The 114,435-nt window shown below is 40.3% G+C and overlaps 7 protein-coding genes and 1 long non-coding RNA gene across 9 annotated transcripts in view; 1 reads left to right on the top strand and 7 right to left on the bottom strand.

Annotated features, from left to right (window-relative positions):
• Positions 1-33,422: 33,422 nt before the first annotated feature.
• LOC115797116 (fibrinogen beta chain-like) lies at positions 33,423-41,196 on the top strand. Its single transcript, XM_030753599.1, has 13 exons — positions 33,423-33,581; positions 34,899-34,922; positions 35,051-35,157; positions 35,448-35,550; positions 35,855-35,923; positions 36,147-36,261; positions 37,465-37,571; positions 37,748-37,862; positions 38,386-38,505; positions 38,598-38,720; positions 38,827-38,921; positions 39,499-39,689; positions 40,590-41,196. The coding sequence occupies exons 1-13, from the start codon at positions 33,438-33,440 to the stop codon at positions 40,819-40,821; spliced, it is 1,545 nt and encodes a 514-aa protein (XP_030609459.1). The 5' UTR covers positions 33,423-33,437; the 3' UTR covers positions 40,822-41,196.
• A 598-nt stretch (positions 41,197-41,794) lies between these two features.
• Positions 41,795-47,715, bottom strand: LOC115797117 (fibrinogen alpha chain-like). Its single transcript, XM_030753600.1, has 4 exons — positions 47,062-47,715; positions 43,944-44,127; positions 43,698-43,843; positions 41,795-42,975 (listed from the first exon to the last, which is right to left on the bottom strand). Exons 1-4 carry the CDS (start codon positions 47,122-47,124, stop codon positions 42,637-42,639), a joined length of 732 nt encoding a protein of 243 aa, XP_030609460.1. The 5' UTR covers positions 47,125-47,715; the 3' UTR covers positions 41,795-42,636.
• A 1,087-nt stretch (positions 47,716-48,802) lies between these two features.
• Positions 48,803-58,109, bottom strand: LOC115797112 (fibrinogen alpha chain-like). The gene is made up of 8 exons (XM_030753588.1): positions 57,994-58,109; positions 56,917-57,018; positions 56,519-56,702; positions 53,929-54,074; positions 53,333-53,431; positions 51,806-51,970; positions 50,265-50,892; positions 48,803-49,527 (listed from the first exon to the last, which is right to left on the bottom strand). Exons 1-8 carry the CDS (start codon positions 58,042-58,044, stop codon positions 48,827-48,829), a joined length of 2,076 nt encoding a protein of 691 aa, XP_030609448.1. The 5' UTR covers positions 58,045-58,109; the 3' UTR covers positions 48,803-48,826.
• A 7,808-nt stretch (positions 58,110-65,917) lies between these two features.
• Positions 65,918-70,492, bottom strand: LOC115797118 (uncharacterized). The gene is made up of 5 exons (XR_004021385.1): positions 70,152-70,492; positions 69,626-69,643; positions 69,403-69,506; positions 68,772-69,210; positions 65,918-66,736 (listed from the first exon to the last, which is right to left on the bottom strand). It is a non-coding gene; the product is annotated as an uncharacterized LOC115797118 (long non-coding RNA).
• A 1,858-nt stretch (positions 70,493-72,350) lies between these two features.
• Positions 72,351-81,640, bottom strand: LOC115797114 (zinc finger protein 883-like). 2 transcript variants are annotated; one of them, XM_030753596.1, is made up of 5 exons: positions 81,365-81,640; positions 80,560-80,680; positions 80,417-80,446; positions 77,151-77,684; positions 72,351-73,533 (listed from the first exon to the last, which is right to left on the bottom strand). In XM_030753596.1, the coding sequence occupies exons 2-5, from the start codon at positions 80,660-80,662 to the stop codon at positions 72,377-72,379; spliced, it is 1,824 nt and encodes a 607-aa protein (XP_030609456.1). In that variant the 5' UTR covers positions 80,663-80,680; positions 81,365-81,640; the 3' UTR covers positions 72,351-72,376. The 2 variants fall into 2 exon arrangements, with proteins under 2 accessions (XP_030609456.1, XP_030609457.1); XM_030753597.1 differs by lacking the exon at positions 80,417-80,446.
• Positions 81,641-87,179: 5,539 nt separating this feature from the next.
• On the bottom strand, positions 87,180-101,833 carry LOC115797115 (gastrula zinc finger protein XlCGF57.1-like). The gene is made up of 4 exons (XM_030753598.1): positions 101,585-101,833; positions 100,045-100,165; positions 96,813-97,331; positions 87,180-88,730 (listed from the first exon to the last, which is right to left on the bottom strand). The coding sequence occupies exons 2-4, from the start codon at positions 100,145-100,147 to the stop codon at positions 87,580-87,582; spliced, it is 1,773 nt and encodes a 590-aa protein (XP_030609458.1). The 5' UTR covers positions 100,148-100,165; positions 101,585-101,833; the 3' UTR covers positions 87,180-87,579.
• A 7,351-nt stretch (positions 101,834-109,184) lies between these two features.
• LOC115796625 (zinc finger protein 716-like) lies at positions 109,185-110,102 on the bottom strand. Its single transcript, XM_030752989.1, has 2 exons — positions 109,499-110,102; positions 109,185-109,321 (listed from the first exon to the last, which is right to left on the bottom strand). The coding sequence occupies exons 1-2, from the start codon at positions 110,100-110,102 to the stop codon at positions 109,185-109,187; spliced, it is 741 nt and encodes a 246-aa protein (XP_030608849.1).
• A 37-nt stretch (positions 110,103-110,139) lies between these two features.
• Positions 110,140-114,435, bottom strand: part of LOC115796624 (zinc finger and SCAN domain-containing protein 26-like) — a 5,113-nt gene continuing 817 nt past the window's right edge. The window contains exons 2-3 of the mRNA XM_030752988.1: positions 111,333-111,881; positions 110,140-110,405 (exon numbers count right to left, since the gene is read on the bottom strand). Of these exons, the coding sequence (XP_030608848.1) occupies positions 110,140-110,405; positions 111,333-111,881 (815 nt within the window). The remainder of the gene's footprint in view (positions 110,406-111,332; positions 111,882-114,435) is intronic.

Raw genomic sequence — 114,435 nt, 5'->3', positions numbered from 1 at the left:
CTTAAGTAAAAAATTAATTTTCAAACAAATATTTCAAACTTAAATACAACAAAAATGCCAGCTATATGATATATTTATGCATATTAAAACTGTCTGTAAATATGCATGTATCCATTTATTTGTGTCTGTCCATAGCCTGATGTTTGGATGTGGATTGATGGCTCCAAGTTTAACTATGAAAACTGGTACAGCAGCAACGATCATGATGATGACAGTCATGACCACGACAGTTCCAGCCACCATGACAGCCATGACGAAAGCGAGGATCATGACCAGACAGTTCCAGCCATCATGATAGCGAGAATCATGACCATGACACATCCAGCCATCATGATAGCGAGGATCACGACCATGACAATTCCAGCCATCATGACAGCCATGATGATACTGATGATCATGACGACCACCACGATTACCACAGCCACAAGAGAACTAGCTGTCTGAGGATGAATTGCCATTGTAATACAAACATAAACACACCACACACACACAAAGATACAAAGAATAAATTTAGCCTGCTGTGCGATATCGTCTACGATAATATCGTAATTGCCGTGTTAACGATGTGTGAGCTGACATTATTGAGTATGCTAATTAGGAAATAGCTCAAACACTAACCTGTTTATCATCAGCGAGTATGAGGACTATGAAAAGTTTCAGGAATCCGCCGTTCAAGACAAACCACGACTAGCGGGATAAAGAGGAAAATAATGAAAGGATGGATGTTAATATCCTTTAGTTAAAGTAGGTATGTTACAATCACTGGGCATAGCCAAGCAACGTTCTGAGCTCACCTGTTTGGAGCCTCGGATAATACGCTGAAGCGGGGTCTTGCGAAAAAAAGCGGGTTTCTTATCGGACGAGATGAAGGTGTGTAGTTTCTGTGATTTTATTTTGCTGTAATGTAGGGGGAATCCCCCTGGACAGCCTCTTATTTTATTTTATTTTTTCATTATTCTGTCAAGCAATTGCTTTTGAAAAACTCGAAATTTTTCTATTTACATTTGTCATGCCCAGGACACTTGAAAAGAGATTTTAATCTCACTGCGTTTTTCCTGGTTAAATAAAATAAAAAAACAAGTTAATGTCTCAGAAACACATTTAAGTCTTATATTTACCAGCTTGCACTTCTTGTATGAATACATTTTTAAATAATGTAAAATATCATTTATTATCATTATCGAGAAAATTACAGAAAATATCAAGATATTATTTTTTGTCAGTATCGCACACCCCTACCTGCTGTTATCGCTGCGTATTTTGTAAATACGGATAACAATATGGAGGTAAATTTAACATGACTGTAAAGTACAAAATTGTTACACCCTTATGCTTTTTCTGTCTTTAGTTACTATTAGCAATTTTATTGTCCTAAATCTCTGGTAAACACTAGTCAGTTTGCACAGTTGCATTAAGTAGACACTGGTCAGTTACCACACATTTGGCAGATCTGCAACGTGGTCAGTTAGAACAGTTGGATTGGAGGAATAATGAACAGTTAGCTGACCTTTACTGTAGGAACATAGGTCAGTTGCTACTGCTACGCTAAGGAAATTATAGCTAGTTGGCAAACATGCATTGTGGGGACATTAGTCAGTTAGCACACCTAGATTATGAGAACACTGGTCAGTAAGCACACCAGCATATGGGGACACAGGTTAGTTAACACGCCTGCAACTTTTCAGTTAGGATATCCACATTTTAGATACACTGTCCAGTTATAGGGTGTACCCTGCTTCTCGCCCTATGGCAGCTGGGATACACTCCAGCCCCCCTGCAACCCTGAACAGGATTAGTGGCAGAGGATGGATGGATGGATGGCTGTGCAGTTAGAACAGGTGCGGTGTATGGATTGGGCTAAACATTACTGTATAGTATTTACAGAGCCATTCACATCCTCTGACCAAGTCTAAGCTTGCATGAATACTTTGCATTAGCTGATTGCTAATGTTTATAGTGTGAATTATTATATCTTTATTTATATTTATAATAACTGCGGCTGCTGTTACACCCAAATTTCCCCTCTGTGGGACAATAAAGGCTGTTTCTTCTTCTTCTTCTTCTTCTTCTTTGCTAGGTCATTAACAGTGAGCTACAATTTAAGCCTTCTCTATCACCACCACCCACACCCCCACCACCCCCAAAAAATACCCCATCCAAAGCACAGGTTTTACAAACATTTAGAAAAAATCTACAGTAAGATTAACTGTTACCAAAGTAGTGACATAAGAGCAGCCAAATATGTCAGTCACTAAAAATCTAAGGACCCTGACGGGTAATGGGACCAGCTCAAATCAACAATTTCTAATTCCAGCTTGACATTCCTAACTTCAATTCTTTATTCTTTGCAGATAAGATGAAGTGGTGCACTGCAGCCTGCGATGATGCCTTCCCATTTGTTTGTTCCAGAATCATCTGAACTCTGACCATCTGACCTGACAATCAAAAAAAAATAAGTCAAAAGTATCAAAAGTAATCAAAAGTAATAAGTAATCAATAGGTATTAAATATGCATCTTTAGAGGGTTGTTTTTGTTGCGCAAATACCATTCACCCTGAATTTGGTTCAGTTCTAGCCATAAATCCAAATGATTTATCCATGTGAACTTGCATTTTAATCTGCTAATAATCAGAATGCGAGCATGCTTTAATAACTTTGATTATAATGGAAATAAAAAATAAATTGCAACACAACTACACTGTGTTTATTGTGTCTCAAATTAGGAACATTATTCATGTCTGCATAAATTTGAAAAGTAATCGGTTCCAACTGAAACAATGTTTATGATAACGTACCTACCTGTGACCCAGGTGTAGACCCTTAGGACCACTGTTCTCTGCTTTATCAGGACCTGCACTGAAAACACAACCAGCAGCATGCATCAGAATTTTCCCTAATAGGAAAACTTGAATGACAAAGAGGTTCAGGTGCTACTGAAAGAGCAAAACAGAAACAAAAGAAAAACATGGAGAACAAGAGTCCAAACAGTTCAGGAAACCAGAAAAAGAGGCAAAGCAGCTCAGTAGGCCGGCCACATGGCCAGTGGTGGAGACAGAACCGTAACAGCAACAGTTTCATAGAGAATTTCACAATGAACTTAAGCTGTTGTCTTGGGTGGAATGTGTGCAAGTATTGTTATGATATGACTGAATTCTCTTGGTACATAATATGATAGCATACCAACTTGCCAATAATTCAATGTCAGGACAACACAGCTTTCCATTGACAGTGATATGTGCAGGGTCACAGCACTGAAGTTCACAAACAAAGCCAGACTCCCCACCTTTTTTTTCTCGCCATTAGCTTTTGTATCTCTGGTATACCTTCTGAGTCTCGCCAATATCTCTAGCTCATCAACTTTTGATGGGGAAAGAGTTCACATTTCCCATGAGGGCTGTTGGCAAGAATGGACTTACATCTTTATGACACACTTCAATTAGTTAAACAGTAGGAATGTCTTAAGACATGAAGGCCTGGATAACCTCTAATTTCTGCTACTAAATTCAGATAAAACTGAAGTTCTGACGTTGCCTGGTGGGTGATGCAGTGATCCGCTGTCAGCTGACCTGTGCAGGTCTCCCTCTGCATCACCCATCCAACACAATCCGCTCTTTTCCCCACACATTACAGGCGGGGCAAAGAGACACGAATTTACCTGCGATTTGCCTTGCACACTGTAAACATAGCAGCCTCATTTAGTCAAATCCACTTACTACATTTCTTTAACACAACGAGCTCTGACAATTTTTAGATTTTGAACTTTACATTATGAGTTTTATAAAGTAAAACTTACAGCTAATCCATTGTGTTGACTATTGAGAAATTTGTCAGATTTCTATGCGTTGGTTGAACATGAGTCTGTAAATCAGAAGTTGAAAAAAAAAGGAGAGGATAAAAGGCGGGAAAGTAAAACTTCCTACTAGATGGAGCAATGCAGCACTTGTCTGTACCTGCCAAAGTAGTGATGAGAATTCCGGCTCTTTTCAGAGAGCCGGCTCTTTAGGCTCGGCTCCCAAAGAAGAGCCGGCTCTTCGGCTCCCCAAATGGCTCCTTAGATTTTAATTTCCAAAAAAAGTGTAAAAATGAATTACTAATGAAAAACATACATTAGGCCTATATCAAATATTTGTTTATATACTCAACATATAATAGAGTGCTCCAAATACAAATTATAAAACAAAAGATTGGAAATCAGAAAGAACAAGGGCCTTTGAGGAGTTGATCCTGTTTCTCCTGCCTGATGACCTGCCCTGTTTTGTTCTTCTAACTGCACTGAGGGATGAACAATTCATATATGCCTGTACAGGTTGTTTGTGCACCCTGCTCGATATTAAATTTTAAATTTGCCGTCTACACTCTATCACATTAATCTTTTAAACTCCAGGCGATTGCTGCTGAATCGTGGGTTTCCTGACTTTACTAGCCGCGAACAGCGGATTAAGACCGTCTCACCACAGAGTCAGCTGGTCCAAAGGAAACTTGATCAGCTGTTTTTTTTTACCGTAACTCGCGACCATTCGTGCTATCGAAAAAATTCAACGGTTCCTGAAGCTCAGAAATTGCACTTCACAGTCATGTAGTGGTATTACAGTATTTGTTGCCGGAAGTCACAACCGCGGCACTTCTGAAGTACGCTGTCTCCTTCGACATGTTTGAAGGCATAAGGTTAAAATTGTGTCAGTCTTTAATATGTTTTCCATCACTCATTTTCCTCACCGTTCCCATGTGTAGCCTCTATGTAATGTGCAACTTCCTTTAGCTCTTTCCTGTCTCAAGCAGTGTTGCCAGATTTCGCGATAGAAACAAGCAACCAGCTCTGAAAACAAGCCCAAAATAAGCCCAACTGGCAAACCCACAACATTGTGTAAAACTGAGGCCACTTCTAAACAGTATACCTTTAATTGCAGTTTAGCTCATTTCTTTGTTTTGTCTCATTGTGTTTTAGAGCAGTGAAACCCATGTTTCTTAGCCTCATAGAAGAGAAGGATGCACAGTTTTTTGTCTGTGTGCTTCTCGGTATTAGCATGTTGAATTAAATCAGCATGATGAGCACATATTTCACACTAGCAAAATCTGCAGAATGCCTTTGATACGTCTCCCATCAGGACCCGCAGCTACTTTCAGAGGTGTATGCGGAACCAAATTTTAGTCCCCCCCTCAAACACACAAACACACACACACACACACACACACACTCAAGGTTTACTGTGTTCATGCATGCAGATCTCACTTATTCATGGACTTATAAAATACAAGATATTTATTACAGGCTTTTATTTTCCATCAATCACAAACAAAAAAAAATGTTTGTGTGTGTCTAAGGGGGGCGACAGGAGGAGGCGAGGTGAAGGAGCACAGGGGTGTCTAATTAGCGTTGTTCCGCTGTTATTGATCATATCATATCAGGGCTGGACTGGGACAAAAAATCAGCCCTGGCATTTTTGGCTTAGACCGGCCCGCAACGATGTCTTAGAAGCATTGACACTGTTTTACTCTTATTCAGTGTGGGCATACCTTTTGCTAATAATACTTTTATACTTTTTTTTTTTTTTAACTTACTTTAGTAATGCTTAAATTGCAAAGCTTTGACGTATCATTTAGTTTTTTAAATGTGTTATTTCACCTGCTTGAGTGCTTTTTAAAACATGTTTAACCAGCACAGACGCTACAAATTCAAACTACTGTGCAGTCTTTCAACACACCTTTAACCTAAATATCTAAAATGCTATGATGCAGCCTAAAATGGACACTTGCTACTCATCCAACACTTCTCGGCCTTGACCGTTTGCTATTTTATCAGATTAAGGTGCCATGGCTGCCAGATGTGGGGAAGTATGCAAATGTAAATAAATATTGATATTATCAATCACCATTGCTCATCACACTGCTGCTGTCTTCACCTACAGAAGAGTCTGCCCAAGCCTTGAAGGGGACCTAAGCAATATTTGATTTGGGGCCACCTTCATACCACTTTATTGTCCCCTGAACTTAATTGTTATTAATGCTGGAGGGTTAAAGTTGATTTTTTTTTAAGGTATATATTACAGTTTCAGCCTTCCTTCAATTCAATTTTTCAATTACATTACATTTTATTTATCAGTGCCAACTCACAACAAACAGACATCTCAAGGCACTTTATAGTGTAAGGTAAAGACCCCACAATAATTACAGAGGAAACCCATCGTTCATCCTAATCTTAAAAATAGAGAGGGTGTCTGTCTCCTGAATCCAAACTGGGAGCTGGTTCCACAGAAGAGGGGCCTGAAAGCTGAAGGCTCTGCCTCCCATTCTACTCTTAGGAACCACAAGTAAGCCAGCAGTCTGAGAGCAAAGGCTCTATTGGGGTGATACGGTATTATGAGCCTATGAAAAGAAGCCAATATGGGAGAAATCTGCTCTCTCTTTCTAGTCCCTGTCAGTACTCTAGCTGCAGCATTTTGGATCAGCTGAAGGCTTTTCAGGGAGCTTTTAAGACAGCCTGATAATAATAAATTACAATAGTCCATCCTAGAAGTAACAGATGCATGAATTAGCTTTTTAGCATCAGTCTGAGACAGAAATAGAGTGTGCCTACTCATTATACTAGTGTTGTTACAAGTGTACAAATCTGGACAGTTAGAATAGTCTCTTCTTTCTTTTAGGAAAGTGGCATTTGTAAAAAATTTAAAACAAACCAAAAAAGTTTCATGACAAATGTGGGCGAGCTTGGGGGGGGCCCCGGTGGTCAGGGGGCCCTATGCAGCCGCATATGTCGCCTATGCCTCGGGCCGGCTCTGCCTACAGCTGCTGTTGCTGCAGCATTACTGTTACAGAGGATGTGGAGGCTACAGCAGCGAACATGTCTGTGATCTTTACACATTTTGTAGCATCTACAGTGGCACTCTTTAATTTCTTCGCACGTAACTTCTCCGCACCCCCTTTCTGCCGCTTCGGTTTCTCCATATTGCCTCTCCTTTAACACACGCGCTCAACACTGAAACTACAAGCAGGAGTGGTTTCAGTGTTCTGCACCACGCAGAGAAAGGGTGGGGCCGCTTTCATCCTATATCCTGATTGGTTCTGTCCACTGTCTATATTGAAGATGGGCCAATGGGCCGCCCCCTCTAAATTGTGGGCCGGTCTCTTAGAAAAAAAAATGGGAAGAAAAAAAAAATCCAACGGCATCGGCCCTTGAGGACTGTCAGCCCACTGGGCAAATGCCCCTCCCGTTCAGTGTAGACCAGGCGTGTCAAAACTTGCAGCCCACGGGCCGCTTCCGGCCCCACCCACTTCCGGTCTGCGAATTGATGTCAAAAATAACATACAATTTGGCCCTTTAAGTTCCTTTTTTGACATTTTGCCTTCCCCTCCAATTAAGAGGGTTAAGCGAAATGTAAAAAAGTAACTTAAAGGGCCAACTTGTAACTTAAAACTAGCTGCCCCCTCCCCCTTTGCTTTGTTGGACAGATTTAATCTTATTTGGTCACGCTCTTTAAAAAAAAAAAAAAATAAATAACATGTAGACAACTGGCTAATGTTTCAACCTGACCCACAATATATGTTGTTTTCATGTGCCCGCTAAGTTTCTTCCACTTTCTTACCACAGAAAACAGACAGTAAGAGTTGGCAAAAACTCCTCACAGACCACATCATGAACAATGGAGTCCCCTAGGGATGTGTGCTGAGTCCCTCTGCTGTTCACACTGATGACTCATGACTGCTGTGCCAGACACAACTCAAATCACATCATCAGGTTTGCAGATGACACAGCATGTAGTGGGTCTCATCAGCAACGATGACGACTCAGCCTACAGCGAGGAGGTACACAAACTCATCAACTGGTGTGGTATTAACAATCTACACCTCAATGTCAACAAAACAAAGGAAATAATTGTAGACTTCAGGAAAAATCACAAGCCCTCACTATCAATGGCAGTACTGTAGAATCAGTGAAAAGCACCAAGTTTCCTGGGGGTGCAACTCACTGATGACCTGACATGGCCAACCAACCCCATCTCCCTTGGTAAGAAAGCACAGCAACGCCTCCACTTCTTACGCAGGATGAGGAGAGCCAATCTCCCCCCTTCAGCACTCACCACCTTCTACAGGGGTGCCATTGAGAGCATCCTCACCAGCAGTCTCTCACTCTGGTATGGCAGTGCTCTGTTGCTGACCAGAAGGCCCTACAGAGGGTGGGGAGAACAGCAGATAAGATCACCAGATCAGCCCGGCCTTCCATCCAGGACCTCTACTCGTCCCGCTGCCAGAAAAGAGCCATCAATGTCATCAAAGACCACACGAACTGTTTAACCTCCTACCATCTGGCAAGCACTACAGCAGTATGAGCTGCAGGACTACCAGACTCAGTAATAGCTTTTTCCCACAGGCCATCAGGCTGCTCAACTCACTCATGACTTCCGATGGCGCTGCTCTGCTGGCGACTTGGACTCGTGCACTACTGCTGCTGCTGCTGTTATTTTATGGTCTTATCTCTTTTTTTTAATTGGTTATTTATCTATTTTGCTCTACGGCACTTTGTCTTTTGGACTGCATATGTGTATGTTGGAATAGTATGGCATCACTCGCAAAAAGACTGCTTTTGGCACTCATCATCTTAAAGCTCCTGCACACGTGCCAAACTTTTTCACATGTGGAGGGTGAGTTTCCACTCATTTATTCCAGAGAGGCACTACTTTCCCTTTGTCCTGCTTCAGCTACACCGTATGCAGACCTGCCTGAATTGGTGAAAGTGCAACCATCAGGACGGCTTCGAAGGAATAGAGGTAGGAGGGGAGGAGTACAGCAACAGCTCCGCTGATGAGGTAGTCGGCCACCCCTGCCCAGCATCTTGCTCTGCAACCACACGGTCCTCTACGGCGTAAATGGACGAGCTCCGTATCAACGCCAAGGTATGTTTTGAATACCGAAAGTCTAGCATGCTGGTGATCACAGAGACTTGGCTTAATTCTGACATTCCTGATTCTGCTATCGAGCTGGAAGGGTTCTCTGCTGTTCAGGCAGACCGCGATATGAACTCAGGAAAAAAACAAGGAGGAGGCATCTGCCTGTACATCAGTGAATCCTGGTGTAACAACTACTCAGTGAGGGAAACTGTATGTAACTCAGATGTCGAACTACTGTGTCTCTCCTTGAGACCACATTATCTTCTGAGAGCGTTCAGCAGTATTTTAATCTGCGCTGCTTACGTCCCTCCGAGCGGCAACGCTGCACGGGCAGCAGCTCAAATTGCAGACTGTGTCCAGCATCAACTGATTCGCTCACTTGGAGCCCCCCGTTTTCATAATGGGGGGATTTCTACAATTGCAAACTAGAGCTATTCCTCCCTGGATATGAACAATATGTAAACTGTGCCACCCGCGATAGCATGATTTTGGACAAATGCTATGGAAATATAAAGAACGCATACAGCGCTAAACCAAAACCACCCCCTTTCTAATTCTGACCACAACACAGTACACCTAATCCCTGCATACAAAACTGTGCTTAAAAGGAACAAACCACAGTTTAAGACAGTATCTGTGTGGTCTGAAGACATTATTGAGACTTTAAAAGGCTCCTTCTTATGCACAAACTGGGACATTTTCCATAAATTGAAAATTAATCTTGCTGTTGACACAATAAACAGACTATATAAAGTTCTGTATTGACTGCGTGGTTCCTCAAAAGGTGGTCAAGGCATATCCAAACAACAAACCTTACATAAGTAAAGAAATCAAAATTGTATTAAGCGTAAAAAAATAGCTTTTAAGAAACGAGATGGTACAGGGCTGAAGACGGTGCAAAAAGAACTAAACCAAAAGCTGAGGGAAGCCAGGAATAAACACAGAGATATCATAGAAAAGAACTTTTTATCGGGAAACCCGAAAAGTTATGGGACTCCATGAAAACAGCAGTCAACATGACCACAAAGAGAAGGTGTTTTATCACAGACGATGCTCTTGGAAAAGCTAATGAGCTCAACAACTTTTTTTGAGATTTGAAACACAGGATGTTTCCCTAGAATGTGATAGAGTACTACAGTCTATGGATTTTGCTGATTCCTGCCCCAAGCTGAGAGTTGATCCAATCAAAATCCAGGCACTCTTCAGCGGGGTTAGTAAAAATAAATCTACTGGCCCAGATGGTATTTCTGCTTTTACTTTAAAAACTTTTGCCGAAGAGCTCACTCCAGTCTGGTGCCCTATTTTTCAGCAGTCACTTGACCAACAGACTGTCCCTTCTCTTTGGAAAAGGTCAATTATTATCCCGATTCCCAAGAAACCAAACCCATCTGATTATAATGACTACAGACCAGTGGCTCTTACATCAATAGTAATGAAGTGTTTAGAGAAACATGTGGTGTCCCTCTTGAAATCTGAGATAAATCCTGGTCTTGATCCTCTCCAATTCGCCTACAGACAAGGACGGGGTACAGATGATGCCATTAATGGCATCACACACCTAACACTTAAACACCTTGAAAACCCGAAGGCATATGCCCGTCTTTTGTTTATAGATTTTAGCTCTGCTTTTAATACCCTACAGCCTCATTTGCTTATTAAGAAACTACAGCAGATGAGCCTGAATCATTTTCTTATTAAATGGTTTTATTCTTTTTTAACAAATAGGACACAGCTTGTCAGAATTAACACCACTCTATCAGAGCCAAACTCTATCAGCACTGGGGTTCCCCAAGGTTTGTGTCAGCTCCCCTGTTCTCTTCACCATTTACACAAACGACTGTACCAGCAGCTGCCCGGGGAATTATATTTTTAAATTCTCCGATGATACTGCTATCCTTGGCTTGCTGTATGCAGATATGGACCCCTTACTGTATTTTAATGTGGTTAAGTCCCTTGTTCAATGGTGTGATGACCACCACCTCATTATCAATGCCAGGAAAACAGAAGAGATGCTGATTGACCCCAAGTCCTTAAGTAATAACCTCCCGCTACTTATTCATGACCAAAGAATAAACCAGGTCTGTTCTTATAGATACCTAGGTGTTTACCTAGATAACCTATTCAAGTGGGAAATTCATGTTAACAAGTTGTGCTGTCGTCTGCAACAGAGATTATATTTCTTACACAGACTAAGAGTCTTTGGGGTGAATCAGAAACTGATGTTTTTATTCTATCAGGCCGTATTGGAAAGCATTATCAGGTTTGGAATGTCAGCGTGGTACGGCAATCTCTCCGTGCAATTAAAAACCAAACTCAATCGTATGGTTCAAACTGCAATGAAAGTGATAGGTAAGAATGATAACTCCTCCTTGCAGTCCATGTATGAAGAGTCTGTGCTCAGACTTGCTCGGAGGGTATTGTCCGACCCTGCTCACATCCTCAACCCACAATACGAACTTTTACCATCTGGCAAAGGGTTCAGAACCCTAGACTTAACAGATTTAAAAACTCATTTGTTCCTACATCAATTAGATTATTAAATAAAGTAGGCATATCAGAATCAGAAGGTTTTTATTGCCATATGGGTGAACAGGTTCACAGCATTAGGAAATTGCTGCGGTACTTCGTGCTTACAGAAAAAAACAAATAAGTATAAAACTATAAGACAATAAACAAGTATACAAATTGCAAATATACAGAGATATTAGAGCTATAACTATAACACAATATTACAAAATTACAAAATATACAGTGCAGAGACTAATTAAAAGATAAAAGAATGTGAACTATATTCCACTAATATGTACATCAGTGCAATCAGACAGGTGCATAGACATAGGGTCATCAGCGTTTGTGGAGGGTGGTGGTAACAGTCTTAGGGTTATTGTTCATGAGTCCAACAGCAGAGGGGAAGAAAACTGTTCTTATGGCGGGAGGTTCTGGTCCGTATGGACCGTAGCCTCCTGCCTGAGGGGAGAGGGTCAAAAAGTCTGTGCCCAGGGTGAGAGTGGTCGGCTGTGATCCGACCTGCACGCCCCAGTGTCCTGGAGGTGTACAGGTCCTGGAGAGATGGGAGGTTACAGCCAATCACCTTCTCAGCAGAGTGCACAACGCGCTGTAGTCTCTGTTTGTCCCTAGTGGTGGCTCCAGCGTACCACACAGTGATGGAGGAGGTAAGGATGGACTCAATGATGGCAGTATAGAACTGCACCATGGTCCTTGCTGGCAAGTTAAATTTCTTCAACTGCCGCAGGAAGTACATCCTCTGCTGGGCCTTTTTGACGACAGAGGTGATGGTGGGCTCCCACTTGAGGTCCTGGGTGATGGTAGTTCCCAGGAAGCGAAAAGAGTCCACTGTGGTGATGGGGGTGTCAGTCAGGATGATGGAGGGTAGAGGGGCTGTGTGCTTCCTAAAGTCCACTATAATCTCCACTGTCTTCTGGGCGTTCAGTACCAGGTTATTGTGGCTGCACCAGGACACCAGACGTTTGACCTCCATCCTGTAGGCCGACTCGTCCCCGTCTGAGATGAGTCCGATGAGAGTCATGTCGTCTGCAAACTTAATAAGCTTGACAGACTGGTGGTCAGAGGTGCAGCAGTTGGTATACAGGGAGAAGAGCAGAGGAGAGAGGACACAGCCCTGAGGAGTGCCAGTGCTGATGGTCCGGGAGTCCGAGACATTCTTCCCCAGCCTCACGTGCTGCTTCCTGTTCATCAGGAAGTCAATGATCCACCTGCAGATGGGATCTGGCACGTTCATCTGGGACAGCTTGTCTTGGAGGAGATCAGGGATGATGGTGTTGAAGGCAGAGCTGAAGTCCACAAACAGGATCCTGGCGTAGGTTCCCTGGGAGTCCAGATGCTGTAGGATGAAGTGCAGAGTCAGGTTGATGGCGTCGTCTACAGACCTGTTGGCTCTGTAGGCAAACTGCAGGGGGTCCAGAAGGGGGGCTGTGAGGGACTTGAGGTGGGACAGCACCAGACGCTCAAATGACTTCATGACCACAGAAGTCAGTGCCACAGGTCTGTAGTCATTTAGTCCAGTGATCCTTGGCTTCTTGGGGACAGGAACAATGGTAGCGGTTTTTAAAGCAGACAGGCACATGGCAAGCCTCCAGTGAGGAGTTGAAGATGTTCGTGAACAATGGGGCAAGCTCGTTAGCACAGTGTCTCAGTGTGGCAGGTGAGACACCATCTGGACCTGGAGCTTTGCGAGCTTTGACACTCCTGAACTGCTTTAGCACCTGGTCCTCCTGAATACAAAAGACTGTGGGGGTGGGGGAGGAGTGGGACTCTGGGGTGGGAGTCCTTGATGATGTGGGCTTCTCTGAGGTGTGGGGAGTGGGGGAGGTTGGGGGGTGAATATTTGTGTTGGCTGTATTGTAGTTGGGACTGGTGGAGGTGGGAAGGCTGCTGAACTGACCATCAAAACGACAATAGAACTCGTTCAGTCTATTTGCAGTTTGTAGGTCGTCTGTGGAGTGGGGGGTTTTAGGCTTGTAGTTGGTAATCTGCCTAAAACTTTTCCATACAGAGGCCGCGTCGTTCTCTGAGATCTGCTGCTGTATATTCTCAGAGTGATGTGATCTAGCAGTGGCCACTTCCTTGCTAAACCTGTACTTGGCCTCTTTGTAGCAGTCTTTGTCCCCACTTTTAAAAGCCTCCCTCTTCTCTATCCACAGCTGCTTCAGTTTGGGAGTAAACCAGGGTTTGTCACTGTTATAACTCACCCTGGTGCGTGATGGCACAATGCTGTCCTCGCAGAAGTGGATATACGAGGTTACAGTGTCCGTGTAGTCATCCAGACTGTCACAGGCAGCCCTCATATAGGTTCTGTGATGCTCTGATGCTCTAGCTGACTGATTTATTGGCTCGTTCATTGCAGGAATCTATGTGGGAATGCAACATGTTCAATATATGTTCTATTGTTTTAATGTTTCTGACTGAATGTTTGTTTTTATTGATTTTTTTTTTTGGGGGGGGGGGGGGGGTGTTTATGCACTTTTAAAATGACTTTTATTGTTATACAAATTTCCCTGTGGGGACAATAAAGTATATTTGATTGATTTGATTGATTGATGAAAACACGCATAAAATGACCAGTAAACTGTGTAAATGGCAGACACAACACCTGCAAAATACTCTTTTTATGCACATACACATAAGTTACTGAAACTCATCTATCTCCATGCTGCTATTCTGCACTTTGCACTTGTATTGTTGTATACCTGTACTATTACCACTGCACTCGAGTAATGTACCTCAACCGGACTAAATTTTGGTACACTGTGTTAGCCTAGAAACTGTATCCCCACTGCCTGTTTTATGTTGTGTGATTTGTTGATATTTATTTATTTACATTTTATGCTTAGTAGTGTTTTATATTTAGTCTATGCTTCCGTTTATATGCTTAGTTGAATGTCATTTTTGTTTTTAATACTGCACATTTTGGGGGTTTGGAGAAACGGAATTTCAGTCTTCTGTGTAATGTATTATTACATGGTTTGATTGACAATAAAGTTCACTTTGACTTTGACTCATTTCCTTCACCAAAGCATGAGTTAGCTAATCAGCTAACAGTCAAGGGCATACAAGGCATTAGCTAACTGTGAATGTTCAAAAAACTTTATTAATCTGAAATAGGGCACGACGCTCATGCTTTGCTAACTTTTGTATTGACCACTAAAGTAGGAAAATTTGGTAACATTGTTTGATAACTGATTTAATGCTGGTTACAATTTGTGTTAGTACAGCTCATGCAGTAGAGTTAAAAACTCAATTTTTCTTCCCTTGCAGTTTCTCCTTTTCCCCCTCGTGTGTGCATGCATGTGTGTGGGTGCATGTTTGCTGGACTTTTACGTGAAAGCAGGGTACTTGCAGCAGATAGCAGAGCAGATGCTGACTTTGTCATGTTAAAATAATATGTTTAATGTGCGACAGGAGTAAAATGTAACCAAATTCTTCAAGAGACTGTACAAAGTATTTTTCAAACACACATTAAACAAACAGAGACGTCTGCTCTCGGTGCCCCTTCGGTATGTTTTGCACAGACAGGAGCTTGTAAAATAAGGAATTAAGTTAAAATGAAAGTCATTTTACATAGAATTATAGTTTTGTGGCTAACATGGTTTAGTGGACATCTGACATTGATCTAACACTGTCTGGGTGGCATGTCAGCACTGTCATGTCAGTTTCAGCACTATGCTCCACTAAGTTTATTGTTAGTTCATATCCTGACAACAATTTGTTGAGCTTCAGTCCTAAGTACTTTTTATTTTAACACTGGATGAAAATGTAGTCAAGTGCAATATATAAGAACAAAACCAAAAGTCAATATTTAAACATAAAGTTTGTAATTCTTGCAGGGTTGTTGCAATGTACTGCATACGTTTTAGCTAACCTTAACATAATAAAATAAGTGTTTTTAGAAATTAGATGTTGAATGTCTGACTGTAGTTATTTTTTGTTGCTAATAGTAAACTGTCAGCCACTTCATTGTTAAATAAATTGTGAGTGCAGTTTGTAATTAATTAGTCTCGTTGATGTAGTTCTAGTATTGTTAAGTACAAAGTGTTAGGAGGTCTACTGCAAAGAAAAAGTACGTTGGACAATCATGCTACTGCTATCAGAAGAGAAACTAATGTTTCTTTTGTAGCTTGTTAAACAAAATGAAAAAATAGTCAGAATGTAGAAGCTAAAGAGCGGTAATATTTGGCATATTTTTTGCAAAATCACAAAGTGCAACAATTTTCACATTTTTAAGGATTAAACAATTTAAGAATTTAGGAACTATATATTTAAAAAATTGGTTTCATTTTTTTTATCATTCAAGTCATTTTTGTTTACAGAAGTGAACGAGGATGTCCAGTTCATGATTTTAGAACTATTCGCAGTGACCTTCCTGGAGCATCTAAGGTGTTACCAGCTCACCAGAAGAGACCCTGCAGCAGCTGTGGCTGTTGACCCTGACAATCTCAATAACTGCACCCCCCTTACTGTTACCCTGCTGAAGGAAAGCTGCTCATCACTCCAAGGACATTCGTGTTACATTAAGGTAATATTTAATTGGGCAGGTTGGCTAAAATGTAAAGGCACACTCAATCTTTGGAGCTTGGAAATTTGGGGGGTGGGGTAGATCAAACTTGGTGAGGCAACAATGAGCAGGAGTGGTCAAAGGCCCCAGAGGAATGGGGGGTGGGGTGGTTGGGGTGTCGTAATTCAGGATAGTGATATGTTGTGATGTGTTGGTAGTAGTGGAATGGTGTGTGTGTGTGTGCGAGAGAGAGAGAGAGAGATAGAAGTCATTTTATCTAGCCTGTACTGTTTTGACTCTTTTTTTACAACTACTTTTAGATTGAGTTTTTACTGTTATATGAAGTGTTTCCTTGTTTTTTCTCTGTGTTTCATTTACTGCTTCCTCATCAATGCTGCTTCTCTGAGTCATTGTCTCACCTCAGGAAATAAGACGTGTCACCCTACAAGATTTTCCCCCGTCCGTCGATGAGCTATGTACAGTACTGCACAACACTCTGGGACTCCAAGGGAACTTTCTTCTACGATTTGAAGCTCCAGACTTTGGGAATGAGCTCTGAAATTTGACTGATATGAAGGATCTACCAACCGAACAAGCCACACTGAAGGTTCTGTTCATGTTATCTGAACCACTTTCATTGTTTAGTGAGCGACAGGTAATCCTTTGCCAACTGAATACAGGATAAAAATGTATATTTTGTGACTTTAGTGCACATTTAGTCAGAAAACATTTACTCTTTGTTGCAATAACTTATTTCTTTGAGTTTCTGTCCTCACAGTTCTATGCTGCTTATATTTTCCCTCACTCATGCCCTTTTCTGTGCTATTTTGTTACCCATCTGCTTCAGGTAATTGCCGAGTTCCAGAGAATTGTCACCAAAGACCTGCTGGAATCCTTTTTGGGTGGACTTGATGCCTTCATGCCCAGTCTTCTACAACTTTACAAAGCAGCTGCTGCATCAGGCAGGATGTTGGCTCTGAGCAGCGTTCTGGATTGCCATCAAAATGAGGTATGTACTGTATACAAAACATTTTCTATCAATGTGTACTAAAGTTATTATTCCAGCTTTTGTATTGCATTCATGTACCATTTCCTTTTTTTGGTAGGACACAAACCAAAACCAAAGAACAGCTGCCCTTCTTGGTCTCCTGTGCTACTTTTCAGAAGATTCCTCCGACATAATCAGGATGTGTAATGGAAGACCCTATATTTACATATTCTGTACTGCACTCTTCCATACGTACATGGTTAAAACTCAGGGACATGCAAATTGACTTAACTAACTTATAGCTATTATGTAATATGCAATCAATAGAAAAAATGTAACCCACTAGTCAGTCATGCTATGATACTCTTTTCTAATGTCCTAATGAAATCTTAATCTATTTAATAGCTAATGTGATTAAAAGTTAGCATCAGCAAACATTTACATCAAGGAGAGTCTAAAGATCCTTGCTGAGGAATCTTGTCTGACTTTGAATTCTGGATCATTATGGTGGTCCCCCAAGGAGTTTGGCCATCACCCCAACACAGTATTAGTTTCATGTCCCTGAGTTTTTTCAATCAAGTTTAATACACATTTTATTATACTTGCAGGAATCATTTTATTTATTATTGGTTGATACACAGCCAATGTTCCCCCTAAGCTGCGTGACTGCACAGTCGCGCACTGCTCGCACATTCTCAGCGCACAAGAAAATCTAAGCAGCACAAAAAATTGAATCCAACATAAACCATAAACTAATTAGACCGATAAAAATTCTTTCCGTACCATTTTGTAGTTTAAGTCAGTGAGTGTCAGGTGCTCAGCCAATGATATGATACGGTTCACTTACTGTACAATACGCAGCCAATCATCACATACTATTGTGTGTACGTGCCTTGACCATATGCACAGTGCAGGTTAGCTAGGTAAGAACAGTGTGGTAAAGTTAAGAGACGCGAATGCTAACCCATTAGCATGGCTCCTCCCATATGGTTTGCTATTTGGTTGTGAAAGCATGGTGTTAAAATTTATAAAGATGTTTTTATTAATACATTTTGTAATTTTGGATAAATGCAAGCATTCAGTGTGTTCTGTCATTTATCATGAAGTTGAAACAAATTTGAAATTTAAATTATTTTAACTTGAAATGGAGAGTTGTATTTCATACAGTATAGTAAGTTATTTGAACTCAAAACTAACTCAAAACTTTAGTTAAAAAACTAACTGAAATTATAGATAAAATTACCTTTCTTTTCTTGTCTGTCATTTTATTTAAGAGCCTTGTGGACTGATCATTTTTCCACTCTCCGAGTTTAAGCTGGGAGCACCGTCGGGCAGCTGTGTGCGTGCATGTGCTCTGAACTGACGTAACCTGACGTTCACCTCTGGAGAAACATGACTACTTGTCCGGTCAACGCAGCCCCGACATTGTGATTAACCTGTTCAGTCCTTGTGCATTTCCGGCTACTTTATCAGTCAGAGAATAACAATCAGGACTAATAATCAAAGCATCAATATAAGGACTCAGAAATGTCAGCAAATCCCTGGAGGGAGACTGCTGAAACTATCGGAATAGATTTGACGGAATGAAGAACGTGAAAAAACAGGGACAAATATGTTTGCAGTCAAAAAACTGAGCACAAAGAGTGAGGAGCAAAAAAAAAAAAACCTGCCACCCGGCACCGCATATAAAACAGCAGCACATGACCACAAGTTAATTAATACACACAATCCAGCTACACAAGCATAAATGCGGACATGAGATCGGACACTTCCCTAGGTTGTGTACAGAGGCTGCAAAGACCCTGCAAGTCTAATCAGCGAGCATCTAACCAAGCTAGCTCCAAAACAGAAGCAGCATCACGTGGTGAGAACGTCAGGATGCAGCTGGATTTGAGCTTTGACTCCTTCAAAGAGTTAGTTTTTGTCAAACACCACATGTAGGTGTTGTTAATCTACTGCACTGATGCTGAACTTTATTGTGGAGTTTATTGTAGAATTTACTGAGTTTTGGAGTTCATGTTTTTTTTTGTTTCTCCCTGTTGATGTTCATGTGTGTCCTTAATATTACACACATGTAGCACGTAGTGCTGCTGTCTTGTGAACAGTTGGTTGTTTAATAAATTTCTTTAATTGGTATCTTTTGTTGAGTTTTTATTACACAATAGTCATTTGAATCTTGCACCTGACAAAGTATGAAATACTAAAACTAATACTGAAACTAACGAAACTAACTAAAACTAAGCATTAAACCTAAAATAAAAATGAGTGAAACCGCTCTGAAAATTAATTAAAACTAACTGAATTAGAGAAAAATAGTAAAAACTAAACAATAATGTAAAATCCAAAACTATTATAACCCTGCCACAGACTCCAGAGGACATTCCAGCACAGAGCTAGACCTCTGCACGAGTTTGTCGATCCTCTTCATGTCCCTTTCAGTGCATCCACTCCCCCCCCCCCCCCCCCCCCCACCCCCCCACCCCCACCCCCCAGCAGACCACTGCATAGAAAAGGCCAGATGCTACCACTGATGCCCCATTTACACAACACCATTTCAAAATGAAAACAGCTCAGTTTTGATGCATTTCAGTCTCCCATTTACACAAGAACAGAGTGAAAACTATACTTTTTGGAAATGGACTCCAGAATGGAGTGTTTTTGAAAAGCTCCAGCCTCCGTTTCCATGTAAACGTACAAAAACACTGCTTTTTGGAAACGGGGGGCATTCGCACATGCACAGTATGGTTGCAGCTCCTATAGCCACACCACCAACTTGTGGCCTGGAAATGACAACTGCAAAACAATTCATTCATTCAATGCCATTCAAATTACTACACTCCTCAGTGACAACAATACTTATGAGGTCTTGAGACGTGATCCCACAAGCAACTACAAGAAAAAAGTTGTTTGCTGCCTGCAACAACTTGAAAAGGAAAAAGCCATTGACCGCCCCACTTACTACCGCCTGTACCCTGGAGAAGCCACTCCATGCATTTATGGACTCCCAAAGATCCACAAAGAAGGAGTCCCACTTCGACCCATTATCAGCAGTATAAACTCGGTCACCTACAACATTTCCAAACACCTCGCCACCATCTTATCACCGCTTGTTGGCATCACACCCCCCCACATTGAAAACTCTACAGATGTTACTAACAAGGTCCAGAATCTTGTACTGGATCCAGATGAAACCATGGTGTCCTTTGATGTGGTTTCACTTTTCACTTGCATACCTACAACTGAGGCAGTGGAGACCGTCAGAAGACGACTACAGGAAGACGATTCCTTACTGAACAGAACCAGCTTCACCCCAGATCAGATTTGTGCACTTTTAGATCTCTGCCTTACCACAACATATTTTAAATACAATGATGGATTCTACAGACAGAAGCATGGATGTGCCATGGGCTCCCCAGTGTCTCCCATTGTAGCCAACCTTTACATGGAGGAAGTGGAAAGTAAAGCTCTTGGTTCTTTCAAAGGGAAGGCACCTAGCCACTGGTACAGATATGTAGATGACACCTGGGTCAAAATCAAAACCCAAGAAGTAGAAGCCTTCACTCGTCACATTAACTCAGTGGACAAATACATACGTTTTACCAGGGAGGACACCAGAGATAACAAGTTACCATTCCTGGACTGTGCGGTGCTTATCGAGGAAGATGGAAGCCTCAACATTGAAGTTTACCGGAAGCCCACACACACAGACCAGTATCTCCTCTTTGACTCCTACCACCCTCTGGAACACAAACTTGGGGTGATCAGGACCCTACAACACCGTGCGGAAAGTGTTCCCTCTAAGGCAGAAGGGAAGCATAAGGAACACACACACATTAAGAAAGCCCTCAAAACATGCGGTTACCCCAACTGGGCCTTCATCAAATCAGCTAAGATGCACAGGAATGAAGGCCAAACACAAACTACAGAGAATGGGAAGGACAAGAGGAACAACATTGTCATCCCATATGTGTCAGGCTTGTCAGAGAAACTCAGAAGAATTTTCTCCAAGCATGACATCTCAGTATACTTCAAACCAAGTCACACCCTAAGGCAAAAACTGGTTCATCCCAAGGACAAACCCGCCAAACACAAGATCAGCGATGTAGTGTATGCTGTTCAGTGCAGTGAAGAGTGCTCTGACCTCTACATTGGTGAAACCAAACAGCCTCTTCACAAACGAATGGCACAACATAGAAGAGCCACCTCGACAGGACAAGATTCAGCAGTACATCTGCATCTGAAGGAAAAAGGGCACTCTTTTGAGGATGCCAATGTCCACATTTTGGACAGGGAAAACAGATGGTTTGAAAGAGGAGTGAAAGAAGCCATCTATGTCCACTGTGAACAACCATCATTGAACAGAGGAGGTGGATTACGTCACCAACTTTCCCCCGCTTACAGTGCTGTCTTGAGCTCCCTTCCCAGACGTCTCAACCCCCATTCACACCTTTGTTCCAGTGACCTCAATAGGCCACAGGAAACAATGGAGCGGAGTCCTAAATTGGTTTCAACTGAAACCACTGATTAAATATGACCCACGCCCCCTTCACACCTGGGCACATGTGTTCAAGCACATGATCAATAGAGGGTCATAACCACCTCCAGGGGACTACGCCCACAGGGGTTTAAATACCTGGGTCTCTCCACCATTTGGTTGAGAACTGAAGAAGCCTTTCGGATGAGAGGTGAAACGTCTTCAAGAAACAAAAAGAAGTCCAGTCGCCTTTTTCAAGCTCCAGAGACTACTATGACCTGGATGACTGAGAATCTACACAGACAATTCATTCATTCATTCATTCATTCATTCTCTTTCTTTCTTTCTTCTTTCTTTCTTTCTTTCTTTCTTTCTTTCTTTCTTTCTTTCTTTCTTCTTTCTTTCTTTCATCTATCTATCTATCTATCTATCTATCTATCTATCTATCTATCTATCTATCTATCTATCTATCTATCTATCTATCTATCTATCTATCTATCTATCTATCTATCTATCTATCTATCTATCTATCTAAGTCACTGATGACCCCTTGTTCCTGTCTGATACACATCTGATGATGGCTGTATCATCTGAGAACTTCTGAGATGTAGTCTGAAGTGTACAGACTGAACAGAAAGGGTAAGAGGACTGTGCCCTGCGGCGCCCCGTGCTGCAGACTATGTTCATGCACGTCAGTCAATGGTCCATGCAGTCAGCTGCCTGTCAACTCTGACTCCCTCCAGCTTCCCTTTCAGTAGTGCGGGCTGGATGGTGCTGAAAATACTGGAGAAGTCAAAGAACATGACCCTCACAGTGTTCCCCACCTGCTCTAGGTGAGAGAGGGATCTGTGCCACAGGTAGATGAAGGCATCATCCACCCCAATGCCAGGCTGGTAGGCGAACTGCAGGGGGTCTGGCACTGAGCTCACCAGTGGGTGAAGATGGCGCAGGATGAGCATCTCTATGGTCTTCATCAGATGAGAAGCCAGGGCCACAGGTCTTTAACACTGCATAAGAAATGACTCCCTGCTTGTTTCTTTTCTTTCCCCCTTTCATGAAGTTCTCCATCCCAGTTGTCAGTGAAGCAGTCAGGGTTTGTGATGAGACAGGAACTGAGGTGAACACAGACATTGTTGGAGTTAGACACTGGTGTGTTTTCTGTCAGATTTGACTGCTTAGTTGGGTTGTAAAGAACCAACTAATGCTATATCTTTATATACCTTTTCTTCTGTCCAGCCATCCATTCTCTTCCACTAGTCAGGGTCACAGGGGGAGCCAGATTAATTTTCTGTCAATCATAACTGTATGAACTATATAGCAGCAACTGTCAGTTAATCAATTTCAAATTAGTTATAGGCAAAAAAAAAAAAAAAAAACTCTTTCTTGCTGGAACTCTTTTATTTTCAAATATTTAATGTGTTTTCATGTTCATATGGCCTGTTTTTGTAGCAAAACGATTTTTCATTTAGTATATGCGCAAAATCCTGACTTGACTATATGTAGGCAAGACTTGTAAAGACTCCCACAGAAGCATACACTTAACACACATACAAACACAGATGCCTTTATTATTTGTTTGGTCAGTGAACACTTGCTTAATTTTTAAGAACCAGCTTGTTTTGTTCTGTGATTTTGTTTGCATGGCTTTGGAAGTAAAAGAATTTTATAGGGATTTTAAGCTTTCTTGTTTTTTGAACTTTTACGTCCTAGTAACTTGCCAGTACTGCATGTAAGACTTGGCCCACATTAAATCTGGATGTTTTAGATGTTAGACTGTCCAAAAGGGGTTTTGCTGGTATCGCTGACAGCATGTTTTTCCTGATACTGTAGAATATGATGTAACATAAAATGTGAATTTAAGAACTCATGCATTGCAGTAATGTTGTAAATGTTGTTGAATACCTGATGCATGTATATCTAAGGCTATCAAGTATTCAATATGCAAAATGATATCTGTTAGATATTTCATTTTAGTGGATTAATATACAGTTTCTTGATACTGAATTCAGTAGAGATAAAGTTAATATGCAAAGAGATCCTAGACAAGAGCTTCAGCAGATAAAAAATTAGCATATAACCCAGATATTTAATGGATGAGTATCCAAAGTTGGGATTTTTCAGGGTCCAGTCTTATCCGTTTATGGAGAAATCTCCAAAATGTATCCCTCAAAGATTTGGTGCACATTCGTCAGGATATTATCTGTATCTGTGACGAATGCAGAGGTATCACTACCTTGGATAGTACAGTATTTTGTGTGTGGGTGTGTGTGCTTTCATACTTATGATGATAAAGCTTCTTCTATTCTATTCTATTCAGAGCCAGTCCTGATACATAAAACCTTAATACTGAACAAAGGGTGCTCATTTCTTTAGGCTTTCTGTGTGCGGCTATTTTTTCCTCACACTGTTGTAATCATGATGAGTTTTAGGTTACATCATTTTGACGTCAGTTTTTGTAGGCGTGCTATTATGGCCTGTATCATATTATCCTACACAGACTGGCATATTTTTGTTCTTCATCCAACTATCACACTTAAAACTGAACAGGTAGCCACAGGTACAACAAACATATTGTATTGTTGTTGTATTATTATATATTAATTACAGCAATGTCATTACCAGTGAGCAACTGATAATGGGTACCAAGAAACATTTTTAGGTTACACTGGAACAAGAGTTGATAGATCAAAACTTTTTATTCTAAAGCTTCTGGTATTTAATGGCATTTATTGTGAAAATATATGCTGCAGACTTTGGGGATTACTTAAGACTTGTATTTGTCATGGTCCTGGGCCATGGGCCCAGCGTTATGTGTTCTTTTCCTCGAGGTTCTGTTTTTCTTGTGTCTCTAAGTTTGGTTATTGTTTGGATTCTTAGTTTGTTATAAGTCCTGTTATTAGTTATTGTTATTTATATTGAATTCCTCTTTCCCGTTTTACTTGTCTTCCTCACGTCTCTATGTTCTAGTGTCTGTTTTGTCCCTCTTTGTCATGTCCTGTGCTATGCGCTTTATATTTGAATAAGCTTCTTTAAAGTAACTTCTCAGTCACATCTGTCTCCTGAGCACTGCATTTTGGGTCCGCGTCTGTCTGCATTGACCAAATATTGTGACACTATTATATAAAGTCTTAGCATGTGTTACAAGTTAATCCCAATATTGCACATATTACTTTGAACCAAATACTGCAGAATATTTTCAGGTACAAAACAATTGCTCGTGAAACACTGAATTTGGAAACTGGACCATGTGGTACTGATAGACTAACATGTGCTGCCTGGTATTTATTTTAATGAAAAAAACACATTATTATCATTAAAGCTTTAAGTTAGGCATGACTGGGAGTGGGGCTGCTTTAAGTGACAGATAAGATACAACAGGCTGCTAAAGCCATTATCTGTCTACTAGACATAACCTCAGCTAAAAGGAGTTGCTGAACTGGATCATTTGTGGTGTTAAAGCCTTTTGAAGTCCATCCATCCATTTTCTTCTGCTTATCTGGGGCTGGGTTGCAGTGGCAGCAGCCTAAGAAGAGAAGCCCAGACCTCCCTCCCCCTAGCCACCTCCTCCAGCTTGTTTGGAGTGACCTCAAGGCGTTCCCAGGCCATCCAAGAGATATAATGTCTCCAGCGTGTCCTGGGTCTGCCCTGGAGCCTCCTCCTGGTAGGACATGCCTGGAACACCTCACCTGAGAGACATTCAGGAGGCATCCTAGTCAGATGCCCGAACCACCTTAACTGGCTCCTTTTGATGTGGAGGAGCAGTGGCTCTACTTTGAGCCCCTCCTGAATGGCTGCACTCCTCACCCTATCTCTAAGAGAGGCCAGCCACCCTTCAGAGAAAGCGCACTTCTGCCACTTGTACTTGTGACCTCATTCTTTTGGTCACTACCCAAAGCTCATGACCATAGGTGAGGGTAGGAACGTAGATTGACTGGTAAATTGACAGCTTCGCTTTCACCATGACAGACCAGTGTAGCGTCCGCATCACTGCAGATGCAGCCCCAATCTGTCTATCAATCACCGCTCCCTTCTCCCATGACTCATGAACAAGACCCTGTGATCCACCTTCAACTCCACCTCGGGCAGAAACTTGTCCCTGAGGCTGATGGGACTCCTTCAGCTTGATATTTCCCGTCCCCTGTGGTGACCACCATCTGGTTCGGGGATTACCACCATGACAGGTACCAACCACCTGGCAGACACAGCTCTAAGCAGCAGTTTATGGATATCCTTATGTTTGAACATGGTGTTCGTTAAGGACAAACTAGTTTGCACAGAAGTCCAATAACAAAACACCATTCAGGTTCAGATCAGGCAGGCTGTTCCTCCCAATCATGCCCCTCAAGGTCTCACTGTCATTAGCCACATGAGCATTGAAGTCTCCCACCAGGACAATGATGCACCCTTGAGCACCCCGCCCAGTGACTCCAAGAAGGGTGGGTACTCTGAACTTTAATTGGGTGCATAAGCGCAAACAACAGTCAGGACCGATTCCCCAGCCTGAAGGTGCAGGGAAACAACCCTCTTGTCTGTGGGTGAAAACTCCATCGTTCAGGCAGCATGCCGAGGGGATACATGAATATCCACCCCAGCTCCCTCCTCTCACAGAGTCCAGCCCCTCTACAGGCCATGCGTTAAGGTGAGCCCGACTATATCTAGCACTAGATCAGGCTCCTTCCCCACCATAGAGGTGGCATTCCATGTCCCAGTAGCAAGTCTTGATAGCCGGGAATCGGTCCACCAGGGCCTCTGCCCTTGGCCACTGCCCGACACACAATGCACCTATCCCCTACGATGTCTCCTGTGGGTGGTGGGCCTACAGGAGGGCCTCTCTGGGCTATGCAAGCTAATTCCTGGCCATTAGCTTTCAACATTAGCTCTGCTTTTCCTTGAGTTCCCTCTCCAAGCCTAGCTCCAGGGTGGGTCCCCGGTAACCCTATGCTGGGCAGGGTGAACAGTTCCCTTGATGATTCTTCCATAGGGGTCTTCTGAATCGCTCTTTGTCTGGCTCCTCACCCAGGACCAATTTGCCATGTGAGACCCTACCAGGGGGACAAGTCCCCAGACAACATAGCTCCCGGGATAACTGGGACACACAATCCCCTCCACCACGATAAAGTGGTGATTCTCAGTTAATGAAGTTACTTGACAAATGATATAGCCTGGTGTGTGGTTAATTGTGTTAACAGATGCTAAAAAAAAGTTTGTGCACCTGTTATAATGAATGAAATTTTTGTATATGTATATTACTGCAATATTTAGCAGTCATGTGTGCAAGTCCACAGCGATGTCACAGCAGCTACATCTGCCTTTTATATAAAGTCCATGATCATTTAGGGGGACTATATTTGGAGCTTTAAACCATCCTTATGGTGTTGGTGGGTTTTGGAATGTTTTTTAATTAAATTATATGACAAATAATATGGGCTGTGCAGTCAATGACAGTAAAAGTCTGTCTAAGAAACCTGTACTTCATTTCAGTGAATTAAATTGTAGTAATATTTTGTTAACACGTTAGCACTGTATTAAGAAGTGTCTGTGTCTAAACGATGCACCCAAAGAGTCCAAAAAAAGACCAATACAATGTGGGCCCAAAACATTTCCCTGCAACTTCACCAAATGCTTGATTATGTTTCATACAAAATAAATCATTTGAAGACAGAGTCTTTATAAGTAGAAAGGCAGAGTGATGGTGGTTCACAAGACTTTCACTCAGGAGAGGAGTTCAACTCCTTCTAGATTTTTTCCCCTTTAAGAATTATACAAAACCGAACCAGCAAATTGTCTTTTACTGTTATATGAAAAATAATAATATTGTGACTAAAATCTATTAAGAGGCAGTATGATAAGGAGACTAATTATTAGATTTAAGAGCGATAAAATGAGCCTTTGAAGTCATTCACAAGAGGTCATTTTTACTTGCAAAACTTGTCTGTAACCTAGATCAGCACAATACAAGGTTGTAATCTAAGTTCTGATTTCTTTAGAACCTTAAGTTACAGGTGACCTAAACAGTCTGTATGGGAACTCAAGTCTCAATGAGCTCCTCACTGAGGGGCATAAACATTATGTAACACAAAACTCAACATGACTTAGCATTCTGAGAAAGAATAAATGCGCTCACAATGGCTATTTATTTTAATGCGGAATGAATAAAAAAGATGACGATGAAGTGACGTTTGCTGAAAAAGGTCATTGTTAATGCCACACGTGAAATCAAAGATCCGGTGCTGCTGTGGGAGATTAATAATGACAAAGCAGAATCTGCAGAATAAAAGGAGCAGCAGAGCCTTTCAGCCCCGACTCAACACAGCGAGTGACACTGAAGAGAGTGAGTACACTTTGGATATTTTTAATGAAAATTGACATTAACACAATATGAATATTTACTGCATAAAACCTGATCACATTAGAGACAGTTGTGGACAAGTTGTCAGATTTTGGAAGTATCTGGAGAAATGTATAATACCGCAAAGAATAATTTCAGCAAAAATATTGTATTATATAAAAGCCTCTCACACTTTATTTATTCATTTATTTTATTTTATTTTTTAGCAAACTGCAAAAAAAAAAAACAAAAAACAAAAAAAAAACTGCATAAAAAAGGGTACTGACACTATGCTGGTATTATATGGCACTAATTTGTTTTTTGAACTAAAAAAAACAAAAACAAGGACTTACAGGGAATAAAGAATTTAATTTGTATTACTTATGACAGGGATGTCAAACAGGATTAACATTTGGTCTAAAACTGAAAATATTTTAATCAGCAACATCAATTTGAATGGCCAGAATATAGCAGCTTTTTCCTCAACACATTAAATAAAATGTAAAACTATATTTTTCTTGCAAAACATCATCAGAAAAAATGAGAACATTTCAAGCTGATGAAAATTTGCAAATGTTTCAGATAAAAACTGTGATGTGATATCAGAAGAAAAAAAAAAGTCCCGAAACAAGAAACAACGAGCTATTCATCTTCTCTTACTTACTTTCCATGAATTGACAAAATTCCTCAGGCAGCTCATCTCACCTCTGTGATGAGACACGTCACCACATATTATTCTTTCAGAAGGGACCAATGAGGCTAAAGTTAATGTCACCGTAAAAAGTGCTGACCGATTTTTTATCCGCTGACCACTAATGAATGTGTGACTGGTAACGTGGCAAAACAAGCTCGTGCACAGGTCTCGACCTGTGCTGCAGCTGTTGCGGTGCAAGTAGTGTCAGAAATTAATAATATTGTGACTTAATAATAGCCATATAATGTTATCTTGCAGGATGTATATATTTATATCTTTGAGTTTGGGTGTTGAGTTTGATACTTGTGACTTAAGCAATCTGCAACTGCCACAACCAGGGGGCACCCTTTCACCACTGGGTGTGTTGAGATCCTGTTTCTTAAACTTTTGATGCTTCTTTGTAGACCATCCTCCATTTCCCTAAAAGACTTTTACTGTTCCAAGACCACCATTGTAAATAAAAATGTGCTCTTACAATGTGTCTCCCCTCTTTAAGTTACCCTGTTCTGTTGGTATTTGTTGGACTAAATCTAGCCTTTCTCCTTTTCCTTTTGTATGTATTGCCTTATCTTTCCCTAAACCTAACCTCAGCCTCTCCTCTTGTTCCCCAGTTCTTATTTCATCAGTCCCCCTCCTCTAACTTAAAAGACAAAAGGTAAGGGGAAAAGTTTATTTTATTTTTTATTCTCTTCTTACCTAAATCCTATCAAACCTCTTCCTCTGTCCTTATTTTACATCCCACCACAAACTTTACAAACTTCTGCCTAGTTCAAGTTTTACAAATATAAATTAGTTTTCCTCCTGCAAGAGCATATTTTGGAATTTAGTTAATTACACAGATAGTGTCAGTGGTTTCTTAACATATCCCTAACCCTTGTTGTTCCAAGTCTTTGTAAACAGGTAAAACAGAAAGTAGCCATTCCTACTGACACACATCAACAATTATTTACATTTTTTCAAAAATGTGTTTCTAAACGAAACCCAACTCAGGAAGGTAACATTTTGACCTGATGTGTTTTAGAAGGTAAAGCTCCTTTGCCATCATCATCATCATGATGTTCATCATGAAGATACTCGCAGTGTCATCTATACTTTATACCATCCTGACCATAAGCCAGGCTGGTCCAATCAACATTACCACCTCCTTGGATGAGGGCCTTTGTGCCCACCAGAAGCCGCACTGCTCAAACCTCATTGGATCATTCTGCCCTAAGTGTGACACCAACGGGAACTTCCACCCCCAGCAGTGCTCGGGGTCCACTGGGTACTGCTGGTGCGTTGACGTCATAACTGGAAAAGAGATACCGAACACAAAAACACCACCGGGGGTCACGCCTGTTAACTGCAGTGAGTGTTTTTTTTTTTTCTTGTTGATTCAAATGTACAAACCTTTACATCAATATAAACAAAAACGTGTATGGTCTAATACACAAAATGTTCTAGTACACAATATGCTGACACATACGAGATAAATATAACTGGATTTTTTTTAGTGAAAAATGACTGCCCAGACGGCTGGTTCCAGTTTGGCCAGCAGTGTTTCAGCTTCATCAGTTCCGCAAAGACGTGGACTGAAGCTCAGGTGAGCTCTCACAGAGACGATAAAGATAACACACTGCTCACTCAGCTGTTTATGCATGTTGTGATAAATACAAAATGGCTTCCTCCAGATTTACTGTCAGTTTGATGGTGGCAACCTGGCATCCATCCACAGCAATGAAGAAAACCAGTTTGTCCAGACTTTGACCAGAGGGAACACCCACGACTTCCCTGAAACCTGGATTGGTGGCACTGATGCCATCCATGTATGGAAATACTTTAATTTCATTATATAACATTATGATTATAATTCATCCATGTATACTTAATGATGATTGATATTAATAGTTTCAAACAAATATTTACAAACTTAAACACTACAAAGATCCCAGCTATATGATGTATTTATGCACATTACCTGTCTGTAATTATGCATGTATCTATTTATTTGTATCTTTCCATAGCCTGATGTTTGGATGTGGATTGATGGCTCCAAGTTTTACTATGAAAACTGGCAGAACAGCAATGATCATGATGACGACAGTCATGACCACGACAGTTCCAGCCATCATGACAGCCATGACGAAAGCGAGGATCATGACCACGACAATTCCAGCCATCATGACAGCCATGACAATAGCGAGGATCATGACCACGACAATTCCAGCCATCATGACAGCCATGACAATAGCGAGGATCATGACCACGACAATTCCAGCCATCATGACAGCCATGACAATAGCGAGGATCATGACCACGACAATTCCAGCCATCATGACAGCCATGAGAATAGCGAGGAGCACGACCATGACAATTCCAGCCATCATGACAGCCATGACAATAGCGAGGATCATGACCATGACAATTCCAGCCATCATGACAGCCATGACAATAGCGAGGAGCACGACCAAGACAATTCCAGCCATCATGATAGCGAGGATCATGACCAAGACAATTCCAGCCATCATGACAGCCATGACAATAGCGAGGAGCATGACCATGACAATTCCAGCCATTATGACAGCCATAACGATGCTGACGATCATGACGATCACCACAGCCACAACAAGAGAACTAGCAGCTGTCTGAGGATGAATTGCAATTGTAATAAAAACATATACACACACACACACACACACACACAACGATACAAAGAAATAAATTTAGCCTGCTGTTATCTCTGCTTATTTTGTGAATAGGGATAGAAATATTGAGGTAGATTTAACATTACTGTAAGCACACTAGCATATAGGGACATAGGTTAGTTAACACACCTGCAACTGGTCAGTTAGCATATTCACATTTCAGATGCACTGTCCAGTTAGAACATGGCAGGAACAGTCTATGGGTTGGGCTAAACATTACTGTATAGTATTTACAGAGTTAAACTCTAATATCCTGATGGTAACCCCGAGCCATTCACATCCTCTGAACAGGTCTAAGGTTGCATGAATGCTCTGTATTAGCTGATTGCTAATGTTTGCCAGGTTGCTAACAGTGAGCTACAATTTTGAGCCTGCTCTATGAAAAACCTCCAAAAAAACCCCTTCAAAACCTATCCAAAGCACATGTTTTAGAAACAATTCTAGCTTGAAATTCCTAACTTCAAGTCTTTGTTTCTTTGCAGATAAGATGAAGTGGTGCACTGCAGCCTGCGATGATGCGTTCCCCTTTGTTTGTTCCAGAAAGATCTGAACTGAGATGTATCCATGTGAACTTGCATCTTAGTCTGCTAATAATCATTATAATCAAGCATGCTTCAGTAACTGTGATTAGAACTGAAATAAAAAATAATCAATAGCAATTGTAGCAACACGACTTGTCTTCATTGTGTCACAAATTAGGAAAATTATTAATTACTTCATAAATTTGAAAAGACATTAAAATAATGTCTATGAAAACCTACCTTGTGAGATACTGTTTGATTGACATACGTACTTTATAGATACACCCATCACACCTACATTGTGGGTATGCAGGTCTTTTCATACTGTGATACATTACCATAGTTGTGGATTTAGTTAACACACACATATTTAGTGGACACTGATCTAATGCCATCAAATACACTCACACTGCACATTCTTCATTTGGAAACACAAAATGACAAATATATCAACTTTACAGGGACACTAATCAGAGATCACAACTACATTATAGGGATGTCAATCTGTTAAAACAACCACTTTGTACAATCTCTATTTGGGGACCCCAGCTGGTTAACACACCTATAATGTGGGGACAGTAACACACTGAAGACACTAATATTGTGACACTGTACAGTCTCGATTGATGAGCATGCCTAGATTGTAGGGATTAGATTACATTAAAAGGACACTTGATAAGTAATCAGTTGGCACACCTACATCATAGGGACACTAATCTATTATTGCACTTGCATTGTGGGAACACTAACCTAATAAGTCACATTAATTTCTCTTTGAGGAAATCAATTGATTAATAAACCTATATGCTGAGGACATTAATTTGTTCACAGACAAACCCTGTACAGTCTCATTGTGGGGACATAATTTGATTAACATACCTACATTGTGTGGGCATTAACCTGTATAAACATTTCAGTTTCACAGTATTTGGTGAAACCATTTACTTAACACACAGACATCATGGAGACACAAATCAATTCCCAAACAATACACCGATCAGACACTAATCAGTCTCACCCAACACATACCGCAGAACCACCTTTTCACAAAGTAATAATGCACTAAAAAACTGGGTACAAATTTGGTCTGAAAAGTGACCCTTTGTCTTAAATTCTCAATTTCTTTTAAGGTTATAACAAGTTCTGGAGAGGCAGCTGGAGCTTACAGTTGAGGTTTGGTTAAAGAACAAAGGTATTTATTCCATTATATTTAATATAATGTCTGAATGAGTTTAGCAGTACACATTCATGCATGCATGACTGAGTTTTGAGGTTCGTGATTTCATAACACTGTACAATGTACCTATTGGACTCAAACTAGAATCGATTTCTCCATCATCCCAACTGCCAGGCAGTGCATGACTCACTACAGCTACTTCAGAAAAAAAATGTAAGAGTGCTCTGACCATTGCTCTACAAATACTGGCTAATGAAAACACCACAAGTAAACAGGATTCCAGAATCAAGAAGAGTTAGGGTTATTTCCCAACATTAAACACTGGTCACACTGACAAGAATTCTTTCTGTAATTGTCTTAAGTAATGATATTGTGTTTTAGATATTAAATGACAAGTTGAATTAAACCCACTGCATTTCTAAACCTGACCCACCACTCATGAGAATTTGAAACTTTCTTTTAAAACAATGCTGCCCAAAAGGCAGAATTACAAAATATTCCCCTTTGCCCTTTTGCTCATTGACATTCTCCTGGTGTGACAGTGACTAAGGTTGGGTAAACTGTCCTAACAGTTATTGGAACGTTAGCAGATCAATACAAGTGGGGGAGGGCGGCCACGTATGCACAGAAACAGGATAAATATGTGGTAAAATCAGATGTCTGGGAGAGAAAAAGCACTCTGGACAGAGTTTGACAACAGTAACTGTATAGGGTCGACCATGAAGACGCTGCTGCTGGTTTATCTGTGTGTGTATGTCGCCTGGGCGCAGGATAACTTGGACTATGATGAGGATGACTCAGTGAGTATGTTTTAAAGAGGAAATGTTTATATATTACTTTCACAAAATGTCTAGAATTACTTCTTTGATGAAGTGACAAGGAACTGAAATACATTAGAATTACCATTATAGTGTATCAGTTAATTTTTCCAAGATTTAATAAAAATAGTACATCTATCTATATATCTATCTATCTATATATCTATCTATCTATCTATCTATCTATCTATCTATCTATCTATCTATCTATCTATCTATCTATCTATCTATCTATCTATCTATCTATCAGTAAGTCCAGTAAGTCAGGTTAATGCAGCTGCAAAAGATATCAATTACATTTAGATGATTATTTAAAGCTCTAAGAGTATCTATTACATTTCTAAAATTCAGTTAAAAAAAAAAAAACATGTTATTTGTCCATCATTCATTTTCTACGCTTATCTGCACTTGGGTCACAAAGGCAGCTGCCTGAGCAGAGAAGCCCAGACTTTCCTCACTCTGGCCACCTCACCTAGGGGTCACTGAGTCATTCCCAAGTCAGCTGAGAGATAAAATCTCTGCAGCATGTCCTGGGTCTGGCCCAGGATGTCCCCAATGGTGGGACATGCCTGAAAGACCTCACCCAAGAGGAGTCTAGGAGTCTAGGAACCATCTCTAATGATTAATTTATTTTTGTTTTGTTTTTTGGGGTTTTTTTTTGGCCATGCACATATTAGAAACCTTTTTGTTTAATAAAAACTGAAATTGTGAGTCCTCAATTATTACCTAAAATATTACACTGTTCAAAAAACTAATTAGAGTTTAACAAAGCAGGAGTTCTTTTCAGAGTTAAACTCGTAGTGAAGAAATGAAACATGTCTTTAAAATTATTTATATATATATATATATATATATATATAAAATTGACATTTTTATTGTTTTATTGTGTTGTGTTTCTATGTTTAATTTGCAGTTTAAACTTTTCCAATTTAAAATACAGCACTTTAAAGGTTTATTGGACCACCAATCACTGTGAGATTATGACCCTAAATCAAAAGTATTGATAATTACCAAAGTAATTTTTTTATGTTTCTGAAATAGTTAATCCACCATTCTACATAAGTGCTTTAGTTGAAATATTATCACAGTGATTATTGTTATTACTTGAGAAATTTTAAATTTATTGTTTTACAACAAATCAGAAAAATAGTAAATGACATTGCTTTTTGATTATTTACTCATATTCTTGAACAGATAAAAAAATTGTAGTAGTTAACTGTTATGCTTGATTACTTTCTGACTTGGTTATTAAAAACAGCAGATTTTGTGCTCACAACTGTTTCTTTATATCTTTCACAGGTAACACCGGGATTAAATGCAACAGTACGTAGAACAAAACAGCAAAATCAATTTTACTTATATAATTATAATATAATAAAATAAAATGAAATAATCATATTACATAGAATTGTTTATCATTCATTATCTTCCATACTGTTATTTCTTCATAGGTATCAGGAGCAGCTGTAGATGCTCGTGGTCACCGCCCAGTACAGAGGGGCAGGGAGACCTACACTGGAAACAGATATGCCCCACCCCCTATCAGCAGTGGTGGCAGGTATAGTAAACCTTTTTTAATAAGAAATAAAACAAAAACAAAAAATGCATTCTAATGTAACCATCCTTATAATACTGCTTAAACTGCAATTCTTTAAAAATCATACATGTTTAAAATTGATAACAAAATTTGATTTCAGCACAATGGTTCCTTTTGTTGTTTTATGAAAGACTTGATATAGTACAGCATCAGCATTTAATCTTTGGAATAGTTGGCTGGGAAAACTTACGCTCAATATACTATTTGTGTAGTTTTTGTGTAGTTGGCTGTAGTTTTCTTTTCTCATTAAGGTATCGTGGACGCCCCACTCCTGCTCCAGTTGGAGGCCGACAGATCCAGGAGAAGGTGGAGCAGCCCGATGCAGGAGGATGTACACATGCTTCCGAAGAGATGGTAATGAAAAAAATTTTAAAAAATGAATAAAATATCTGTACAAAGACACCAAAATCGTGACTAACTACAAGTGCATGGGTGGTACAATTCCAGCAGCTTTTTTCAAAACCACCCCCTAACTTTCTTGTATCCTTCTTTCAAATGTGGCAGTTCAAGTCAGGATGCAATGAAAACTGAAATTTTAGTGTCTAATTTATTTCACCATATTTTGAAATCAGAAAATAATAACAAAGCCAAAGAACATGCTATAATGTATTTTAGTGAATCAAGCGTTGGCATAATAGATTTTGTTTTTATCCTTCAGGGTATTTTATGTCCCACTGGTTGTGATCTGAAGACCACACTGCTGAAGCAAGAGAGGAATGTCAAGCTGGTAAATTAAACCCATTCACACAATCATTTAAATTATAGTTATCATCTTTGAGACCTTTCTAAACAAAATCCTGCAAAAAATATATGCAGGCATGATAAGGTTCAATCTGGAAATTTGTTTAAACCAACTATGGGAAATCATTCACTTTGCTGCCAGGTTGTCAATGAGAAAATAGCAGGAACAGCCTGATGTGTTTTTAATCTTTTGTTACCGTGTCACACAGAGCATTAACGAACTCAAGCCTCAGGTGGATGATTTGTCCCGGTCCTCCAACACTGTCTTCAACTACGTCAATGGCATGTCCAACTCTCTGAGGGAGCGGCAGAGAGTCTCTAATGGTGAGAAAGAAAAGTGCTAAATAACATTTTAACTTTAAAATTAAGATCAAAACACAGTGACTACTTTTTCTTTCTTTTTTTTTTTAACTGTTTGCATTAATATGAAAGCATTCACATTTCAACATTCATTTTAAAGTGTGCGGATTTAATTTGAAAGGCTATAAATAAAGCATCATAAATTTAATTTTGGTCCAGTCTGTCAGGTTTTTGGTAATAAAGTTTTAATCTAAATAAATCCTTTTTTTTTTTAACAACTATTACTAAAGTCAAGCTCTGAAATCCATTTTGTTAATCAGGCATTCATTTAGTCTGTGACAAGCATTCGGTTACAGAGAAAGAACAGATTAAATAATGAATTATTTTATTATTATTTTAACCTTATTTTTGATATTGTAATGTGTTAAAAATTTTAGTACAGGAATATGCTTTAAATTTTTGTAAAATAATTTTCGTGATATTAAATTTTGATGTATGTTTCTCAAAAATATGGAATTCTGGTCATCCTCAGGATGTATAATTTTTCTAAAGTTTAACATGACATGATTAGAACACTTAAATAAATTATTAATAATAATATTGCCAATAATGATGATGTAACAAATGGGTTATATTGAAGTTATAATTATAATATTTGTACATATTATAGATTCAAAGTTAGTGAATATTAGTTAATTATTAATATATAAATAATATAAACACTTAATAGAAACAATATGTTATATTTTATTTAATATTTGATATTCATATATAAATTTAAAGTTCATTTAAAAATGAATTTCCTCAAATTACAATTTTATATTCTTATTATAGTTTTAAAAATAATAATATAATATTACATAGAATCATCATCACAATTAAATAATATATAGTTAATAACATACTTACCTTATAATATGTTTATGACTATTATTACAGTAATTTGAATATTTATTTTTTTTACTTAAATTACATTATATTCATTATAACTTATTACATACAACATATGGACAAACATAATACACAGCGTGCATTGTCAGGATCACTGACAGCTGTACAATTTACAGTTACAAGTAACAAACAAATACAGTGAAATACAGTAAATCAAATATAATACAGTACAAAAAAATAACAAAAAAGTTTGCAAGGTAACACATAAATGTTTCTTTACATAATTGTTCCCCTGACAATGGCTACCACAAAATAATATTTTCCTTGTGTTCTTAGACAACAGCAGGGTGGTTAGTCAGTACACGGACCGAGTGGAGGAGCAGCATGTCTACATCAAGGAGATAGTGGACACAGTGTTCCCTTCCAATATCAGAGTGCTGCAGGTAAATAAGAAATGACATCGCAGTTAATTTAATTGGGGGTAAAATAAATAAATTAATAATAGTAATGTGGTGCATCAGTCAGTCTAGGAAATATATGGACTTTATAAGAAACAGAAAATGAAAACAAAAACAACACAACCACCACTGTTTTAAGGTATGACATGTCACAATTGCAGGGAGTTTTGGACAAGATCAAGCTGAAGATCCAGAAGCTGGAGAAGGCCATCCAAGCCCAGAGGGATGAGTGCAAGGAGCCATGCGAGACCAAATGTCCTATACCAGTAGTTTCTGGTAGGCAAAGACAAAGAAATTCAAGCTATTAGAGTGACTGAAACATGCATAGATAATTTTGTGATTCAAGACAGCAAAGCTCATTCTCTGGGCAGCAGGAATGTATCCATAAATACAGTAACGTTGTAATAAACTTGAAATGACATTTAGACTTTATTGAAGCATGTAAGGTCTTCAGGTGACCACAAAAAATAGTCCTCAGTGGACCATAAATTTGAATGATGAATTTCATAGAGGTTTGACTGGTAGTAAGTTTTGGACCAAGGATTTGGATGGACATTGGGTATTACGAACAATAATAAAAAATTATGGATAGAAAACTTAAAAGTATAAGAAATGAAACAAAATGTTGCTTTTGTAGTCTTTGGGACTCCCCATCAGCTTTTAGAACTGAAGAAGCCTTATTTTTTTTAAATATTCATGTAGAATATAAAAAACAAGTCCTATTGCTTTAAACTCAAAACTATAACGACCCAGATGGCTTAGAGCCTACACAGATGATAACCTTTATTCTTTGTTTTAGGTAAGGAGTGTGAGGACATCTTCCGTCGGGGAGGAAGAGACTCCCAGATGTACCTGATCCAGCCTGACACCTTTTACCCTCCATACAAGATCTTCTGTGATCAGACCACCCAGAATGGAGGTGAGACTAGATGACTTATCTTTTCTTCAGTGCAATGGTTCTCAGTTAATATTTTCTTTTTTTTAAGAGTCTGTATTAAAATTTGTTTTCAGGATGGCTTCTTATCCAGAACAGGCTGGATGGTAGTGTTGACTTTGGTCGGCGTTGGGACGAATATCGTCGTGGATTTGGAAACATCGCTTTCGATTCTGGCAAGGGTCACTGTGCAACTCCTGGTAAGACAAAAGAAAACACCAGACAAAACATGGTTTTGCCTTTTCTTAATTTCAATTGCTACACTTATTCATTTGTTTTTCAATCACCTTTTTTATGTACCTACAGGTGAGTACTGGCTGGGTAATGACCGTATCAGTCAGCTGACCAAGATGGGCCCAACTGAGGTTCTCATTGAGATGGAGGACTGGACAGGAGCCAAGGTGAGTCCCTCAAGGTTTATACCTGTAGCAAGAAATTACAACATCAGTGAAAATATTTAAGTCTTGACCACATTGCATTATTGTACATCTCTGATGTAGGAATTTGTTACCCTATTTGCCCTAAATGATAATAAAGCAAGTTCCTTATGGTTTTAAACTGTCTTACAAAACAAGCAATCTGAATAAATAAATGTGGGATTTAGTCAGATCAAGGTCAGATAAGTGCATGCAAGAGGTTAATAACTAAGCATACATCAATTATACTCAATTTTCTTTTTAATTTTAAGTCTTTGATCCCTAGTAAATGACAGTACTTTTAGTATATTGTTTAGTTTTTTTTTCCTCCATTAGCTTGGGTTTATCCAATTACTGATTTCATACACACCAGAAAAAAAACTTGATTAATAGTAATTTACTGTAGAATGTAAACAATGAATATAATTATTTAATTTAAACTCTAAAACCTTCAATTGAGTTTACAATTTAGTTAATAATGATGGTAATTTTACCTGCCCATTCCAATTATAAATATTTTGGTTAAGAATTAAATTTGAAACTGGTTTCTTCTTTTAATCAGGTCCATGCCCAGTACCGCCAGTTCACTGTCCAATCACAGACATCCAACTATGTGCTGGCTGTTGATGGTTACTCTGGCAATGCTGGTAACTGTTTCCTGGAAGGATCTCTCACGCTCTTTGGTGAAAACCGTACTATGACCATTCACAACGGCATGATGTTTAGTACCTATGACAGAGACAACGACAACTGGTGAGTATCCTAAAAAAGAAATTCTACTAGATAATTAATGTACAACAGGACCTCTAAATGAATGTGCAGTTTTCTAACTCTTTGAAAAAAAACTGTGGGATTAATTTATGCATAAATAACCAATCATTCTATAAAACATATTTACTCAGCAACATTTCCAATTACTTTGCCCACAAACAAATTAAACATTGATATCCCAAAGGCCTGTGAAGGACTGACACTTTCCCATTAACCCTCACTACATCTACTAATAATGACATTGCCAGATGTACACTCTCACATTGAAACAGTAGAAAATTCTACAGTGAAATTATAGTTTTAATTGATACCTACCTGCAATGCAAAAGAGTTCAAGGTCATCAAAAACATGTTTCATTAACTCAAAAAAGGAAGGAAATGTCAACCCCAAATATTACAGTTAGCAGAACCATTTTTTAATATTAACTGTAAACAACTTTATCTATTTCATTATTTTGTGCATTCAAGTTTACACTCTGACTATTGGACACAGTTGTAAATGTTTCTGCTTCATGGACAATGGCAGAACAGTTTTAAAACTTGTGCTTGTAAATTTCAGGGAAATACCTTAACTGGAAAGCTAATGGATGCTAATCAGTTGGGAATACATTGTAGTTGCAGATAAATTTGAACAGTTTGCACCAGCAGCAATTACAGCTTGTATGTGGGGTGGCTTGTATGATTGTAAAAGTTCTAAAAGTTCTTCAGAGTTCAACGCTATCGATTTGAAATCAGCCAGCACTTTAAATTTCACATGTTCAAAAAAGATTGATTTACCTCCCTTCTACAAGCTAAATCTGGCAGTGATTAATAATTTTATCAGTATCTAAATTTTCAGAAATATCAAGCTTTAACTTTGCTCTTCTTGTTTGCACCAATCAGGACCCCTGGCGATCCCTCCAAACAGTGCTCCAAAGAGGATGGAGGTGGCTGGTGGTACAATCGCTGCCACTCAGCCAATCCCAATGGGCGGTACTACATTGGTGGACCCTACACACGGCAGATGGCCAAGCATGGCACAGATGATGGTGTGGTGTGGATGAACTGGAAGGGGAGCTGGTACTCGCTCAAGGCCATCAGCATGAAGATCAGGCCTTACTTTGCCTCCAGATAATCCCAGAGTGTTGATGCATATAGCACATACAAGAAGCTGTCAAAAAAAAAATCTATACTTAGGCTCTAAGTTCTATGTTGATGGACACACACATTTACAAATAACTAACATAAGTGTCAACAAATTGTAACAGGAAGTTTAAAGAAGTGACGAAAACATGGGAAATGAGATCTGTTTTACTGACAAGTATTAAAGTATTAAAAATATGCATACAGAATGTCAGGTAAACTTAATGCTATCAAAAGTCAGGAGAAAAACCTGATTAGTTGTGGGTAAATATGCTGTGATCTGTCCTTTCTTGTTATGTGTGATAACTAAAAGGATGAGTTGATGCAAACTGTCCTCCGCTACTCAATAAACACATTGAGGAACATACTTTTTGTTTTTTGTTTAATATTTCACTTTAGTAAAGAAAATGTCTTTACAACTTAAGACAAAATATGGCACCATTTATGTATGTCAGATTTTAACTGCTCCTTTTTGCAATGTACCCAACAACCAATGGATTTCTGTGACCATGAATTAATTGCAAAAGCATGATGACTTTTAGGCAATTCTGGAGTTATCTGTACGGAGCAGACTTTTCATTATATGTGATAGAAATTATATTATCAGAAAAACTAGAGGTGCTTTTTTGACTTGTTTCAAATCCGATAGACAAGGGGTGCCCACACTTTTTCAGCTCGCAAGCTTCTAGCAAAGCTAGCGTGGTTAAATGCGCATGCGTAGGGTGGTAACAAAACGGATGGATGATAGCTTATCGTCCATCTTCTACTTCTTTTATTCCGTGCAATCTACATTTTTTCCCCAACTCCACTGGGGGTTCCGCGCGATCTACCTGCACTCCTCTTGTGATCGACCAGTAGATCGCGATCGACGTATTGGGCACTCCTGCGATAGACCCATCCAGAGTAGTTCCTAAAGTACCCAAATTAAATTTACTAAAAAGTCAAAGTAAATACAACAAATTTAGTTATAAGAAACTATTTAATAATGTAGGCAGGGTAAGAATAACAGAGATAACTACCTTGCAACCATTCAAATTACATTTTTATGCACTCTCAATATACACATGAAATTTCAGTGAGTTACAATGACTGCAGAGTGAGTGTAAAGAAATTGTTTCTTTGCCTAATCATGAAGTCCATAAAATAAATAACAGAGGACCAAACAGGAGTGTGTTGTATGGATAATAAATGGAGATAACAGGAGCTTTTATCAGCTTTGAAAGACACACTGATAAGCCATAAAATGAATAATATTGTCAAGTTCCATCCTCGTCCCCTTGTCCGCAGAAAAAAAGCACAGTTGGTCGACATGGACCTGCAATAGCACAGGCTAGTTTTGTAATGTTATGGGGCACATTGTTCTGCCCGAGGAGGCTGCTGCTGTAGAGGAGTGCGACTGCCAAATATGGCAGTGTGCTCAAGTCTGCATCTGTGTTTATGGAGTTGGTTTCTGTCATAGCAATATACATATGAATACCATGACCCCAAATTTCCCAGCAGAACACTGCATCAGTGGTTTTAGTGGTGTGAAGAGTCATGGCACGCTTGTTTTTAGCTTGTTTGTTCTTTTAATTAAAAATGCCCCTGGACTGAACTCTAAAATGGCCTGTTTAAAATCAGTTTTATTCTTGGTCTCATCGATTTAGATGGCCCACCACTGAAAAACATGGAAACAAATGGCACACAGATTACTCAGCTTGCTGATCCAACTGTAACTGTGACTAAACTAAACTTTGCAGACTAAAAAAATATTGGTTTTTAAATAACAAGGTTACAAAAATGCTTCCCCATTCTCAGTTAAACCCTTTCATTCTAACTCTACATCACTGAGATCTTCAGACCCCTCCAGTAGCTCCTCCATAGTTAACTGATTCTGTTCAATGTCCTCAAACTGGGTCAGTAGTTCTCTCTGAACTGTCGGGATGGTCTTATATCCTTCAGATGGTCCCGGGACTACATCTATAGGCTGGATCTTAATATGTGGGATGCCTGTAGGAGGTGCAGCTGCTTTGGTTCTTCTGTTGAAAGTCTCGTCTATGTCTTCCATGCCAGTTTGAAGGCCTTTATAGCTGGAATGATCAACACCAAATGGCAGGACCGACTGGCAGGACCCATGACAGGCTCGTAGCTTCATGTCAATGTCCACCTGGCAACAAAAACAAGATGAATAAGTTAGCCCAGCAACAAGCACCCTGAAGAATAACACTTATGAATCAGAGGCTAAGGCAAAATACTACAAAGAATTGCATTAACAGGTTGTACACAACTGGTTTCTGATGTGTTTCTTTGCAATAGAGGACTCGACTAAACTGATTGCCAAATGGTTGTGTTCTTGTTAAATTCCTATATATAAGTAAGGTTGCCAAGCATCTATAAAATCTTGCTGCTAAATTGCAGTCTGCCATTCTAATGGGAGAACATGACAACAGAGATTGTAGTAGATGACAGTATGTGTCTTTCCAAATAAATATACCAAATATTTTGGTCTTTCCTGCCAAAAACAGAAACCTTATTTGTTTGTTTGTTTGTTTTTGTGCGTACCAAATGTTGGTAAATCCATTTTAAACAGCATTACTTTGCATTTTGGTAATTTAATAACAATTAATAATTTATGAAATTGATAAACACTAATTACACTGAGTAGGGTAATGAGTCAAATATAACAGTAAATGTTTGGTCCACAAATTTGAAACACTGAAACAACCAGTGAGACTTAAAAAATGAATAAGATAATCATGAGACAACAGGCCTGAAAACCTAAGATGTTTGTGACGTTTGTGAAAAGAGAAAAAATTGCTGGGTCATAAATGCAAACACAGTCAGCAGTAGCAAAGTCAACCTATCAATAGTATTTTGTTGATTGTTCACCTCTGTTCGATACAGCTCCTCTATCTGTTTCTGGATTTTGCTGCTCAGCTCTTCGATCTGTTGTGACAGACCGGTTGATCGTTTCTGTAGCGATGTGAGGTTTCGGGCCAGTCCTTCTGCATGTTCCACAAACTTCAGCTCTGAAACTTGAGATGAAATGTCACATCAGTAAGTCTGCATTGCTTCTGTATTTACTAATTATTTTATCCACAACACTAATTGCAAACATCCCCAAAGAGTCTTAACTGTATCTGTTAACAATGTCTCTCCGGTTAGAGTTGTAGTTGTGTGTCATCGCAATCATGGATTTCTCAGCTGCATCTTCATACATCTTTGCTGTCTTACACACCTCCTGCAGCTTTTTATGCACCTTGTTTTCCATCTGCAAGATCAAGCCCTGGAGTCTGCAGCCAGAGGGGCATTTAGAAACCTTCGGAGGAGGACATGAGAACTGTCATGTTGGCAGTATTTCATAAAGACTGGTCATTTCATCATAAATATAAACATTATTATACAATGAATAAAAGCAGCATCTCCTTTACTCTTTGCCTTTAAGGCTTTTTAGGTTCTCAGTGAGGAACAGTAGTGCTAGTAAAGGAGTAACCACGCATCCATCCATCCACATTGCTCTGCACAAACAAACAAATCAAAACAAAAAGCATAGCCCTGGGTGTATTAAATCAAAGAATTTGACTATTGCAAGCACGGGGAGAACATGCAAACTCCACACAGAGAGAGGGAGAGGCCTGGGCCAATGTGGAATCAAACCCAGACCTTCCAGATGTTATTCTAACTAACCACTGCGCCACCGTGCTGCCCCAAATTTATTAACATTGAAAATTAGTCTACATCTTGCCAGTTGGGCGATATGTGCCAATGCATGGTTCACAGATAAACACACTGGAATAAACATCTCCTGAGAAGGTGGGAAACACATAGTAAGATTTTGATCAAGCTGCAGGACCTCCTGGAGTACAAAAACCTGGTGATTTTTGTCTTTAGGCTCCACACAGTTATTGTGTTATGCACGACTATCCACTCAGTGACTGAAGCTCTCTAAACTGAGAACAGAGTAAACTAAGAACAAATACTGCATTCAATTGTTATTTGTTTTTTTGGCAGTTTTTTTGTAAATGTCATGTGATACATGTTGTGTTTTTATCTTTCAGTTCATATTTTCCGTGGTTTTTTATATAATGACAAAGCATTACTTTAAACATATTAACATTGTTATAATGTTATAAACAAGGGTCTCTGGAGCTTGAAAAAGGCGACTGGACTTCTTTTTGTTTCTTGAAGACGTTTCACCTCTCATCCGAAAGGCTTCTTCAGTTCTCAACCAAATGGTCTTGAGACGTGATCCCACAAGCAACTACAAGCAACTACAAGCAACTACAAGAAAAAAGTTGTTTGCTGCCTGCAACAACTTGAAAAGGAACAAGCCTGCAACAACTTGAAAAGGAAAAAGCCATTGACCGCCCCACTTACTACCGCCTGTACCCTGGAGAAGCCACTCCATGCATTTATGGACTCCCAAAGATCCACAAAGAAGGAGTCCCACTTCGACCCATTATCAGCAGTATAAACTCGGTCACCTACAACATTTCCAAACACCTCGCCACCATCTTATCACCGCTTGTTGGCATCACACCCCACCACATTGAAAACTCTACAGATTTTACTAACAAGGTCCAGAATCTTGTACTGGATCCAGATGAAACCATGGTGTCCTTTGATGTGGTTTCACTTTTCACTTGCATACCTACAACTGAGGCAGTGGAGACCGTCAGAAGACGACTACAGGAAGACGATTCCTTACTGAACAGAACCAGCTTCACCCCAGATCAGATTTGTGCACTTTTAGATCTCTGCCTTACCACAACATATTTTAAATACAATGATGGATTCTACAGACAGAAGCATGGATGCGCCATGGGCTCCCCAGTGTCTCCCATTGTAGCCAACCTTTACATGGAGGAAGTGGAAAGTAAAGCTCTTGGTTCTTTCAAAGGGACGGCACCTAGCCACTGGTACAGATATGTAGATGACACCTGGGTCAAAATCAAAACCCGAGAAGTAGAAGCCTTCACTCGTCACATTAACTCAGTGGATAAATACATACGTTTTACCAGGGAGGACACCAGAGATAACAAGTTACCATTCCTGGACTGTGCGGTGCTTATCGAGGAAGATGGAAGCCTCAACATTGAAGTTTACCGGAAGCCCACACACACAGACCAGTATCTCCTCTTTGACTCCCACCACCCTCTGGACCACAAACTTGGGGTGATCAGGACCCTACAACACCGTGCGGAAAGTGTTCCCTCTAAGGCAGAAGGGAAGCATAAGGAACACACACACATTAAGAAAGCCCTCAAAACATGCGGTTACCCCAACTGGGCCTTCATCAAATCAGCTAAGATGCACAGGAATGAAGGCCAAACACAAACTACAGAGAATGGGAAGGACAAGAGGAACAACATTGTCATCCCATATGTGTCGGGCTTGTCAGAGAAACTCAGAAGAATTTTCTCCAAGCATGACATCTCAGTATACTTCAAACCAAGTCACACCCTAAGACAAAAACTGGTTCATCCCAAGGACAAACCCGCCAAACACAAGATCAGCGATGTAGTGTATGCTGTTCAGTGCAGTGAAGAGTGCTCGGACCTCTACATTGGTGAAACCAAACAGCCTCTTCACAAACGAATGGCACAACATAGAAGAGCCACTTCGACAGGACAAGATTCAGCAGTACATCTGCATCTGAAGGAAAAAGGGCACTCTTTTGAGGATGCCAATGTCCACATTTTGGACAGGGAAAACAGATGGTTTGAAAGAGGAGTGAAAGAAGCCATCTATGTCCACTGTGAACAACCATCATTGAACAGAGGAGGTGGATTACGTCACCAACTTTCCCCCGCTTACAGTGCTGTCCTGAGCTCCCTTCCCAGACGTCTCAACCCCCATTCACACCTTTGTTCCAGTGACCTCAATAGGCCACAGGAAACAATGGAGCGGAGTCCTAAGTTGGTTGCAACTGAAACCACTGATTAAATATGACCCACGCCCCCTTCACACCTGGGCACATGTGTTCAAGCACATGATCAATAGAGGGTCATAACCACCTCCAGGGGACTACGCCCACAGGGGTTTAAATACCTGGGTCTCTCCACCATTTGGTTGAGAACTGAAGAAGCCTTTCGGATGAGAGGTGAAACGTCTTCAAGAAACAAAAAGAAGTCCAGTCGCCTTTTTCAAGCTCCAGAGACTACTATGACCTGGATAACTGAGAATCTACACAGACATATGTTATAAACAAGGCAACAATTTTCTATATACTAGAAAATTGTACGTTTCTTACCCAGTCAGCATCTGAGCACAGAGGGGTGTCTGATTTTGCTCGACATTGTTGCTTCATATACATCTGAGTATTACTGGAGGACAGTCGGCCATCTTCATTCTGCTGTTTGAACCTAATACACACTGCAGGGGATAAAAAACAAGACTGGGGTCAATCGACCTTCAACTGAGCTCTAATTCAAACAAGACAATGCAAACAAAAATGTGATTTGTGTGCACTTTCATGTGTTTATTTTGTGTCACTGATGGAACTTGTGGACTGAACAAAGATCATTAACGTTTTAAGCCCAAGGCTGCTATTTAACATTTCCACATGAAAAAATATCCCCAACATCAAATAGCAATCATTATACAACTGTGAGGCTAAAATGGACAACCCTTGGTTCTACTGATAAAAATATACAAAACGACTTTATAATACAATGTGTCTGTGGCCTTTTTAGTGACCCTTCAATTAACTGTCATCGGTTGGGTTGTTATACACAATATGAATATACAGTATTGAGTACAAGTTTCTCCAGGGTGGAAGAGGTCAAATAGTTGATTAAAAGACTACTTTTTTTTTTTCCAATTCACATCTCCCACATGATTAAGCCCAGAGTCACACAAGCTGGGAGATTGCAACCCCCAACCACCAGTTGCTAGGGAAAAAAATGTGTATCCCTGACCAGGATTTCTAATAGCTCAGCAGTTGACCATACAAAGTACAGCAGCCAGGCTGTACAAACTCAACACAGGAACACATTTAGTGAATACTTTCAAATGACTACACTGGAATTGCTCCACTTTAAATTCCAGGACCCTTAACTTCTTATTCTGCTCCCAGACCCTGGGTTAGAGAATAAAATGGCGTCAAAGGTTTCAGGGTTTAAAACAAAGGGATACTCAGATCAGCTCCCCATTTTCAAGAACTCAACAAAAAAATTCAAGTAAAATTTCGCTTTACTGTCATTTTTCTTACCAAATCCACAAAGCAGTTGCTTTATTTAACTCAAAAGGAAGAAAAAGTAACAGAAACTTAAATTATTTGTTAGAGCATTTTTTTAAAAATATGAAGTTTACAGAACTTAATTTGAATTTTGTAATGACCCATTTCTATAAAGGGAACTATATATATATATATATATATATATATATATATATATATATATATATATATATATATATATATATATAAATAACATCTTGATGCATGCTCAGTCATCAGTCAGTCTCCAGAAAGAGTGAAGAAGTCACCTGGATGAGTGATGAAACATTAAAGTAAATTTTAACTTATTCACTGTATAGATGATGTCTAGCTACATCTAATTTGCAAACTATTCCTGGTTAGGTTTTTGAGATGCAACCTATTCAGTTATTTTAAATGCAGCTTATTACCCTGTAACCATATTTTCATAGCATTTTGTAGACATTTTCAATCTTCTTATAAAGGAATATAAAACACAAAGAATATAAAACACAAAATTTGTTTAGTGTGAAATGAAAGCACAAACCACAGTGGGTAAAGTGAACACTGAATCTTTATTGATTGAGTGGAGTTCAGTTGTTGAGTAACATGGAGAACACTGGGGTCACTGCAGGAACATTGGACTGGCAGTACTAACAAACAGGTCAATGTCGTTTACACAACATGCTCACAAAAACAGAGTAATCAGCAAAAATACACATTGCACAGAATGATTCAGCCCAAAAATCTAATCTGCAGAGTCCACCTTTGGTTTTCGTCCTCTGGTTATTATCTGTTTACCTATTTTGCAAGTTTAAAATTAAAAATCAGCTGGTCGGATAAACATCCGAACAGTTTTCAGGCTGTAATTTGCTGGTTTGTATGTCACCCACACAACTCCATTCTCAGTCTCATATGGCATATTTGCTTTTGGGTCATATGTGCCTTTGTAATAAATCCCATTTAAGTTAGCTGACTGGCAGTTATTGTACCACCATCCACCCCCATACATCTCTGCACAATTCTGCTCTGACTGATCATTGTCTTTATCGAAGGTGCTGAATTTCATTCCATTGTGGGACAAGTCAGATGCCTTTGGCATCAACAGGGCATCTCCAGCATCTCCAGTGTATGCAGAGACATGCAGCGGGTACCCCGCTTCCTCTGTGCCCACCCTTACAGTGTACTCCGCACTGGCAATACCACCTTCCCAATCCACCAGCTCAACTTTCAGCATAGTCTCACCCTGATTAATCAACAGGTGGAGGTTCTGGTTGCCTAGCCAAAACTCGCCTTTGCCCTGAGCATCCACCGAACCAAACCCATCACGGTATTCAGCCCAGGTGCGGTTAAAGCTGAGTGCGCCACTCTCTCGCTGCTGGACTAACAACCACCCTCCCATAATCCCCTCCTGCTGGCAGTAAACATCCACTACTGCCATGGATTCAGGCCCGCCAGGTTTGATCTTAAACAGGCCATTTGTTTCCCCATTCAGATGCTTCTGGTAGATATCGACACAATCTGCAAACACAGAGGGGCACACCGCAAACCACGAGTTAGCGTGGACTGGCTACAATGGACACTTCCCCTACAAAAAAGCTAACCATTGCCCCAGTTGACTCCCTTTGATTAGATAGGATTTCTTTGGAGATATTTTGGGGAATTTGGTGGAAAGTTTGGTTAGTGGCTTAAAAAGAATTTATTTGGGAGAATATGGACAAGAAATATCTTTTCATCAAATGTGTTAGTAAACGTGTAAAATAATTATATACTGATCTTAAACAAAAGAAGAACAGGTATGTTGTAGTACATTTAACTGCTAGCCAGTTCATATCTGCAGTGCCTAAACCTAAAATTTTAACATAAATTTTTCTAAAAATGTGTCTACAGCCATGGTAACAAAAAAAAAAATTCACATGTGGTACTTTAATTGTCTACCCATAGCAACGTTTCCAATAACAATAATGTTATTTTCTATATTTTTTTAAAGAAAGCTATGGGATTTTTTGGCATAAAAAAATTGTAATAATTTTACATTTTTTCTAAGCAAAAACACCTTAAAAACTGGATCCATCAATTAAATATGTCACAGTGAATATTAAAATCTTTAAACTCCAGCAACAAAACAACAAATAATACTGTATTCACTTTTCATTTTGGTACATAGGGCTAGCTAGCTAGCTGATGCTAACGTACACTAGCTAGCTAAACATTCTCTTCTTGGCCTTGCAGATTTTACTCCAGGGTGGTTTCGGTACCTTTTCCCACATAATCTGCCTGCCGTTCAATTCGTGAAGCGCTCTTCACACTCCGGGCATGGAAATCAGGAACGTCATCTTCGGTATTGTCAGTAAGAAACGCACCAAGGTCGAGCCCGACGTCAGCCTCAAATGGATCGCCGAACCCAGTTTTGGTATCTCCAGAGATGCTGCCCTTGGTGCTGCTGATGTGGGAAGTCTTGATGGAGCCAGCAGAAGAGGACGAGGATGCATGACTGAGAGAGGGAAACAGGGAGCTAATCCCTCCCTTGGTGAAGCCTGTTGTCATCTGGCATTCAGGACCACCTCCAATCACCTCCTCCGTCCTTTCCACCGGCCCATCTGCTGTATGAACAACCGTTGTTCTGATGCTCTTGGTGCAAGTGACGCTTTTGGTGGACACGTGAGATGTGCTGGGCTGGACGCCCAAACCAACCATATCTCCATCACCACGTCCTCTGATCTCAGTAATAGATTTAGATGACGTGGAGACAGATGACGATGAGGAGGAGGAGGAGGAGGAAGAGGAGGATGTAGACGAAGACTGGGGAGTACCTGGGACCTTGGAGACAGTTGCTGGGGATGAGCTGGAGCCTTCCTCCTCCAAGACCAAATGGACAGTCCTCACCTGGAAAAAGGAAAATAAGTGAATTTGAAAAAAGAAATCTTGAGGAAAAGTGGCTCACAGATTTCCCCAATTGGAACCACTACAACCAAACTTAGGATCCCTCGACCTGCTGAATCCCACTGTAACCCCTGATTATACAATTTCTTCTGTTTAGATGATGAGGCAGAGTCACCCTCTACATTGTAGAAGTTTTTTTAAATTTTCTTTTCTGTTCAAGCTGAGTGTATTCATTAGAATTAGAATTTAGATTGAGATCAAGTTTGTATTCGCATGTAATAATATTCTTTTATTATTACATTAATATAGCACCAGGTTCAGTTAGCTTTGCACAAAAATAGCAGGTAGAAATGTCCTCCAAAGAGCTACTTTTACTTTATTACTTTAAATACATTTCAGAGCCTGTGCTTTTTAACTTTTACTTGAGTAAAGAAGTTGAATCAGTACTTCTACTTTTACCAGAGTATTTTTTAACACAAGTATTTGTACTTCTGCTTAAGTACAGAATGTCTGTACTTTTGTCACCCCTGGTTAATGGTAATTGTCATTTTTGTGCATGTTAAAAATTTTTCAGTTTTTCACAGGTGAGGTGGTATTGCCTCACACCAGCTGTATCTGTCCTTATCAATAACAAATGTATCCTACTACCAATTGATATTATCAAAATGCGATATGTCTGCTTCTTCCAAGCCATAGAGATCTACTTGTGGCCAGAAAGCACACAATATTTTCACTCTAGCTCAAAAGGACTAAAAAGAGCCCCCAGGGTGAAGCAAACATTTAAAGATTTGCTTTTTAGCAACATGCTAAGCACGCATAGTTTAAGAAAGTAGGAGATCTTACTAAACCTAAAATGGTTACCAGCCACCTGGTGCATGCTAAGAGATTAAATGACTGAATGTAATGTGTCTCTCACATCAGGGAACATGTTTTCGGTCTGCTGTCCTGCCACTCCCACGCCGATGTCCTTGGATTTGTAGATACTGTCCACAACCATGTCCTGCAGTGGCCTGCTCTTCATCACGTAGAGTGTCCCTGCAGTCTCAATGTTCTGGGGTGACTGAGAATCCAGCTGCTGGATCTGGAAAAAAATACAGAGAGGGAAGTTCATAACCTGATTTTGGGAAGTCCTTTTTAAAATATTCTAGCTCTAACTGTCAGAAGAGTAAGAAACACAAATCCTGTGTTAGATTATTTTTTATTAATTGTATATATATATATATATATATATATATATATATATATATATATTTTTTTTTTTTTTTTTTTTTTTTACATCAATACAAACAAAAACATCTATTAATATACATTATTTTGGGTAATTTATTTCCAATTTTTCCTTAAGAGTGGATCTCCTATTAAGCCCCCCCTGCAAAAAAAAAAAGGAAAAAAGAATAAAAAAAGAAAGAAAGAAAACATGCATATTTGGGGGAAAACTATATATATATATATATATATTTTAGGTAACAAAAAACATCTTAATCCAATAATGAATTGATGTCAAAAACTCCTAAATGTGGAAATTTACTAATATAAGAGGGTTAGACTTGGAGTTCCAAGACAACTACTCTTGATGTTACCTTTTCTATTTCACCTTAAAATCTATTTACCATTCCTTGTTATCATTTTTTTCAGCACAATCTCATGTGTGACTGTAGTCATTTTTTTCATTTTGACATGGTTTGTTAACACATTGGACCTGAAATCACACAAAAACATAAAATCTGAATGCAGAAAAAGTTTGTTTGTTTTTTTTACTGTGAAAACCACAAATAGGTTTAATGAAATTTTTACAACTTAAAATATAAATTTAAGTGGTAAATTGAAAAACTTAGCAAAAATAAAATTATATGCAACTATTTACATTAAAATGCAGACTGAGGGGAACATCACAGGCAGAACTCTCTATCAATATCGCTGTCACCTGTTCCTCAGCAACCTAATGCCACCTGTTGCTATATTATTTTTTATTGATTGTTGTGGTGTATTTTTCCACCTATAGGAAAGGGGTTGTGATTTCTTTTTTCATTTTTTTTTTTTTACATTCAAGCACTTCCTGCAAGTGAAGGTCCCATTTTTACAGAAATGCGCATCAAACATGAGGACAATACACATGAAAGGCATGGTGTAAATTATTGATCATAACTCTGGCTTTACAAACAAAATTTAAAAACTGGTACCTAGTTTGAAGTCTCTACTTTTGACTCATGTTGATATGGAGAATTAGCGAGGCATGTCATTTGGACGCGCTGGTGCGTCCATCAACACCAGAGGGTTAACATATAAATTTTTTAGCTGGTAAAATTGGGCTTTTATAGCGATTGTAAACCAGACAATTAGTAATTGCCTCACTCTGGACTGTTGATTGGCACCTTTATGAACATTGTATTTTGACTTACTCACCCTCAACCGGGGCCTCTGATGTGATTGCTTGAATTCTCACCTGTTTATTTAGGGTGACGTAGCTCTCCTGGTCCACCTGGTACGCAGCGTAACCAGCGCAGGATCCTTTGCAGGAACGAAGCTTGATATCAATATCAATCTGAAAGAGGAGACAAAGATTTAAAAATGTGATTCCTGAGAGTGAAAAAAAATTTAAAAATAGCTTGTAAAGAAGTGTTAAATATTTGCCAACAACATCAATTCAATTCATTCTGTCACTGTAACAACATTTGTTGTCATAGAAAAGATTTTTTAATTTGGGTTTAAAAAATGAAACATATAAAACACTGTGGTAAACAAAGTAAGTTGTGATCTAGCTGGTGCGACAGTTAACTTTAAGTTTAAACTGATTTTAATTCATTTAATCTTAATTTTTGATTTATTAAAATGACTTTTGTGAGAGGTTAAGAGGTGAGTAGTATGCAGTTTTCTACTATAAGGTCAATGGAATTACAATATTTTCCACATTCAACTACCCGATACTTTTTCTTCAGTGCTTTTGTAATTACCGATCTTTAATTTTGAGGGATTCTACTATTATTATTATTATTATTATTATGTAAACATGCATTTTTTATCTCTGTTGGCTCACTGTACCTCCAGCTTTTGCATCTCTGTGACCTGAGCTTTCACCCGATCCTTCAGGGCTGCCAAGATCCTCATCTGTCGATCTATTTTAATCTTCATGTCCGTGATCCTCTGACGAAGATTCTGGGCCAAGTCAAGGTAGTTGTTGTCAGAACCTGGTGGAAGAAAATGAGACACAACTTACTATAATGCTCAAAGTGTGTGTGTAATATATATATATATATATATATATATATATATATATATATATATATATATATATATATATATATATATATGTATATATATATACACATGTATTACGTATATAATACATAAAACATGACGGGAGCCCGGCCCATAATATCAACCTTATCGTCAAATTTGTTGACGACACCACAGTGGTGGGACTCATCTCAAGGGGAGATGAGGCAGCCTACAGAGAGGAGGTCCTGAAGTTGACAGCCTGGTGTTCAGAGAACAACCTGCACTGAATGAACACCATGAAAACCAAAGAGATCATCATTGACTTCAGGAAGCACAGGACTGACCAGGGGCGTGGTGGCTATCGGGAGGTTTCCTGAACGGCCGGTGATCAGAATTTACTTTTTTACCCAATTAAGCACCGCAGCGCTCGCCGCTGCGGCTCTCGCGGCCACAGGTGCAGTCCGCACCTGCAAATAAAGTTCTCTTGTCTTAAAATTATGGTTTGTCCGTTGTACGATCGGATAAAAGGCCTCTCCAAACCAAGCTCCCGGGCTGAATTTTAACCCCAGCCCATCCCTGGGACTGACCCAGCCCCCCTCTACATCAATGGTGAGCGTGTGGGGAGGGTCCACACCTTCAGGTTTCTTGGTGTCCTCATCTTTGCTGATCTCTCTTGGTCAGATAACATCACATAACGGTCACCAAAATCTTTGTCCATGAGGGAATTTTGTTCAACTCACCACAAAATACAGAATGAAGAATTCTGCCTGCTAGTTTGCATTAGTAGATCAATTGATTGATTCTTACTAATGATTTATTGAATTTAGACCTACCAAGGGGGACTTTCTTTCTCAAAGCTATTGTAAGATTTTGAACTACCGTAGTCCAGTGGAGCAGTGTTTTTATTTCATTCTTATTAGTTATTTTTGAGAGTAGAGCTATGTATGTGTCTAGGTGTGTGTGTATGTGTGAGTGTGCATTTGGATATATGTTTAAAAATAAATAAATGAACAAAAAAATAGAATAACAGCCAGTTAAACCAAAGTGTTGATTTATATGAATAAAAATATGAGCATTGTGTTGGTGGCAATTTGAGAGTTACTGCCAGAGGAAAAAAAAAATTTTTTTTTCATAATAATGAATAATGATAATCCACAACACATCAAAGTAAGCAATATATATTCTAAGCATATATTTTGTAGACAGTTATTTGGCTTTTGTACTTGGAAGGAGGAGGGAGTAAGATAAATTAGACAAAAGTGTTAATGTGTTACTTGCTAACACAGTATTGTTGGCAACAGCACTTTTTCCCGCCCTTCCTTTTCACCCATTGAGCATTTATTTTGGTTATTGGGACAGGTGTGCAATACCGAGTCACCCTCCAGACCTAATAGGTGAGCGCAAGACCCATTCTAAAAAGACCCCAAATCCCGATTTCAGTTGGTTTTGATGTTTTAGTGGTGGAGGGAGGGGATAGTGACCTAGCTGCCCCAGTTCTGATGAACTGATCCGAAACATTAAAATGAAAATTAAAAAAGTAGTACTATGTGCAAGTCCCACATTTTCTTTGTGCTGTGCAGAAAAAAAAGAGTTTTGCAACTGTTGTGAGGAAAAAAATGAACTTAAGGATCCACCCATGTTTGCATGGGTGGATCCTTAAGTTCATTTAAATTCTAATTAACTATTGTTTGTGCACAAGAAAACTCCATGGGGAACCTTGCACAATGTTCAGCTACTGACCATAGTATGCTACTACACCCATCATCTGAGTGTGAATGAATATCTTTAGAGGTAAAGCTGCAGCATTTTACAAGGCAAGACTGGCATAGAAATAAAGATATTTTTTAGCTTTCATTAAATAGCTTTTGGCTATTTAATCCTAAGGACTGCTTGTTAGGGTTGCACTGATTAGGTTTACACTCAGAACATTTGGGTCAGTTTATGCATTTATTTATTTAACTGTTAGGTATAATCACAATTAAACCACTGATCTGAATTCATTCAGTAAACATTTTGAATAACATAAACTCAAGAGCAGCTTGAGTCTAAACATAGAAACAAATTTAAGGTCTAAACTCTTTTCAAATAAACACATTGATATCAGGTCAAAATAAACAGCAAAGAAAAATTATGATATTTGGTTGAATTTAAGATTCAACTACAGCCCACCCCCAAACCCTGTATTGCCATTATACAAACATAACAAAATTAAGGCGATATTCCTTCAAATGGTGCAATAAAGAACAAACGTATTTAACATCTCAACATTAAACAAATGTCATTATACAGATATCCCACTGACCTGAGTTTGAAACATCCTTTAACCACCCATCTTTTAACCACCTAGAGTGGTTCCTGTAACCCACGATAATCTTGAGTTAAAAAAAGAGGAAGTATACAAAGATACACTAACCAGCATCTGTGACAAGCTTCTCCCTCAGGTAGTCGTAGGTCTGCTTTGACCCCTGATCAGCGGAGCGGTGTTTGGCCTTGTTCTGATCCAGCAGGCTGCGGATCTTCTCGATCTTCTTCAGCATATTGTGGTCATATTTGTCCATCAGACCCTGGATCCTGCAGCCCGATGGGCATTTAGGGCCCTAATGGATGACCCAAGAAGAAACATCAAAGACATAATGGACATTTGGATACAAAATCACAGATTATTTTGATAATCTTAAATCTGCACATACTGTGTTAAAATAAAATAAAAAAAACTGCCTAGCTTGAACTCTGATGAACAAATAATCAGCCCTAAAAATCGATCTTTATTGGTTTTGTTGAAGACAGAGAGAGAATGGAGAAGCTGCGTACCCATTCAGCATCTGTGCAGAAAGGCCACTCCTTCTCAGTGGCACATTTTTCACTTCTGGTGCCGGGCTCCACTGGACGAGCTCCCCTCGGGTCAATCTCGGACTGAATAAAGACAGACAAGAAACTTGAAATTATTTTAGTTAGTGAGCAAAATATTGATATCATCTCTGGGTTTTTCCTGGTGCATGATGGGGTTTTGAGGGGTAACTATGCATATACAGAACCAGGCAAAGAGTCTTGGTGCCGAGTCTGTTATTTTGGTCAGTTTTATAAACAATAATGTATTTAAGCTTGAATACATGAAACCCTACATAAACAAAACACTGGTTAAAATAGTTGGTGATTTGTTCTAAACCTCTTTGGTAGCTGCCACAAATCTTTATATTCAGAACAAATGCTGCATATCAAACATGTACATTATAACAAGTATCACCAGTTTATAGTTAAAATCAAAGCAGGTGGTGTTTTCTTGGAAAAATAATAATAGCAATAACTAAAAATATTCCATTTTTGTTGCTATATTCACAGTAATAATAATCAGAAATGAGCCTCTTTATTGAACAGTAAAAAGTGTTCTTGCACTATTGCAACTGTTTATTTTGAAATCTACTTAATGAATTAAACCATTAATATTGTTAATTATTTATAATTATCATTGCCAGTAACTAAAACAAAGTAGGCAGAAAATAAAATAAAAAAATATAAAAAGGATGAGAACACTTCTTTAGGTCAGTGCTGTATAATATAGTTGATATACTGCACACTAAATTGGTTTAAATAACAAAAAGAAGTATGTAAGTATGCAAATTAGGCTTTTATACAGATTTACTGAATGAGACATCCTAAATGTGAATTAGAAAAGTTAATTACTGTCAAGGATTTTGTTCATGGATTCATATCAGTAGTAATAAAAATAATAATAAGAAGAAATATTTTCAGTGATATTGAACACCACATGGTATGCAGCAAAATAAGTGTACAATATTTTTCTTTAAATGACAAAATGCAGCTACAAAGTTTTACAATTTCAGCAAAAGATCATTTAAAAATATATTTCAAAACATCACAGAGACTCACCAGTGCTGAAGACACACTAATCAGGCAGAGAAGTAAACAGAGTAGCTTCATCTTTGCTGTTTCTCTCGCTCTCTCTCTCTCTGTGTAAAGACGTGTTGCTGAATGCTTCTCTAATGCTGCAGTCTGCGCATTTGAAGCCTCCAGCTTCAGTCTGATGAACCTGTGACTCAGCATCAAACAGGTCAGATGAGAGTTAAGCAACAGCTTCTGATCGATGTGAAGGCTGTTTGCTGTACTGTGTGTATCTTTACTCAGAAACTACACACAGACACACACGCAGAAGATAAAACATGCTGCCTGCTCACTTCTGTTGCAGCAAGATTTACTGGCAGTTCCTGTAGCTTTTCTCCAAGCAAATAGTGACAAACATGAGTGACATTAACTCAGTCTGAAAAGGACAGAACGTCACAGCACAGCCAGTTGAGGCAAATGCTATAATGTATTCAAATTATTATTATTAGTAATCCATCCATCCATTCGCTTCCGCTTATCCTGTTCAGGGTCGCGGGGGGGCTGGAGCCTATCCCAGCTGACATAGGGCGAGAGGCAGGGTACACCCTGAACAGGCCGCCAGCCTGTCGCAGGGCCAACACAGAGAGACAAACAACCTTTCACACTCACATTCACACCTATGGGCAATTTAGAGCAGCCAATTAACCTAACCCCAGGAAGTGCATGTCTTTGGAATGTGGGAGGAAACCGGACTAACCGGAGGAAACCCATTCAAGCACGGGGAGAACATGCAAACTCCACACAGAGAGAGGGAGAGGTCTGGGCCAAGAAGGAATCAAACCCAGGCCTTCCACATGTTATTCTAACTGTGAGGCAGCAGTGCTAAGCACTGCTCCACCGTGCTGCCCTAGTAGTAATAATAATAATAATATTAATAATAATAATAATAATAATCATCATCTTGGAGTGTGGGGAGGATGAAATCTCCCCCCTGACCTGTCGTCCTGGCTCCCCTTTGCCGTCGTATTTGTGTTGTACCTCATCAATCTCTAGCTGTGAACACTGAGCTACAAGTTGTTTCACCGTCAGTTTGGATGTTGGGTTTCGAAGACTCCATAGGTCAACATTCTCTTCGGATACTGCTTGGGCAAGACACTTAAACCACTTTCCCTAACGGTAGCGCTTGTCTCTGGATGAGTGATCTGGAACGATCATTTCGTTGTGTGCCTTGTGTGCACAGTAACAATGAGTTGAATCTAAGCTAGATCTTTAACTGCTACCATATCTTTAGATAAGAGGTAAATGTATATAAGATTCCTCCTGTTGCATTCTGATCATTCTAAATCCTTGATTTTCAATAAAGACTTTATATGAAAAGTGGATGCAGCCTCCTGGTCTGAAAACTACATTATAATGTCCGGCAGGGGGCCCCTCCTCTGGTTGCAGCCATAGACCGTATGAATGGTGGTTTGATGTAGCCAGCGTTATGTCACGCATTCTTTTTAGACTTTAACATTAAACTTTTGGTTCTCTTTTGGTGCCAGCCTTAAATGACCCTAAACTTCAGTTTATGGAAGTTCTGCTTTGGCTTCATTTTTAAACTCATGAGGTAATCCCTTGGTTATAATAAAAAAGCAATTACATAGAAGCTTACGGCTCACTTAACTTTTTGATGAGTTTAGACCTCGGGCACTAATTTTAGGACTTACTGAATATAATAGGATGTTCACTTTGTAAATGATACCCACAGAATGGAAAGTCAGATCCACCCCTTTCTTTCACACCCAGTTTCAAACAACCAAAATGGTAGCTGTAAAAATGTTCATATTCATAACGGGACTTTTCTCACATCAGCTGGTCACTGATTATATTATGTGGTCATTTGCAACATGCACACCATCCCAAAAATATAGACAGCACTGCTCCCAAACACTGGGAGTAATCCCTCAGTATACATTCACAAATTAGCCAATCAAATGTAACTGGGCTTTTATGTAAGAGGAAACAGCCATCTGTAACCAATTCTCCCAAAATCACAAACGTGCTCAGGGCAGTAAAAAATAAATAAAAATAAATTGTACAGGTTGACTGACCAACTGCTGGCAGATTTGGGTAGTGATGGTGCTTACAACAATCAATAATTAGTTAACCTGTGAAGCAACAAGGTTAAAGCTAACCATCACTAATGAATATTTTTCTGCACTATTTTCATAATAAAGCAAATGGTTGAAGTGACTGAAATAAGTCAGTACATGATTGGACAGCATTTCATTTGCCTGTGGCGTGTAAAACATATTTAGAAGTGCTTTTATTCAGTGAGACAGTTACCCAGGTGGAGCACTGACTACTGTAATCATTATCAATACCTCTGTGGGTAAAAAGCCAATAAAGAGTCTTTTATCGCTGGCTGCTCCACTCTCTCTCTATGTTTTACACAGTGACAATGTGATAAATTAAACAAGTTAAAATAAAGTCTCTCTATGCAGATAAATGGCTATTTTGCCTTGATCTTCAAAATTGGAAATGTTTACAAGAGATTGGCTTTCTTGTAAACTTGCAGATTGACTGCAAGTCATGATGCAAAGATACCTGCATCATGGGGGGGTGAGTCTAAAGGGGGCATGTGGGGTTGACAACATTTATCATTTATTTCAAAGTTTTTATAAAAGTTTGGTTCAGTGAACGAGGGGGTAGTGGGGGAATGAATGATAAATAGGGCACTGATATTTATTTGGCCAGTACAAAATCTATAGTAAAAATGAAAGTTACAGTTTTAAGGGGGACAACGAGGGTGGGAGGTACACAAAACTGACTACTCTTTGATCCAACCATGTCAATACTTGCAATATTCTTTTACAAATCTTAAAATAAAGGTAACTGACATGATCATCAAACATATTAATAAACTGTCCCTTTAAAATCCATAATACATTTAGCTGGATTTGGTGTCCACATCATGTTACGGAGTATTTTTAAAAAAATACATTTTCTACATACAGAAATATGCATATAAACATGAGGAGAAACAAACACAATTAAATACATACCACTAATATTAATATTTACTGTTTTCCTGAAGCTGTGTCATAGTAGTCTGAAATCCAAAACAAAAATATGAGAAATTTAAAGACAGCCTAATATATTTACATGAGTCACACAAAGGGCGACTCATGTGAAGCCCTGTGAGGACTTCTGGAAAGTTTTTTTTTTTTTTTTCTCTGACTGGTCTACCGGTGCGGAGAATAATGAAGCACCAGCACCATCTACTGGAATAAATAATTAGTCATGAGTCTGACTGCTTAACCCTGGAACACTAACATGAGATTTATAACAGTCACAGCTGATTCTTAAATCTGCTGCCTGGCAGCCTGACAAGGAGGTCTTATAAGTCTATGTTAAACCTATGCTGTAGGCATGTCATAACCTGAAATGCACCTCCTCCCTAGAAATATAGCTACACGTCACATTGCACCTATGTGACTGGCGTGTTCAGTACTACTAGTTGTTCCTATACATTTCTGCCTACTTTTCCACTGCAGTTCTTTAATTTATTATCACTTCAATATAAGGAATAACAATCACAGCCTCGATATAAAGACTTAAATGTCTGCACATTCCTGCTGGGAGATTCCTGAAACAATCAGAATGGATGAGAGTGAATTTACAAAGAACTTGAGGGACAAACATGTTTGCCTGTAAAAGAAAACTGACCACAACAAAGAGTGGGAAGGAAAAAAGTCCCAGAATTTTATTTGTTTCAATGATGACAGGCACTGCTTGGAAAACACTGGTTCATGACCATAAGGTAATTAATACATAATGCACCACGCACAAGCTTGAATGCTGGTAACTGTTGGCTGCTTGCGTAGGTTACATTGTAGGATCTATACAAAAATTCAGAGCAGAAGTCTAAATCAGTCATTAAACCTCAGAGGGTTAACCCTCTGGAGTCAGTGGTCGGGCCGGCACATCCAAATTATATTGTAGATTTAAGATGATGCAGCAGCAAGGCGCTGCCTCACTGAGTCTCTATTTCAACTTCAAACTAAATACCAGTTTTTGAATTGTGCTGATAGACCAAGAAAAATCAGAGGATAAATAACTTACACCATGCTTTTTCCTGACTACTGTCCTCATGTTTGATGTACATTTGGTGCAGGAAGAAACTGTAAAAATGAAACGTTCACTAGCAGGAAGTGTTTGTGAGTAAAACAAAAATCATGGTATCCCTTTCCTACTGATGGAAAAATGCACCACATTAACCAATCAAAATTATAGGGCAACATGTGGCATTGGGTTGCGTTAAGTTTTTAGAAATTACAACTTACATTTGTATTTTAAATTAAAAATTGTTAAAAATGTTTTTGTATTAAAAAAAAAATTTTCTACTCCGATTTTGTGTTTATGTGATTTTAGGTTCAAATTGTTAATACAGTAGGTCAAAATGAAAACATAACTACAGTCACACATGTGAGGTTGTGCTGAAATAAATGATACCAAACAAGGCAAGGGAAACTACAGGTACATACCCTAGACTCCAGAGGGTTGAAATCAAATATTTATATCACATTTAAAACATGCATTTTGCAAACAGATCAGTTGCATCACAGTTTGGGTGATGACTGAGGTCACAGAGTATAAATAAGAGCAAAATCCTTGTCTCGTTGGCTACCTGGAAATTGCACTGATTTTTCCCACATTTGGCTACCAGCGGCAAGAACTTGTGGTAACCACTACACCCGCTTTGAATGTTATCAGTCCATCACATGGACATTATTAGCAGTTATCAGTCCCATAAGTATTGTTCAGACTGGCCCTCCTGCATCTACTAGCAGCTCAGTAGGCCGTTATCACCAATTAGGTCGGTAGATGGCTGCTGGGAGGGACTACGATGAATCCCGATCCACTCCAGTTCACTTCACATTGGGAAAGGGCCTGGGGCATGGCAGGTAACCACCAAAATGTGTATTTAGCCTCTTTTAACATTATTTTGTCATTAACATAAAGAAAATGTGTTCAAACCATTGTATTTTTATGTAGCCTGGAAATTGTTACTGCTGTTACTTCCATAAGTATAGTTCAGACAGACCCTCCCGCACCCTCTAGCCTCTGTTGTGCCAAAAAGTGCCATAAAGTGACTCCAATGTTTCTATGTGTATTTATGTGTAATATTTTTGCTTATATTGGTAAATAGAGTGCAGTCAGCATGATTTATGAAGGGCTTATATATAAAATGAAGAAATAAGAATCTTTAGTAGTCTGTGTTATTGTACCTACATTATAATCAATCCAGCGCTTTTTGGCCACTTAAAATATCTTTATAGAACTGTGATGTTATATTTTTAATGTCAATGACATTTACCTTGATTAAAAAATGAAGTTGCTTTGCCACAAACTGATCGCAGCTTCTACCTTGTTATAGAAATGCTGTTTCTTGCTCAAAATGACCTGATATCATTCATGAGAGATATGTTTGACACGTTTCACAGATTATAGGTCAACAAGTCATTTACAGCTGTTTACAGATGTTTGACACGTTTCACAGATTATAGGTCAACAAGTCATTTACAGCTGTTTACAGAAGTTTGACATGTTTCACAGATTATAGGTCAACAAGTCATTTACAGCTGTTTAAATAAAGGCAAGCATTTTCTGGCAAACACCGAAAATCTCTTTTTGACAGGCGATCACTTTTTGGTACAACACCGGCTCAGTTGGTTCACGTCTACCATTCTAATCACTGATAACCAATGAACTTAATAAAGGCTTCCGGTTCAAAACCAGAAGTCTTTATTTCTCCTCTTTTTCATAACATCAGGCTAGAGGATGGCATTACAGGTGTGTCTAAACTTTAAACAAAATGTGTTTGGAAAATTACTGCCGTAATTTATATTATGACGATGCTGTCCTTAAACACAGGTGTTACAAATGACATTAATCAAGGCCGTGTTCTTTTATTTCTCCATTTATCCACGATCATGTAATAAAAGGCTGCTAAGCAGTTGGTTGTAGCTAGTAGCTCATGTACTGTATGAGTCTTCCACTTTGATTTGATACTTTCCATAGCAAAAGAGTTATTCATTTGTTATTGTCTGTTTACATGTCTGTCCAGTTAACACAGTAACTAAAAAAAAATCTGCTTATCTGTTCAGCTGTTTGCCAGTATAACTGCATTTGAGTTGATCTGTGTCTACTTGCTTGTCTTTTTTTCAGTTCCTATTTTTTCTTTTCTCTCCCACTTTGGTATCATGGCCAAACTCAGGAACAGTGTCCACTTCAGGAGAAACCACATAAAAGTAAAACGGAAAACCATTCATGGAGGCATGAAATTTTCATATCTACAAAAGAGCTCCTCACCTCCCAGCTTAGGTCAGACTGACACACCTGTCCTCAGACCAGTCATGCCTTTGGCTGAAAGCATGGGTGATATAACTTGCAACACTTTTGATGAAGAGCCAGCACACAGTAAGGCAAAGAGAAAAGAGGTCAGCCTGTGGGATGCACTGAAAGATCAAATTTTCCAAGTGTTATATGAGTCCTCAGCACCATCCACCAAAATTTGCATTGTTTGCAATGAAAATGGAGAATATCGGTGTCTGGAAAGCAGCACTACTGGTGTATTTTGCAAAACTTGTATTAGGAAAACACACATGAATTCTCTGCACCTTCCAGAGAAATGGAATGTAAGTACTTATTCATGAATGTATATTAATTTGCAGTATAAATTAGAATGTATTAAACAGGTTTCTTGATAGCTTTAAAAAAGAAATCTCATGATGTTTGTTTTCTGTCATTTTTCTCTGTAGAGAACCTACTATGAGGCAGCTTGGCTTGAGTTAGTGTTGCATTTACCAGATGATCACATCACCCATGCAGTGTACACAAGAGACGTGAACATTTTTGTGAACACAGGTTTGTTCTTAGAAATTCATTATGCAATGTTTTAATATAATTTTTAAATATATGCCAGTTAAATATGGATGCCTATGTAAAGACTGTATCACCTTCATAAAAACCTGAGGTGTTGTTTAGGATGTATTTTCCAGCTCCTTTTACAGCATAACAAAAAGTCAGCATGCATAAATTATAATACATTATTTGCCAGAATTAAGTACAAGTTGCAAGACAAAATTTAATGTTCCCATGAGGACACAAGGTCTTGGGATAAAAAATCCTGATTGACATTTTATCTCTTTCTTTCTTTTTGCTAGGCCAGCTGTGCAACTAGAGTTCCTTTTTGTGTATGTGAAACCAAAGCTTGCACCCCTGTTAAAGTATGGGCTTTGGCCTGCAACACCAGACAAACGGTTTCATCATCTTTTTTTAGAGTGCCAGGTTTGTGTTGAGGGATTTTGCAAAAATTTACGGTGGAAAAACAATCTGACTTTTCCTGAGATAATAAACAATTTCAACCTGATATCTTAGCAATATATTAAATGAATAATTATGTTATATCAGAGATTGTTATAAATTGCTGTTTCTATTCCAAAATGAGATTTTCCTTCCTTCATTCAAGAGCAGGTTATGTCAGTAGTTCATCAAGCAAATGAGGACACAAGATTGTGATTCCAAAGTAGAACATAACGCTGATCATACAATTTAACAGGACAACATTTTTTGTGTATTTAAATATGTTTCCGACTGAAGGGTAATTCAGTCATACTCCTATATTAAGTGGAATTTATTTATGATCATCGGACACAGAACAAAAGTGTAACGCATTTCCTTTACTTTATTTCCTTGGTGGTGTTGCTTGTATTGTTAACAGTTATGGTGTTCCATATTGATCATATTAACCAAACCATTAAAGCAATAAAGCATTGCAAGGGGTCTATTGGACTCCTTTCATTGCAACAGACAACATAATTTTGAGGAAGGTGCCTATGTTGAAAGCAAAAAGCAAGGACAGATACACAGCAGTCATGAAGCCATTTGAAAGCCTGACTTTAATGTATATCAATTTTAAACCTTATCATATACAGAAATTAATAAAAATATAGAGAAAATGCTCCTTCATCTGTACATATGTTGATGTGAAATAATTTATCAGCAACTATACAGATTGAAATATTTCACTATTATCAGTATGGGTGCAGTGTTGCTGTTCTAATATTGTCTGAGAATGAAATGTGCAGTTGTTACATTAATATATTTGGAATGCTTCCTCTTACCCAAATGGCTTGCTTCCACTTGCTGTAGAAAATGTATTTGTACTCTGTAGTTTGACAATCTAAATGAATTTCAAACTGTCGTCCACTTACAAAACTGTCACCTCACTTTATTAGAAAAATACACATTTGCATCCATTCACAGTACAAATTACATATTGCCTGCATATATTTGTACGTGCTGTGCAGCAAACATTTTGTGTTCCAATCCAAGTTGTATTAACATTATTTTTCAGAATGCTGAACTATGTAGAACAAAGTATCAACTTCCAAGAACACTTTATGAAAGTAAACTCCTGGCAGTACATCATCTTGCACTTTAAGCTGTGTGATGCTGGCAACGAACGCACATGTTCTTTTTGAAAACACATGCCATTTATGACCACAGCTGGCACGCACTGCACTGACACCACTAACGCCATTTCTTCATTGTATTCTTCTGCTGAGCATGGCAGATGCAGCAAATGTAAAAGTCCACTAAAAAAACAAAGTGGGGTTTTTGGATCAGGATACTGGATTTATTAAATATTAAAGATGGACCTTCTTTGAAGACTTTCCATCTACAGTCATTGACACGGTCTAAATTCTTGATTTTTCCACTGGCTCCTCAGTGCTGCGTGCACCTAAAGAAAATGTCACAGGTTAGCAGCACTGTAATTGAAAGAAGCACAGATGCAAGTTAATGTGTTAAGATGAATATGGAACTAATGATGAGTTCATATCATACAATGAAATCACTGTATGCGATGAGCTGATATCCACACATTTATATATTTATTTTCCACCACTTATCTGGATCTGAGTCAGTGGGGCAAAGCTATCCAGACCTTGTTCTATCTCACCAAATCTACCAGGACTTCCAAGGCAATACCAAGGTATTCCCAATCTCTGGTGTCTCCTGGGTCTGGCCTGGGGTCTAACTCTGGTGGGGAACCCTAACCTCCCCATCTGGGAGCCATCCACAAGATATCCTAGACAAAATCCTCTACCACCTCAGCAGGCTACCTTTGATAAAACAGCAGCAGTTCTGCACTGAGCTTCTCCTACATTATGATGCCCCACATAGATAAATACTTTACTGATCCCTAGGGCTGCAACAATTCCTCGAGTAACTCGAATAATTTGATTACAAAAAATCGTTGTAGCAAATTTGTTGCTTTGATGCTTCGTTTAAACTCTGCAGCATTCAGGTGTCTCAGGCCGCTTTTCCACCGACAGGGTTTCGGTGCCGGTGCCAGTATTTGAACCGTTCAGAGGTTTTTCCACTGCAAACGCACTCAGTGCTTGGCCAAAAAACGGGTTCAACTCCAGCCCTGCAAACTAGCTGGTCTCGAACCAAGAACGCGTGACGAAAGAGGCAGAAGAAGGTGACTCTGCCATCTCAATATCAAGTTTTCTACCATATTACATGTGTATTACATGAGAAAAGCAAAGCGATTTTCACAGCTGTGTATTAGGTTGGGTCTTAAGGCTGAACTTGCTGCTTTGTATCAGTTCATATCACAGATAAAAGTGCATACTTGTCATCCTGCTCTAATCATTGTCTGTGTTTACCTCTGTGCTGCACACAGATGCTGCAGTAGTTTGGTTTGGACCAGAACAGTGGCATTTGCGCTCTTCAGCTTCCGTGTCCAGACGAGCACCCGCCCACACTCATACGAAAAGGAGCAGTTCACAGAAACGCGGTGGAAACGCAGGTTCATTCTTAAGCATTTTGCCGGTTCATTGAAACCAGCACCACCACTGGCACGAGAACCAGTACCTCGGCGGTGGAAAAGTAGCATCAGTAGGACATGCCTGGAACACCTCACCTAAGAGTTGCCCAGGAGGCATCCTAGGCAGATCCCCAAACCACCTCAACTGGGTCCTTTTGATGTGGAGGAGCAGCAGCTCTACTTTAAGCTCCTCCCAAATGGCTGCACTCCTCACCCTATCTCTAAGGGAGAGGCCAGTCAATGAGAGGAAGATCATTTCTATATTAAAGCAGCAAAGTTCTTTTGTTTGTGATCCCATATATTAAACTATTTCCAATTTCAAGTTTGCTTTACTTACAGAGTACGGCAAACTGTTGAGTTGCTTATCAGGCTACAGATAATCACACATTGTGCATTTATGGTGATGCTATGATTTTGAAGAGACTGGTACGGTACCCTGCCAACACCACCAGCCTCATCTAAAATGACATGCAGACATTTCAAAATGTTGTAAACATTTATAGTTCAGCACACACCAGACAACTGAATAATCAGACTGCAGACCAGATGTTATTCATGATACTGTGAATGTTCACTGCATTTCAGAGCAATATGTGCAAAGACACATATTGAATGGCATTTAATAAAACATAGGTCAGTAATTCATTTCTTTTATGAGTCTAAAATGTTATAGTATTATAAAACATGCTTTCTGTATTTTTTGTTGAATATTTTAATCACCTTCTTGGCAAGGGCATCAACTGGCTCTTTGAAAGCAGAGGCAGTTAAGGAGCTTGCTGAAAATTCACTGTAAAAACATTGTAAATAGGGGAGTTAACTGTGCCATATGACAAGTTTGGGTTTGTCAGTGTGTGTGTGTGTGTGTGTGTGTGTGTGTGTGTGTGTGCGTGTGTGTGTGCGTGTGTGTGTGCGTGTGTGTGTGTGTGTGTGTGTGTGCGCCAACCTTTAATGTGCAAAGTTTAGTGTGTCTGTTGAATCCAGAAAAGTAGCGGCTCCTTTGCTGCTCATTTCATGGACTTCTAAGTTGGATCTCTGACAGTCAAATGAAATAACAGCTGTTTCCACCCCCCAGCTTCTCAAGACTGGATACATTTAACAATGTTTAGGACCAAAAAAAAAGACGTAAATATTAAGCATTCATGCAAATATAACAGTTCAGAAAATTTTCATTAACATTTAAAGTTATCTGTACATGTTGATACAAAGTACTGCAAAGAAAAAGAAAATGGGTGTTCCATATAAACATAAAACCAATTCCACAATGCCATTGATTAAAGATGTGTTCTATGTAACTGCACAGCTGTGATGGAGCAAAGTTTGGTCTTTAGATGTGTTGGGCCAGAGGGCACTTTAAGAGACCTTCTGTGGTTGCCAATCCAGTTCTGAAAGATAAATAAAGATCAAGACAACATCCATGCATTTCTTTCCGCTTATCCTTTTCAGAGTCGCAGGGGGGCAGAAATCTATCATGACATTATAAAGATAACAATGTAACTGTGTTGATACTATTTTCATATCACAATGCTTCACTTAAAACCAAATGTATCTGTAGTAACAACATATATGAATCTTACATCTATAACGCCTGGTGCCAAACCAGTGGCTTCTCCTGCTGTGGGGATCTTGGAGAGCCAACACTTGAGGAATTTCTTTTGCTCCTCTGTTATAATGGTTCTGTCTTCTCGATAAACGATAAAGACAAAGCAAATCAGCACTAACAAAAACAATATTAAAGAGAAGCACAAATTTTATACCATTTTGCCAGAGAAAACACCAACCAAAAGCAGTTACACATACCTCTGCTTGACATTAGGCCTAAAAGAAAGACAGAAAACACTTACATGATGAAACAGAAGAAACTGTTTTTTTTTGTTATGTGCTGCATGTGTATTTGTCAGATATGCTACTCTTTTTATGAAACAGATATTAAAGTATGAGGGTAACCTACTATACATGGACAGCATGTGATGTGTACACAAACAACAAAAATGGATTCAATTGGGCCTACCTGGTCTAGCCAAAGGATAGCAGCAAGGACCTGATGAAACAGATCCTATTTTTTTTTTACTAATTTATTTAAGTGACATATCTGACACATGGGAAGTAAAGTCTAACTGAACACTAGTAACACTATTCATTTTAAAAGCACGGCATGCAGCGCTTTGACGTTAGCATCACTTAAAGTAATACAGCAGTAACAACCAATTTCCAGGCTACATTAGCATAAAAATAATAAGGTTTGAACATATTTTCTTTATGATAACTGTTTCAGTTAATGACAAAATAATGTTAAAAGAGGCTAAATACACATTTTGGTGTTTACCTGCCATGCCCCAGGCCCTGTCCCGGTGTGAAGTGAACTGGAGTGGATGTCTGGAATGGATCAGGAATCATCAACATCATCATCATAGTCCCTCCCAACCGCCATCTACCAATCTAATTGGTGATAACGGCCTACTGAGCCAGCTAGTAGGTGCCATTTACAGTATTTCTGAATTGCTAAAATGCTAAACTCCATTCCCCAAACAAAATCGACAGAGGCCTAAATGAATTTCATGAATCACACACTCTTTTGGTAAAACTGCTAACACAGTTCAGGCACTGGTGCAACTCGATTACTCTTTTTGCGCAACAGCAAACACATTCTCAGTCACTAAACACACGTCACACCTACGTTGCAAAACAGTAAACACTGGCAGCAGAATGCAAACTCCAACACCACTGTCATCTGTTACACACAGCAACTCACAATTGAATACGTGTCCAATGATGTGAACAGACCAAACGGGCAGGATAAAAGTCGGGTCAAAGTGCAGGTGGCACATGGGCATCTACAATGGACATAGATGTACAGAGAGGCAGAGGAGGAAGAGTGTGTGTGAGAGGTGTTGGACGAAGTGGAAAAGGATGAGGACGTGGATGACCGAGAGCATTCATCACTGATATGGGCAACTATCGTACACAATGTCCTCGTACATAGGATGTCAATGAGGGAAGCAGGACAACTGAGTGTACAACTGAATCTGGGCAGATTGACTGCACTCTTTGTCAACATGGTCCTTCAGAACAATGGCATCTCTCTCTGAGAAATCCAGCAGAGAATGATAGAAGACAATGACAAAACTTTAATGGCATCAACAGTGGCATTGTCAACGATTGACCGGGTACTCCAACACAACAGACTCAGCATGAAACAGGTGTACAGAGCACCCACTGAGCGCAACTCTGCAAGGGTCACTGAGCTAGGAAACCAGTATGTGCAAGCAAGTGTTACCTACGCACGCACACACACACTCAGGACTGATAGGCAGAGTGCAATTTCATTCTCACAAGCCTGCTGTTAATGCAGGCTAGTAGTTCCAGTTGCAACTTCCACAGTACTGTAAACTATATGGTAACCTACAAACATCAGGAATGCACATACTGTCTTTCTGTACCATTTTCACTTCGCTACCATTTATCTGGGATTATTACACAGAGTGTTTGAACTGGATGCCATGGAAGGGCCAATGAATATATCTACATGGATAAAGCAGGATTCAATCTTTCAAAAATGAGGCAGAGAGGCAGGAATATAATAGGTCATCGTGCTATTGTGGAGGTCCCTGGCCAGCATGGTGGCAATGTCAACCTCTGTGCAGTCATTAGTAACTGGGGGGTTCACCGTCATGCAAACCTGGGACCATACAATATTTAACATGTCCTCACTTTTCTGGGTGTTCTACAGGATATCATGGCTGTACATGATCAACTGGATCAGCATGTGGTGCCACCTGTATATGTCATAGTTTGAGACAATGTGAACTTCCACTGTGCTGTCCAGATACATCAGGGATTCACACTACATGTGTGCTACATGAATATTTTCCTGCCACCATACAGCCCTAAGAGTAGTTGTTTTCTGGTGACGGTGGAAGGTGTTTGACTGCCAGCTCTACACCAGGGAGAATTCATTGGAGGCAACAAAGCATGCATGAAAATATGACTGTGGAGAACTGTCGAGGTTGGATTCAGCACAAGAGGGATTTTCTCCAATTGCCTGGCAAGAGACCACAGTGCCTGTGATGTAGATGAGGTCCTCTGGCTGGACTACGCACACAGACATGATGGTGCAGACTGAATCTGTGTCCTACAGTGCTGTGTTTTTCATGTGTTTTTTAATTTTTATTTTTTGTCTGTCTACATTCAGCACTATCATGTCACTCTGAGTACTACAGTGTTTTTGTGTACAAACATTTTCTGTTTACTACATGCCCTGGGTGCTGTATTTTAAATTATTTGATGTAGCATGTAACAAAGTCTTTTAAATACATTTTTTACTTGCTTAAAGTGTGATCTCCCCACACACACGCAACTGATTTTTGCAGTGATGGTTTGATTTTGACAGGAAAGAATGGGATTTTGTGAAATCAGCTTGAGCTTTTGGATTTGTCTTTAAAGTTTAGGGAAAATGGGTGGTGGACTCAGGAAATGTGTTTTAGCAATTGAGAAATACTGTAATTTATAAACAAAGAAAGCTGCTTCTACTAAAACTCCAAAATATCAAATTTAGTCTCTATTTTTTTTGTTGTGAGTTAATCTGTGATTTGTGAGGTGCTGCAGGAGCCTGAAGCGCTTCTTGCAGAGTTCACACTCAAAGGGCCTCTCACCGGTGTGGATGCTCATGTGCTTGGTGAGGTTGCCTTTGTAGTTGAATTGCTTCCCACATTCTTTACACACATAAGGTTTCTCCCCCGAGTGGATCAGCTGGTGTTTCCTCAAATTCATAACCTGGGCAAAACACTTTCCACACTGAGAACAGCGGTGTGGTTTTTCTGCTGTCTCGCAGCACTTGTGATTGGCGAACTCCTTTTGCTCTGTGAATTCCTGCTTACACTCGGCGCAACGTGGTGGTTTCTCTTCATGAGAAGATCGATGTGCTTTTAATGTTGATGGATGACAGTAACCTTTTCCACACTTGTCACACTTGTATGGTTTCTCCCCCCTGTGGCCACGTTCATGGAATATCAGGTGCTGATGCAGTCGGAAACTTTTGTTACACTGTGAACAGCGAAACTGCCTCTCCCCAGTGTGTATCAGCTCGTGTGTCCTCAAGTTGCTCCTAATACTGAAGGCCTTCGGGCAGAAGCTGCACTTGAATGGCTGCTCTCCAGTGTGCGTGCGGATGTGTGAAACCAGTGTCTGCCGCAGTCTAAACTTCTTTGCACAAAGCTGACACTGGTATGGTTTCTCCCCCGTGTGGATTCGCTCATGCTTCTTCAGTTTTGTAAGCTGTTTGAAGCTTTTCGCACAGTAGCTGCAGTTGTGTGGTCTCTCCTCAGAATGACTGAGCATGTGAATTTTAAGGTCCCCATGCCTGGCGCAGGTCTTGCCGCACTGGTCACATTTATAAGGTTTTTCCCCTGTATGGATTGGCATGTGCGCCTTCAGAGTCCCTTCCCTTCCAAACTGCTTCCCGCACACCTCGCAGTGGTAAATTTTTTCCCCAGTGTGAGTGAGGAGATGCTGCCGCAAGGTGTGTAACACACTGAAGCTCTTACCGCACTGCGTGCAGGTGTGAGGCCTCTCTTGGGTTCTCGTTCTGATGCAGTTATACCGCTGGTGTCGGAGGACATTGCTCTTCCTTGCAAAGGACTTCCCACAGTGCTCACAGTGATGGCGCCGGGGTTCGAGTGCAGCATACTGTTGGATCCTCTCTGTTTGGTCTTTATTGGTTGAAAGCACATAAGAAAGAGTGTTTAGGAAGGGGGGGCAAAGAAATAATATTTAAAATTCATTATTCACCTACTAAGTTGAAATTAAAAGAAGAGAAATACAGCCATTAAAGAGGGAAATTAAAACAAAAAATAATTTATGTATGAATTTCTTCTCAGCCTATTAATGAAAAAAGTGTGATATCAATTGTAAGTCAAGTAAAAAAAATTCCAAAAACCAGTGATAGCAGGTGCAGGTGCTGGTCATTAAATTAGAATATCGTGAAAAAGTTGATTTATTTATTTCATTTATTCATTCATTCATTCATTACACACAAACACTTGAATTATATCAGTCTATTTCTTTTAATTTTGATGATTATAACTGACAACTAATGAAAACCCCAAATTCAGTATCTCAGAAAATTTGAATATTACTTAAGTCCAATATAAAAAAAGGATTTTTATTAATGTTGGCCAACTGAAAACTCTGAACATTGGAAAGTATGAGCATGTACAGCACTCAATACTTAGTTGCGGCTCCTTTTGCCTGGATTACTGCAGCAATGTGGCGTGGCATGGAGTCGATCAGTCTGTGGCACTGCTCAGGTGTTATGAGAGCCCAGGTTGCTCTGATAGTGGCCTTCAGCTCTTCTGAATTGTTGGGTCTGGCATATCGCATCGTCCTCTTCACAATACCCCATAGATTTTCTATGGGGTTAAGGTCAGGCAAGTTTGCTGTCCAGTTAAGAACAGTGATACCATCGTCTTTCAACCAGGTACTGGCAGCTTTGGCACTGTGTGCAGGTGCCAAGTCCTGTTGGAAAATGAAATCTGCATCTCCATGAAGTTGGTCAGCAGCAGGAAGCATGAAATGCTCTAAAACTTCCTGGTAGACGGCTGCGTTGACCTTGGACCTCAGAAAACACAGTGGACCAACACCAGCAGATGACATGGCACCCCAAACCATCACTGACTGTGGAAACTTTACACTGGACCTCAGCCAACATGGATTCTGTGCCTCTCCTCTCTTCCTCCAGACTCTGGGACCTTGATTTCCAAAGGAAATGCAAAATTGACTTTGATCAGAGAACATAACTTTGGAGGACTCAGCAGCAGTCCAGTCCTTTTTGTCTTTAGCCCAGGCGAGACGCTTCTGACGCCGTCTCTTGTTCAAGAGATGGCTCGACACGAGGACTGTGACAGCTGAAACCCATGTCTGCATACGTCTGTGCGTGGTGGTTGTTGAAGCACTGACTCCAGCTGCAGTCCACTCTTTGTGAATCTCCCCCACATTTTTGAATGGGTTTTGTTTCACAGTCCTCTCCAGGGTGCGGTTATCCCTATTACTTGTACACTTTTTTCTACCACATCTTTTCCTTCCCCTCGCCTCTCTATTAATGTGCTTGGACACAGAGCTCTGTGAACAGCCAGCCTCTTTAGCAATGACCTTTTGTGTCTTGCCCTACTTGTGCAAGGTGTCAAAGGTCATCTTTTGGACAACTGTCAAGTCTTCCCCTTGATTGTGTAGCCTACAGAACTAGACTAGGGACCAGAGAGACCATTTAAAGGCCTTTGCAGGTATTTTGAATTTATTAGCTGATTAGAGTGTGGCACCAGGTGTCTTCAATTTTGAACCTTTTCACAATATTCTAATTTTCTGAGATACTGATTTGGGGATTTTCATTAGTTGTCAGTTATAATCATCAAAATTAAAAGAAATAAACATTTGAAATATATCAGTCTGTGTGTAATGAATGAATATAATACACAAGTTTCACTTTTTGGATGGAATTACTAAATACAGCAACTTTTTCATGATATTCTAATTTTATGACGAGCACCTGTACATAAAGAATTTATATACTTTTTAGTTTTTTTGGACTTTATTTTTTTCTATTTTTTTTTTCGTATTGAGCACATATTATAAACAAATTAATATGTTTATTTTTTCTAAGATTAATGAATCATCATTTGTGGGCCTAAATATGTTCAGAAACCCATCAGGACTGATGAAAATTTTATTCCACATCAAAATGGCTCTATAATGTCCCACACAAAATTGCTACAAAGCAGTTGCTGCTTCCCATACATGTATGAAATATGGTATGCTGTAAAGCTAACAGGAAACAAGACATTCTGAATTTAGGGAGGCAATTTTTAAGGTTTTATACTTTAATGACCTCCTAAAAACTTGTAGTTGTGTAGTCAGTGTAATCTGAAGACCTTGCTGACAGTGAATTTCAAGGCTTTTGAATTTTCATTGAAGGGTGTTTCTCTTCCACTATGGTGAATTTTAATCATTTGTAATTCACACATAGAATTGTGCAATATGGCTCAAACTTCTCTTGTTTGATGAAAGTCCAGGCCTGAACAACTCTACTCACAAGATCTAATGATGTCATAGCACCACCTAGAGGCAACAGGATAGAGCACCAAGTTACTGCAACTAAAATATAAACCGGACAGACTCAATAACGCATCATGATGTACATGGCAGTGGGTGTTCTCTACCCCCACAGAGTGGGAACGGGAAGTGATAGGTAACTATGCAAAAGACAAAAATTTCATTATTATTAGACCTTTTTTTCTATTTAATAAATGCTCCTTTCGTTTAAGTAGTTTCTATTTTATTGGGTCATATTGTATTTTATTTAGATAGGGCCAGTAGTGGTTTACACATTTGCCACACAAGAAAAAGATTCCTGGTTTGATCCAAGGAGGAGAAACAAATCCCTCTGGATTTTGTGCCATAAAGATCTCGCAAATCAAATATGCAAAGCTACCCACAGTGGTAAACCTTTGTGAATAACTGAAGAGCTGAAAGTAGCTTTATTCTATTAATCCTATGATTTGGTGTTTGCACTTTTAGCTGTTGAAAAATCAGGAACTTCCCAACTTCTTGGATCAGTAAAATATATTGTACGAATTAAAATATCTTGGCGCGCACCTGGCCCTTTGTAGCCTAAGTTGGCACAGATGAAACGCTCACTCTCTCTTCCATTACACCTGGCATGTTAGTTTATGTTTATTTGTTTGTATATAAGTAAATTGCTTGTGTGAACTCCCTCTTTGTCACAGCCATCGAGCCAGTCGGTGACGACCATTAAGCAACCAAGCTATGCCAGCAACCAAGATGACCAAGTGAGGTCATTTATGATCCTGTTTCGGTTTAAACTTTATGGTCTCCATTTGTGTCCCTCAAACCTTCTCATGCAAAAAATTATGATTTTCAATCCCTTTTATTCAAAAAGGTTGAATGTTAGCCATATGGCTTCTGTAGCAGTAAGTCTTGCTGCTTGAGGTATGCATAATCATTATGTTATGATCAGTGGAAAATTACAGAAACAAGACTTTCCATTATTGTCACACCATATATTAATAATATATAATATATATCATAACATATATTATAATATAATATAATCTTTCTAGTCCCTGTCAGTACTCTAGCTGCAGCATGTTGGATCAGCTGAAGGCTTTTCAGGGAGCTTTTAGGACAGCCTGATAATAATGAATTATAATAATTATTGAGGCATATATATGCATACACCTGATTGGCTAGAAACCAAACCCTATCATCAAAAAGCATTAAAACACTCAGCTTCAGTTTTTTACTTAGTATTTACCTCCAGACGTGCTCTCAGAGGTTTCCACAGCTTCAGCGTCAGTGTCTTGTTGATTCGTCTCCTTTCTGTCTAATATAGTGTCATCTACCTGACTTTTTTGTGAGGTTACATCCACTTCTTCCTGACATACGCCTGAATTGGCGCCCAGCATGGCTGTTTTGAGTGACTCTGATAGTTTGGGGCACTGCATGAGCCACGCCGTCCCTTCTGTGCCATGACGGTTCTCCTCAAACACCAACAGCGTGCCATCAGTTCCATGATCCTCTTCAGTTTTGGTTTCCACCAGGATGAAATTTTTATCATCTTCTTCTTTAAACAAATTACTCTCTGCTGTGATTCCACTGTCCTGCCACACTGGCTGCTGCTCCAGCTTCAGGTAGTCATACTCTCTCTCCAACTGCTCATCCTCCTGTTTCAGCTTGAGCTCCAAGGTGTTATGATTCAGATGGTCACTGTCACCATTTAGTCCTGGAGTTTTCATGCATTCCACCAATGACACAGACAGATCCATTTGAGTGAGGCTGTCAGATGAGTCTGAAAGGGTGACATGTAGAAGTAGTTACAGAAAACTGATGGATTATATGGTGACCTCTTCTGGTTTCAGGGTTTTTACTCTACTTTGAAAGGTGGCTACAGGCTTTTGCTCAGATTCAGATGCAAAGTGTGATCCAAAAGCTGAAACTTGATTACAATTGGACTGTTTGCCCATTCACAATCATTTTAAATAGACTCCAGCATGGTGACCAATTTAAGATTGCTACTCAGAAGTCCCATTGGGACCACTTCCACTGTTTACTCTTTGACTTTTACAATCATGTCAACTAAGATATTTTCAATTTTCTCACCAGGGAGGCCTTTTCAATATCTAGCTTAATATGCTGCACAGGCTCATCATTTTATTTTGGAGGGGCTAGTAGAACTGCTTTGCACACGTCGATGTTTTTAAAAACAGATAACAGTTTTTATAGTGTACATTGCTGCTGCGTTTTCAGTTTTCGTTTCCAGAAAGTTGGCAGTTCAAAAACACAGGACTGTTAGTTATACATGTAACCAGCATACACATCTATAGATATTACAGTACATCCACTAACAAGAAACTTCGGTTTCAAGTGACTTCAGTCTCTCTCTCTGAATGGTCATTTTACATGTAAAGATAGCCAAAAATCACAAAACAGCAGAGATCTTAATTGGTGTGAATGAGGATTTTAGGCTGGTGTACAGTAGCCTCACTTTTTCATGCCTGTACGGTCAACTGACAGAGAGGTTAGGTCCTTGGTTCCTCAGATAACAGGAGTGCATGATATGGACCACAGCTGGCACTGAAAATGTGGAGCTTGATGTGCCAAAGGTGTCAGTCCTGTAATATACTAGTGATAAAACAGTGTTCCAGCTAGCGGTTGATCGCCAGGCGTTGCGCCTTGCTGAGACACTCTTGCGACGGGCTCAGGATGTCACCGCTTCATTTTCGGAACTCTGCTGTTACTGCATTTAGAAAACAGGAGCGCACCTCGACTCGGCTAGGCTGCTGCCATTATCACCACTTGCGCCTGTATAATTTCACCGCATTTGCAATTTACCACAGAGCACGGGCAGTTTCATTCACAATGTGAACACATGATCTCGCTACAGTCGTGCGCGCCCTTGATTTGGAAAAAAACAATCCTTTAACACAAGTGAACCGCTGACAAATTTTTCCTCGCCCCCACTGCTCTGTGCTGTGAGAGTGCTCGCTATGCAGAGAATGTCAGCTGTTTCTTTTCTTTACTTCAGCTGTAGCCACTAGAAAGGATCGCTATAACCAGTTTGCTATGGGGCTGCCATTAGCACTAGTGATCGTTCGGTGCCGGACGATCACTAGATCACCTCGGGCGAGTGAGTACGGGAAAAGGACCGGCAAAGTGTACCTGATTCTAATGGAAATGCCGTCAAATCGCAGCGAGTCGAGTCGACCGGTGCTGAATCATTCCGTATGGAAACGTGGCTTATGTTCACTTGTTAAAATTGAATTGAAGTCTTCTAAATCAAGTATTTCCTTCTCACTGTTGCCAAGTGCTCGCTCATAGAGGGTCGTTTTGACTGTTGGGTTTTCTCTGTGATCATTACAGGTCCTTAATAGGGATGGCACGATACTACTTTTTTTATGTCCGATTCCAATACCGATATTTTACATTTGGATATCTGCCGATACAGATACAAATCCGATCTTTCAAAAAAGAAAAAAAAAAGTTTAAATGCCTGGATACATTTTACATAAGTCAAAGCCTCTCACATGACAAAATTAAAATCTTTTAGTTGTCCCACGTACAAGATTAAGGATCAGGGGAGACAGAGCTTTTCAGGCAGTGGTGCCAAAGCTCTGGAACGGTTTACCACTCCAGCTCCGTTTAGCTGACTCTGTGGCGTCTTTTAAAAAACAGTTGGAAAACTTTTCTGTTTAACCAGGCTTTCTGTTGACTGTATTTTTATTCTTTTAATATGGTAATGTTAATGTGTTTTTAACATGGTGTTTTATCTGTGTTTTTTTGATATTGTGTTTTAATTATTGTAATAAACTTTACTTACAACAATCGCTCTATCACCTGAATCCTGTTGCTCCTATGTGAGAAGGTAATGTATTGGCTTATGTTATGTTGCAAATTTCATTAGGGCTACAACTTTTGCTTATTTTAGTAATCAAGTATTCTATCAAATAGTGTCAAAGGGAATCTGTCGCAGCGACGGAGAACTGAGGGGGTTGTTTTTTTAACTCCTGATTCACTCCATTCCAGTAGGAGGCAGTAATGCAGCTCCAAGCTGGTTTGGTCAACTGCAAACCCACAAAAAGAAGACGACAGAGAACTGTAATGGAGCTAATGTGGGCAAAACGCTATGTAATGCATCGGATTGCATTTTTTATTTCTTTCCGATATCCGATCCAGTATTTTAGGTCAGAATTGGACCGATACCGATTCCGACCTAGTCCTAACCTTACAATATAAAGCACATTGAGGCGACTGTTGTGATTTGCCGCTACACAAATAAAATTGAACTGAAGTCAAGGTATTTGCAGTTTGACAAACTGGAGGACATTCAGCAGACAACAATCCAGTAGGACATGAGGGGCTTTAGATTTTTTTTTTTTAAGGTTCAGTGCAGGAACATTTTGATCGCACCTCTCAAAGAGAACGATTAAGGTGCATGTCCTCATAAATACAGTTTAAAAAAAAAAAAATCCACAGTGGAAAGTGGTAGAGATTTATAATGGAGTAGGTCAAAATTTTACTTACTATTTTGTGTAAAAATGTTTTTCATGGCTGCTGGAAGTGGAAGCACGGAGACAACCAACCAGTTAAAAGAAACCATTTCCAGTCTGTTGCATGTAAGCTGCAGAAAGTGAAGATGTGATATTGCATTTCTGACTGCTGCTCACCTTTGGGCTCTGTTCCCAGGACTCCCGGAGTCTTCATACAGTCCACCAGGCAGACCGAAAGCTCCTTGAAGCCCAGCAGAGACAAACTGCTCACTGAGTCCATGATCGCCCGTCAGGAGACCTGAAAGACATTCAGGTTCAGCATGTTCTGGGGTTTTCTTGCATATAAATATTTTGGCACAGGCCAAAGATGCTTTGGTCAGTGCGAAAAGAAAATTACTAGCACTGTGATAAAAATATTTTTAGCCAGTATTTGATTAAGAGAATTTGTTTACTCAGGCGTGAATACCTGTTTGTCAAATGGCAAAAAAACATGGGAAAAAACTAAGTACAATTGCTAACAAAGATTCTTTGCCTTTCCTGTAAGTGGACTAATCAAGCTTATGTGCATAGCCCTATTACCAGTGAAACAAATGTTCAACACCTCAATCAATAAGAAGTTTAAAGATTAACCAGTTATCAAGAAGAAATAAAGGAGGTATTTCTCTCTCTTACACTATTTACACCTTGCAGTGTGTTTTCTCTGTTTAAACTTGAGACGCAGCTCTGTTTTATGCTTCCGGAGCCTCTTGGTAATATGTAGGTTATAATTACTCCTGCTTGAGCTCCTAAATCAGTGATGACAATGTAACTGTTTTGCTCATTCCCCTTCAGTTTATCGCTGAATGAGCTCTCGGAGGCTAACTTTAGCTTAGCTCCCGTTTTAGCAGTGTTACAGCACAGACAGAAGTGTCAGCTCTGATAGCCTGCTCTCCTTAGACTGAACACAAGAGGAAAAACCCTCCCTCACACAGCGTGAACTCACCAAAAGAAGTTCAGTCCGCTCTTTGCTCGTTCTCCCCGGCCAAACTCTGGAGCTAAACCGCTCGTACAGCTGAATTTCCTCTCCGTATAAACACGGATAAATCTCCACTTGATGTATTTCCGCTTTCGAGTTGCAAAACTGGCTTCTCCTCTTTTTATAACGTAAACGGGGAAATAAACTATTTAAGAAAAACACATGGAAACAACTTGGGAAAGAAATTCGAAGCATGTGTTTCTGTATTTTTCCAAGTTAGGTGAGGAACGGGATACGCAACCAATGAGCTTCAACGAAAGGAGGAGAAGGCGGGCTCTTTTGCAGGATTAGCGCCAATCACAGCAATGCAAGAAAATAAACAGACGGGTTGCAGCTTAGGTCAAAACTAATGAAAACGCATTTTTGTACCTCCAAAAACAACCGTTGCCTCAAGGGGTAAAGACGGTATAGTAATACATAGAAATACCAACAATCCCCTATGAGCAAGCACTTGGTGAGAGTGGGAAGGATATATTCTGCATATAAATACCTTAGGAACTACAAGTACACCAGCACTCTGAGTGAAAATGCTCTATTGGGGTGATACTATAAGGTCTTTGAGATACCATGGGACCTGATCATTTAAGTCTTTGTATGTGAGGAGAAGGATTTTAATTTTGATTCTGGAAGAGAAGCCAATATGGGAGAAATATGTTCTCTCTTTCTAGTCCCTGTCAGTACTCTAGCAGCAGCATTTTGGATCTTTTTTTTTTTTTTTTTTTTTTTTTGTGAACAGCCTGATAATGTTAAATTACAATAGTCCAGCCAAGAAGTAACAAATGCATGAATTAGCTTTTCAGGCTTCACTCTGAGACAGTGCCGAAACAGACTATTGCTGTTTCTGTACTGTGATAAATTCTGAAACCTGATAAGTTAACAACTCAACAATTTTTCGGTCAAGTTATGGCTTTTTTTAAGTGCCACAACACTGTCGCAGTTCAACAAACTTTTAATAATGAAAATATTACTTAGAAAGAACAAGCAGAAATAAAGGAGATGGGAGCTGCAGAAAAAACAAGTAAAAGAAGATGACTGGCCACTGTGTGAATCAACCACACAATGGGCTGCTGGCTCCATCTTCTCACCTAAAATAACATTAATACGGTAAACTAATTGAACCAAAACCAAAAACGGGACTCATGTCTGTCAAATCTGTCATGCCTCGAGGGTTTTTGGTGTGTGTTGTGTGGATGTGTTGTGTTTTTCCCCTGTCCTTCCTCCGTGATGTGGGCGTGTTTGGAGACTGGCTGACGGACCTCGAGGCGGCTACCTCCTGAGACTCCTTCTTGGGCAGGCACTCAGCGGTGCTGCTCCACACCTGTGCCGAGTTTGGTAATCACGCAGACTTCTTAAGCTGACAGCAGGCAATCAGTCTTCGCTGGATCATTGACTAAGTCACAGTCAGTGTTGGCCGCTTGTATATTGATTCTCTGCTCATCTGTGCTTTGACTTACCTGCTTTTCGCTCCTTGCCCTAGATCCGCTGCGGAAGTTCCTGCGTGTGTTTTCCCCGTCGCCGCCTCGCCCTCTCGTCTCCTAACGCCACTTGTCACACTGCCTTGCTACCCCCTGCTCTCACATCACCCCAGCCACTGCTCGCTCTCTCTGGATTCCCCTTGGCAAACCTCACGCAATCAGCCACCGCCCAGCCTGCGCTCGCCAAAACCCTTCAGGAAACTCTCATTCAATTCCGCACAATCAATAAATCACATTGTCATCTTTTAAGCGTTGTCTGTGTCCCCTTCTTCAAGTCCTGACAAAATCAGCACTAACAAAAACAATATTAAAGAGAAGCACAAATTTTATACCATTTTGCCAGAGAAAACACCAACCAAAAGCAGTTACACATACCTCTGCTTAACATTAGGCCTAAAAGAAAGACAGAAAACACTTACATGATGAAACAGAAGAAACAAAGACAGGTTTTTCTGTTATGTGCTGCGTGTGTATTTGTCAGATATGCTATTCTTTTTATGAAACAGATATTAAAGTATGACGGTAACCTACTATACATGGACAGCATGTGATGTGTACACAAACAACAAAAATGGATTCAATTGGGCCTACCTGGTCTAGCCAAAGGATAGCAGCAAGGACCTGATGAAACAAACCCTATTTTTTTACTAATTTATTTAAGTGACATATCTGACACATGGGAAGTAAAGTCTAACTGAACACTAGCAACGCTATTCATTGTGGGGTGGCTGTAGCTCAGTAGGTAGAGCAGGTCACCTACTGATCGGAAGGTCAGCGGTTCGAATCCTGGCTACTCCGGGCTACATGCCAATGTATCCTTGGGCAAGATACTTAACCCCAAGTTGCTCTCCGACCGTTCTGTCGGAGTATGAATGTGAGTGAATGTTAGTTAATTAAAAAAGCACTTAGCTTCATAAAAATGGAAGTGCTTGTATGAATGGGAGTGCATGGGTGAATGTAAACAGGTTGTATAAGCGCTTTGAGTGCTCATACTGAGTAGAAAAGCGCTATATAAGAACTAGTCCATTTACCATTTTAAAAGCACGGCATGCAGCGCTTTGACGTTAGCATCACTTAAAGTAATACAGCAGTAACAACCAATTTCCAGGCTACATTAGCATAAAAATAATAAGGTTTGAACATATTTTCTTTATGATAACTGTTTCAGTTAATGACAAAATAATGTTAAAAGAGGCTAAATACACATTTTGGTGTTTACCTGCAATGCCCCAGGCCCTGTCCCGGTGTGAAGTGAACTGGAGCGGATCAGGATTCATCATAGTCCATCCCAGCAGTACTTACTTATGGGTACAATACTTATGGGACTGAGAACTGCTAATAAAGTCCATTTAATGGACTAATAACACTTGAAGTGAGTGACCACCAGCTCTGGTGGACTGGTCGCAATCACTCTCAGGCGAAAGTTTCCAAATAACACCCATTTACAGTATTTCTGAATTGCTTAAATGCTAAACTCCATTCCCCAAACCAAATCCACAGAGGCCTAAATGAATTTCATGAATCACACACTCTTTTGGTAAAGCCACTAACACAGTTCAGGCACATCACTCTTTTTGCGCAACAGCAAACTAGGGTTGTGCGATATTGACAAAAAAATAATATCTCGATATTTTCTGTAATTTTTTCAGTAACAATAATAAACAATATTTTGCATTATTTAAAAATGTGTTCGTACAAGAAGCGCAAGCTGGTAAAATATAAGACTTAAATCAGTGTTTTTGACAAGTTAACTTTTATTTTTATTTGATTTGATTTAACCTTTATTTAACCGGGAAAAACACATTGAGATTAAAATCTCTTTTTCAAGAGTGTCCTGGGCATGACAAATGCAAATAGAAAAACTTTGGTGTGTTTTTCAAAAGCAATTGCTCAATACAGAAGACTTGACAGAATGAAAAAAATAAATCAAAAAAGAGGCTGTCCAGGGGGATTCCCCCTACATTTTAGCAGAAAAATCACAGAAAATACACACCTTCATCTGATCAGAAACAGGTGAGCTCTGAGAACATTGGTGGGTTATGAAGCAGTGATTACAACATACCTACTTTAACTTAAAGGATATTAACATCCATCCATCCATCATCTTCCTCTTTATCCTGCTAGTCAGGGTCGGATGGGGTGGGGGTGGGGGGTGGCTAAAGTTTGCTGAGTGTTTGTTTTGCCAGACAGCTGATTTAAGTTTGTCTTGGACAGCAGTTTCCCGAAACTTTCCATATTCCTCATACTCGGTGATGATGGAACAGGTTAGTTGTTGAGCTATCTGCTTTCTTACAAAGTCTGTAAACTGCTGTCAGTCTTCAAATCCAAACCACCTCCTCGCTTAGGAATTAAATCTAAGGCTGTAGACTGCGAGGCTGGCGATGTCTGAATTTCTTCCCGGGGTGCAGTGTGTTCACTCATTTCCAGCTTTAGGTGTGTTGTTTAGGCAGCTCTGCTAGCCCACAGTATGGGCACTCAATGCGCAGCAGCCTATACTAAAGCATTATGTAGTGAACACGTGGAGCCGAGACGTTTGATTGTTGTTTTTTTTCCTCATTAGCATACTCAATAACGTCAGCTCACACATCGTTAACACGGCAATTATGATATTATCGTAGACGATATATATCGCACACCCCTACAGCAAACACATTCTCAGTCACTAAACACATGTCACACATATGAACAACTCACAATTGAATACGTGTCCAATGATGTGAACAGACCAAACGGGCAGGATAAAAGTCGGGTCAAAGTGCAGGTGTCACATGGGCATCTACAATGGACATAGATGTACAGAGAGGCAGAGGAGGAAGAGTGTGTGTGAGAGGTGTTGGACGAAGAGGAAAAGGATGAGGACGTGGATGACCGAGAGCATTCATCACTGATATGGGCAACTATCGTACACAATGTCCTTGTACATAGGATGTCAATGAGGGAAGCAGGACAACTGAGTGTACAACTGAATCTGGGCAGATTGACTGCACTCATTGTCAACATGGTCCTTCAGAACAATGGCATCTCTCTGAGAAATCCAGCAGAGAATGATAGAAGACAATGACAAAACTTTAATGGCATCAACAGTGGCATTATCAACGATTAACCGGGTACTCCAACACAACAGACTCAGCATGAAACAGGTGTACAGAGCACCCACTGAGCGCAACTCTGCAAGGGTCACTGAGCTAGGAAACCAGTATGTGTTACCTACACACACACACACACACACACACACACACACACACACACACACAGGACTGATAGGCAGAGTGCAATTTCATGCTCACAAGCCTGCTGTTAATGCAAACTAGTAGTTCCAGTTGCAACTTCCACAGTACTGTAAACTATATGGTAACCTACAAACATCAGGAATGCACATACTGTCTTTCTGTACCATTTTCACTTTGCTACCATTTATCTGGGATTATTAATTTCTTTCAAGGAGCGTTCAAATTTGATCCCATGGAAGGCCCAATGAATATATCTACATGGATAAAGCAGGATTCAATCTTGTAAAAATGAGGCAGAGAAGCAGGAACATAATAGGTCATCGTGCTATTGTGGAGGTCCCTGGCCAGCATGGTGGCAATGTCAACCTCTGTGCAGTCATTAGTAACTGGGGAGTTCACCGTCATGCAAACCTGGGACCATACAATACTTAACATGTCCTCACATTTCTGGGTGTTCTACAGGATAGTGCTTCACACTATGTGTGTGCTACATGAACATTTTCCTGCCACCGTAAAAGCCCTAGAGTAGCTCTTCTCTGGTGGCAGTGGAAGGTGACCGCCAGCTCTACACCATGGAGAATTCATTGGAGGCAACAGAGCATGCGTGACAATATGACTGTGGAGAACTGTCAAGGCTGGATTCGGCACAAGGGCCCCCCCATTGTCTAGAAAGAGACCACAGTGCCTGTGATGTGGATGAGGTCCTTTGGTCGGACTACACACACAGACACAATGGTGACGACTGAATCTGTGTTCTACAGTGCTGTGCTTTTAATTTTTTGTATATTTTTTACTTGCCGTGTGTGTGATCTGCCCACACATGCAACTGATTTTTGCAGTGATAGTTTGAGTTTGTCAAGAAAGTACGGGATTATGTGAAATTAGCTTGAGCTTTTGGATTTGTTTTTAACCCTTTTATGCATGAATTACGAGAACCTCAGTCGAGATTTTTTTTCTGAATATTTTTATTTCTATTTAGGCAAGAAAAAAAATGGAATTAAAATTTTGTTTATGAACCTATTATGTAGTTACAAATACGTCAACTCAGCTGGACACCATGCATTTGACTTTTCAACCAGCGAACTATGTATTTAACACACAAATAACAGAAAATGATACTCATTATCAGATCAATTGTTACTACTGCTAATATTGACTAATCCTGATTATGTTAATTACATTCAAATAACAAAAGAAAAAAAATCCCATGACTGGCCAATCAGTAGCAGTGTATATGATGATGAACAAGCATCCACTGTGTCGACTGACATGCAACTATACCAACAAAACACAGGCATAAGCAAGAGAACAGCTTTGAACAGCCATCCACTGAAGTGACCACCATGCATTAAAGGGTTAAAGTTTAGGGAAAATGGGTGGTGGACTCAGGAAATGTGTTTTAGAAATTGAGAAATACCGTAATTCATAAACAAAGACAGTAACTTTTACTAAAACTCCAAAATATCAAATTTAGTCTCTATTTTTTCTTGTTGTGAGTTAATCTGTGATTTGTGAGGTGGTGCAGGAGCCTGAAGCGCCTCTTGCAGAGTTCACACTCAAAGGGCCTCTCACCGGTGTGGATGCTCATGTGCTTTTTGAGGTTGCCTTTGTAGTTGAACTGCTTCCCACATTCTTTACACACATGGGGTTCCTTCCCCGAGTGGATCAGCTGGTGATTCTTCAAACTCATAACTTGGGAAAAACACTTTCCACACTGAGAACAGCGGTGTGGTTTTTCTGCTGTCTGGCAGCACTTGTGATTGGCTAACTCCTTTTGCCCTGTGAATTCCTGCTTACACTTGGCACAACGTGGTGGTTTCTCTTCATGAGAAGATTGATGTGCTTTAAATGTTGATGGATGACAGTAACCTTTTCCACACTTGTCACACTTGTATGGTTTCTCCCCCGTGTGGAGAAATTCGTGGAATTTTAGGGACTGGCGATGTAGGAACCTTTTGTTACAGTGTGAACAGCAAAACCTCTTCTCCCCAGTGTGTATCAGCTCGTGTGTCCTCAAGTTGCTCCTAGTACTGAAGGCCTTCGGGCAGACCCTGCACTTGAATGGTTGCTCTCCAGTGTGTGTGTGGATGTGCAAAACCAGTGACTGCCGCAGTCTAAACTTCTTTGCACAAAGCTGACACTGGTATGGTTTCTCCCCCGTGTGGATTCGCTCGTGCCTCTTCAGTTCTGTAAGCTGTTTGTAACTTTTCACACAGTGGCTGCAGTTGTGTGGTCTCTCCTCAGAATGACTGCGCATGTGTGTTTTGTGGTCCCCATGCCTGGCAGAGGTCTTGCCACACTGGTCACATTTATAAGGTTTTTCCCCTGTATGGATTGGCATGTGCGCCTTCAGAGTCCCTTCCCTTCCAAACTGCTTCCCGCACACCTCGCAGTGGTAAATTTTTTCCCTAGTGTGAATGAGGACATGGTGCCGCAAGTGGTGTAACAAACGGAAGCTCTTACCACACTGCGTGCAGGTGTGAGGCCTCTCTTCTGTTCTTGTTCTGATGCAGTTATACCGCTGGTGTTGCAGGAGATTGCTCTTCCTTGAAAAGGACTTCCCACAGTGCTCACAGTGATGGTGCCGGGGTTTGAGTGCAGCATACTTTTGGATCCTCTCTGTTTGGTCTTCATTGGTTGAGAGCACATAAGAAAGAGTGTGCCAAGAAATAGTTACAATTCATTATTCAGCTACTAAGTTGAAATTAAAAGAAGGGAAATATGGACATTAAAGAGGGAAATCAAACCAAAAAAATAATTCATGTATGAATTTCTTCTCAGCATATTAATGAAAAAAGTGTGATCATCGATTAAAAGTAAAAAAAAAAAAAAAAATCCAAATACCAGTGATAGCAAGTACATAAAAAGTTTTGCTTTTTTACAGTTTTTTAAAATTTTTTTTCATATTAAGCACATAACATAAACAAAACAACAACACTTTTTCTTTTTTTTTAAGATTAATGAATCAGAACAGAAAAGAGCAGAACAGGTATCAAAAGGGTAGCCCTGAAAGAGTCCAATACCCACAGGAAACGACTCCGACTTATTACCGGCTATAAGTACCAAGCTCTCACTGCGGTTGTACATACTGAATGGCCCATTGTTGTGGGCCAGACACCCCATACTCCCGCAGGACCTCCCACAGGATACCCCAAGGGACACGGTCCAATGCCTTCTCCAAGTCCGCAAAGAACATGTTGGGCAAACTCCCACAGTCTAATATGCTTGAGAAGATAAAGAGCTGGTCCGGCGTTCGCCGACCAGGATGAAAACCACATTGTTCCTCCTGGACCCGAGGTTGGACTAGTGGGCGGACCCTCCTTTCCAGCACCCTGGCATAGACCTTACTGGGAAGGCTGAGCAGTGTGATCCCCCTGAAGTTGGAGCACACCCTCCGATCTCCCTTCTTAAAGATGAGGACCACCACCCTGGTCTGCCAAAAATAATAATAATAATATGCCTAAGACTTATATAGTGCTTTTCAAGGTACTCAAAGATGCTTTACAATTCCATGCACATTCATTCATACCACAATCATACTTGGTGGTGGTAAGCTACTAATGTAGCCACAGCTGCCCTGGGGCAGTCTGACAGAAGCATGTCTGCCAATTTGCGCGTTTTCCCTCCAACCACCACCAAACACCAACGACACAACTGCATTTACACTTGTGGATTAAGTGTCTTGCCCAGGGAAACAATGACAGCATGTGCTCAGAGGGGACTTGAACCAGCGCCCCTCCAGTTGCAAGTTGAGCGCCTACCCACTGTGCCACTGCCACCCACAGTGGCACTGCCCCAGATCTCCACGCGATATTACAGAGGCGTGTCAACCAAGACAGCCCTACAACATCTAGAGCCTTCAGGAACTCAGGGCGAATCTCATCCACCCCACCTCTCCTTGTTTAACCACCTCAGTGACCTCACCCCCGGTGATGGGCAAGTCATCTCCCTCGTCCCCGGACTCTGCTTCCACTACAGAAGGCATGTCAGTGGGATTCAGGAGGTCCTCAAAGTATTCTTTCTACTGTCTGACTATAGCCTAAGTTGAAGTCAGCAGAATCCCACCCGCATTTTAAACCGTGTGAGTAGAGCATTGCTTTCTCCTCCTGAGTCGCCTGACAATTTGCCAGAATCCTGTCAATGCTGCCCGAAAGTCTTTTTCCATAGCCTCACTGAACACCTCCCACACCCAAGTTTTTGCTTTGGCCACTGCCTGGGCTGCATTCCACTTGGCCTGCTGATACCCCTCACAATATATTTAGGTGCGCCAGGTGTGTCCAGCATCCTCCCCCACCACGTGATCCAATTCACCACCAGGTAGTGATCAGTTGACCGCTCAGCTCCTCTCTTCACCCAAGTATCCAGAACATATGGACACAGATCTGGTGATACGATTACAAATTTTCAAGATTTCCAAGATGGCGGCGCGCACAGACGGCTCACGGCTCTTCCTTTCGGTGCTCTTTTTTGTACTTTTTGTATTCTTATTTGTTAGTATTGGTGGATCTGTCTCCGCAAACAACTGCTACAAACGTCAGGATCTTGTGAATATTGACTACCAGCACAAGATATCAGCATAGAGTGATTTTCACTACACTCATAACATCCCAGACGGCATAGCAAGACCGCCAGGTGCTCCGTGGAGTGTTATTGGGTCTGGAAGGCGCCGCTGACGGCGGAGGGAGAGGAAGCAGAAGCGGGACTGCAGGTCCGGCCTTATGCTAAAGCTAAAACGCCAACCACACAGGCCTCCTCTGCCGAGCCTGTATCTCTCCAACACCAGATCCATGGTAAATAAAATGGACAACCTAGAGTAACAGCTGGCTGTAAATCGCTATGTTCGAGATCACCGAGACCTGGCTTGACCCGCAGATTCCCGATGCTAGCATACAGCTAGCAGGCTGCACTTTGCTACGCAGGGATCGGACAAAGAATTACGATACAAGAAGGGGAGGGGGTCTCTGTATTTACATGCATGAGGATTGGTGTAACAACGGAACAAACATTGTTCCCCAGACCTCAAGTACGTGTCTGTAAGATGTCGGCCTTTTTTTTTTCCTAGAGAGCTAACAGTAGTGATCATCACAGCTGTGTATATAGCTCCTGATGCTAATGTTAGCATGGCACTCTCTCTCCTGCTGAACATCATTAATGAACAGCAGCGGGCCCACCCGGACGGTGTTCTTATCACGGGACACTTTAACAAGGCCAACTTAGGCCCCGTTTACACAATGCCGTTTCCACTGGAAACAGTGTCATTTTGATGCGTTTCAGCCTTCCGTTTTCACGATAGAGTTTCATAAACGATCTGTGTTTACACGATGACACGTGAAATGATGAAAACGATGTAGTTCCCATGCCAGGCCACAAGTTGGCATTGGTTTTGTCTTTGCAAAGCGCTAGCTTTTTTTTTTTTTTTTTGCAAATTTTGGCCACAGACATTTTGTGACAGTGGAGAGAGACAGGAAATGGGGGAAAGATACAGGGGAAGACATGTGGGCAAATTGGCGATGGGCCGGGAAGCGAACCCACGCTGCCCACACCGCAACACGGCATGTGCGTGTGATCGCCAGCTTATTAGGGGTGGGCAGCTTGAATAGCGTAGTGGTTAACTTTACGGTCTTTGGAGCAGGAGGTCGAGGGTTCGGGTTCTAGTAAGGGTCCCCAGGCTAGACCAAGCCTACCTCAGAATATGAGCAAGAGATACATGATTCAAGCCATACCGGCTCGGACGTCGCCCGGATTAACAAGGTCCGCGTCAGATGTTGAAGAACCAGGGCATTCTGACAATAAGTGGGCTACTGGAACTAGAAGGTTAAGGCATAAGTGGACACGAGATGAGAACCGGGAACTGTTGGAATGCTACTATACATGTAATCCCACCGAGAGGGGTTACATGAAGAGGATGTGGGACCTGTGGATTCTTCAAAACCCAACATCCACACTGACAATGAAACAACTTGTGACTCAGTGTTCCAACATACGAAGGAAGCAGCTGCTATCGCAGCCAGAGATTGATGAGGTACAACACAAATGCTACGGCAAGGGGGAGCCAGGACTACAGGTCAGGGGGGAGATTTCATCATCCCCAAGCCCCAATAATAATAACAACAAGTACACTGAATACCAGAGCAGCTGACCTGAAAGAGAAGATCATGGCTAAGGCAAACTGGACCCCTCGACGCGACTGCCAAGAATATGTGAAGTACTCTCTGAAGACTTACTAGAAGATGCGAATGCAGCACTACAATTCCTACCAGTACCATCACTGAAACCAATCAGTTAATGCATAACACGGCAGCAGTGATCCTTGAGATGCTTGGCTATAAGATGAACAGCAATAAGGAGCAGTACCCTCCATGGAAGCAACGATTGGAGGCTAAGATCATGGCAGCATAGAGGGAAGTTAGCCAGCTCTCAGTTGCAGAAACGTGGGATGAAGAAGAAAGCAGTGCCTAAGAAGTACAACGGCCTGTCCATACCTGAGGCCTTAGAAACTGCCAAGCAGAGGCTCACAGCCTTGGCTAGGTGCCTGAAGAGGTATACCAGGGAGATAGAAGCCAGGAAAATAAACCGGATGTTCTCCACCGAACCATCCAAGGTATACTCTCAGTGGCAGGGGAACAATATGTGAACAGCACCCCCACCAAGGCTGGAGACGGAGCAATACTGGAAGAGCATATGGGAGAAGGATGCGTCACACAATACCAATGCTCAGTGGCTAGTGGATCTAAGAACAGACCACAGCAACCTCCAGGAACAGGCCCCAGTAACCAACACAGTGGCAGACATCCAAGAAAGAGTCTCACACATTCACACCTACTGGCTAAAGAAGCTAACTGCACTCCACGAGCGCCTGGCAGCACAAATGAACCAGCTGCTAGAGGCTAAGATACACCCAGAATGGCTGACTGAGGGCCGGACGGTCCTGATCCCCAAGGACCCCAAGGACCCCCAGAAGGATCCAACTACCGACCCATAACCTGCCTCAGTACAACATGGAAACTCCTGTCAGGCATCATAGCAGCTAAGATGAGTAGGTATGTGGCACAATACATGAGCGAGACCCAGAAAGGGATAGGCAGAGAGATCAGGGGAGCAGAACACCAGCTACTAGTAGATAAAGCAGTCACTCGAGACCGTAAGACCCGGCTGACCAACATGTGCACCGCCTGGATTGACTACAAGAAAGCCTATGACTCGATGCCACACACATGGATCCTGGAATGCCTAGAACTGTATAAGATCAACAGGACCCTAAGAGCCTCCATCAAGAACTCAATGGGTATGTGGAGAACAACACTAGAGGCCAACTTCAAGCCCATTGCACAAGTCAACATCAAGTGTGAGATTTACCAAGGAGATGCTCTGACCCACTGCTGTTCTGCATAGGCCTGAATCCCCTCAGCCAGATCATCAACAAGACTGGCTACGGATACCGACTACGGAATGGAGCAAACATCAGCCACCTCCTGTACATGGATGACATCAAGCTGAATGCTAACAGTGAAACAGATATCGATTCGCTGATCCATACCACCGGGATCTACAGCAATGATATCGGCATGTCATTCGGACTGGAGAAGTGTAGTCGGATGGTAACTAAGAGAGGAAAAGTAGTCAGAACTGAGGGGATTACACTACCAGAAGGCAACATTGCAGACATTGAGGACAGCTACAAGTACCTTAGAATCCCACAGGCAAATGGGAACCATGAAGAGGCCACTAGGAAAGCTGCAACCTCCAAGTACCTGCAGAGAGTAAGGCAAGTCCTGAAGAGTCAGCTGAATGGGAAGAACAAGATCCAGGCTATCAACACCTATGCCCTGCCAGTTGTCAGATACCCTGCTGGGATGATAAGCTGGCCAAAGGAGGAAATGGAAGCCACTGATGTTAAGACAAGAAAGCTCCTTACCATGCATGGAGGGTTTCACCCCAAATCCAGCACCCTGAGACTGTACGCTAAGCGGAAGGAGGGTGGCCGAGGACGAGTGTCAGAACCACTGTCCTAGATGAAACAATGAAGATCAATGAATACATCATGAAGATGGCCACAAAGGATCATGTGCTTAGTGAGTACCTCAGGCAGCAGAAACCTGAGAAAGAAGAGGACGAAGAACAGGAACCATCATGGAAGGACAGGCCTCTGCACGGCATGTACCACCGGCAGATAGAAGTGGCTGACATAGAGAAATCCTACCAATGGCTGGACAAGGCTGGACTGACAGACAGCACAGAGCCACTAATCATGGCAGCACAAGAGCAAGCTCTGAGTACAAGCTCAATAGAGGGTGGGGTGTACCACACCAGGCAGGACCCCAGGTGCAGGCTGTGCAGAGATGCCTCTGAGACAATCCAGCACATAACAGCAGGGTGCAAGATGCTAGCAGGCAGGGCATACATGGAACTCCATAACCAAGTGGCCAGCATAGTATATAGGAACATCTGTGCCGAGTATAACCTGGAAGTCCCGAGGTCAAAATGGGACACGCCCCCAAGGGTGGTTGAGAACAACAGAGCTAAGATCCTGTGGGACTTCCAGATACAGACAAACTTGTGGTGGCTAACCAACCATCGTAGTGGTGGACAAACAAAGGAAGAAAGTCGTGGTGATAGACGTTGCAATACCAAGTGACGGGAACATCAAGAAGAAGGAACACAAGAAGCTCGACAAATACCAAGGGCTCAGAGAGGAGCTGGAAAGGATGTGGAAGATGAAGGTAACAGTGGTCCCCGTGGTAATCGGAACACTCGGGGCAGTGACCCCCAAACTGGGAGAGTGGCTCCAGCAGATTCTTGGAACGACATCCGAGATCTCTGTCCAGAAGAGCACAATACTGGGAACAGCTAAGATACTGCGCAGGACCCTCAAGCTCCCAGACCTCTGGTAGAGGACCCGAGCTTGGAGGGCAAAAATAGACCGCCCGTAGGGGCGAGCTGGGATATTAGGGATGGGACTCAATTAAAAAAATTTATCTAATTAATTAGGAGCTTTGTAATTAATTAATCGAAATTAATAGCATTTTAATCACATTTAAATATTTAACATGATATATATTAATTTAAGTTTGGTTGATGAATGAATCAAAAGGCTTAAATTTCAAAATTTTGTTTATTTTCCCTCCAGTCTACTACACAGACCAACGAAGGGTGGAAGTGCTCCTGTGATAAACAAACTCCTGAAAATGAAGTTAAGCATCATAACTGGATAGTTTTATTCAACATTAATGTCTCACTTAGTATAGCTGGAAATTAATCATTCTCTCAGCTGTATTCCTTGATGTTGAAATGTGTTATGCTTGTTTTAACAGCTTATTTTGAATTAAAGACTTAAAATTAAACCACAAAAAGGAGCAAAAGTTCATTCTCCGTTTAACCAGCTGCTTTTACACAGCTGTGCTTCGCACTCACGGTTGCTGGCAACATGAGCTACGCAGACGTGAGGGCAGGCGACGCTGATAGGAAGGCTAGCTGCTCACTTCCGGCCTTTGCGGTCTTCGTGGGCTGTGAAGGACGGGCCGGGTCCTTCTGAATTTTGACATCGTGCATTGATATAATCTGTATGCCTGGAACTCGTGCACTGAGAAACGTTCCACGGTGCAAAGTGTGATTAAAATGCGTTTAAAATTTTAATTCATTATTTTCCCCGTAATTCATCTAAATTAACACGTTAAAGTCCCACCCCTAATATATATATATATATATATATATATATATATATATATATATATATATGTATATATATATATATTAGGGGTGGGACTTTAACACATTAATTTCGATTAATTAATTACGGGGAAATTAACGCGTTAAAAATTTTAACGCATTTTAATCGCACTTTGCACCGTGGAACGTTTCTCAGTGCACGAGTTCCAGGCATACAGATTATATCGACGCACAATGTCCAAATTAGGGGCCGCATCCTGCGAAGGACCCGGCCCACGTCTTTCGCAGCCCACGAACACCACAAAGGCCGGAAGTGAGCAGCTAGCCTTCATATCAGCGTCACCTGCCGTCACCTCTGTGTAGCTCATGTCGCCTAGCAACCGTGAGTGCGAAGCACAGCTGTGTAAAAACAGCTGGTTAAACAGAGAACGAACTTTTTCTCCTTTTTGTGGTTTAATTTTAAGTCTTTAATTCAAAATAAGCTGTTAAAACAAGCATAACACATTTCAACATCAAGGAATACAGCTGAGAGAATGATTAATTTTCAACTATAACAAGTGAGACATTAATGTTGAATAAAACTATCCAGTTATGATGTTTAACTTTAATTTCAGGAGTTTGCTTATCACAGGAGCACTTCCACCCTTCATTGGTCTGTGTAGTAGACTGGTGGGAAAATAAACAACATTTTGAAGTTTAAGCTTATGTATATTGATTTATTCATCAACCAAACTTAAATTAATATTTATCATGTTAAATATTGAAATGCGATTAAAATGCGATTAATTTCGATTAATTAATTACAAAGCTTGTAATTAATTCGATTAATTTTTTTAATCGAGTCCCACCCCTAATATATATATATATATATATATATATATATATATATATATATATATAGAGAGAGAGAGAGAGAGAGAGAGAGAGAGAGAGAAAGAGAGAGAGAGAGAGAGAGAGAGAGAGAGACCTGATACGGTTTGGTTTTCTAGTCAATCATCAAAAAGCATTGATACAATCAGCTTCAGTTTTTTATTTAGTATTTACCTCCAGACGTGCTCTCAGGGGTTCCCACATCTTCAGCGTCTTGTTGATTCGTCTCCTTTCTGTCTAATATAGTGTCTTCTTCCTGACTTTGTTGTGAGGTTACATCCACTTCCTCCTGACATACCCCTGAACTGACGGTTGTTTTGAGTGACTCTGATAGTTTGGGGCACTGTATGAGCCATGCCTTCCCTTCGGTGCCACAACCGTTCTCATCAAACACCAACAGCGTGCTATCAGTTCCAGCATCCTCTTCAGTTTTGGTTTCCACCAGGATGAAATTTTTATCATCTTCTTCTTTAAACAAATTACTCTCTGCTGTGATTCCACTGTCCTGCCACACTGGCTGCTGCTCCAGCTTCAGGTAGTCATATTCTCTCTCCAACTGCTCATCCTCCTTTTTCAGCTTGAGCTCCAAGGTGTTATGATTCCGATGGTCACTGTCACCATTTAGTCCTGGAGTTTTCATGCATTCCACCAATGAGACAGACAGATCCATTTGAGTGAGGCCGTCAGATAAGTCTGAAAGGGTGACATGTAGAAGTAGTTACAGAAAACTGATGGATTATATGGTGACCTCTTCCTGTTTCAGGGTTTTTACTCTACTTTGAAAGGTGGCTATAGGGTTTTGCTCAGAATCTCTTACTCTTTGACTTGTACATCCATGTCAACTAAGATATTTTCAATTTTCTCACCAGGGAGGCCTTTTCAATATCTAGCTTAATATGCTGCACAGGCTCATATTTTGTTTTGGAGGGGCTAGTAGAACTGCTCTGCATGCTTCAATGTTTTAAAAAAAAAAAAAAAAAAAAAAAAAAAAAAAAGATAGCACAGTTTTTATAGCGTACATTGCTGCTGCGTTTTCACTTTTGTTTCCCAGAAAGCTGGCAGTTCAAAAACAAAGGACTGTTAGTTATACATGTAACCAGCATACACATCTAAAGAATTATCAGTTTCAAGTGACTTCAATCTCTCTCTGAATGGTCATTTTACATGTAAAGATAGCCAAAAATCACAAAACAGCAGAGATCTTAATTGGTGTGAATGAGGATTTTAGGCTGGTGTACAGTAGCCTCACTTTTTCATGCCTGTACGGTCAACTGACAGAGAGAGGTTAGGTGCTTGGTTCCTCAGATAACAGGAGTGCATGATATGGACCACAGCTGGCACTGAAAATGTGGAGCTTGTTGTGACAAAGGTGTCAGTCCTGTAATATACTAGTGAAAACCACTAAGAGTCTCCTGCGTAGCGTTCGAACCATGAGCAGAATTAAAGCCAGACCGAGTCAAACTAGCTGCCTGATCTAGCATCTGTATGAAACAGAGGTTTGTGTGCTGCTTGTTCAATTGCTGGGTTTGATTCAATACATTCAGAATGCTTGATTCTCCTCTCAAATGTTTTAAGTTTCCATTTGTTCTGGCAAAAACAACCATTTCCCCGGTGAACTTTGAGATTGTCAGTTGTACTGTAACATTAATTGTGGTGCATGTCAATATTTTTTTTCTGAACCACGTTAACACAACCTTCGTTCACTATTAGGAATGCAACGATTAGTCGACATTGTCAGCAATAATTGACAAAAATAGTTGATGACGAATTTAATTGTCAATAAGTCATTTCTATTACTGATATTAAGATGTCTTCCTGTCCGTCTATCTCTGGCGAGTTTCGCACATGTGCAATAGCATTCAGCGGCATGTTTAGTCATAGACATATATACATAGAAGGCCGCATTGAGGGCTGACTTGTACGTCAACTTCGCCGCCATTTTGGATGTGGCAAAAGGGGCCAGCGTAACATATGAGAGAGGCTGCACTCTGGTGCTGTGTGGAGTCTTTCGAAGTTTTACAGTCAAAACGGGATCACATGGGATTACCTTTCACAGGTACGACTGGTGAATTGTTTTTGATCGTATTTGGCCATTCTAAGATTTTGAAAACACAATTTTTTTTTGTGCCTAAAAGTTTCCCAGTGTATATTAGTGAATATTTGAATGTGTGACTGAACTTAAATAACTTTGTAGAAAGCCGATTTATGAAGTTCAGTCCATTCACTCCTATTAGTCTACAGTGCAGATCTGCCACATTCAATATGGTGGATGCACTAACGTGTCACAGGAACAGGCCACCCTGCGCAATGTGGCATCTATGTATATATGTCTGTGTGTTTAGTCATTGCGGCTACTGGTGAAAGAACACTGCATGCTAGAAGATCCAAGCTCTGAGACAGTTTCACACTCAATCCGGTTTTTTTTGTTTTTTTTTTAAATGGAGTCAGACATCTTCCTGTCCATCTATGCGTCTCTGCGAGTTTCACACATGCACAATAGCATTCAGCGGTATGTTTAGTCATGGCGACTACTGGTGAAAATGTGCCATCTCTGTTTTACAAGGAAGAAAAAGTACTATATATATATTTTTTTTACGGATGGAAAAAATGGACTGTTAAATTTCCATCAGCAGCAAACCTGATGAAAATTTTTGAATGAAGTATCCATCTTCCCAGTGTTTCCTACCACATTTTAAATAACCTTACGCTAAATGTAAAAGCTGATAGCTAAAAAAGCGCCATTGCATAATTATGTCATTCATTATACAATTAGTCAACTAATCAGTCAATAGTTGATGACTAATCAACTATCAAAATAGTCATTAGTTGCAGCGCTGCTCACCACCTATCCCAAATTTACTTCCCTGCAACTTTGTCCACTTGTTACAACTGAGAATCAAGTGTTTTAAATCAAGTATTTCCTTCCCACTGTTGCCAAGTGCTTGCTCATAGGGGGTCGTTTTGATTGTTGGGTTTTCTCTGTAATTATTGTAGGGTCTTTACCTTACAATAAAAAGCGCCTTGAGGCGACTGTTTGTTGTGATTTGGCCCTACATAAATAACATTGAACTGAAAGTATTTGCAGTTGGACAAACTGGAGGACATTAAGCAGACAATCCAGTAGGCCATCTCCAGATTTTTCAAGAAAAACATTTTGATCGCACCTCACAAAGAGAACGATTAAGGTGCATGTCCTCATAACCAGAGGTAAAAAGTCACAGTGGTAGAGATTTAAAATCGAGAAGGTCAAAATTTGACTTAACATTTTGTGTAAAAAATGTTTTTCATGGCTGCTGGAAGTGGAAGCACAGAGACAACCAACCAGTTAAAAGAAACCATTTCCAGTCTGTTGGATGTAAGCTGCAGAAAGTGAAGATGTGATATTGCATTTCTGACTGCTGCTCACCTTTGGGCTTTGGTCTCAGGACTCCCGGAGTCTTCATACAGTCCACCAGGCAGACTGAAAGCTGCCTGAAGCCCAGCAGAGACAAACTGCTGGCTGAGTCCATGATCGCCCGTCAGGAGACCTGAAAGACACTCAGGTTCAGCATGTTCTGAGTTTTTCTTGCATATAAATATTTTGGAACAGGCCAAAGACGCTTTGGTGTGTGCGAAAAGAACATTACTAGCACTGTGATAAAAATACCCCCCCCCCCCCCCCCCCCCAAAAAAAAAAAAAAAAAAAAATTTTTTGAGTCAATAAACAGCCTGATGGAAAAATTAGGCCATCTGTAGGATTTACAGAGGTGGGTCTGTAAAAGAAAATATTCACTGAGAACCAGTTCACTGGGAGAAAATGCCTTGTTGATGTCAGAGGAGGAGAGCCAGACTGCTTTGAGTTGATAGGAGGAAAATCACCACTGGTTAAAATAAAGGTTTGCAGAAGAGCATCTCCGAATGCACAATAGGTCAAACACTGAAGCAGGGTTAAAGCAACAGAAGACCACACTAGGTGCTACTCCTGTCAACTAAGAACATGAAACTTAGGTTACAATTCACATGGGCTCATCAACATTTGAAAAAAGATTAGAAAAATGTTGTCTGCTATGATGAGGCTCGATTTCTGCTGCGACATTCAGATGGTAGGGTCAGGATTTGGTGTGAAAAGTATAAAAATATGGATCCATCCTGCTTTGCATCAATACTTCAGGCTGCTGGAGGTAGTGTAATGGTGTGGGGGATGTTTTCTTGGCACACTTTGGGACCATTCCTACCAACTGAGCATCATTTAAACCAGGGGTGTCAAACTCCAGGGCTCGGGGGCTGGTGTCCTGCAGGTTTTAGATGTTTCTCTGCTTCAACACAGATGAGTCAAATACAGAAGTCATTAGCAGGACTCTGGAGAACTTCACTGCATACTTAGGCAATAATTCAGCCATTGATTCAGGTGTGTTGGATCAGGGACACATCTAAAACCTGCAGGACAGCGGCCCTCGAGGCCTGGAGTTTGAAACCTCTGATTTAAACACCACAGCCTGAGTATTGTTGCTGATCATATTCATCCGTTTATGACCACAGTGTACACATTTTCTGTTTAATTACCAGTGAAACAAATGTTCAACACCTCAGTCAATAAGAAGTTTAAAGATTAACCAGTTATCAAGAAGAAATAAAGGAGGTATTTCTCTCTCTTACACTATTTACACCTTGCAGTGTGTTTTCTCTGTTTAAACTTGAGACGCAGCTCTGTTTTATGCTTCCGGAGCCTCTTGGTAATATGTAGGTTATAATTACTCCTGCTTGAGCTCCTAAATCAGTGATGACAATGTAACTGTTTTTGCTCATTCCCCTTCAGTTTATCGCTGAATGAGCTCTCGGAGGCTAACTTTAGCTTAGCTCCCGTTTTAGCAGTGTTACAGCACAGACAGAAGTGTCAGCTCTGATAGCCTGCTCTCCTTAGACTGAACACAACAGAAAAAAGCCTCCCTCACACAGCGTGAACTAACCAAAAGAAGTTCAGTCCGCTCTTTGCTCGCTCTCCCCGGCCAAACTCTGGAGCTAAACCGCTCGTACAGCTGAATTTCCTCTCCGTATAAACACGGATAAATCTCCACTTGATGTATTTCCGCTTTCGAGTTGCAAAACTGGCTTCTCCTCTTTTTATAACGTAAACGGGGAAATAAACTATTTAAGAAAAACACATGGAAACAACTTGGGAAAGGAATCCGAAACATGTGTTGGTTTATTTTTGTCCAGTTAGGTGAAGACCGGGATACGCAACCAATGAGCTTCGCGGAAAGGAGGAGAAGGCGGGCTCTTTTGCAGGATTAGCGCCAATCACAAAATTGCAAGAAATTAAACAGATGGGTTGCAGCTTAGGACAAAACTAATGAAAACGCATTTTTGTACCTCCAAAACAACAGTTGCCTCATAATACAGAGAAAACGCAACAATCAGACAATCCCCTATGAGCAAGCACTTGGTGACAGTGGGAAGGAAAAACTCCCATTCTACATATAACTACGTTAGGAACCACAAGTAAACCAGCACTCTGAGAGTGAAAGCGCTCTATTGGGGTGATATGGTACTATGAAGTCTTTAAGATATGATGGGACCTGATTATTCAAGATATTATTCAAGGAGAAAGATTTTAATTGTGATTCTGGAAGAGAAGCCAATATGGGAGAAATATGCTCTCTCTTTCTAGTCCCTGTCAGTAATCTTGTTGCAGCATTTTGGATCAGCTGAAGGTTCTTCAGATTTTTTTTTTTTTAAGAACAGCCTGATAATGTTAAATTACAATAGTTCAGTCAAGAAGTAACAAATGCATGAATTAGCTTTTCATCATCACTCTGAGACAGTGCCGTACAGAAACAGACTTGTTGTTTCTGTACTGTGATAAACTCTGAAACTATGGCATTTTAACTCTTTTACTACCACAGGGGTCAAGGCCAACAGTGACCCCTGTGGTAGTAGAATGGTAAAGTGCCACAACATTGCTGCAGTTCAACAAACTTTTAATAATGAAAATATGACTTAGAAAGAACAAGCAGAAATAAGGGAGACGGGAGCTGCAACAAAAAAATTAAAGAAGAAGACTGTGGCCACTGTGTGAACGAACCACACAATGGGCTGCTGCCTCCATCTTCTCGCCTAAAATAACATTAATACGGTAAACTAATTCAACCAAAACCAAAAACAGGACTGCCAGTAACTCATGTCATAATTAATAAAACTACATAAGTAACAGAGGGATAACAATAGTGCTGATGGAGAAAAGAGAGGGACCAATATACCAACCAACAACCTCCATGCTCTGCCTTTTCTTTTCTGGCTTCTGGCTTTTCTTCTCTGCCTTTTCTGGCTTTACATCCATGCCAGTGAGCCTTCTGCAGCCAGTCAGCACTAAACATAAATCAAAGGAGAGAGCAGATTAATGAGGATGACTGGAAGACAATAGAAGGATAACAGATGTGCAGGCATGCATCGTTAAAGCCATATTTATACATTTACACGTTTTCTGTTTTATCACATATAAACACATTTGATTTATGGATGTTTGGTCTTCTACCTCACACTTAGTTACTGCAGTGCATTATGTAAATCTTGAGTAAACTAGAAAAAATAATAGAATATGACAGTTTTTGTATGTCCTTAACCTGCTGTTATCCTTGTATAGAGGCCCTGCTGTTGTGTATTGTGTTGCATGAGGCAGTTGTTTAGAGCTTCTCATGGTAACCAGCATGACTGAGGAGGAAACCGAGCAGGTGGGCCTGTGCAGATCAGATTTCAGGAAGTACTCCTCATGTCTCTTTGGACCTAAAGAGGTCAGTCATCAGCATGTGCAGTTAGTTTCAAAGCATGACGCTACTCCAAAATTACAAATGGAAATGTGTTGAGGATTTTGTGTGCTCAGTCAGCTGTCCTAGTGTGTGGTGAGTTCACTGATCCACTTCTGCACCAGAGAAAATATCTCTCCTTTTTCCTGCTTAGTCTCGGCAATCCAAATGTCTTGGATTGCCGCATTTATATATAAAACAAAAATCATGACAACTCTGCATTTATATAACTGTGGCTACATTTCTCTGTGAGTGTACTATGTGTGCATGCATGGTTGTAGTTGTAGTGCAGTGTGTGACTAACCCTGCTTATTACTACTGCAAGAAAATTAATCATAGGATGAACAGTATGTACATGTGCACCCTAGATGGAGACAAATGATTAGTTTATTCTTAGATTGCTTTAGATTAATGGTTTGTACAGGTGCTGGTCATAATATTAGAATATCATGAAAAAGTTGATTTTTTTTTTCTGTAATTCCATTCAAAAAGTGAAACTTGTACATTATGTTTATTGATTACAAACAGAGTGATATAATTCAAATGTTTATTTCTTTTAATTTTGATGATTATAACTAATGAAAACCCCAAATTCAGTATCTCAGAAAATTAGAATATTACTTAAGACTAATGCAAAAAAAAGGACTTTTATTAATGTTGGCCAACTGAAAAGTATGAACATGAAAAGTATGAGCATGTACAGCACTCAATACTTAGTTGGGGCTCCTTTTGCCTGGATTAGTGCTGCAATGCAGCGTGGCATGGAGTCGATCAGTCTGTGGCACTGCTCAGGTGTTATGAGAGCCCAGGTTGCTCTGATAGTGGCCTTCAGCTCTTCTGAATTGTTGGGTCTGGCATATCGCATCTTGCTCTTCACAATACCCCATAGATTTTCTATGGAGTTAAGGTCAGGCAAGTTTGCTGGCCAATTAAGAACAGGGATACCCATGGTCCTTAAAGCAGGTACTGGTAGCTTTGGCAGTGTGTGCAGGTGCCAAGTCCTGTTGGAAATGAAATCTGCATCTCCATAAAGTTGGTCAGAAGCAGGAAGCATGAAGTGCTGTAAAACTTCCTGGTAGACGGCTGCGTTGACCTTGGACCTCAGAAAACACAGTGGACCAACACCAGCAGATGACATGGCACCCAAACCATCAATGACTGTGGAAACTTTACACTGGACCTCAAGCAACGTGGCTTTTGAATGGCTTTTGTTTCACAATCCTCTTCAGGGTGCGGTTATCCGTATTGATTGGACACTTTTTTCTACATCTTTTCCTTCCCTTCTCCTCTCTATTAATGTGCTTTGACACAGAGCTCTGTGAACAGCCAGCCTCTTTAGCAATGACCTTTTGTGTTTTGCCCTCCTTGTGCAAGGTGTCAGTGGTCATCTTTTGGACAACTGTCAAGTCAGCAGTCTTCCCCATGATTGTGTAGCCTACAGAACTAGACTGAGAGACCATTTAAAGGCCTTTGCAGGTGTTTGGAGTTAATTAGCTGATTAGACTGTGGCACCAGGTGTCTGCAATACTGAACCTTTTCACAATATTCTAATTTTATGAGATACTGAATTTGGGTTTTTTATTAATTGTCAGATATAATCATCAAATTAAAAGAAATAAACATTTGAAATATATCAGTCTGTGTGTAATGAATGAATAGAATGAACAGAATTACTGAAATAAATCAACTTTTTCATGATATTCTAATTTTATGACCAGCACCTGTCATCATTTCCAGCAGAAACAAGCTGAGCCTCAAGGGATTAAAAAAATGAAATAAAATACATTGTAGAAAAAAATGAAACAAATCAGAGGGAGGGAGGTCTGTTTGCAGATATCAGAAATAAAGCATGTGTCTCACTGTGACTCGAGTGTTTCCGCATGAAGATTAAATGGGCTGAAAGAGGCTGAAATAGCTTCTGAGTTTCAGAACGATGTCCCACTGCTCCTCAGGCAGGAAGCTGATGGAGCCTTCAACAATCGTTCAAAGAGTGAGAAAGGAGAAATGGAACACATGCCCACAAACTGTGTCCTTCTATTACGCACATTACTGACATCCCTTTGAAGTTTAAAATGTTGTTTCAATTTCAATTGAAGTTTCAATTAATGAATTAAAAAATTTCATTTCTTGTGTATGACTGATCCGTATCTGATGCAGCGATGCTGGTGGAGGGAAGGAGACACATTAATACAACTTCATATCAGAGCGGTAAGTGACTGCAGCAAGAATGAAATGCCATTTTGCATGTGATAAACTGTATTTATTAAAAATGTGAAATATTTGATAACCACAGACTGATCATCTGATAAACGTGTATTTTTTTGTGGGGTCCAAACATCCTTCATGGCAGGTTACTAAATGTTTAAGGACAATCACAGATTTGAAATTCAATTAAATTTTATCATCTCAAGGTGATTTTTATTGTAAGGTAAAAACCTTACAATAATTACATAGAAAACTCAACAGTCAAAACATCCCATATGAGCTAGCATTTGGCAACAGTGGGAAGGAAAAACTCCCTTTGAACAGGAAGAAACCTCCAGCAGAACCAGGCTCAGGGAGGGGCAGCCATCTGCTGTGACCAGTAGGGGCTGAGGGGAGACAGGACAAAAGACATGCTGTGGAAGAGAGCCAGAGATTAATAATAACTAATGATTAAATATAGAGTGGAGTATAAACAAATAAAAAGAGGTGAATGAAAAGAAACACTCAGTGCATCATGAGAACCCCCACCATAACTAGGGGATGGTTCAGGGTCACATGATCCAGCTCTAACTATAAGGTCAGTTTTAAGCCTAATCTTAAAAATAGAGAGGGTGTCTGTCTCCTGAATCCAAACTGGGAGCTGGTTCCACAGAAGAGGGGCCTGAAAGCTGAAGGCTCTGCCTCCCATTCTACTCTTAAGTATCCTAGGAACCACAAGTAAGCCAGCAGTCTGTGGCCCTTTTTCCACCTATGGGGTGCCGGTGCCAGTATTTGAACCATTCAGTGGTTTATACACAGCGAACGCACTTGGTGGTCGACCGAAGAACAGTTTCAACTCGGGGCCCGCAAGCTAGCTGGTCTTGAACCAAGAACGCATGATGAAAGTGGCAGAAGGGCGTGTCTCTGCCATCTCAACGTAAAGTTTCTGCTTTGTATCAGTTCATATCACAGATAAAAGGACACAAAGTGCATACTTGTCATCTTGCTTGTAATCACTGTGTTTACCTCCGTGCTGCACACAGATGCTGCAGTAGTTTGGTTTGGACCATAAAATGTGTTCGCAGCACAAGAAAGGGGAGCGTGTTCTCCCACGTTTGTGCTCTTCGACTTCTGTGTCCAGACGAGGACCCGCCCACACTCATACATAAAAGATCAGTTCACAAAGCGCAGTGGAAACACAGGCTCGTTTTTAAGCATTTCACTGGTTCATTGAAACCGACATCAGCACTGGTACAAGCACCGGCACCTCGGTGGTGGAAACGTAGCATGAAATTCTGTTGGGGTGATAGTATTAGTATAGTGTCTCATAGTAGTCTGAAATCCAAAACAAAAATATGAGAAATTTAAAGACAGCCTAATATATTTAAATAGGTCACACAAAGGGCGACTCATGTGAAGCCATGTGAGGACTTCTGGAAAGTTTTTTCTGACTGGTCTACCAGTGCGGAGAATAATGAAGCACCAGCACCATCTACTGGAATAAATAATTAGTCATGAGTCTGACTGCTTAACCCTGGAACACTAACATGAGATTTATAACAGTCACAGCTGATTCTTAAATCTGCTGCCTGGCAGCCTGACAAGGAGGTCTTATAAGTCTATGTGAAACCTATGCTGTAGGCATGTCATAACCACAAACCCCTCTGAAACCTGATGACATAACCTGAAGTGCACCTCGTCCCTAGAAATATAGCTACACGTCACATTGCAACTACGGTGACTGGCGTGTTCAGTACCACTGGTTGCTCCTATACATTTCTGGCTACTTTTCCACTGCAGTTTTTGAATTTATTATCACTTCAATATAAGTAATAACAATCACAGCCTCAATATAAAGACTTAAATGTCTGCAAATTCCTGCTGGGAGATTCCTGAAACAATCAGAATGGATGAGAGTGAATTTACAAAGAACTTGAGGGACAAACATGTTTGCCTGTAAAAGAAAACTGACCACAACAAAGAGTGTGAAGGAAAAAAAGTCCCAGCATTTTATTTGTTTCTCTGATGACAGCCACTGCTTGGAAAACACTGATTCATGACCATAAGGTAATTAATACATAATGCACCACGCACAAGCTTGAATGCTGGTAACTGTTGGCCGCTTGCGTAGGTTACATTGTAGGATCTATACAAAAATTCAGAGCAGAAGTCTAAATCAGTCATTAAACCTCAGAGGGTTAACCCTCTGGAGTCAGTGGTCAGGCCGGCGCGTCCAAATTATATCGTAGATTTAAGATGATGCAGCAGCAAGGCGCTGCCTCACTGAGTCTCTATTTCAACTTCAAACTAAATACCAGTTTTTGAAATGTGCTGATAGACCAAGAAAAATCAGAGGATAAATAACTTACACCAACTCCAAAGATTTCCTGACTACTGTCCTCACGTTTGATGTACATTTGGTGCAGGAAGAAACTGTCAAAATCAGATGTTCACTAGCAGGAAGTGTTTGTGAGTACAACAAAAATCATGACATTCCCTTTCCTACTGATGAAAAAATGCACCACATTATCCAATCAAAATTATAGGGCAACATGTGGCATTGGGTTGCTTAGGAAGAGTTGCAGAAAGAAAAATTACAACTTACATTTGTATTTTAAGTTATAAAAATTGTTAAAAATGTTTTATATTAAAAAAAACTTTTTCTACTCCAATTTTGTGTTTAGTTTTTGTGTGATTTTAGGTCCAAAGTGTTAATACAATAAATCAAAATGAAAACATAACTACAGTCACATGTGAGTGATTGTGCTGAAATAAAATGATACCAAACAAGGCAAGGGAAACTGCAGGTAAATAGTCAAAAACGGCCAAGCATACCCCAGACTCCAAAGAGCTGAAATCAAATATTTATATCACATTTAAAAGATGCATTTTGCAAACAATCGAATAGCAGCACAGTTCGGGTTATGGCTGAGGTCACCAAGTATAAATAAGACAGCAACCTCCTTTAGACCCCCAGGGGAGGGGCTGCAAGTAGTTGTGGTAGCCACTACCTCTGGGGGACTGGTTTGCAATCACTCTCAGGCTAACGTTTCCAAATAACAGCCATTTAATTAATTCATAAACAAAGAGACTGACTCAGATTGCAACATTTTGGCAGTCTGATAAGCACGACTCACTTGCCTTTTTAGAGACTAGTGAATAATTAAAGAGGCAAACAGTCCAGTGTGCCACTAGACTTTGCTATTTTAAAATCATAACTCACTACTTAATGATTAATGTCCAGATGTTACATCAATGGAATTCTATATTTCATTTCTTTAATGATACAAATAAAATGTTTTTGTAGTACGTGCCATTATTTAAAGAGAGTGAGAGACCATTTCTCTTTGATGCGCTTCTGACTGGTTTTATAGAAGAACAAAAAATAAGTCTACAGTTAAATCATACATCCCAAGATAATCTTCTCATCTCAGTCGAGTCATCCTTATTTATCCTCCTAATACACAGCTGCTTCTACTAAAACTCAAATATGAAATTTAGTCACTATTTTTTCTTGTTATGAGTTAATCTGTGATTTGTGAGGTGCTGCAGGAGCCTGAAGCGCCTCTTGCAGAGTTCACACTCAAAGGGCCCTCTCACCGGTGTGGATGCGCATGTGCTTGGTGAGGTTGCCATTGTGGTTGAACTGCTTCCCACATTCTTTACACACATAAGGTTTCTCCCCTGAGTGGATCAGCTGGTGTTTCTTCATATTCACAGCTTGGGAAAAACACTTTCCACACTGAGAACAGCGGTGTGGTTTTTCTGCTGTCTGGCAGCACTTGTGATTGGCTAACTCCTTTTGCTCTGTGAATTCCTGCCTACACAGGGAGCAATGTGGTGGTTTCTTTTCATGAGCCGATAGGTGTGTTTTTAATGTTGATGGATGACAGTAACCTTTTCCACACTTGTCACACTTGTATGGTTTCTCCCCCCTGTGGCCACGTTCGTGGAATATCAGGTGCTGCTGCAGTCGGAAACTTTTGTTGCAGTGTGAACAGCAAAATCGCTTCTCCCCAGTGTGTATCATCTGGTGCTTCCTCAAGTTACTCCTAATACTGAAAGCCTTGGGGCAGAAGCTGCACTTGAATGGTTGCTCTCCAGTGTGCGTGCGGATGTGTGAAACCAGTGTCTGCCGCAGTCTAAACTTCTTTGCACAAAGCTGACACTGGTATGGTTTCTCCCCCGTGTGGATTCGCTCGTGCTTCTTCAGTTTCGTAAGCTGTTTGAAGCTTTTCGCACAGTGGCTGCAGTTGTGTGGTCTCTCCTCAGAATGGCTGAGCATGTGTATTCTGAGGTCCCCACGCCTGGCACAGGTCTTGCCACACTGGTCACATTTATAAGGTTTGTCCCCTGTATGGATCAGCATGTGCTCCTTCAGAGTTCCTTCCCTCCCAAACTGTTTCCCGCAGACCTCACAGTGGTAGGATTTCTCCCTAGTGTGAGTGAGGAGATGCTGCCGCAAGGTGTAGAACACATAGAAGCTCTTATTGCACTGCATGCAGGTGTGAGGCCTCTCTCGCTGAACCTCAGTTTCTTTAACCTCGTGGTTTTTCACTGTTCTCTTTGTGACACAGTTTATGCAGCTTCAAACCACATTTAGTGTCAAATGTAAGGCTGCATTTGCGGCAGGAAAACCTCTCCTGCTCCGTCTGCTCTAAATCTGCTGTAGTTCTTGTTCTGCTGCAGTTGTGCTGCTGGTGTCGGATGACGTTGCTCTTCCTTGCGAAGGACTTCCCACAGAGCTCACACTGATGGCGCAGGAGTCCGGGTGCAACATCCTGTTGGCTAATCTCGGTTTGGTCTTCATTGGTTGAGAGCACATAAGAAAGAGTGATAAGGAAGGGGGTGCAAAGAAGTCAAAGTTAAATTCACTAGGCTCAAAATTATTCAACTACCAAGTTAAAAAGGGAAAGCATACAAGAAATAATTCATATGGTATCTTTTACTAATTAAAATATCTTGTAGCACATTAGATAAAGTATTGCAAAGTGTTTAATTGAAGTGGCAGAGGAATTCCTGGGCTACTTTTGCTGATAACTAGCTGATACGGGATGGTTGTCAGTTGATGTAGCTCACCTGGGCCTTTATAGCCTATCAAAGCTGGCCCAGATCAAACACTCACTCTCTCTTCCATTCCACCCGGGATCAATTCTCTTTGCCATTGTGCTTTGGTTGGTTTATGTTTAATTCTCTTTAAACCTCCCTCTTTGTCCCAGCCATCGAGACAGTCAGTGACGCCCATTAAGCGACCAAGATGACCGAGTGGGGTCAGTTATGACCCTGTTACAGTTGATACTTTTTAATGTCTTTGCTTGTGTCTATCAAACCTGAACTGTTTCCTTAATCTATGACAAATATTCTCATGCAATTAATTATGATTTTTACTCCCTTTTATTCAGAAAGGTTGAGGGTTAGCCTCATGGCTTCTGCAGCAGTAAGTATGGCTGCTCGAGGTCTGCTAGCCACTCAAAAAACATGTTATGATCAGAAGCGTGAAATTACAAAAACAAGACTTTCCATTATTCTTGTCACACCAGTGGAGCCAATGAGCCAATTCCAATAAAATAAATTTTTAGAAGTTGTCAGAGAAATAGTTTGCAATAAAAAAAATATCACAAATATACAGATGGGCTTATAAATGACAATGGTCATTTGAGGATTAATTTACAATCATTAAAAAGCATTAAAACACTCAGCTTCACTTTTTTTTTTTTTTTTTTTTTTTTACCTCCAGACTCAGTCTCAGGGGTTTCCACATCCACATCGTCAGCTTCTTCCTCTGCTTCAGTGTCTTGTTGATTCGTCTCCATTCTGTCTAATATAGTGTTATCTTTCTGACTTTGGTGTGAGGTTGCATCGACTTCCTCCTGACGCACCACTGAACTGGCACCCAGCATGGCTGTTTTGAGGGACTCCAATAGTTCAGGGCACTGTATGAGCCACGCCGTCCCTTCTGTGCCACCGTCGTTCTCCTCAAACACCAAGAGTGTGCCATCAGTTCCAGCATCCGCTTCAGTTTTGGTTTCCACCCAGATGGAGTTTTTATCTTCTTCTTCTTTATACAAATGAATCTCTGTTCTGATTTCACTGTCCTGCTGCTCCAGCTTCAGGTAGTCATACTCTCTCTCCAACTGCTCATCCTCCTGTTTCAGCTTGAGCTCCAAGGTGTTATGATTCAGATGGTCACTGTCACCATTTAGTCCTGGAGTTTTCATGCATTCCACCAATGACATGGACAGATCCATTTGAGTGAGGGCTGAGAGGTCTCCAGATGAGTCTGAAAGGGTGACATGCAGAAGAAGTTACAGAAAACTGATGGATTATATGGTGACTTCTTCTAGTTTCAGGGTTTTTACTCTACTTTGAAAGGTGGCTACAGGGCTTTGCTTTGATTCAGATGCAAAGTGTGATCAAAAAGCTCAAATCTGATCACAATTGGACCATTTGCCCATTCACAATCATTTTAAATAGACTCCAGCATGGCGCCCATTTTAGATTGCTGCTTGGTGGTCCCATTGGGACCACTTCCGCTGTTCACTCTCTGACTTTACCACAAAGCTCAAACTGATGTTTTTACCTCCATGTCAACTAGATACAGTTGTATGCAAAAGTATTGGCAACCCTGATGATTTTCATAATTTTCCTTTATAAATCACTGCTTGTTTGGATCAGCAATTTCACGAACCAGTGATATTTGAGAAGTGAAATGAAGTTTACAGGATTTACAGAAGTTGTTTTATTGATTTGAATACCTTTAGCACTAATTATTGGTACAACAAAATTTGTTTTGTAAGCTCATTGACCTTTGACCTACATACACAGTGAATCCAACTATGAGAAAGGGTTAAGGTGGCCAATTGCAAGTGTTTCTCCTCTTTGCATCTTCTCTGAAGAGTGGCAACACGGGAGCCTCAAAACAATTCTCAAATGACCTGAAAACAAAGATTGCTCAACATCACGGTTTAGGGGAAGGATCCAAAAAGCTCTCTCAGAGATTTCAGCTGTCAGTTTCCACTGTGAGGAACACAGTGAGAAAATAGAAGACCACAGGCACAGTTCTAGTTAAGGCCTGAAGTGGCAGGCCAAGAAAAATCTCAGATAGGCAGAGGCGAAGGATGGTGAGAACAGTCATAGTCAACCCACAGACCAGCTCCAAAGACCTAAAACATCATCTTTCTGCAGATGGTGTCACTGTGGATCGTTCAACGATTCAGCGCACTTTGCACAAGGAGAGGCTGTATGGGAGAGTAATGCAGAAGAAGCCTTTTCTGCACACACGCTACAGAGTCGGTTGAAGTATGCTAAAGCACATTTGGGCAAGCCAGCTTCATTTTGGAATAAGGTGCTGTGGACTGATGAAACTAAAATTGAGTTATTTGGACATAACAAGGATCGGTATGCATGGTGGAAAAAGAACACAGTAAAATTTGGTAGCGGTTCCATCATGCTGTGTGGCTGTGTGGCCAGTGCAGGAAGAAATGACTTGTTCTTACCCTCATTAATAAAGAATATATTGCAGCGTCTGTTAAGACGTTAAAGGAGATGGCGACAGATTGTCAGCAAAAGTTGCCCTTTTATTAACAATTAAATGGTTGCTGTGTGCCGCAACCAAAACAAAACAGTAACAACGAGACTGACTTGGATAACGACGAGCGGGAACCCGGCATGCTTGATGCAGAAAAGGCCCAACTGTTCAACTCAGACACTGAAGATGAAGAATTTGACGGATTTGTGGAAGATGAATTATTTAAAATGTGAGGGTATTTTTCTGTATTTGTTACAACTGAACAACATTCTGAGTTACTGTGAATGAGTTGAATAAAGTTCGACTTACCTGACGCTTTTGTTTCACTCTACATATGTTTTATCATGCACCTTATAACCCGGTGCGCCTTATGTATGAACATAGACCCGTTCATTGATATTGCGCCTTATGGTCTGAAAAATACAACATTCTGGAACGGCCATCTCAGTCCCCAGACCTGAATATTATTGAAAATTTGTGGTGTGATTTAAAGCGGGCTGTCCATGCTCGGAAATCACCAAACCTGACGGAGATGATTTGGAAAGAAGAATGGTCCAAAATATCTTCAACCAGAATCCAGACTCTCACTAGAAGCTATAGGAAGCATTTAGAGGCTGTTATTTCTGCAAAAGGAGGATCTACTAAATATTGATGTAATTTTTCTGTCGGGGTGCCCAAACTTATGCACCTGCCTAGTTTTGTTTAAATAATTATTGCACACTTTCTGTAAATCCTATAAACTTCAGTTCACTTCTCAAATGTCACTGTGTTCGTCTGCTATATGATATAACTGAAATTACTGATCCGAACAACCAATGATTTATAAAGGAAAATCATGAAAATTTTCAGGGGTGCCCAAACTTTTTAATACAGCTGTATTCCCAGTTTTCTCACCAGGGAGTACTTTTTAGTATCTGGCTTAATATGCTGTACAGGCTCATCGTTTTATTTTGGAGGGGCTAGTAGAACTGCTTTGCATGCTTCATTTTTTTTTTTTTTTTTTTTTAAGGATAACAGGTTTTATAGTGTACATTGCTTTTGCATTTTTGCTTGTTTCACAAAAAGTTGGCAGTTTAAAAACAAAGAACTGTTAGTTATGTATGTAACCAGCGTAGACGTCTAAGGAATTATCAACAATTACAGCACACCCACTAACAAGACTTCAAGTAAATACAGCCAAAAATCACGAAACAGCAGAGATCTTAACTGCTGTGAATGAGGATTTTATCAGATGACTATTTAGGCTGCTTTACAGTAGTTTTAATGGGTAGTGTCACTGTTTCATGCCTGTACAGCAATTAAGCAA

Source organism: Archocentrus centrarchus, chromosome 18, assembly GCF_007364275.1.
Source record: "Archocentrus centrarchus isolate MPI-CPG fArcCen1 chromosome 18, fArcCen1, whole genome shotgun sequence".
Taxonomy (NCBI): domain Eukaryota; kingdom Metazoa; phylum Chordata; class Actinopteri; order Cichliformes; family Cichlidae; genus Archocentrus; species Archocentrus centrarchus.
The sequence above is the reverse complement of the archived record's forward strand: the minus strand, read 5'-3'. Positions and strand labels throughout refer to the sequence as shown.

What these genes read in the sequence shown, in the direction of transcription:
- LOC115797116 (XM_030753599.1), top strand. Translation starts at nt 33,438, where the DNA reads ATGTCTGGGAGAGAAAAAGCACTCTGGACAGAGTTTGACAACAGTAAC. An exon ending in GCGGCAGAGAGTCTCTAATG is followed by an intron (nt 36,262 to 37,464) that starts GTGAGAAAGAAA and finishes TTGTGTTCTTAG; the next exon opens with ACAACAGCAGGGTGGTTAGT. An exon ending in TCAGACCACCCAGAATGGAG is followed by an intron (nt 38,506 to 38,597) that starts GTGAGACTAGAT and finishes ATTTGTTTTCAG; the next exon opens with GATGGCTTCTTATCCAGAAC.
- LOC115797117 (XM_030753600.1), bottom strand. Translation starts at nt 47,124, where the DNA reads ATGTATATGAAGCAACAATGTCGAGCAAAATCAGACACCCCTCTGTGC. An exon ending in TGTGCTCAGATGCTGACTGG is followed by an intron (nt 44,128 to 47,061) that starts GTAAGAAACGTA and finishes CCTCCTCCGAAG; the next exon opens with GTTTCTAAATGCCCCTCTGG. An exon ending in AGGAGCTGTATCGAACAGAG is followed by an intron (nt 42,976 to 43,697) that starts GTGAACAATCAA and finishes TTTTGTTGCCAG; the next exon opens with GTGGACATTGACATGAAGCT.
- LOC115797112 (XM_030753588.1), bottom strand. Translation starts at nt 58,044, where the DNA reads ATGAAGCTACTCTGTTTACTTCTCTGCCTGATTAGTGTGTCTTCAGCA. An exon ending in TTAGTGTGTCTTCAGCACTG is followed by an intron (nt 57,019 to 57,993) that starts GTGAGTCTCTGT and finishes GTCTTTATTCAG; the next exon opens with TCCGAGATTGACCCGAGGGG. An exon ending in CCGAAAACATGTTCCCTGAT is followed by an intron (nt 50,893 to 51,805) that starts GTGAGAGACACA and finishes TCCTTTTTCCAG; the next exon opens with GTGAGGACTGTCCATTTGGT.
- LOC115797114 (XM_030753596.1), bottom strand. Translation starts at nt 80,662, where the DNA reads ATGGACTCAGTGAGCAGTTTGTCTCTGCTGGGCTTCAAGGAGCTTTCG. An exon ending in CCTGGGAACAGAGCCCAAAG is followed by an intron (nt 80,447 to 80,559) that starts GTGAGCAGCAGT and finishes TTCCACTTCCAG; the next exon opens with CAGCCATGAAAAACATTTTT. An exon ending in AAACATTTTTACACAAAATA is followed by an intron (nt 77,685 to 80,416) that starts GTAAGTAAAATT and finishes TCACCCTTTCAG; the next exon opens with ACTCATCTGACAGCCTCACT.
- LOC115797115 (XM_030753598.1), bottom strand. Translation starts at nt 100,147, where the DNA reads ATGGACTCAGCCAGCAGTTTGTCTCTGCTGGGCTTCAGGCAGCTTTCA. An exon ending in CCTGAGACCAAAGCCCAAAG is followed by an intron (nt 97,332 to 100,044) that starts GTGAGCAGCAGT and finishes TCACCCTTTCAG; the next exon opens with ACTTATCTGACGGCCTCACT. An exon ending in CCCTGAGAGCACGTCTGGAG is followed by an intron (nt 88,731 to 96,812) that starts GTAAATACTAAA and finishes CAACCAATGAAG; the next exon opens with ACCAAACAGAGAGGATCCAA.
- LOC115796625 (XM_030752989.1), bottom strand. Translation starts at nt 110,102, where the DNA reads ATGCAGTGCAATAAGAGCTTCTATGTGTTCTACACCTTGCGGCAGCAT. An exon ending in GTGTGACAAGTGTGGAAAAG is followed by an intron (nt 109,322 to 109,498) that starts GTTACTGTCATC and finishes GTTTTTCCCAAG; the next exon opens with CTGTGAATATGAAGAAACAC.